Below are 126,929 nucleotides of genomic sequence, written 5' to 3'. Positions count from 1 at the left end.
AGGATCTCAGTTGTATCTCATCAGAGCCCTACCCTGGGATTTTGTTTTCCAAGTGCCAGCAGGGTTAGACACTGCTATCTTCTGTAAATGCCAGCTGGAAAACCAGAAAACCAGAGAAGCTTTGGCCAAGTTCCTGCTGTGTGGAAAAATCCCTTGCAGCAGAGAAAGAGGCCGTGCTGAGGCCGCTGCGTGAATCTCATAGTGTTATTCCTGTACCATGTGGCACAGTGCATTTATTTCTCCTCATGAGTCATAATGAATTATATGTGTATAACAAACACACAAACACACAAACACACATACACACACACAGAGTCTCTCATTATATCCCAGGCTAGTCTTGAACTTGGGCTCTTACTGCCCAAGGAACTGTTTTAACTTCTCAAGTACAGGGATTACAGGTGTCTACCTGGTATGTGTGTATGACACAGTCCTTTTGTACAGGACACTAAACAAGCCAGTGTTTGCTCCAGGAGACACAGTCTCCGTGTTCTAAGACTATTTGCTGCATGGACGTTCTTAGGATGAGAGCCCATTACTAAAGCATAACGCACTTTCTGCTCATAAGACACGGTAGGTGTGAGACTCATGGAGAACTATGGGACACTAGCAAGTTATCTGCCCACACCACAATCTCACCGTGGGGTCCCCCTGCTGTGGTAACTGTCCCTAATCTTCGGTCCCTCTACCTTCAATGGTGGACCCAACCCCAGCCCCACTGATGAATACGTGCTTCCCAGGTGCAGGTCTGAATTTCTGCCTTCCCTCATAGTGAGGTGGGCCTGTGTGACTCAGTTCAGAGCATGGGGTTTCTGTGTTTGCAGCTTCAAGGATGGGGTAGGGTAGGGTAGGGAGCTGGAGTTTGAGGAGTTCTGCCCCTTTCTTCTCTCCTCCTCCTCCAGGCTCCCCGTTCTCATCTGCTGCCTTGCTCTCTGCAGTAGATGATGCCATCTGACACGGTTTTGCTCTGTCTGTTGCTTGTCTTCTGTCTTACTTAGGGTTTTACTGTTGTGAACAGACGCCATGACCAAGGCAACAGCATTTAATCGGGGCTGGCTTACAGGTTCAGAGGTTCAGTCCAGATTATCAAGGCGGGAGCATGGCAGCATCCAGGCAGCATGGTGCAGGAGGAGCTGAGAGCTCTACATCTTCATCTGAAGGCAGCGAGGATAAGGTCTTAAAGCCCAGGCCCACAGTGACACACCTACTCCAACAAGGCCACACCTTCTCATGGTGCCACTCCTTGGGCCAAGCATATGCAAAACCACCACACCTTTCCTCTCTAGAAAGTAGACACCACACGTAGTGTGATTACCACAATAGATCTGTGACAATATTGAACTACTTCTGAACCAGTTAGTGGCCAGCCTTTTCCCTGAGACCCTGTATGTCCCCACCTCTCTACTACCACAACACTCTCCAGTGTCAACTGCTTTATCCAGTTTGGGCTGCCAGGGCGAACTCCACAGACTGGATGGCTTGATCAACAGACAATTATTTCTGGCAGTTTTAGGGTCTGGGAAGTGCAAGATCTAGGCGCCAGACAATTCAGTTCCTTCGGAAGTTTCTCTTCCTGGCTTGCATGTGGCTTCCTTCCTTCTGTGTTCCCGCATGGTGGGGGGAGGGGATTTTCTCATGTCTCCTCTTATAAGGCTATGAGTCCCATCAGTCAGTCACGCACCACACCCTCATGATCTTACCTTTCAAAGGCTCCGCTCCAAATCTCATTAGGCCTTCAACGTTCAAATATTGAGAGAACACAGCATTCAGACCACACAGCTGGGGGCATCCAGGCCTCCCCATCTGCCACTGAGTCAGGACTACCCTGACTAAGCAGTACGGGTGCTCTGTCCCCAGCCTCCAGTAGCATGGTCTTGTACAGCATGCTCTGAAAGCCCACTTAACCATGAGAAACTGAACAGCTGACTTGTGCAATGTAAGAGGAAGACTTCCTTTTTCAGATCTTTAAAAATTACTTTTAATTATGTGTAAGTGCCTGTGTGGGGATAGGCACACAAACACAGGAGTTCTCATATACCAGAGCCATCAGGTCAAATAGATGTGGAGCTGCAGGTGGTAGTAAGGTACCCACCATGGGGGAAGGGACTGAAACCTGGGTCATCTGCATAGCGCAAATGTGCTTAACCACTGAGCATCTCTCCAACCTCTCCTCTCCCCTTTCTTTCTCCCTCTCTCTCCCTTCTCAACCCTCTCTCAATAGGGCCTCACTATAGCCCAGGCTGGCTTAGAACTCACTATGTAGTCCAGGCTAGCCTGGAACTCTTGGTGGTCCTCTCCTCCGCCTCCCAGATGCTGAGATTACAAGTGAGTACCACAACACCCAGATACCTTGTTGAGAAGAAAACGTCAAATTGAAAATAATTATTACAATATCTATACCTAAGTCCAATGACCAAAATAGTTTGTTTTCTGTTAAAAAAAATAACAACTCTAAAATATTGTTATTTTAAGCTACAGAAAGTTTGGAGAAAAAAAACACTTGTAAACACCATAATTTTTGTCATGTTTGCTGTTTTTTTAACCAGTGTGAAGATGGAGGGCAGCTTGCCAGAGTTGGCTCTCTTCCTTTAACGTTTGGGGGCCTGGGGACTGAACTCTGACTTGAAGGAAAGCACCCTGTGTTCTGAGCCATCCCACTGGCCAATGCTTTCTCTCCGTAGGAACCGTATTCATGGTACAGCATGTGAAACAGTTATGTGCTTGATTTCTACCTGTTAAGCATAGCCCAGTGCAAAAGAAAATGCAGACTCTGGCCAAGGGCAGGATAGTCAGTTTCCTCTTGGGAGGGGCCCATTACTTCAGCTCACACCAGATGGAGGTCCCTCCTCCCCCAAAGAATTGTCACCTTCATTCTAGAGTATGCAGGTATCTGCATTTGGTAAGGGTAGATGTCATCACCTACCGAAGATACAGTGGGTCTCCAGGCTGGGAAGATCACTCCTCTGTCCAGAGATACCATGCACACCCTAGGCTGGGCTTGAGCACTCCTGCCTGACCCAACCCCTACTTGGGTCAAGGGCTACTGTATGATATGCTGTTAGCTGGTCACCACCCTGGGGACAGAGGGCAGTCACGAGGAGAAAGAGAGAGGGGGAGAAAAGAGGAGGCCAGGAAGGATCCTGGGCCTCAGAGAGCAGGAAGATGGCGGCTGCAGGTGGGGCCACAGGATCACAATGCCCCCAAACCCTGTGCAAACAAAACCACACCCCTGTCTCATCAAACTAATAAAATACCAATCCAAAGACCTTGAAAGTCAAATAACTGAGTGTAGAGCATCAAACCCAGTGAGCTGTCACCTTCAGAGTGCAGGGCCCCCAGTGACGGCACCATCTCAGGCTTGTGGGGCTGGCCCTGCTCAGAACTTAAAAGAGGCGAGCCAGCCCCAGCATACAGTGGTACACTGGGAAGCAGAGTATAAACAAGGTGCAGGGCTAGATAACGCAAGCACCTAGGAGCCACTGTAAAGTCTTTGGGCTCTAAAGCAGATATGGTAGCAGCACATATAGTCCCAGCACCTGGAATCTGGAAGCAGGAGAATCAGGAACCGAAGGAAGACTCAGCTACACAGGATGCTTTAGGCCAGCGGTACACACCTTTAATCCCAGCACTCAGGGCACAGAGGGAGGTGGAACTCTGTGCCTTCAAGGCCAGCCTAGTAGTCTCCATAAGGAGGGCAGCAAAGGCTACATAGAGAGACTCTGTCTCAATACAAACAAACAAAACAAAGTTAAAAACCCTAAGACTTAGCCAGATGTGGTGACACACACTTGTGATCTCTGGGACTCACAAGGTAGAGGAAGCAAGATCACAAGTTCAAGGCCAGCCTGATCTACACAGCACGACCTAGCATACTCTAGGCTAGCCAGGCTCCATAGCATGGATGGCAGGCGGAAGAAGTGAGAAGTGTAGGTTGTGGGCAGGAGCTCCCACCAGGTGACTTTGAATGAGGAACTGGGTAGGAAGGGAAGACTGGGGAGGGCTGCAAGAGAGGAAGACCCGGCAGTTTCACCACCCGCCTCTCCCTTTGGGTTCTGTGAACCTCACTTTACAAATCCCACTTCTTGGTCACATTGCTTTGTGTGCCTAACTAACCACATGGACTGTCTGAGTTCATCGATGCCACCCTAGCAAGATGGCCGTCACCTGTCCAGTCTTTTCCAGAGGACCTAGCTGGCCTTCTTACAGGACCAGCTGCCCAACGAAGCCAATGAGAGATGAGGGAACCAATTCTTCACCCCACCACACCTCCATTTGGCAGGACGGACCTGACTGTTAAAAACCATATCACGGGGCTGGGGATTTAGCTTAGTGGTAGAGCGCTTACCTAGGAAGCGCAAGGCCCTGGGTTCGGTCCCCAGCTCCAAAAAAAAGAACCAAAAAAAAAAAAAAAAAAAAAAACCATATCGGGCAAGTCCCATGAGTGGCCAGGAGGGGCAGTGGTTATGTCTGAGAAGTCACCCTGAAGCTTGGTTATCTCAAGTGCCAGCAGTGACTTTCCTGCTTGTCTAAAGTCCTCCCCTTCTCAGGTCTGAGGACATCATGCAGGACAAAGGGCTGCTTGGTAAGAATCTCACGTAGCCAGAGAAGTGATAAGAGGGTCACCACTTGGATTTAAGTATCCCTTATACAGATGCCTCAGCCTCTCTTTTGTGAGGCATTAAATCAGCAAGGTGTTCCTAATCAGACCAGAATCCCAGGGGAGAGGTGGAATGTGGAAGCCAGGAATATTGATCAGGACCCAGGGAGAACTTTGAGCGGTAGGAATAGTAGTTTTGAGCCCACCACTTGATGAGAGTGGAGCCAACTGTGAGGCTTCTGGCCTCTTATTGCCTGTAGCATGAGGCCATGGGGAAATGGGGAAATGGTGTATTATCTGGGAGAGCACTATCTCTCTCACAGGAGCGGAGCATGGGATAGTAGTTCTGACGTGATTCAGTCATCTGCCTCCCCCCACCCCCTTTTCGTTTGAGACAAGGTCTCTCTACATAGCCCTAGCTGCCCTGGAGCTCACTTTGTAGATCAGGCTGGCCTCACTGAGATCTATCTGCCTCTGCTGCCCCAGTACAGGGAGTAAAGGAGGGACCTGCCCTCCTTCATGATTGTGGAAAGCAGTCATACTCACGTGAGGTGATGGCACCAGAGTGCTAAAGAGGTTAATGCGAGGAAATTATTCAAGTAGTGTCTTCAGCCTATTACTTTAGGGTGTCCTCAAAGAAGAGGAGCCTGAAAAAAATTCTTGCCTTTATGCCACTCCTCCAAATTATTGAGACATTCTCATTGTTCTCTGGAGTTTTTGATTATTGCTATCTGGCTCCAAGACTGTGCTAAACAGTGCTCCAGGCAGGTGTTTAGCTTGGGCCAAAAAGAGAGGTGTGGCTCGACTTTTCTGTTGGAGTTCCCCACCCCCCGCCCAAGTAAAGAATACCAAGAAAAGTGGTGAGACATGCCTTTAATCCAACACTCAGGTGGCAGAGGGAAGCGGATCTCTGAGTTTGAAGCAAACCAAGTCTACCAAGTGAGTTGTAGAACAGCCAGGGCTACACAGAGAAACCCTGTCTGGAAAAACAAAAACAAAACAAAAAGCCAAGACGGGGAAACTCTGAGTTAATAACAGGAGAATGGAGACTGTTTGCCAAGCATGCGTGAGGGTCTGGGCTCAATCCCCAGGAAGGGTGTAATACAAGTTTCTTTAGAATCTTAGACGTTTAAGAATGGGATGGAACGGGGGCAGGAGAGGTGGCTCAGTGGTTAAGAGCACTGACTGCTCTTCCAGAGGTCCTGAGTTCAAATCCCAGCAACCACATGGTGGCTCACAACCATCTGTAATGGGTTCTAATGCCCTCTTCTAGTGTGCATGAAGACAGCAACAGTGTACTCACATACATGAAATAAATAAATCTTAAAAATAAAAAAAAGAATGGTATGGAACTCTGCAAGAAGGGCGTGGCAGGGCGAGTTGGCTTCCCACTCAGGAACACCTTGCACCTCACATCCTCAACCTCAAATTTGCATTTTCACCCCTGGATAAGTCTAAGGCACTCTCTCTGATGGGAGCCGCTTTAGCAATGGTCTCATGATGCAGCGTTGTTGTGGATTTGGCCTAATGCTGCATGCATTGTGTTAATTTGGTCCCCAAAATTGCACAGGAATCAGCAGGTCCACATGTAGGATGCTGAGGGTCCCTGCCCCCAGTTGGTTTTGATTGGTAAATAAAGTTGCAGGCGACCCACGGCTGGGAAGGGAGACAGCGGCAGGAGTTTAGGATTCCCAGGCAAGGGACTGAGGAAGGAGCACGAGGGAAGAGAGCCTCCCTTCTGGGAAAAGGGTAGAAGCCACGCCTAAGGTGTGCCAGACAGAGAACAGAGCCCTCATGTAGGTGCTGGGGAACTCAGCCCAAAAGGCTGCCAGCCTGGGTCGGCCAAGATGAAATATAGATTTTAGTAAGTGATGGGTTGGGATTATCAGAAAGTGCATCACCCACGGAGGTTAGGAAGCAGCCAGCTATCGAGCTGTTTAAGGCATATTAAAATATAAGTCTCTCTCTCTATCTCTCTATCTCTCTCTCTTTCTCTCTCTCCCCTCTCTCCTCTCTTCTCTCCTCTCTCTCCTCTCTCTTTTCTCTCTTCTCTCTCCTCTCTCCCCTCTCTTCTCTCTCTCTTCTCTCTCTCCCCTCTCTTCTCTCTCTTCTCTCTCTCTCTCTTCTCTCTCTTCTCTCTCTCTCTCTCTCTCTCTCTCTCTCTCTCTCTCTCTCTCTGTGCACGTGCATGTGCACGTCTTTCATTTGAGAACCCAGAACATTGGTGTGGGTAGCAGGGATCACTGCTACTGCTGGGATGATTTGAGTAGAGTTATTTGGGTTCAACAATACAACATGTGAAGAATATGAAGAAAATCAGGCGCAGGGACTTTTAAAGGTGTTTTTAGCTTTTAAACTAAGACACACATGCTTACTTCCATTGTCCTGTGTTTGGATGTTGTCATGTGAGGCCGTGAGCCTGCAACTGCTGCAGCCTTATTAGACTCAAGAGAAGAATTCAGAGAAGATCTCAGGGCGTGCTTACCCTGACCTCTGGGCTAAAGCTGCTGCCTTTGGCTCTGGATCTTCTTGGTGTAAACTGCGGCTTAGTCTGTGATTTCAGTTTCTAGCATCCTGAAACTGTCAGTACAAAAACAAGCAAGAATAAACCAAACAACAAAAGCCAGGTCTCACCTCAGAGGGAATCGGTCAGAGTGTGTTCTGTAGACAAGTGTAGACTCATGTTGCCCCAAATACCATGTTCCAACTTGGTGACAGTTTCATCCAGTTGTTATAGTAATAGAATGAAGAAATTCACAAAGCAGGACACTTCTCCTGTCCACCGGTAGAAACATCCGGCAGGCAGGGTTAGAGCAAAGCAGGGAAGCTGCTGTCAGAAGCTTCTGATGGCATTTAACAATGCTTGGTACAGACTAAGGGTCTGTTTGTACAATCTAGACAGATTTACCCAATAGTCACAAGGATGTTAGTCACACACAGAACTGGGCAGTAAAAGGCTCAATAGAAGGTCAAACTATCTCAAGATGCTTTGGTTCCCAAGCTGTAACACGCCATTCCACTATAACAACAGTAATTTAATCGTTCAGTCAGACTAGGAGAGCATCTGAGTGTGGCTTTTTGGAGGAACTTCAGCACATAAAACCAAAAGAGACCTGGTTTGTTTCGACAGTCACCAATTCATTGTACCATAGCAGACTGTCTGTGTATGGTGGGTGCTCTCGGAAGCATAGGCAGGGACACACACACACACACACACACACACACACTATTATTTACAGCAGCAATGCAAGATGGGTAAAGTATTTGGGCTGATGAATAACAGCCAGAGGGTGTGTGTGTGTGTGTGTGTGTGTGTGTGTGTGTGTGTGCAGGTGCACAAGAACAGTCTTGCTGGAAAGATCTTCAGTGGAAATTACAAGGCATAGACACCCAAAGTTCCAGGTCCTGTGTGAGGTCCTTAAAGTCTTCTAAGCTCCTGGTCACATTTAAAACCCTGCAAAGATCTCACTGAAGAGCCAGCTGCTTAGGAGTGGGCTGTACCCCAGTGTTGGAGTGCTTGACTAGGATATGTGACAAGACCCTGGGTCCCACCCTAGGATACCTAACAGTGTCCCCTGCCTAGTACTGTATGTGGCTCATAGTGAGACAATAATTGCCTGTCTTATAGATAACTGTATGAACACAGAGAGGGGAGGGGAATTTAACTTCAACCTCACTGATGCCTAGGCATTCTAACCATCGCCCTACAGGACATATTTATTGATTTCATTACCCAGTCTGTGGAACTCTCACCTCCATGCAGCAGGAAAGAGATAAAAGAACCATGAATAATTTTAGATGACTTCTCTAACCCCAGTGACCCACAGTCCCTAAAGCAAGCCCAGGCTTAACTGGGACATCTCACAAACACCAGTGTCTGTGTGTGTTCACGACTTCAGTCAGGATAGTCGTCAGAGGGAGCTTCCACATGAACCAGATGCCCAGCTGCCTGAGACTGGCTCTCGCCAGTCTAGACACTTGTATAGATGCCAAGAGGACTGAGTTCTCACAGACAGCTCTGGCTAAAACACAGACCAGCACAGCTGGCAGGCAGCTGACACTGACCCAGATCTAGTGTGTTCTCTCTCTCTCTCTCTCTCTCTCTCTCTCTCTCTCTCTCTCTCTCTCTCTCTCTCTCTCTCTCTCCTATCTCCCATTGAGGCATCATATTTGTACATACGGTAAGTATGTATTGTATCCTAGAAAAGAAATCCCCTGGACTTTCCCTTCTGCGTATCTTGCTTTGCTTTGCCCGCCCTTGGTCCCTGACAGCAGCGAAGGTTATCAATGCAAATAAAACACTGATGAGATTAACCAGCTTTTATTCCAGAGCTTTGAGCTGCAAATCAAGTCTGGGCTGGATCACTCCACACTTGTTTAATCTGCCTGTGAGGATCGCAGCAAAGTCAACAGTGACTTCAACTGCTCCATGCTTAACAGTCACAGTTAGAAAATGGATGGTAACTTTGGAGCGCGGCCAAGTAAGAACTTGGCATTTGCTCTTTCCTGCACTGTGGGTTCTCTCAAGAGCGTGTGCAGGGACGGACACACACACACACACACACACACACACACACACACACACACACCACTATTTACGGCAGCAATGTAAGATGTAAGATGGCTGAGATATTTGGGCTGATGAGTAACAGCAAGAGGAAGTGTGTGTGTGTGTGTGTGTGTGTGTGTGTGTGTGTGTGTGTGTCTGTGTCTGTGTGTGTGTGTGTCTGTGTGCGCACAAGCACGCAGGCACAGTCTTGGCTCAATAGAAACTCCTATTGTGGATGCGAAGTGGATCAAACATTATTCTACTTTATATACCAAGAACTCAAGGTTCAAGATGTCTGGCTTCAGGGATGACACCCCTAGTCAGTGTTAGAGCTGGTAGGACAGTCTGGTGGCTCCCAGTCCGTTCCTCAGCCCCCATGGTGTCAGTGTGTGTTGCTAGGCCTTCCAGGAGAGCTTTATACAATGGGGAGACTGGTCAGGTGTTGGGCTGATTCAGCCGGAGAGAACAGAGGACTTCTTACAGGACCTAGAATCCCTCTTTCTGCTGTGATTTGACCTCGACATGTCTATCTCAGATTCTAGCATCAGTTTAAGAAGGGTTTATGGCTTCTAGAAACAGTGTCTGCCTTTGAAAAGCTCACAGTTGACAGGAAGAGGATGAATTGACCGTCTCTCTTGCCGTGTGTCAGTCAAGTGAGCAGAAATCTAAATAAAACTGAAGTTCCCGGAGAAGCCCAATAGAAGCGACTTGTGACATTGCAGAGAAGTGATAAGGATGTGTCCATGAAGTAATGGATATGAGAACAAGTGCACCCTCCAGGCAGAGGAAACAGCATGTGTCATACATCATATGCAGGATCATAAACCAGCACACGGTTGGGGACCACGAGGAATGCTGCATGGCTGGGGCAAAGGGCACGTGTGGGCCAAGGACAGGAAATGAACCCCAGTGAGAGTGGCAGAGCCCATGAAAGGACCTATTATGTGCAAAAGTAATGATTTAAAATAATCCGGTAAACTTAAGAAGCCGACTGAAGCAGAACACAGGCTCCGCATTCTCGGGAGAGGAGCAGACAGAAAAACCCCCTGCTTACCCAAACCCCATACCTACCTCTCTGTTCTCTCTGGTCTCCTCCCAACAACCGAAAAGTGGAACAAGCCACGTGTCCCTGGCCCCCACTGCAGCCCTGTTGTGTGGCTTCCACACTCGTCTCCTTCGGGGCAACTGGATGGTCATTCATAAAATTAATTGTATTGTGTCACTTCTCTGTTTGACATCCTCCAATGGTTGGTTTCCGTGAGTGGCTTGCGGAATAAAATCCCACCTCCCTCCTCTAGGTGATCTGCTTCTTGCAGACTGCTTGATCTCCCAGCCACACTCTCTGAGCTGTCTACACTCCTGACCCATGTCCTTTCTAGTCCTTAAGTGTGCCTAGCCCATTCCCACTTTAGACTCTTTAGACCTTTCCCCTGGCTAGACCTTCACTGACTACAAACTCCTGGCCTTTCTCATTGTAACTTAAATATCACTTCTTCCTACCTTTCCCAACAGCCCTGTCATCTTTAAGAGACACTCAAGTGACAAGCCTTTGTCACTTTAGCTCTCTTCATTGTTCTTCTGTCTACCCGTGGTCCTCCTCCTCCTCTGTGGTAGACAGTCTCCCTATTTTGTCCTTTCCCTGTACATACATGCTGCCTCACTAGTCAAGAAGTGAAGCATGTCTCTCCTTCCATTGAAGGACCTTAGGATGTCACTGCTTGCTCTGGCTGACAGGATGAAGCAAGAAGGATGCTGTGCCAGTTCTGGACCTCACTTAAAAAACTATGCTGTAATTTTGTGTGTGCTTGTGGGTACATGCCTGCCACACTACATGTGTGGAGGTCAGAGGACAACTTTTGGGAATGAGTTTTTCCCTTCTACCTTGTTCTGAGGCAGGTCCCTTTTGTCTCTGCCCTGCTGTGCATTCTGATCTGGCTGGCTTACCTGCAAGCCTCTGGGTGAGTCTCCTGTTTTCATTCCGGGTGCTGAGCCAGGAGTGCTGGGGTTGCAGACTTAGACTACAGTGTCCACTTTGTTACATTGTTACAGGGATTGCATTCCGGCTATCAGGCTTGCAGAGCAAGTACTTTTTCCATTAAACCAACCCACCTGCCCTAGATCTATCTTTTAAAAGTTTGTTAACTTCCAATTTACTCTTGGAAACCAGCTGCCATGTAAAAAATCTAGCTACAGTGAGACCAGCATGATGGGGAAAAAGCACAAGCTCTCCACAGCAGTCAGAGAGCCATACAGAGGGATGCTTAAGTGAGGGGTATGTGGATGGTGGACCCTTCCGTATGGCTCACTTACCAACCTACTACAGGTGAGCAAATGAACCCAAATGATACCCAAAGCAACCAGCTGTCCAGCCATCCCTGACCCAAATCCTGACAGACAACCATCAGGCTAAATAAAGTTTTATTGCTTGAAGACACAAAGTTTAGAAATGTGTCTTATGCAGCAGCAGCAACTGACAGAAACATCCTTCTATTTCCAGAAGATAACAGTGCTTCTGAGGCTTAGCCTGGCTGTGCCTGGCATGTGAACCCAGCAGATACTTGTTGAGTTTTTGTTGTTCGTTGTTGTGTTTTAGTGTTTGTGGTACTGGAACCCAGGAACTATGTGCTCTCAGTGACCAAAGCCCACAGACCTAAATGTGTGAATTCCAGGGGAAAGTGGAATTGTTAATTTCCTTCAGGTTTTGTAAGAAAACAAACAAAACAAAACATTCACTATCTGACTACAGGACATAGGATTTTGGAGTTCAATATTTCAGTTCTGAATTTTGAGAACATAAGGATGTAGGCATGGCTGAAACACAGAGAGAACAAAGTTGAGGAGGTGAGCAGATTGAAGGATAGAATGCTGACTGAGACCTACATATAAAACTTGCCTTTTCTAAGATGACTGCCGGACAGGTGCAGCACAAAGCCGGGAACTTTCCATCTGAGGACTGGGTGTGAGGGGCAGGTCCTGTCCTTGGAGAGATCTAGTTTCAAAACAGGCAAAAAGGATTTGGAGAAAGATGTGTATTGAGTAGAATGGAATTGGGGACTCAGACCAAAGAGACTAGCCTGGGCAAAGGGGTGAAAGGGTGGTGTGGTGATACAACGGCACAAGGCCTAGGAGAAGGGCAGAGTACAGGTTAGCTTTGCTCTGGTCAGAAGTTAAGAACGGCTCTGATGGGGTCACTAGGTTAACTGGCCTTTCAAGATCCTGGCCAGCCTGAAGGCATAAAGTTTGTTTTTCCTGCCCATGTATCATGGGGAAGGATGATGCCTGCCGTTGGCAGTAGAGCTGGTGATCTGAGATGTTTGCTCAGGTTCCGGATGAGATAGTGGTGACAGGAGGCAGGGGGAGCTGTAGGTCAGCTCAGTCAATGAACTCTAGACTGGCCAGCAGATAGACCAGTAGGCAGAGGCTAGTGTCACTTGCAAAGCTATTCACATGAGGGGCTGGTGCCTCCGCAGAGTTAGGTTTTTTTTTTTTCTTTTTTTTTTTTCGGAGCTGGGGACCGAACCCAGGGCCTTGAGCTCACTAGGCAAGTGCTTACCGATGAGCAGGTCCTCCTAGAGTCTAGAAGGGTAAACTGCCCTGTATCGAATCTTTTTAAATCCCATAGACAGTGTACAACGTTGCCATTCTTTCCTATTACAAGAAGAAAAGTTGTTTAACTAAAACCTTTGTTTTTCAAATTCCCAGGCAAAATGGCCTTCCACTCTTGACTCCTTCTACATATACACCAAAGAGAATGAATAAGAGATAAATTCTTAACATGCCGCTAAATTCTTGCTTTTAGTAAGTCAGCAGGCAGAAATTTCTGGGCTATTTTGTTTCTTTCCTTGGTTCTCCGGTCATATGGAACTGGGCAAAGGAGGGTGAGAGAAACAAAGACTGGACTCCTTCAAGCTGGCGGTCTAGTACTCAGACTGAAAGATATGTGTTCATTAAGCCTTAGCCTGGTACTTGGCTCCTTCTTGATTTCAAGTGGCAGATATTCAGCAGAAACTAGCTGAGACCAAGCAGAAACTCTGTTAGTTCATACTTAGTAGGGGTAGAAGAAGGAAATATGAAGGAAGAGGAGGAAGGAAGAAAAGAAGGAAGGAAGGGAGAGATAGATGGGTAGAGGAAAGGAGAGAGAGATAGACAAAGGGAGGGAGGGAGGAAGGAAGAGGAAGAAGGAAGGAAGAGGAGGAAAGAAGGAAGGGAGAAAGGGATGGGCAGAGGGAGGGAGGAAGGGAGAGAAGGAGGCAGGGAGGAAGGAAAGAAGGAAAAAGTCAATCAGCAAAGGTCACTGGGCTGACCTGACTGCATGTTTGAATGATGCTGGTTGGTTTCTGCACTAACACAATCATCTCAACTTCCTCCATTAGCACCAGCTTTACCTCAGGAACACTTCCCCAGCCAATGTCCTCAGGACTCTTAAGCTTGCTTCTTGCCAGCTTCGCTGCTCCAGCCATCAGCTCCATTCCTGCAGCAACATTCTGAGCCTTGGTTCTCATATAGCACCCGTCCATGAACCAAGTATAGTCATGAGGATGTAGTGCTCTTATTGCTTAGGACAGATCACGTGCTCAACCCTGGAACCATAGAGTGGTGTTGAACCCATTTAAGTCATCTGTAGGGAGGTAGGTCTTTAAATTGAAATTGTGCAATTACCAGGGTCCCAAGACAGGACTCAAGCAAACAATATGTAGTAGCAATGATACAAGGGCTGTGACACAGGACCAGATTTGTAGACATAAGGCTATACAGTCACTCAGGGCACAGCTGCTATAGATTAATGCTCTGTTGCTTTGAAATTCTTAATTATTTTTTTGGACTTTACTCATATCATTTCCACCCTCTTTTCCTGTAGTCAGGTGGTGACTGCTGCTGAAGTCATGTTGAAAGCCTTTGTCTTTATGCCCATGGCCGACTTGAACTTCCCAGTTTTCAGGGGTAGTAGTCCCTCATGGCATAGTATCTGGTTCCAGGAACTAGACTCTGATAGTTTCTTGATGGTTGCAGTAGGGAACCTGTGTGGCTCTGTCTCTTATCTAAGGTCTGTTGGCTGAGCAGTTTCAGATACCAGAGTCAAGGAGAAAGGACAGGGAACCATCTCAAAAAGGTTTTTCAGGGCCGGGAGCTATATGCACACCCTGGAATACTAAGTCTTTGAGGGTGAAGGTGTCATGTGAATTTTCTCACTTAATTCTCACCAATTTTCACTCCTAAGGCTGTTTTACAAATAAGGAGTCAGGCTAACAGGAAGCTGAGACTCAGAGTAAGCAAGTAACTTGCTCAAAGACACACAGCATGCTTACTGCAAAGCCTATGTGTTTCGTTCCGTTCTCTTCTGTGTTGGGTTCCACACGGAGAAGAGAAATCCTCAAAAGGCTGAGATTCCGAGAAGGTGGTGACAAGGACCCTACAGTCAGCACTAACATTAGTCTGGATGTGTCCATGAGTAGAGCCTGTAGCATTTGGATTATCTAATAACCACCCACCCCACCCACATGTATAAAATACCCCTTTGTATAGTCTGAGCTATTGAGCTTAGATACAATCCAAAAATAGTACATAGATGAAGCCAAAGGTATGCTTTCCTGTTAGTCATTTAGTAGTCATGAGTTAGGACTGTCATAACGACCAATATATTGATCTATTTTACAATTAGCTAATCTCTTAGCTCCAAATTTATAAATTAAACTTACCATAAGTATCTATGCATTGTGTGTGTGTGTGTGTGTGTGTGTGTGTGTGTGTGTGTGTGTGTGTTGACTCTAAGACATTGTCTTATGTAGTCCAGGCCGGCCTTGACTTCACTAGTGGGTAAATAGCCAAGGCTGACCTTGAATTTCTGATCTTCCTATCTCTGCCTTTGAGTGCTGGGCTTATAGACATTGAGCTGCTGTTCTTGGTTTTATGCAGTGCTGGGAATCAAACCCAAGGCTTTGTGCAGGCTAAGCAAGCACTCTACAGTGTGGGTGGGTATTCCCCAGCCTATAAGGGGAAGGGATGATGAAGAGGGCCATGGAGGCCCTCTCAGGAGGCTCAGCTAGGCCTGACTTAGTTTCTCATTGGCTGCAGAGGGCACCCCTCTGGCTAGTGTGTCTTTTTAGAACTCCCTCTTGTGTGTGTGTGTGTGTGTTTAATTTGATAACATGTGGTTTGCTGAAAACACAACAAGCTTGATTAAAGAGTTCCGCCATGCGACACACAAACCTACAGTTAGTTTGTGCTACTCTCTGGTCTCCTGGTAGAACAGAAAGAACTCTTCTTGACAGGAAACCTCTGTGGTTTGTCCCTCCACAAAAGGATATGCTAAGAAGGGTAGGGAGTGAATAGGGCAGGAAAAAAATGGAATTTCAATTTAATTTTGTCAGGGCCAAGTGTTTAGAAGGCAAAACATAAAACGAAAACATTGTTGCAAATGAGCTTGGAGAGAACAGTGGAGACTCTGATCTTGCATGTCCGGCCTTGAGGCTTCAGGCTCTCAGATTGTCTTGTGATAATACTGCTGATTTCTGCTTGGTGTTCTGGAGTTAGGCTGTGCCTTCCCACCCTGCTGTGGTGGAGACTTGGTCTTCATCCTCGGCTGGCTGTTCTACAAGACAGGGGGACTTGTGGCAGAGGCTGCTAAAGTCATCCAAGTTAGGATTCCAAAGAGAGGAGAGTTCTGAGGTCTAGCAACTCTCAGAAAACTCTGGAAACCGCTGTGGTGAAGAGGCACTTCCTCCCTTAGAGGCAGAGCATTTTGTCAGTAGATCTGAGCCCTGAGCAAGACAGGCAGGAGAGCAGTTTCTCGCTGAGACTAGAAAGCAGACATTTAACTTATGATGGTGGGATTGAACCCAGAGGGGCATCGCTTGCCCACAATAAAAACAGGGATAGCAAGTGCAATCTTGGTCTGGTAACAAGACAGGGAGCACTGTTTCCCTCAGAGATGGACTGGTTGCTACTGTAAGCCAAACCGAGGATCTCCTCCCTTGAGGTGTGTTCAGCCCGTGTTCCATCACAGCGACAGAAACGTGACTAAAACACCTTCCATGTGTTTTCCTCTTCTCCAAGTAACTGCATCATTTTTTTCATGTCAGTAAATACATTTCGATAATATTAAATGTCTAAAGTAATATCCTTTGCAGAGTTATAATTTATTTACTGAATCTTCTATTGTTGGAGAATAATATCACCTATCTAAGGGATGGTGTTTTGTTATTATTACATGGTAGTGACTAGCATCCCTCTCTGGATATATTCCAAATAATGGGTAAAACCTATGACCTGTTTAAGGACTTTGATCTTCCATAAGCTGGGATAGGCTCAATGTTAAAACAAACACTCCCTGAGCCTATGAGGCATAAGATAAGGATTTAACAGTGTCTGCAAATTCCTTTCTCTACGTCTTCAACAGTTAAGAGGATGGCACGTGTCTGTGTCTTTTTCCTGGAGATTGCATGGAAAGTCGTGGCTCCTCCCACAGATGCAGTGTGACTGTTTGTGATATCGGAAAGGTTGTCAATGTACAACAGACGACAGGAATGCCCGATTCCTTCCAGAGCAGCCACCGAGTTGCTGCATCCAAAGCTGGCTTGAACGTCCAGATTTCTCTGTGCTTCCCCCAGCTCCCTTCTAGTCCTTCCCGTAGAACAAGGTATTGTGTGCAGAATGGGCCACCTTTTCCAGGATTCAGCCCCAAGCTCTGTGCCCTGGAATTGTCTCTGAATGCAAGATCACCTAACTTAAAAGACTAGTTTGATTTGGGGGCATGGATGGGGACAGACTCCAGGGACTAGAACTAGAAGATAAAAATAATATCCCAGTGTTGACTGGAGTTTGACCAAATCTCCAAATGTCTTGTCTGTGGCATTTAGTGCTCCAGCAGAGCATCGGCATAGCAAAACCAGCAAGAGCCGAGAAATTGTCATGGATGCCCATAGAAGACCTGTCCCTTCACGTGAACTAGGTCGCTGAATGGTGGCTCATGCCTGAACTGTGGTTTCTTCCTTGTTTTTAAGCAGCTACTTAAAGAAATGCTTTTGAATGGCCTCTTGTCCATGTCTGCACTGGACTCCCAGTGGTTGCTTGACGATTAGCTAGGGCTAGCCCTTTGCAAAGCAATGTTTCCAGAGAGGTCAGCAAAAAAATTCTTCAAAAAGTGGACTTGTCAATGGCCTCTGAGAGCGGAGCCACCACATTCCTGAAGCCGAGTGTGTTTTCTTAAGAACTGACAGGTGTGTCGGCCTTCCCAGTCCCAGCCTCCACTGCCTTCCCCAAGAGGCAGCCTCAGACTCTGGACCTCTTGACGGAATGACTCAGACTAATTCTAGCACTTATAACCTAGAAAAAGAAACAGGAAGTGGTTGACAGAACCAGGGTGCAGCTCAGGGAAGGGCCCCAGCGGTGTTGGCCTCAGATGAGATGGTAAATACAGGCAGAGGTGCAGTGTAGCATCTCTCTTTTCTCCCGTTACCATGGTGCCTTCTAGTGGGGCTGGACCACCTTGGTGGAGTTCCTGGGTACATAATTGTGACATGGGGCACTGCTCCTGGGCCGGTGACTCTTTCCATGGGGGGGGGGGGGGGGCTGCGAAACGACAAGCTCTTCCCTGAGGAGGACTTGGACCTCTGACAGGGCTTTTATCAGCCTTAGAAGTAGAAGTGCTTAACTGGATGTGGTCAATGCCTGAGATCCATGCTTGAGAGGTAGATGCAGGAGGACAGAGAGTTTCTGGTCATCTTTTGCTAAGTCAGCCTGGGTTACACAGTCTGAGAGATGTGTTCAAACACCGTGAACTTGGAGATTGTGTACCTAGGACACCATGAACTTGGAGAGTATGTACCCAGGAGTACACTGTGTCTGAAGCCCATAAAAGGGCTTCCTTTACAAACTGAGAAACAAAAGTCCATTGATACCCTAGGTCCCCAGAGAAGTGTTCCAGTGGTGTGGTTAGCACTGTCCTGGGCGTGGCCTTCTGACTGGGGTGGGGGTGACTGATGGGAGAGAAAAAAGCAGAGGGTCTCCCAGTTCATACCCAGGCATCCATTTCTGATTCTCTCAGGGCTGAAGGGTAGCTGGCAACTGAGCCAGCCCCACTCCTACCCGCAGAGTCTCTCTAGTTTTCCTAGCTCCTCCTCCTCAGAGCCTCCCTAGTTTTCCTAGTTCCCCTCCTCTCGACGCTGTCTTCCCACAGGCTTGCCCCTGTTTTGTCTGGACAGTGCCAAGACACTGTGGAGGCCTTACCTGTGCAGACTTGGTGCAAGTATGTGTACGGCCTCTTTAGGTCAATGTCTCCAAGAACCACCTCATGGAGAAATGGCTGTAGCACAGACTGGTTCTTGGCCTGCTCTGCAGTCCTCCAGGACTCATCATCGTCCCCAGGCCTAAAGGTCTGGTTCTACAAGTACCTGCTTCCCTAGGCCAGTCCACAGAGTAAAGGGCCTGCAGACAATCCCAGTCATAGTTTTCCTTTGCATGAAGAAAACTTGCTTCCTTTTCAGTATCCTGTGACCTCTAGAAATGATCCCAGAAGTAGAGGGGATACTAACCTCGAGGAGTCATTTGAGGCCTAACATGTCTCTATCAGGGGGCTTAGGAGGAAATCAGATTATTGGCCGTTTCCCTCTGCATTGGCTTGCCACCATTGCACCATTTACCTCAGCTTTTCCATAAACAAAAGGGTTGCTGCTTCAGGAGGCTGTGCTCCCGGCGTCCTTCAGTAGCAGGCAGAGAAGGTCACTTCCGGTCGCAGACTGGGCAGGACTGGACTCCACTGGTGTCTTCTCAGAAAGAATGCTGACTCTAAGGTAATGTCAGGAAAGGACAAATAGATAGAATTTACCTCGTGGTTTCCTCCAGGCCCTTCCCAGAACCTTGGTTAGCGGGGTGGGGGGAGAAAACAAACAAAGCCCATGATTTTCTGAAGAGATGTTAAGGTACTTCTGGCTACCTCCTAGCACACATATCTGGCTTTTTACAACTGTCTGTAACTCCAGTTTCAGGGGATCTGATGCCCTCTTCAGACTTCCACAGGCATCCATATTCACACACACACACACACACACACACACACACACACACACACACACACACACTCCTAACTTTTGAAAAGGTGATTTGAAAGGGCAACCTTGCTTGATGGTCTGGCCAGTCCTCCTCAGTTCTCAATGTTTGAACGACTGATTCAAGATGACTGAACACTCACCAATAGCTTCCCGTAAACCAGAAAGGGAAAACTCTGTCTCCCACCTCATTCGCTCCTAGCCTGCACATGGTTTTCAGTTTCTCAGTCAGTAGTGGCTGGCTTTTGCCCGGAACACTGACTTGGTGATATCACTGTGGTAAACGCTGAGAAACAGAGTTCAGGGGGTGATTTTGTTTTGTCTGTCAAAGTGGAGGTGAACTTCACGTCTCCATTTCTCAGCCTGGGGAAATTGGGGGATTCCCCCTCCCCTGAACACTTGAGGCCTCACAGGGCTATCTGAGAATGTGTGTGCCCCACCCCCTTTCCTTCAGAAGGCGCTGCTTTTTAAGAGCTCAGGCCCTTGCTTCCTCTTTAGGAGGCTGTTATGATCAGTAGCTGGAGACAGTAAGACTCCCTCCGGCCCAGTTGGAAGTGTTTAAAATGGTGAGTTCAAAGCCACACAGATTCTGGGCCCTGGCTTTGATTTTTGACTGAATGCTACAATGGACGTTTTCTTTCCACTCCTGTTCCTTTCATGCATCCCAGGTTTGCTCGAATTCTTTACGTGGCCTTCAACCTCAAAACCTCCTTCTCCCCTTCCCACTTGCCGGGATTACAGGTTTATATCACCACACCCTGTTTTATATGGTGCTAAGAATTGAACCTTAGGAATTTACTGGGCACACATTCTAGAACACTCTTGCAACATCTCTAGCCCCTAAAGTGGACTCTTTCCTTTAAACAACAACAACGACGATGACAGCTAGCTTCAGGAAGATTCTATGTCTAAAACCTAAAGCAGAGATTCTCAAGCTGTAGGTCATGACTCTTTTGGAGTCAAAACAACTCTTTCACGGGGGTTGCCAGGGACCATCAGAAAACTCAGATATTTACATTACGATTCATAACAGTAGCAAAATTACAGTTATGAAGTAGCATTGGAACTAATTTTATGGTTGGGATTCACGACCATGTGAGGCTTACAGCATGAGGAAGGCTGAGAACCACTGGCCTAAAGAATGAAGAGCTCATACTGATTATTTCTTGATTTTTAGGGAGGTTTGTGAGCAAGACAGGGTGGGGAAGGTGGTTCTCATTAAGTTGGGTATGACACAATTTATCCACAGTGCTGACAGTTCTTTGGCTTTCCCTTCCCTCTGGGGCCCCTGAGGATGATGTGGGGCCCAGGAGTGGGCAGAATCTACTTTTCCTCCCCCAACAGGGCAGTAGGTGGCACTTTCAGCTCTCAAACCACACCTACGTTTTCTGCACACACCCCTGGGCTTGCCCCTGGTTGGAGCTGGTTTTGTGAAGTGAAGTGAAGGGCACAGGAGTCTCCTCAGGTCTGCCTGACAGACGGCCCAGCCCATAGTTTTCCCAGGGTGTCCTGGGTGATCAGATCCTGGCTGGTATGCAACCTGGGAGAAGCCAGCCTTCTGTTTCTGCTGGGGAAGTTAGCTCAAAAGAGAAGTCTCACTGAGAAGGTCCTTGAAACTGTCATCTTATCGGCTTCCTAGCCATTCAAGGTCAGACCCTTGACAAATATTTACTGAGGCCCTACTAGGTGCCACCACTGAAGTGAGCCTTCATGGAGTTTGCAGTTTGACTTTCAGGGAAGGAATGATGCTTGAACTTTCTTGATGAGAGACAGCGAGGGCCTTAGGGCAACTGTAGAAGACACCTGACATCACCTACATGCATACACACACATACATATACTCACACATACACACATATACATTCACACACATACATACACTCACACATACACATATACATTCACACACATACATACACTCACACATACACACATATATGTTCACACACATACATACATTCACAATACACACACATACAAACATACATACTCACATACATATATGCATTCATTAATATACATCATAAATACACACAAACACACTCATACACATACACATCTACATGCATACACACTCATATGTACACATACATACATACACTCACACATACACATACATACATTCACAATACACACATATACATTCACACACATACATACACTCACACATACACACATATATGTTCACACACATACATTCACAATACACATACAAACATACATACTCACATATATATATGCATTCATTAATACACATCATAAATACACACAAACACACTCATACATACACATCTACATGCATACACACTCATATGTACACATACATACACATATACACTCATACACATACACACATACACACACAAATGCACATACATACTCATATACATATTCACATACACACACAAATGCACATACATACTCATATACATATTCACACACACACACACACACACACACTTCCCCTGCCCCTTTCCTTGACGACCCTCAGAGCTTCTGTCCCCCTAGGAATGGTCTTACAGCCCAAAGTCTCCTCTGAGCTCCCACAATGGTTCCCCTAATAAAAGTCCCTGTCATGGAGAGCTTCAGAAAGTTCAGCAGGGTAACCCATCTTCCCTCACTCTGTTCCCCTCCTGAGAAGGCCCCAGATACTGGAAATATCAGGCTGATTTGAGGACCCCCAGCATGACCCAACGCAAGCCTTTGTGTTGGCTTTTTCAAACCTCAGTGGCTCTGTTTCCAAGTCACTGGCTGAGGGAGCCCACAGGTCAGGAGTCAAGGACAGAATTGCAGGTCATTAGGTTGGATTCAAGGTACCATGAGGCCCCACCTCCTTCAAAAACAGGTTAAAATCTTAAATGCTGGTAATTGGGATGTGGTTTCATTTGGAGACAAGGTCTTTAGGGAGGTAATCAAGTTAGAATGTGTCGTTATAATAGCCCTGACTTACATGACTCATACTCATTTGGTGACAGACACATGGGGAAAACACCCATCTGTGACAATGGAGGCAAAGGTCAAGCGATGTGTCCACAAGCCAGGGAATGCTAAAGGTAGCATGCACCAACCATCAGTTAAGGAGAGAACAGCGTAAGGCCAACGCCCCCACACATGAGTCCTCAGAAAGGACCAGCCCTGCCCAGCCCTGACCTTGGCCTTCTGGCCCCTGGAAGTATGAGCTATGTCTCTTACCACACACCTCAAAATGCCCCAAATGGAGCAAACTGCCACACAGTCCCTCTAAGGAACAGAAAGCCACTGGCCTCCAGAGGTTTCCCTCAGCTTCACTCCAGGAGTTCACTCCATTCACTGGAGGAATGCCAAGCGGCCAGCTCCCACTCCTCCCTGGCTGACAGAAAGTCAAAGAGGACGTAGTCTGCCTCAAGGCCTCTTACTGCATCTCTCTGAGAACCAAGCGTCTCACTCTGGAAGGCTGTCAGCACCAGTATCACGGTATAATCATGGTTACTTTGTGCCAGATAGTTCGAAAGGGCTTAGTGCCCCAAATCTTTTGGTTAGAGTCACACATGAAAAAAACTGAGGTGGAAGGTGGTTCACTAACTTGGTTTGCAGCTCATAAGTAAAAAATATAGCTTTTTAACCTGATAGGTGTCCTCCCTGTGTTAAGCAGTATACTTCAAGGCTGATGAGTCCCAACCCACACAGTGTTGTGTTCGACCCTTGTGTTGATTGACAGTACCCCCAGTTCATTTCCTCTGTGAACTTGTGTGCCATCCCGCCCTCTGTGTGTGTCCCAGGCGGCTATCTCAGACTGAATTACTTTCAAACATAGCACAAGCAGAAACAGACTCCTAATCTCTTCCCAGGCCATTGTGGACATCCATCCACAGTAGGCCAGAAGTCTTCTCTGCTTAGTCCTCTCCTCAGAAAACCCTCAATCCTCTCTTCATATGTCTTCCTGGGCCTTTCCCCAAAAGCAAGGTGACTTTGATGAGCAAATTCCATCTGCAACTAATCAATATATCTATTTCATCTTCGTCTCCTTTTCCTGTCAGAAACAGGACTCTAACTGAACACAGACTCTTTGTGGTGGTTTGAATAGGTTTGACCCGCATAGACTCAGGTGTTTGAATGCTTGGCCCACAGGGAGTGACACTGTTAGGAGGTGTGGCCTTATTTGAATAGTTGTGGCCTTGCTGGAGGAAATGTCACTAAGGGGTGGGCCTTGTGGTCCTATGCTTAACCTCTGCTTGGGGGTGGGGGGAGCCAGTGTCTTCCTGGTTGCCTTTGGATCAAGATAGAGAACTCTTGGCTCCTCCAGCATCATGTCTGTCTGGACACTGCCATGCTTCCTGCCGTGATGATAATGGACTGAACCTCTGAACCTGTAAGCCAGCCCCAATTAAATGTTGTCCTTTATAAGAGTTGCCTCGGTCATGGTGTCTCTTCCCAGCACTGGAAACCCTAACTAAGACAATATTTGTCTCCCTTTATGTTCACAAAAAGCACACATGAACGTTCTTTGGGACTGGGGATGTAGCTCAGTGGGTAGGGTGCTGGAAGCCCCTGGGTTCAATCCTCAGGACAACATGAACTAGATACAGGAATTCACACCTGTAACCCAGCAACCAGGAGGTAAAAGTAGAAAAGATTGGAAGTTCAATACCATCCTTAGCTACATATGATTTGAGTCTAGCTTGGCCTACATGAGGCCCTGTTTGTTTGTTTGTTTGTTTGTTTGTATGTCGGATCTCCTGCCTGAGTCCCCTCCATCCGAATGAACTTTGTTTTCCTCTTGTGGAACTGGAAGGCAAAAGGGAGAAGAAGAAGGAAATCAAAGCACAAAAATGGGCTGCTAGACCATGCCGCCACCAGCTCCTTACCATGTGTCAGTCCCATGTCATGGTCTAAGACAAGGCTGCCATGAGGCAGGGTTGTGGGGGCAGAATGGAGCACAGTGGTCATAGACCTCTTCCACTTCTGCTTGGAGTGCTTCTGTTTTGTGATTTTGCTCTTGCCTGGAGGTTAAGTCATCTCTAAGAGGCTGACTCTGGGGCTTAGCTATTTACCCCCAAGGAGCCCAACTGAAGAGGCTTGGGGTCTATAGAAGTTCTCCCCGTGATCCTCCCACAATGATTGGGAAGCCCAGCAGCTTGGGCTAAGTGGTAATGCTTTCAGTCGATTCTCTGCTCTTGGCTACACAGAGGATGATAATGAGTCAATGTTACTGACATTGGTGGTGAGCCACTAGAAGCTTGCTTATCGAGGCCCCCACTGCAGCTGGCATGTGACAAGTACACTCGTAAGCCTGGCTGCCTAGGAAATGAGAGGTTAAACTAAAGTCTAATCTCATCAGGAGCGAGAGAAACTGACGATTCTCTAAACTCACAGAAGGGCTGCATTCGGGTTGTGTTGACAGGACAAACGTCACAAAAAAAAAAAATGGGAGTTTATGGTGGTAATCCACATGGCTGGTTCTATAATCAAGTCAGCCCTGCCTTGGTAAGGTCTCCACAGCTCTCTCCTGGAAGGTGACTGTCTCTCGTGCATCTGTTCTCAGCTTCACTCTCAAAGTTGCTTCCTCTGTTTCCGTTCTCTCCCAACCCCAACTTGCTGGCAATTTCATCCCACCAGGATTCTGACTGCCTCGAAGCATCCTCTCAGCTCTAACCACCTCCCCAAGAACTGTGTATATTCTTGCTTAACGGGTGGTTGTAATTCCCAGGAGAGGCTCAGTTTGGCCTTTATGAACCTATATTTTGGTTGGCATGATGTCATTTGTCCACCCTGGTGGTCCAACTAGGTGTCAACAGTAGTGGATAAATCATGGGTCACCCAAAAGGCTACGGGCAGGTAGAAATCTCAAACAACTTTAGTCTGGGGTTCACCGTTTATGATTAAAGTCATAGAAGATGAAGTCACTCTGAGCTGGAAAGAGTGGGCTTCAGGGGTCAGGGAGGCAGCCAATGGTTCATTCAACATGGCACTTGGGTCACAGGAGAGAAGAGGATGCTGAGATGGAGGAGAGGGCATGATGGCAGATTGTCACAGTGTTTTGTCTCCCTTCCCCATGGAAGGGTGCTATACCCAGGCCCTGATGACATCAGATTGAGACATATGAAGCTTTCACAAATGAGGTGTGAATTTTAAGCAAATGCTTTGCTACTCATTCCATAGTACCCCGTGTTCTCTTTTGTTTCATTTTCAGAATGGCACTGCCCCAAACAGGAACTGACCCATCAACTAGGGTTCCAGAGTGAGAACACCCTAGAACACTGCCAGAGCCACAGAGAGCCCGTAAGGGAAACAGATTGCAAACAGTATGTTGAGCCACTGAGGCCTGGGCTCGTATGTTACTGCAGCAAAACCCTGCCTGTCCTGACTGCTATGAGGATCAAGTTCTGGCTTCTCAGATAAATGGAAGAGAAAAATGGAGGTGATTGTGATAGTGTGAAACAGAGATAGGAATCGACATGCCAGAAAAGAGAGCCTGGAGACAGAGTGGCAAGAGAGGCTCGGGGTTGGGGATTTAGCTCAGTGGTAGAGCGCTTGCCTAGCGAGCACAAGGCCCTGGGTTCGGTCCCCAGCTCTGAAAAAAAAAAAAAAAAAGAAGAAGAAAAAAAAGAGAGGCTCTAGCAGGAGCTACCTTTCAAGAGACATTTTATGCCCTGGGTTTCAGGAACAGGTTGCACATGACTTTGTTTGGGTTGCCATAGAAATCACTAAAGACCAAGTAATTTAAGCCGCAGACATTTATTTTCTAACAGGTTTGGACAGTCTAAGATCAATGTGCCAGAGAGTTTGTTTATATTGCACCCTGTCCTCTTTCCGAATTACATACAGCCACGTGAGAGCTCAGCCTGGCCTGCCCACTCTGCCAGACAGGACAGCACAGCTGGGCAGACCAACTCTCTCTAGGGCCTTCCAGCTCAGTGGAGTTGAGGAATGAAGAGTAGAGAGGAGAGGGAGGTTCCAGAGGCATCATGATTGATGTGTGGCTCATGTGTCCTTTTCTTTTGAAAGAGAAAAAGGCCTCTGCATTAGAGCAGGGTAGAGAGCTGTTTAAAGGGAATAGTAGGAACAGCAGGAGTTGGAGAGACAAGAAGGAAAGAGAATTCGCTAATACACTCATTGTTCCAAAATACCACAATAATAACTTGTAAGTGACTTGTAGTTTGGATCGATATGACCCCTATAGACTTTCATTTGAATGCTTGTCCACAGGAAGTGGCACTATTAGGAGGTGTGGCCTTATTGGAGAAAGTGTGTCACTCAGGGGCTGGCTTTGAGGTCATATATGCACAAGCTACACCCAGTGTGATACACGTACACGGTCTCTCCCTACTGCCTTCGATTTAAAATGTACAACTCTTGGCTGAGTCTCCAGGTCCAGCATCACCTTCGTCTGTCTGGATGCTACCATGCTCTCTGCCATGATGATAATGCACTAAACCTCTGAAACGGTGAGCCAGCCCCAATTAGATGTTTCCCTTCATAAGAGTTGCCATGGTAATGGTGTCTCTTCATATCAATAAAACCCAAATTAAGACAGGAGTTAAAATATTTGAATATATATATAATTTATATATATATATAAACATTATATATGGCATATAATAAATATAATAAATAAACATACATATACAAAAGAGTCTGTGTTAGTTTCATCTTGCTTTTTGAGACAAGGTCTCTCTACAGAGTCTTGGCCATTTTGCAGCTCGCTATGTCGTCCAAGCCGGCCTGGAACACATGGAGATTCTTCCTCCCCTTCCTTCCAGGTGCCGGATGTAAAAGTGCAGGCTACCGCTCCTGGCTAAGGTAAAACCAGTGGCAGAAGAAGACTGGAAACCCCTCCGAGGGCCACATGCACCACCACGTCACGCACAGAAAAGCCCCTGCATGCCAGAGAAGCAGAGCTGTGGCCCGTGAACTGCAGGCCTTCCCCAATCCTCTGAGCACTTCCATTCTCGAGAAGCTCGTTCTCTTCCTTATCAGTTCAGTTTCTAATCCTACCACCGCCCATGCATCCCTGGTCCAATTCTTTGTTCCATGACCTGGATGTTTCTGGTGGCAGGGGTACGGGGGTGGGGAGTGTGTGGGGGGTGCCCTGTGTACCCTGATCCAAACCACCAATAACCAAGAAAGACAGAGTCACACACACACACACACACACACACACACACACACACACACACACGGCAGTGGTAAAGTCCTGTAATCCACAGTGAGATAACAGGAGACGTACCCAGAAGGCTCAGGGTTATCTAGCCCAGTGTGTGCAGCATGTCAAAAACAAGAGAGACCCTGCCTTTCCACAGAAATTGAGACCAAATCCCCAAAAGTTGTCCTCTGATCTCCACACACAGGTGTGCACACACAAATAAAAAATAAATACATTTCAAAAACCCAATAACCACCCCCCCCCCACACACACACACCATAACCAATAACAAGAACAGGCTGTGAGAATTGGATACAGACACCATCCTTGAGAAGTGGGGAGAGCAAAAAGGAGAAAACAAAATGTCCGCATCACTCCACTAGGACGGAAATACCTAGGGCAAGTCAGACTGTCCACCTCAGCTGTCTGCACATCTAGCAAGGCAGGTAGGGCCAGGCTGGGGTCTCAGGAGGCCACATAGTCTATGGGACTCCTCAACTGTCCCTGAATTGTTGAGTTTTTAATGGAGTAGGTCAAGTTCAATTAAATGCAAGCCAGAGAGGTGTTTTCTGTGTTCAAAACAGGCGGCCTTTTCCTAGAGTCCTGCTCCAGACTCATGAGGTAGATTTTCTCCACTGTGAGGCAATTACTCAGAGAAGCTGGAGCACTTGCCTGAGATGGGTGCTGGAAGAGCTGAGGCAGGCAGGCACGCCATGCTGTTTCTCCAGTGCTGCCTGGCTCTTCCTTGGAGAAATCTCCAGACTCCTAACTCCAGCACAATTCCAGGCAGACTTGAAATCACATCAAGTAGTTGTCTCCCCTCCCACCTCACCCACACTATGGTGTGTGTGTGTGTGTGTGTGTGTGTGTGTGTGTGTGTGTGTGTGTGTGTGTGTTGGGTAAGATTTTGGCTACTGTCCTGGGAATCTTTCCTGAAACAAGACCAGGACTGTTTTTAATTAACATTGAGAGAAAAGTGTGACCCACACTGAGAAAGACTTGCATTTGCACTGGTTTTGAGAGAGCTACAGAGCAGGCACAATGTTTGCATTTCCTCTTACTTGGAGAGGCCACCAAGAAACTAGCCACTCCCTGACATTCTGGGACCAGTCTTCTGAGACCTGAGGTTCTGAAAGAGTGCATCTGGCACTCCCCGTGGAGGGGCCCTCATGCAGTCTCAGCGCGTATTGGAGTCTCGTGCCTTTTGACAACGTTGCCACTGAATGAGAAGCACAATCGCCCCCCTTGTTCCTGTTGGCAGAAACTGGCTTCTGGCTCTAACGTCTTCATTTCCTCTACATCTTTGTTTCCTTTAGTGCGCTCTCTCTCTCTCTCTCTCTCTCTCTCTCTCTCTCTCTCTCTCTCTAACAGCTGGAGAAATGAGGTGGTTGGCTCACAAACAACAGACTCTGACAGAGCCTCCCATCCTCCCCAGCTGCACCAAATTAACTTGGCATGATTTTGCATACTTCGAGGCCATGCATTGCAAAGGGATGCTTCTCCACTCCGCTGCTGACTCCTGACCTCAGACCAGGCAGCCCGCCTCCACCCCTCCTGGTTTGTTTGTACCTTGTGTTCTTCTGAAAGGAAGGAAACAGCCTTATTCTTGTACCTTTAAAATAGAAGCTCCCCAGAGGTTCTGAATCTTCACTTCAAAGGCAAGAGAAAAGCCTTAACCTAGATCAGCAGTACTTCAGGAAACTGATGCTTTTAGCTACAGGTTTCCTGGAGAGGAAGCAAGGTGGAGGAGCTCATCTTGGTATGTGCAGGTGAGTAGCTCGGAGCCTGCAGTTCTGGACCCACCAATGAGTGAGTTTATCAGAAAAACCAAGTGGCGTTGTGTTCTTGTGCGCACACACCCTTGTGGGATTGTGCTCTCGTGAATTCTTGTGGGATGCCTTTTGTTCATGTCAGAAACCTTCCTGACTTGGAAGTGTTCGTATGGTAGACAGGGTGAGGTGCGACTCACAGGGAGTGTATGAGGAATCAGTACCAAGTGCCTGCTCAGTCCTTACTCCAAAAAGCATCACCAGGAATTGTCTCAATTGAAAAGCCAGAGGCCTGAGAACTCCTTCTGTTCTCTGAAGTTTCAGAATAGCTAAAGTGTCGGGGTCCCCGCTGGCGGGGGCACTAAAGGAACTCCGTTTCTGCAGCACTTCAAGGTCCTTAAATTGTCTGGTTAGCATTTGCACCAAAGAGGTTCGCGAAATTGTGTTCAGGAGTAAGTATAAGTTCACAGTCCACAGCAACTCTTCCCACAGCCTGGAAAAGTCCCAACCCTGTGAATCTCTCCCCAGGCCTCAAGGGAAGCTTCTTTCAAGCTGATCGTTTGCCTGGGTCTCATCTCCTGGAGTTGGACCTTCTTGGAGGTCTCTGTTGAAAGCATATATTCACTTTTTTCCCCTAGGAAAAGTGCAAAACCAAGAAAGGAAATGCCTGTTTGTTTGTTTGTTTGTGTCATTGTATAGTGAACTACTCTTAAACTCAGCAGTTTAAAACAATGAGTGTCATCTCAGTTCTGTCGGTTAGAAACCTGGCTTGCCTTCTCTGGTGGCTCTGGCCTGTGGTCTCAGCGGAATCATTCACTGAGACTGAAGTTATACCAACACTGCTGGGGCAAGATCGGCCTGCAAACTCAGTCATGTGGTCACTACAAGCTTAGTTCCTTTCTGGTTGACTGCCCAGAGACACAGCTCCTCCCAGCCTCTTACTCCCTGCCTGCGAGTCTTCAGGATGTGGTGGCTTCTTCATTCCCCCAGAGTGACTGAGCCAAGAGAAACATGGAAACCAAGGCAGTGGCTGCACATAGTTCTCTCTCTCCTCCCCTCACCTCAGAACCCTATTCTAGGTCATACAGAACAAAAGCCTACAGGGTGTGTCCAGCCTTGAATTGCTTCATTTTGTAAGTCAACCATCATTTCAGCATAATGACTGAAATAGAACGATCCTGCCTCTTATTTATACTCGAAAAGAAACCACCATCTGCCAACATACCAGGAACCACAAACTGATAAATAATTAAGCTTGTGACTATATCCAATCATTCCAGAAACACTGGTTACATGTATTTATCAACCACACCAGCATCTGGTGATCCCCTCCTGCCTTTTCACATAGCTTTCAGGATTTGAACTCAAGTCCAGCTTGCATCGGGAACACTCTTCCTCACGGGGCCACCCTCCTCGCCCCACAGCCTGTTTTGCACAGTTTGGAGGGCTGCATACTTCAAGGGATGGTGTCAGCATCACTGATCCCCCAGGGAGACTCCTCCACCCTAATTACCTCTCAAAGTTCCCCCCTCCAAATACCATCAACATATGAATTTGGGGATTAGATTTTTTTAAAAGATTTATTTATTTATTATATATAACTATACTGTAGCTGTCTTCAGATGCAACAGAAGAGGGCATCAGATCCCATTACAGATGGCAGTGAGCCACCATGTGGGTGCTGGGATTTGAACTCAGGACCTCTGGAAGAGCAGTCAGTGCTCTTAACCACTGAGCCATCTCTCCAGCCCAGGGATTATTTCTAACCCAAGAATTTGGGAAGGCTATACTGAAGACCCAGCAGTCTGATCCTGGCTGCGGGAGCTGCCTGCTGAGAGAGCAGCCAGGTGTCATGTGATCACCTTGCTTTCCTTTCTGTGTATTCAGCACGGAGAAATACCAGCTCCTCGGGGCCAGAGACTCTATTTGGGCGGTGAACTGTTTTGTGCTGTAATGAGTTCCCTCTACTCCTGTCTCAAGCATTCATTCCCTGTTAGCTCTGCGTCCTCGTGACTCTGTGTCATCTCTTGGCACCATTAGCGATGCCCGAGCTATCCCAGGCAGCATCCTGGTGAGGTATCCGAGGCAGCATCCTGGGTGTCTGATCACAAAAGCTGGGATTCTGCCCTCGAGGTTTGAGCCTCGCCTTCAGGGAGGCTTCCAGTTTCACGAGTCTCATTTTGAAACATCAACGGAAGCGTCCAAGGCCGGGAGGCTGAAGTGTTTGAGTCTACTTCCAGCAGAATGCTGAATGTGGCGCAAAGCTCAGAGGCATGGAGCTAAATCCTGAGAAAAGTGAAAGCGGCCTGTTTGGAAAGACATCGAATTATCTAAAGCCAGCTACCACCACCGCTATGCTCTGTCGCCCTGGGCGCAACAGACTTCAGGCACACTAGATCTGGAGCTGTCTGCAGTCATCTGAACTGAGCTGAAATAAAATTAAATTGGGTTTCGGTGTTAGGAGTCTTCAGGCTCCGCCGCCCAGACAACCAGCCTTAGTCACGACCAACCGATTGTTTAGGGTTCGTAGGTCCCCCAAACGGGACTTCTCATCTAAGCCTGCTCCACCATGATTTAATCCTCCCCTTCTCTCCTCCCTTTTTTGGTTCTCCTTGCTCCCCTTGCTTGAGTTGGTCTCAAAGGGGCCTTAAGTTTGGGGAGCTCACTACATTCTTATAACCAAGAGTTACAAGAGATAAATGGGGCTTCAGCCCAACTTCTCCCAAAACTCAGAAATCTTCAAAGGCTTGTTCCCCACTGACGACACTTTAGAATGACAGGAAGACTGTCCCGAAGCACCCAGTGCCCTTTGGAAGCCTCTGCAGTCCTAGGCTTCATCACCACATTGACTCTCTCACATCGAAATTACCCTCTCCGAAACTTCAGGCGACTGATTTTGTCTTCTTGGGCAAGTTAGATGACAACTTGTCCTCTGCGGTGGCCTTTCAGATATTTGAAAAATGCTACCAGGCAGGGTGATGCTGCCACCAATGGACACAATTTGACTGAGTCCCAGAACTGCCACCATTGGTAATGTGTGATTTTGAGTGAGCTTCATCTGTAAGCAGATATCTGACCCACCCTGCAGTACAATGGCCAACTATTATGGGACTGGCTCCCGTACCCACACCCAGTGACCTCATACTGGGCACTTAAAGTTGGCAATCTACAATTTGACACTGTCCTCTGTGGGTCCCACTTACAGTGCACATACATATATTCATACACAGAAAATAAAAATTAAATTAATCTTTGATCAAAATGGCCACTGTAGCAATATTTGCAGCATGGATGTTGGTAAATGTTACAAATTAGGAGGATTTTCCGGTTTAAGTTTTCTGGTACCACTCCCTGTATTTTGGTTTCAATGTCAGGATCAAATAAGACAGCATAACTAACTGTTCTTTGTGAACTCTAAATATTAGTGATTTTGATAGACTGTTAAAAGCCAGCCCCCCAAGCAGTCACATTCCTGAATTTTTGTGTGATCCCTTTCCCTGTTGTCCTTTGGCTTATTTTGGGACTTCCTTGGTGAAGTAGAAGATGACAGGAATTCTGGGTACAGGCTCAAAGAGCCCTAGAGTGGTCTCCCCCACTGATCTGATGCCCTGAGAAGCTATGTTCAGTCCTGTGGATGGGAAGCCCATAGAGAACAATGAAGGAAAATGAGGGAGAACGGTCCCGGCATGTCCCACAGGCCTCAGATGGGCAGACACCCACACCAGACAGAGAGAAGCTCTTGGCGTGCTGTGGCGTTATGAGCAAATGGTTATTGTTGGTAAGATGCTACGTTTAGGTGTGGTTCTGCATGACACTAGACGACTATTACAGTTATTATCAGGCCCTGCCAAGCGTTTTCTTGGCCAAGTTAAACTCCCTGGTCTCTGCCTGGCATTCCTCTGGAGGGGCTCCAGTGGCCAGTTCTGAGATGAGCCGGTGCTGTTCCCCAGGGCATGCCCTGTGTGGAGGCAGCAACCCAGAAGTCTGGACCCTGGCTGAGCCTTGCAGGCAGAGAGAAAGCCGGCCTTTTGGCACTCACAGCTTTCTGTGATCTCATCCAAAGCCTCTTCAGTCAGCTCCAACCCCCTGGGCTGTGAAACTAAGCCCTCCCCTTCTAACATCATTTTAAGGAATCTAAGTCTGCATTTCGTAGCCATAACTATTATCTTCCCACTTTCGGCTCATTAGTTCAGTCTTTCAAAATCAGGATTCAATTTTGTCTTAAACTTCTCCAACTGTAGCATTGAGTGTTTTCCCAAGTCTTCGTGTTAGAAATTTAATTCCCAATGCAACAACTTTGGGAGATGGGATCTTCAGAGGTGGTCTCAAGGGCCCTGTCCTCTTAAATGGCTTCACGTCATTGATGGGAGTGGTTTTGCTATTACAAGATGTGTCTTGTTCCTGTGTGTGTGTGTGTGTGTATGTGTGTGTGTTTTAAAGTGTGTGTGTGTCTCTGTACCATGTGCAAGTTGTTGGTTTGGATCCCTTGGAACGGGAATTACAGATGGCTGTGAGCCACTGTGTGGGTGCTGGGGCTGAAGCCACAGCCTCTGGAAGAACAGCTAGCGGTCTCACCTTCAGCCATCTTTCCCGTCTGCGTGCTTACTTGTGTGGGGATGCCAATGTGTATGCAGGAAGAAGCCGAAGGGTAACTTATGAGGCAGGGTCTCCTTGCTGCTTGTAAACCAGGCTAGCTGGACCACAAGCCTCTGGAAATGCCCCAGTCTCTGCTTCCTGTGTCCCTTTAGAGGCGGGCACACTGCGGTTACAGCTTGCTCTACACGACCCAGGCTATACTTGGATTCTGGGGATCGCAGCTCAGGCTGTGAGGTAAATGCATCAAGAAACTCCCATGCACATAGCTACCTCCCCAGCCAAGATTAGAACATTCCCTCCTTCCATTTCTTCCTCCCCTGGGATATCTTCCGCCACCTTAAGACACACTAAGGTCTTCACACCACATTCTTAGACTTTCCAGCCTCCAAAGTCATCAAGTAAGTCTCTGCTCATTGTAAATTACCCAGTCTGTGGTATTCTATTGCAGCGGAGTAGAAGAGACCAAGACGATTTCTTTCCATGCACACACGTATTCTCTCTCACCCAGACCCAGGCACACCCAAGCCTGCACGTGTGCACGTGCACAGGACAGAAGGCAGAAACCCATGTCAGCGTTCACAGCTGCTCCAGCATCTGCCTAATAGTCACGTCAGAGCCCTTCGATCAGCCTCCTGCCTTCCCTCCCAGCCTATCTCCCAGGAAATCCCTCTGTAGTAGAAACCACAGTTCTCTTGACTTAACCAAGTAGGAGTTTCTCTCATCGGATGCAGCCCAACATGGCTGCCAGCAGCTTGAGGACTTCCTGTCACCCTCTAGGGAGCTCTACGCAGGTAAAGGCAGGTCCTTGACTTCACTGCAAAGAGAGTTTCAGGATAAGCTAGAATGAAGCAGAGCTAGTATTTATTTTCAAAAAAGAAAGATATTTGGGAGAAAAAAATAAGATGAGTCGGGGAGCATGGGTACAGCCTCCTCAAAGGACCTTTGCACTTGGGTCTTGGCAGTGGCCATGTATGCTATCTTAGTGGTTCTCGAATTCATTCTCAAAGGGTTGCTAAGAACCTTCCTCCCTTTAATAAGTAGGATTGCGGGATGACTCCAGAGCTGACTAGGGTGGGATTACAGTCTGATAAGATAAATCTAGGAGCAGCCAGAGTTGCATGGAGTGGGGTCAGTGATGACACATCCTTTACTATACACGGAGGTTCTGAAGAGATTCCTAGAAACTTCCAGTTGAGTATCTGGGAAAGACCACGACCGTCTATATTCAGGCCTTAAATGTGATTTGTTGCTATTTGCTTATTCTTGCTTGAAATATCTCTGCATAAAAGGAATACTGCTTCTCTGTGAACCTCAAGTGTTGTTAACTGTGTTGGAATTCTTAGCTGGTGAGAGGCTTCAGTGAGACTCTGGGGTGAGGGATCCTCTTTCCTTCCCCTACCCCCATTATCTGTGATGGCTTTCTCTCCTGCCTCATTCTCAGGCTTCTGTCCTCCATTACACTGTCCCTCATATCGGCTTCAGGACTTCCTGTGGTGACTCCACCGCCAGGTGTGTTACATCCATTACCCACGCAGGGGGGGAGGAGCACCGGGAAAGGAAAGGTACATACACACACTACTCTACAGGGACACACTACTCTACAGGGACACACAATACACACTACAGGGACACACTACTCTACAGGGACACATAATACACACTACAGGGACACACAACACACACACACAATATAAACTACAGGGTCACACACTACTCTACAGGGACACATTACAGGAACACATTACTCTACAGGGACACATAATACACACTACAGGGACACACTAGTATACAGGGACACACAATACACACTACAGGGACACACTACTCTACAGGGACACATAATACACACTACAGGGACACACTAGTATACAGGGACACACAATACACACTACAGGGACACACTACTCTACAGGGACACACAATACACACTACAGGGACACACAACACACACACACACAATATACACTACAGGGTCACACACTACATGCTACTGATTGTTTCCCTTCACTCAGAAAACAACGGCTTTCTTAAGGCCCTGATTGGGAGATGTTGAATCAAATTCACTAGCCAGAAATAGGTCACATGGAGAAGACGCAGCCGTTAGGGAATCTGGGGAAGTAAATATTTGTAACTGGGCACACTGCCACTTTGAGGGGGGAAAAAAAAGCAACTGAAGCTCTGTTCATTAGAGAGAAACGGCAGCTGAACAATGAGTGGAGTCAGTAGCGTGTGCTGCGCTCTCCCACACATACTACACATTGTTATCTTTTACTCCCAGACACATGCCACGTTAATTGAAAGAGTTAGAGAAAATGAGATGTCATCGATTGGAAAAAAAACCACATGCCCCACTCCTTGCTGTATAAAAGCCCTCTTCTGTGTGACTGATAGTCTATGGAGAACACAGCTATCTCTCTACCTCTTGGATCTTCCTTCCCTGGATGAGTGGCTTGTTCCGGCCACTGATGTAGCAGCTGATGCTGTCTGCCTAAGAAGCCCTTCTGCTTCTAGTCTTTCCCTCTTAGAATTTAGTGCTGTATATGAAGAATCCTGGATTAGCCTTCCCACCCACCTCCACCCATTAGCACTTAAATTACTCCAGGATTTTCTTTTTATATATTTGTTTCATGTATGTGTTCGCTCATGTGGAGGTTGGAGGAGAAATTTTGGAAGTCGGTTCTCTCCTACCCTGTAGGTTCCAGGGACTGAACTCAGGCCATCAGCCATGGCAGCAAGTGAGCCATCTTGTAGACCCCTGGTTAGCCTTGTTGAAGATGAGAGGCCAAGAAGGCCAGGCAACAATCAGAACCACGGAATAGATGCCAAGGGAGGCAAAGTTTGGTCCAGTGCCGTCCCCACCTCTGTTGACCGCAGCTGGGCAAGCACCCAGGCAAACAATTCACACAGCCCTGAAGAAAGGAAATGGCTGTTGCTCTGAGAGCCTGCATTTGGGGTAGATAATTAACCAAGTGGTTCAGACAGAGGTCCTCTGTGCACAGATCTGGTTTGCAGACCTTGTTCCTAGAATCCCCACAGGGAGACCTAACAAAGTACCTTGCCCCATCCAGGCAGTGTGCCTTGTCAATTCTGATTTTAATGTATTTATTATAATTATCAGTAATGTATGCAGTGTGTGATGGGAGACACACATGTGCATGGTGGGCATTGGAGATCAATCAACGCCTTCGGGGAGTCAGTGCTCTCCTTCCCCCTGTATGTGGGTTTTGGGGATGGAACTCAGGTTGTTAGGTGTACAGCAAGCACTTTGCCCTCCGAGCCATCTTTGTCAGCCCCAGACGTTACTGTCGTTTTTGAGTCAGGGCCCAGAACTTATAATCTTCCTATCTCAGGCTCCCGAGGGGAAGAATTCCAAGTGTGCATACTCAGCTTTTATTCTATGTTCGTTTTTGCTGGTTTTGTTTGTTTAGGATTTTTTATTACATTCATTTATTTGTGTACGTTTGTGTGTATACATGTCCACACGCATGTGTACAGATGTGCAAAGACACACTTGTGTAAGTAAGAGGACACTGTGAATCGACTCTCTCCTTCTCTCTGGTCCTAGAGATTGGGCACTAGGTCTTGTCTGCATGCGTCTTTACCCATGGACACATCCTATGGGCCCTGTTTGCCAAGGGTTTTCTGTGTTTTAGACAGAGTCTCACTCTTCAGCTCAGGTGAGCCTGGAAGTCACTACCTTTAAGGTTGCCTGGTCCAGCCCTAAGCTCATCTTTGAGGATGCTGGGTCTATGGGAACATATCCAGCTAAGATTTTAGTTTCTTTTTTAGTCATAGAAGAGCTAGGTATGGTAGCATAGTCCTATAATGCTAGCACTCAGGGGACAGAGGCAGGAGGATTGCTATAGGTTCGAGGCCAGCCTGGTCTGCAGTGTGTCCTCTAAGACAGCCTGGGCTTCAAACTGAGACTCTCTAAACTTCAACACCAGGGTTTTGCCAGTTTGGGTCTCTTTCTGTTTCTTTTCCTTTGTTTCATCTTGTTCACTGTCAGCAGTTTGTCAGAAGCAACCGGAATCCCCTCAGTCCCTGTTCCCCACCAGTCACTCCCCTGCTTAGCACAACTCCCCTTCCATCCCCTCCCTCCGCCGCTCCCTTTGCAGCTCCCCTCCACAGACAGCAGTTCTACGGGGGGGGGGGGGGGGGTGGGCATCAGGGTCTGAGTAACTGTCAGAAGAACAGACCCGATGCTGTCACAAGTGAGGGCCAAGGACCTTGAATGGCATGTACACTAAGAGTTCATTCTTATTCAGCTAACGTTTTCTAGAGCTTTCCATGTGTCCTGATGCATGCCTGGCTGATTACTCAGCTCCTCAAATCTTAACAAACAAGAAACTGGTCTCTCTTATCCTTAAGAAACAGCCTCTGCCTTATCTGCCTTCCACCTCTCTGCCAATTCATGGAATCCTCCTGCCTCAGCCTTCTCCTCACTTAATAGAAGACAATCAGAGCAGGAAAAGAGACCCTGGTAGAATATTATGCCTGTATGTCCTTCCAGACTCAGACATTTTGGGGGCTGTGGGGCAGCAAATCCAGTAGATGCTGTAGCCCATGACTGACCCTAGAATCTCCTGATATGATCAGATATGACAGCCGCCTGCCTGGTTTCTTTCACTGATAAACTACGCTTCTTCTGATAGATGTGGTAAAGGAGGAACTATTAATCACAGGTCCTATCCCTAGTCCCTCCCCAAACAAGCCATCGTCAGCATCTCAGTGCTTAGCAAAGGAGTGGACAAAGGCCGGCCATCATCTGGCTGTGTAGTCCACGCTCTGCTGCTTCCTGGAGCTGTGCAGTATAACCCCGGACACCCAGATCTGCACATTGTCATGGCTCCCTGACCCACAGCTGCACAGGACTGTTGATTGCTTGGCTCTCTTGAATGCTTTCCTGACACTTTTTAATCCCAAGAGAGTTAGTTAATCCTCAGGGAAGAGGCTTCCAGCTCAATTCCTCCACATACTGTGTCAGAAGAATGGGGTGCCTTAAGAAATAGGTTCTTACCTTCAGGATCTGAGAGGCAACCAAGGGAATGCCAACAGCCTATGTTGTTTGAAGTGTCTTTTAGGGTCCCCCACACCCCATCAACAGCTGGAAGGGAGTTTCCCATGCCTGACGTTGGAGTTTTTATTAGTGATCTCGGGTTGGGGGAAGTATTATCATCCTGAGAAAGCCATTCTTTATCTATTTTTTTTTTTTTTTTTTAGTTTTTAAATTTTGTTTTGTTTGTTGAGATAGGGTTTCTCTGTGCAGCCTCAGCTGTCCTGGAATTCACTTTTTAGACCAGGCTGGCTTGAAACTCAGATTCTCCTGCCTCTACTCCAAAAGGCTGGGATTGAAGATGTTTACCACCAACACTCAATTGATCCCAACATCGATTAAGTCCTATGATCCTTTAAAATGACCAGAGTTATACCTGAATTAAGGTGTCAGATGAGAATGAAATAGGATGTTTAACATCATGGATGTGAATCTGAAGGCTCTCGGTTTGTGGACTGAGAACTGAATCCAAGTTCTATCTTGTGGTAACTCTGTGAGCTTGAGAATGTCATTCAACCTCTGTAATCCTGGAGCCCTGAGAGTCCTCAGTCCTCATCTTCATTGCCGATGTGACTGGATTTAGAAAAAAAAAAACAAAAAAACTAGGAGATTGATAAGGCAGCCCTGTGTGTGTGTGTGTGTGTGTGTGTGTGTGTGTGTGTGTGTGTGTGTGTGTGCATTTCCAGAGATTAACTCAGGAGAAACCTGCTCTGGTAGCAACATCTCATGGACTAGAGGTCCCAAAGGAATAGGAAGGAAAGAAGGAAAACACCAGCCAAGTGCCAGCATCCCCTCTCTCTGTTTCCTGGCCTGCCACACCCATTGTTTTCATCACACCTTTCCTGCTATGGTGGACTAATCCTCAGAAACCACAGCAAAATAGATCCTCACTGCGTGCGTCAACCTGTGTGTATGATCACAGCTTTGAGAGGAGTGACCAACACTGCCTCCCGACCCCGTGACCCGAGGAGCATCACCTACATCACTGTCACTGAGGACAGATTGAGAGAAATCAATCCTATTAACCACCTCTGGGAAGAAGAAAAACAAAAATTTCTGGGGTGGCTATCATCAAGGTCTGCCCTGTAGGAGGTGGGATCAGCCTCTGAAGGGAGGAGTCCACCTGAAGAGAGGAGGGCAGGAACAGATAAAAGACACAGGGAAGGTTTGAGGGAGCAGGACCATGATCTGAGAATGGCAAGGCCCATCTCTACCTTCAGTTCTCCAGGCGCTCTCCCATGCAACTAATCAAATATTTGAAGGTGATCGTTGCATCCCTAAATTGTGTCATGTGGTATAACCGAGGTGATGTGGTCCTCAGATACTTTGACATCACTGTCCTCTAGCAATCCTCGGTGTTAACTTAAAACATGCATCCAGGTATTACCTGACAGGTAACAAGCCAGACGGGCTGCCACCTCCCTCCCTCCATACAGGAATATTGACATAGCATGACCATCACTCTGAGCTTGAAGCCAAGCAGAATCTCGAAGTCAGTTGCATGCACGCCAACGGCAATTCTTCTGTTCCTGTGATTGTTTTCTTCTTCCAATCATTAAGTATAAAACTCTGCTTCTATTCTTCTAAGCCTCATCTTGACTCTCATCCACAGTGCTGGTCTTCAGCTCCCTTTCCCTTAGTCCCAGAGGAGGAAGTTACATTCAGACCTGTCAGGCTACTAAAGCCCTACTGACGTGAGTCTTTGTTAGCTAGACCCAGGTGGCCCAAATTTCTCATGTGACTACATAAAGATACTACGGTCCTGAACTGGTTCTGAGGCCTCTGTTGGAAGCCCAGCCGTTCTTGTGGAACTGACCTGGGGGGTGACCTGTGAATGGTCAGAACAGATAAGAGTGAAGCCATAGGATAGATGGATACTAATCTGGGCCAAGGACATGGGAAGTTTTGATGGAGAAGGTTGTGCCTTTCTAAGGAAACCCAGAAGATAGCAGAGACAAGATTCACAAGACAAGAACTGGCGTTCAGTAAACATTGAGGAAACACAGGAAGAAAAAATCCAGGCAAACAAATAAATGCAAGCTACATGTGGACAGATTCGAGGACCTCACATTACAGAGCAGTGTGGAGGACCCCACTACTGAAGAAGGAGTGATGGCTGCCCAACGTGTAGCCAGAACAAGGCTTCCCAGCCATAGGGGAGCTGCCTTAGATCTACAGAGTGTTAGGCTTCAAACACGGGGCCTCCCCTGGGCTCCTGATGTCATAATCATTTTCCCTGGGAATTTTTTTCTGTCTGGCTGTCCTTCATTCATTACTCTTGAAAATAAAATAATAAAGATAAATTCAAAGCCAAATCAGCCAATTTGAAAACGTCACACTGACATCTCCAAGAAAGATTTGAAGAAAGATTTGAAGAAACCCAGTTTTCAGGAAGCTGTTCCAGCAGACTGTGGGATAGAAAGCCCTTCTCCACCCACACACGCCCCTTCCCCTGACATCACTGTGAGGGAACCATGTGGGCACAAAGAGGACACAAAGGCAATTGCTCCACTTTGGGGAAGGGTAAACTGAGGTAGGGCTCAGCAAGAAAGCAGGAGGGGGTAGGGATTAGCAGGAGATACCAAAGCTACTGTTTGCAAGAGCAGCTTTCACCTGTGAGCCCCAAGTCCCCATCCGCCACCCCACCCTGTCCCACATGAGTTAGGATACACTGTCTCCATCTCTTCTGAAGGACACACGGGGATTGAGAAATCAGCCTCTTGAAGACACTTCAGTGGTAAGTGCAGGAAGTAGAGCACCTACTTATTCCCCTCTCCCAAGCCTTTCCTTTGTTTTTGGAAATTCATATGACACAGCAGCGTTTTGAAATAACTCCTATTTTCTCTGGTAGATTTAAACCCTGTGAGAGGAGGAACAGTATCTTTTCTCATCTCCATGATCTCCTCAGCGCTTACATCAGTCTTGTATGCACAATGGAGATGGAATAGATACTTAGTAATACTGATGTGATCACTCTTCTTACCTGGGAGGGGCCTCTGAACCAAGCACCACGTTGAGCACTCTCCAGTGTTAACCAGCCAATGGGGAGGGTGTTTGTCACATGGCTGTTATTAACCTGTGAAGATGGATATGAAATCCAGTTACAGTTCTCCTGAGCTATAGAGGAGGCTCGAACAACCCTGCATGGAATACTATCATTCAGCTATTCATACCCCCCCCCACCCTATGGTAGTGTCACGCATCAGGAAACCCCTCCCCACTTTGACATGAAGAAAGCTGCTATTGTCTGTTCTCAGCCAGACGGTCAAGTAAGGACAAGGCTCCCTGGAAGCTTCCTGAACTGGTTCTGAGGCCTCACACTGTTGGAAGCCCAGCTGTTCTTGTGGAACTGACCTGGGGGGTGACCTGTGAACAGTCAGGACGGATAATAAGAGTGAAGGTTTCCCCTGAGGTCCTAAACAGTTTCTTAGCATTCACAGCAGGGAGGGGAGTGTCTGCCAGCTTCTGAATCAATCATCCTTTTGCCCAGGGGGTTTCTTAGGTCCCACCAGCTATGGAGTTAACCCTGTAAGGATCTTGCTGTAGCATGTTTCATTAACCTGCTACAGACTTCCTCCTCCTCTTCCTCTTCGTCATCGTCATCCTCCTCTTTTCTTCCTCTTCCATTTCCTCCTCCTCTTCTTTCTTCTTCAGAAAGGGACCCCCAATATCTACCTGGCACATAGGACTGAGATACCTTTTCCAGCCTCCCTTACCCATGGTTCCCTCACAGTGATGTCAGGGGAAGGGGCGTGTGTGGGTGGAGAAGGGCTTTCTATCCCACAGAGAATATGTCCAATGCTGAGTATGGTGAGAAAGGAAGATAGAAAGATACTACAGTGTTGACAGCTACAGAAAGCCTCCATCCAGGTTTTATTTACTTAAGAAGACCATAGATCCTATCTCATTTAAATCATTTGCTGGTGAGGGAGTAGAGTCATTAAGAACTGAATCTAGTTTCCACCGGCACCTGGGTAGGGCATGACGTTGCTTGTCCCACAGAAGTCCACTGCAACCTGAAGACGTGAAGACCTGTGAAAACACAACGCTGAGTCCACCAATCGTTTTCTAAGTTGTGGACTGGAGTCTGGATGGCCAATCCCAGGGTCACTGCAGTAGCTGGGTGAGTGGAGGAGAATTCAACCAAGGAAAGAATTCTTAGTCCATTATGAACTGAAACCCTGCAAGCCCACTCTGCTGGCTAGCTATAGTCTACTTGACCCAAGCTAAGGTCATCTGAGAGGAGGAAACCTCAGTTAAGCAAATAAAGCCAGTAGAGCAGTTCCTTAATAGGTGATTGATGCAGAGGGCCCAGCCCAGTGTGGGTGGAGCCTGCCCACGGACAGATGGTCCTGGTTCTCTAACAAAGCACACTGAGCAGGCCACTGGAGCAAACCAGGAAGCAGCACTCCTCTGAGGCCTCTGCATCGGCTCCTCCCTCCAGGTTCCTGCCCCGTTTGATTCCTGCCCCGACTTCCTTTAATGATGACCAGGGCTCACGCAGAACCTCTTTTTTTCTGTGTTTATGTGGTGGAGATGGAATTCATGGTTATAAGGGTAGGGGATGGTCCTAATCCAAATGGACATAGTGGAAACACTTACTTACAGACGTCTGAACTGGAAGTGAACTTCTGCAGTCTTGGCAGTTTCTCTCAACATTGTTTTTCTCCCGTGGCTTTTCTAACCCCCACACAGTGGGCAGATGCTACCCCCGACCCCCGGGAAGCCTTAGGATCACATTGCAACAGGTTAGATTTCAGTTCTAAGTCTATGCAAACATCCAGGGCCTGGCCATTGTTCTTCTGACTTGGGCCCATATCTAGCCTTGAATAATGTTGATGACTAGCCCTGGATTGTCGGCGTCTGTCCTGAGGCTCAGTCCGTCAGCTCCAGAACCAGAAGCACAGACAAGTGCTATGCATGTAAGCAGAAGGATGATGTAAACAGAAAAAAGGTGCTGAGCTGTCAAAACAAAGGGGTGGGATTTTTTTTTAGGGTTTTTATTTGCGTGTGTGTGTGTGCTTTTGTGTGTGTGTGTGTGTGTGTGTGTGTGTGTGTGTGTGTGTGTGTACACCAAATGAATGCAGGTGCCCGGGGAGACCAGAAGAAAGCATCATATCCCTGAAACAGGTGTTATAGGCAGTTGGAAGATCCTGGATGTGGGTACTAGGAATGGAATCTGGGTCCTCTGCAGGAGCTGCATGTGCTCTTAACAGTGAGCCCTCTCACCAGAGGCACTGCTACCCCCTCTCACCCTCCATTCTAGTCAGAGATGCCTGCTTTCTTAAACCTTGCCCAGAAGGGAGCCCTGGCTCACTGGTTTCAGTGTCTGAATTGTAGCCATAAATAAACCTGAGACACAAGGAAGGGTGACTGGAGAGAAGATGTGGTCTTTAAGGTAAGGATCCCGGTAGAGCGCTTGCCTAGGAAGCGCAAGGTCCTGGGTTCGGTCCCCAGCTCCGGAAAAAAAAGAACCAAAAAAAAAAAAAAAAAGGTAAGGATCCATTTTGCCCCCAGCTGAGTGTAAACAGGATATGGGTTAGGCAAGAGGGATGCTAAGAACATTCCCCCCTGCTAGACAGTGGGCCTCAAAAAAGTACTGGTGCCGTTGGCTGTATTGTGCTATGATATGATTATTCCAAAACATTCGGTAGAAATAGGGGAATGTCACTTGAGTCCTGGTTTCTTTCTTGAAATCTTGACAAAAGCTCCTAGATCACAGGGCTGGGTATAAAAGTAGTAGGCCGGGGAAGGGAGCTGGTACCTGGTGAACTCGAGGGGAAGCCTCACAGCCCAGGGGAAGTGAACCCTCATCGGCTCAGCCTCAGGGGTTGTGTGGTGGTTGATAGTGACAATCAATTTGACAGGATCTAAGATCACTTAAGCATTATTATACCTCTGGGAAGGTCTGAGAGAGACTGTCTAGTTTGAGTTAATAGGGATGGGAACACCAACCCTGAATGTGGGTGGTACCAGTTTTGTGAGCTGGGATGCCGGGTTGCATAAAAAGGAAGACAGCAAACAGAGCCCCAACACCGTCTCTCTCTGATTCCTGATTGTGGATAGAATATGACAGCTGATAAACTAACTGTACCTTCAAACTGTGAGCCAAAATAAGCTGTCTTTTCCCAAGGAGCTTTTGTCCAGTGTTCTTCCACAGCAATAAAGAAACATAATTGAAACAAGGGGTCAGAGGAGCTCCTGGGTCAGCATGACCACACCCCACCTTGCTTCAGAGACATGCCAAGGGAACACTGGAGCTACACAGCCAGGAGAGCCCTGCTTGTGTCTGAAGGATGCCTGGCCTCGGTGTACAGGTTGAGGACCAGAAGGTCAATCTCTGCTCCTGGTAGGAAATCGCACACTCAACCTCTGGAGGTAGGAACTGTTCTTGTGTGTAACACAAAAGAAGCAGAATTTAGGAAAATCCCAGCTTTAGGGAGGCGGAGGCAGGAAGATTGCCTAGGCTACCCAATGAGACCTTGTGTCCAAAATAAACAAACAGCAAAACAAAAAAACAATAATAACAACAAAACAGAAACAGAAGTGTAACAGACCTTACAAAATGTCTCGGGGACTCTTTCTCACTACAGCCCCACCCCAAATAAACATAACCAAACCTGCTGGTCTACCTCCAACACCACAGTGATCCCTGCGGAAGAGGGCCAGGGGCCTGCCCGCCTGCCTATGGCACCATTGCTTGTGCAGAGCACTCAGCCTAGAGTGCACAGTTGGGTTTGTGTGCACACAGCCTGACTACATGGTTGGGTGTGGCTCCTGGGATATCTCTAGCTATCTGGGATATCTCTAGATAAGGGAACTTCCTTCCTCAGTTTAGTGGGTGACAAATAAGGATTGCTACTTTTGTTTACCATGTGTCCTAGAACCGGGCAAGATGAGAGTGCACACTTGGTGTGGTAGTGTAATAGTCTTCGAGAGACAGGAACCAGTAGTTTAAGATCCTCCTTGGCCGCACAGTGAGCCTGAGGCCAATCTGGGCTACATAAAACCTATCAAAAGACACAAAATTTACAGTCATTGCTCATTAAAATCAAAACTGAATGCTCTTTGAGCCCAGCCTAGAGGAGTGAAGCTGTGTTCTCATGGAAAAAGCCAAAAATAAATCTTCATTTTTAAAAATCAAGAACAGATGTCTCTCAATGTTTAAAATTTACGGACAGACTATAGGGTTAAATATAGTAACTTACATTAACAAATATTTAAATTAAAAAAAATTAAAGGCATTACAACTCCAAAACATTAGAAGGAGCACCAGGCCCTGGCTGAGGCTGCCATTTAATTACTCCAAGTTGAACATGTGGCTCTGGTTACGTGTGGTTCCTGACCAGAACTATGAAAACCAGTGAGGAAAAGCTGCCAGCCAAGGCCACACAGTTCCTTCTCACCCCCACCCAAGACAGCCCCTGATCCAGTCCCACCGGCACACCGGACCCACCCTCACGCTTCACCCCTGCACAAACCCCACTGTCCTCTCACTGCACTTGCAGGGCTGAGAGCTTCCTCAAAGCTTAAACATTGCCTTATTCATCTTGGGATCTGTGATGGCCACATGGGAAAAAACAAATGAATGATCGAGAGACGCAGAGGAAAGGCTGGGATAACCAAAGAAATACATATTTTTCCTTAGGAAATCCTTGCAGAAGGGCTGGAACCCTGTCTCTGTGGGTGGAGCACTTCCCCGGCATACAGGGAGCCCTGGCTTTGATCCCCAGCAACACAGAGTCTGGTCTGTAGTCCCACCACCTAGGAGATCAGGAATACGAAGTCAGCCTCTGCCACACAATGAGTTTCAGGCCAACCTGGACTATATGAGATCCAGCCCTAAAATAATCGTCTTCAGCCAGGTGTAGTGGTGTACATCTTCAGCCCCAGTACTTGGCAGGCAGAGGCAGGCAGATCCCTGAATTCAAGGCCAACCTGGTCTACATAGTGAGTTCCAGGACAAACAGGGGTACATAGTGGAACACCATCTCAGAGAGAGAGAGAGAGAGAGAGAGAGAGAGAGAGAGAGAGAGAGAACAAAATAACCATCCTCTGTCTATTTGAATGTTTTAATTAATTGTAATTTATTATAGTCATCCCATCATTCTAGAATATTAGAAATCATCCTTCATCCAGTTGCTCCCTATACCCATGTAAAGTGTCTCCCCATGCACCCTTTCCAGATTCTTGTAGCCCCTGTCTATGCTCTACTTCTGAGGCAAGTTTTTTAAAGCATCCACTTGTAATGAGAGCATACATTGGTTTTTCTGTACCACATTTCCCTTACCATTATGTCCTCTGGTTCCGTCCATGTTTCAGCAGAAAACAGAACTTCTTCTCTTTTATGGATGAAGAGTAAATAGGTGGAGAGAGAGACCATATTCACTTTTCCTGTGGTCCTGGGGATTGTACTCAAGACCTTGAGCATACTAACCAAGTGTTCCACCACTGAGCCACACCCCCAACTCCACCTTTTTCTTATGCGTTCACCTATTGCTGGTTACCTACGCTGGTTCCAGAGTGCTTCAGTGTACATGAGAGTAGGGGTGTGCCTTTCCACATGATCACTTCACTTCCTTTGAGTATATATCCATGAGTGGGCTTATTGGATCACTGTGGCTTTTATAGTTGTAGATTTCTGAGGAGCCCCCACATTGTTTCCCATAAGGACTAGGCCAATTTACATTCCTGCCAACGGTAGGATATACTTTTCATTGTTTATACAATGATTTTCCTATTATTACTTGGCTATTAACTTATTAGAAAGGATGAGACGGTGAGTCAAGAGCTTTTGACTAAAAGAAGTAGACACATAGCCCTCATAGGGATTGTGGGGTCCCTTTGAGGCCACATTTGGGTAATAGGGAAGAGTCATATCCCAAGTGAGCGTCATGGCATCTCAGGAAACTCACATGGGGTGGCCAGGTGGAAGCAACGAGAGCTTGTGGCAGGGCAGTCCAGAATGTAGCTCCAGAAGCCAGACTCTTCCAAGATCAGAGGTCTACAAAGCGAGTGCTGGGGTGTCTGGGGAGAGGGTATTTGGGAGGGAGGTGTTTAAACAGCAGAGCGCTTGTCTGATATCCAATGCTCTAGATTCAATTCCCAGCACCATAAAATAAAGCACTGGCAGCGTGTTTGTGATTCCAGCACTCAAAATGTTAATGCAGGAGAATTGCCCAGGCTACATAGCAAGACCCCGTCTAAATAAATAAATACATCCACCATCTTGTCAGCCCCACAGTTCTTTCATGCTCCCTCATGGAGTTGCTTGGCTATGCCTTGTCTATCCTATGCTGACCCCAGTGCCCTATCTCCCTTTTGCACTGCCAAATATTCACTGTAATTCTCCTTGTCGAATTTGCCACCACAGGGCTCTCAGTGGGCTGGTTATGTTGAGCCTTCCTCTGTGAGCTATCCAGCTAGGAATAGCTACACAGCCCAGTTCATTCAGCCTAGGAGTTGTGTGTACGGGGTTGGGTAGAGAGGATCCTAGTAGAGCTAGAGGCATAGCAGTCTTTCTGAGGGCCAAGGCCCCATCCTCAGATCATAGGTAAGACATTAATAAAATACGCAGGAGAAAGATAGAGATTATTTGGAGAGAAATGCTGAGTTTTCATACCTGATAGCTTATTTCTGAATTAGAGATTTCTTTTATGTTGCAAAGGTGGGGCATAAATGTCCTTAGGTCCCATGAGGATGCGCCAGAGGAACCCACTTGGGTCAGATCAACAACGGGTGAGTGTGTGAGTGGCATGCTTAGTAGAGGGTATGGGGCCGAGGGGATACAGGTCTTGACAGGAGGTGAGTGTATCAATGATTTACATCATTCATTAATTAGGGAATCTACGGGTGCACACATGGAACAAAATACAAGGTAGGGGTAAATATGCAGAGAATAAAAAGGAAGGCTGTAAAAAAATTAAATGATTAAAGCCCTGTGGGGCCCCAAAACTGCAACCTTTGGGGTTATTTATTTGGGGAGGTCTTCCCCTCCCCCTCAGACAAATGTGATTTGCATTTCTATTGAGCAGAGAAGTCACATTTAAGTTTCTGATACGGTCTAGGAGTCTGGAAATTGTACAATCTAGGGATCTTAATCAGGTTTGTTTTCTCTGCCAGTTAAAGAATTTAAAACAGGTAGCAGCAGAGAAATCTCAAACACTGCAGACAGAACCAGCCGTTGAAGAAAAGCCATTTATTGGAAGTGAGGAAACACATGTACAGCAGGCACACACAGAAAAAGGCCCCCTGCAGACTCGAGAGGGGGCTCAGGAAGATGGAAACTGGCTTCTCTTGAGGGTTGGGCTTTTAAGAAGACACGATTGTCTTTGTGGTTGATTTGTCTGAAATTGTCACGTGTTATGTCCTGATGTGGTTGAGCCCGTTGGTCAGCAGGAGCCGACTGGTGGGAGGAAGAAACTGGCTATCTCAGACATTCACCACCTTCGTTGCCTAGCCATGACCCTTGTCTTATCTGTGTGCACCAGGGAGTGTGTCTAATTCCTAGTCTCTCATTTCTGGGCAGAGTCATCTAATTTTGTAGTTATAAATGTGTAGCCTCTAATTTCTAAGAAACGGTGATTTAAAGCAACCTTCTGCTAAAGAGCCAGGCGAGTGATTCTCAAACGGTCTTGATTGGACAGTAATGTTTAATACTGAGAGGGTCTTTTGCAGTTCCCCTAAATTTCTATAATTCTTGGGGCTTTTTGTTTTGGCTGTTGGTTTGTTTTTGAGACAGTGGTTCTTTGTGTAGTTCAGTGTATCCTTGAACTCATGACCTATACCTGCTTTGGCCTCCCACGTGTTGGGATTATAGGTGTGTACCAACAGAACCAGCTATAACTTTAACACTAAGAACAATTCACACACTTTTGTTTTAGTAGGTAGTCTTAAAGGGGAAACCATGGTGAATGTGGGAAGCCACATGTCCAAACAGTGGGAGGAGCAGGAACAGCAGATCTCTGGCCTGACAACTAACCAGGACTTACAACTAAAATCTGTTCTCTCATAGTTCAGTGTCTGAGTCTGTAAAATCAAGGACTACTGAGCACTACAATTGGTAGGACATTGCCCTTAAGGTCATTTTCAATTTGTTTGTTTGTTTGCTTGCTTGCTTGCGTGTGTTTTAAGACAGGATTTCTTTGTGTAGCCTTGGCTGTCCTGAAACTCGATCTGTAGACCAGGTAGGCCTTGAGCTCACAGAGATCTGCCTGCCTCTGCCTCCTTAATGCTGGGATTAAAGGCAGGAACAACTACGGCTCGGACATTTTCAAAAATTTAAAAAGGGCTTTGCTCCCCTTCCTCCACACATCCTGTTAGGAAAGAAGGCAAAGAGAGGCAGGCATCCAAACAATTCTCCAGCCAACATCCCTGGGCTGCCCTCCCCTCTGAACTCCGCAGCGACTTCCTCAGTTGAGTGCAGGAACCAATTTGAGGGCCACCAGACTGTGCACCTCCTCCCCAGAGTCCTGCTTCAGGATGCAAAGCCAGACTGCACCTGTGCCCCGCGGGGACGGAGCAGCTGCTCAGCGATCCCGACTGTCCCGCTGCATCAGGGTTCCTGGCCCACAGCCGAGCTTCCCGGCGGCTGCTGGCCTGAGGTCCACTCCAGCCCCAGCCGCTGCCCCAGGCCGCTGCCCCGGGAGCCTTCCCTTGTTTTCATAAAACACACGCTGCCTCTTTGGGCACATTTGCCAGTTGCCATGGGCGTTTTCTGTTTCGACCCAAGCAGGGATACAGAGTCAAGTGATTCTGAGCTGTAAATTTGGTATGTTGGGGACCTTCCCGCTGCTGTAGCCTTACTCTGGAGAGGCAGGCGCGAAGGCCCACTCTCTGTTCTCAGGGTTCTTCTCCAGTCGCCAGACCTTCGTGAGGTACCAGGTAAACGTTTTCTCTAAAGCTAGAGCTTTGGGTTCTTCCTTCTTATTCTAAGACGCTAAAGCTCTTTTTTTAAAAAATAATACAGTAGCATCCTCAGCAACCCCCAGAGACCAATTGAAACACACACACACACACACACTCAGAGAGAGAGAGAGAGAGAGAGAGAGAGAGAGAGAGAGAGAGAGAGAGAGAGACTCACACACACACTCTTTTTCTCCTCCAGCATAGGTAAAGCCACAAACCGAAGCCCTCTGGTTGCTTCTGCCAACTCCAAATGGGCCCAGACCCACAAAACCTAAGAGTGGACTCTCTCCAGGGACCAGGGGGTGGGGTGGGGGGACGGGACGACACGGGGGACATGGGGGGGGGAGCTTAACTGTCCATGCCTGCACCTAACAAAAAGCAAGGAAGGGAACCTAGATGACAGACAGCAAGGGGTACTTGAACCACAGAGCTTCGAAACGCTCTACAGAGTATATATCCAATCCTGCTCACCAGTGTACCAGAGAATGAACTGGCACTTGGGGAGGGACAAGTCCTTTTGGCTTAAAACCATGTTCATACATGCACGCGCACACGCACTGCACACGAATATGCATACACACATTAAATGTCAATAGCATTTCACCATCAGACTGTGGCCACCAGATTAGTGACAATCCAAAATGCCACTTAATGTCCTAAACACATCTCTAAAGGATCAGGTGCCTCCTTAGTTTAAAAACTACTGCTAGATAATTTTCTAAAATACAGCCCAAAAGACATTAATTAGGTCTTTGGGGTTATAAATAGGTATTAAATAAAGAGTTGTGGGTTTAGGAAATGGTGACTTCTAAAGGAGAACAGATTTTTTCCGATAAAACTCAACCTTTAATATATAAATGTGTTTTGAATCACAAAAAATGGATTAGAATATGCTGTTTCCTAAGTATAATTGGGCTGTGGGTTTCTTTGTTGGTGGTGGGTTTTTCTTTTTATCCTTTTTTTTGGGGGGGGCGGGGGTCCTGTTAGATAGACCTTACTTTGGGTGACTTAAATACACCATGTCCTCCGGAGCACTCTTGGTGACTTGTATACCTAGTGCAATGTGACACCCAGAAGCCAGCAGTCCTTTGCATGGCTGTTTTTCTGTTGTTTGTTTGATGGGGGGCGGTGTTGTTTTTTCATAGCAGGATCTCTCTATGGAACCCAAGCAGGCCCTACTCCGGTCTCCAAAATGCATCCAGGCCCAGCTTGCGCTTGCATTTTACTGACCTGAAACCTTAAAAACTCAGGCAAACAGAATGTGAAGACAACAGGAAGTCGGCTGTAGATACAGGAAGCCACTGCAAAGGCCTCAGAGAGAGACCGGTGTGGCCCACTCCTGGCATGCGCAGGTGAGAAGAGGTTCCGCAGGGGAAAAAAAAAAAAAACAAAACACCACGGCCAGGCTGGTGCCTTTGGCTCCCACAGCTCAAGGAAACGAAAATAGCCCAGGTGGCTGAGAGCTGTACGTGTGTATGAAATTATTCAAATACTGACAGATGGACTGGAGGTCTCCTCTCCTGCTGGCCGGCAGCCGTCGCATGGAAAGTCTTGCCTGGGAGCTGGATCACGGCAACCACAGAGAAGTGCTGGAAATAAAAGCCCAGACAGATATAATAGCAGTGAGTCACAGTAAACCAAGAGCCATCAGGTGCTCAGGAGGGAAGCTGAAGCCAGGAGACTGAGCAGGAGCCAGGAGCAGGACCCGCTGTGTTGAAAAGCACAAAGAGCGGAGTGTTCCCGTCAGAAGGATCAGGTTTCTCAACGTGGAGGCTGAGGCTGTGCGCTCTGAACTCAGGCTTTGCTCCAAGGTCAGGGACACAAAACCCTGCCTAGTTCTACCCTGGAGGGTGCCCGGCCCAGAACACTCATTCCTCTCAGGGCATTGGCAGGGACCTCTGGGGCCATGGGGACTCTTGCTTCCTGAGTAAAACTGGGTGAGCAATCCAGTGGCCACCAGGGTCCCAGCCCCCATCCCACCCCATCCTGTCCCCCAACCCTGATTCTGACTTGAAAATCTGGATTCTGAGCACCAGAGCCTCTCCCTGAGCAGTTTATAAGCGGTTGGCTCTTATAAAAGTTTTCCAGCTTTACTGGATGGACTAGTGCCTAAGGCCCTGTGCTTGAGACTGTATTCCAAAGATAGAAAAGTTAGGGTCCCTAACCCCTAGTTGTTCAGGTCTGGTGGCCTTGGAGGACCCTACCTCAAGGCTGCTACACAGTCCAAGGTGGCAGCACACAAATAAATGGGTAATTCTCTCTCTCTCTCTCTCTCTCTCTCTCTCTCTCTCTCTCTCTCTCTCTCTCTCATAGGTCACAAGCTTATAAAACTTGGATGACAGTAAACCAGTGACTAACTGGGTAATTAAAACCACAAGCCTAGGATCTCTGGGGCCTGTTCTCTAGGCCAGTGTCCCTCCTCTTCCCCTCACCAGAAAAGCCTTTGTGAATCTGAACCCCTCCATGGTGACCCCACCTCCTCTCAAGGTTGTTTCCCTACTTCATCCCAACTCCCTCCCTGATGGAGAAAATGTAACCCTTTAGCTGAAGCACAGTCCATAATACTCCTTCCAGCCCTGAGAGGAACGCTGACACGTTTCCAACAGACTAAAGTTACTAAGCCCTTCCTGCCAGGAGGCATTTAGCTCTTTCTGTTCCGTGGAACTTTGGCTTCAATTGCTCAGAGCTTCCGAGTTTCTGAGGAGAGTGAGTTTGGGAGAAACAAGCCACAGCTGAGGAGGCCCCGAGTTGCTTCAAAGACTGTCTTTTCCAGCCTGAATCTTCTGGGGGGAATGTTTCTCCCTCGCCTCTGAAACCACACAAACAGCGAAGTACAATGACCTCCAAGGCACTTCGACATTTCTACCTTTAATTTAGGCTCCAGGCCTCCATCGGAGTGCAGACTAGGAGTCCCCACCCACCTTGGGCATGCTCTGTGATCTCTCTCTACTGCCATGCCTCATGTTCTAGCTGCCTGGCTTTCTTCTTTCTGTCCAGATTATCCTGTCCATTGAGGGTGGACAAGGGGCTATACTTGGGATGGGGATGGTACTGTGGTTGCAATATCATGGATGTTCCCACAACATCCATGTATTGATCGGGAACTTAATGCCTAGCGCAACAGTGTCCAGGTGGCCATTAGAGCTGAAACCCCTTGGGAGGCTGAAGCAGGAAGATTCTGAGTTCAAGGCCAGGCAAAGTGACATAATAACTTTGAGGCTAGCCTCGGGTACAGCGTGAGACAACTTGTGGAGTCAGTTTTCTCTCTGTCTCTCTCCTTTCATCCCTAAGTAGGTTCTGGGAATCCTGCCAAGTGATTTTTGTTCTTTATAAATAACCCAGTCTGTGATAATGTGTTATTGCAGCAAAAACTGGACTAAGACTAGTAGACTATATAATTTTTAAATTCTATCCTAGAATAGGTTTGTGAGTGTTTTAATTTTTTAAAAAAGGGTCAGGAAGATGGCTTAGAGAGTGTGTGTGTGTGTGTGTGTGTGTGTGTGTGTGTGTGTGCCACACACACATTTTAGCTTCTGACCCTCTATGTGGAATAGTCTAGGGCACCGCCAACCTAATAAAGCCTTGGGAGACCTGCAGGCCGTTAAAGACATTTGAGACAAATCTTAAGGAATTCTAAATCAAACTGAAAAGCATAAAGGGTGATCAGCCTGAGAAGTGTCTCCAAGCTACAGAGCTGGGTCAGATGTCCCTGCTGCCTAGGGGACCACTGAAACCACTTGCTCAGAGCCTCTTTGCCACAGTTGGGTCTTCTTGACTGGATGTGAGAAAGGCAGCATGCCCCTGTGAGCAGGGGTGGCTGCTTGGGAGACTGCAGGGTGGTAACCTACAGCAGGCCAGCCACATGGGTCACCTCCCCTGCAGAGGTAGTTTTCTTGTTCTCTTTCACCCAGATGCATACTCCAATCTAAAAAAAAATATACGATTAAAGTTAATTTTAATTAAAAATTATTTAAATTGAAATTAAAATAATTCCGAAGGCAGATCCATATTGTATGTGTCCCCTGTCAGAGTCCTCTGTGTCCCAGAGACGTAAGCTGTAACCTACACATCCTTTTTCAGTCCTGAGTTGCCATGACTTACTAGTCAAAGAAAAAAGTCGCAGTCAAAACCATCCATTAGGAGACAAATTTACACAAGAACAGTATGAGCTGCTGCCAGCTGCTGATGACAGGTTTTCAGAATGGAATGATATGTCTACCAGGCAGTGATTAAGTACAGTGACAACAGACAATTTAGCGAAGGGTCAGTGGCTGGTCGGCTTATTTATTTTAAAATGGAAACCCACTAATCACTTACTTGAAGTAGCAGCAAATGGTAGCATTGTGGTAACAGAAAGAATCCTACCACTTCCTGGCAAGTAATGAGTATTTCATTTATGGTTTTCATTGTACTCCGTTTCTGTCGCTGAGAAGAAAGTTCTAAGTTTAGAAGGCACAGCTCTGAGGAGTTCTTCCTTGGCACCTCTCAAACTTGCTACTCCTAAGAGGGTCTCAAGGATATTGTCTTAGTTACTGTTCTGTTGCCGTAAGGAGACACCATGTCCAAGACAACTTGTAAAAGAAAGCATTTATTTAGGAGCTTGCTAACAATTTTAGAGGGTGTATCCATGACCATTATGGAGTGAAATGGGACAACAGCAGGCAGGCATGGCATTGGACCAATAGCTGAGAGCTTACATCTGATTCACAACCAGGTGGCAGACAGACGGAGCTAACTGGGAATGGCAGAGGCTTTTGAAAGCTCAAAGCCCACCCCTAGTAACACAGCTCCTTCAACAAGGCTACACCTCCTAATCCTTCCCAAATAGTTTCACCAACTGGGGACCACATGTTCAAATATATGTGCCTACAGGAGCCACTCTCATTCAAACCGCCATAAGCACCTTCTATGCAATGGGACTAAGCTATGCTCACCAGGCTAATGCCAACCAGCCAGGGCACCAAGCCTGGAGATCTAGTTATTATGGTATTGAACTACTTGTCTCTGAGGAAGGTCATAGGGCCATGTCTGGGACATTTTTGACATGACCACTGACCATTGCCAGCAGCCACATTACATTTGGTTTTACTCTATGTGGCCTAGCCTGGTGGAAAGGATGCATCCTATTGGTCCAGGGCACACTGGAATCAGGCACAAACTTATCAGTCTCAAAACTGAAATTTTTCTTCCATTGTATTGGGGGGGGGCATATAACATATGTGCACACGTGGAGGCCAAAGATCAATATCCAATGTTTCCCTCTATTGCCATCCAATAAGGACTCTTAATGAACCTGGAGCTTGCTGATTTGGCTAGACTGGCTGGACACCAAGTCCCCGTTGTCCTCTGCCCCTCCCCCTCCAGTGCTGGAATTACAAGTTCAAACCACAATTTCCAGTCTGTTGTTGTTCGGTTGGTTGTTTAGTTAATTGTTTTTACATCTCGATCTCAGCTTCCCCTTCCTCCTCTCCTAGCACTCCCTCCGTCTTCCCTCCCCTCACACACCCATCCCTCCTCCCCTTCTCCTCAGAAACGTCCAGGTTTTTATGTGGGGGCTTGGGAGCTGAAGTCAGATCTTTATTCTTGTACAAAATGCATGTCACCCACTGTGCCATCTCCTCATGCCTTTGAATTTTTTTCTTAAGTGGGGCCTACATCGCCCTTGACTTGTTCTAGAATCCAAATTTATCACCTCTCTTCCTTCTAGAATGAATGGAGTCTCTACACATCATGTGTCTTGAATACTCACAATGTCAAGGGCAAAGGTTAACTCTGGGAGGTTTTCTTTCTGTATTAAGATTCTCAAGAGAAACAGAACAGAACAGGGGTAGGTGAGTGGATAGATAGATAGATAGATAGATAGATAGATAGATAGATAGATGATAGACAGATAGATGATAGACAGATATAGATGAAAGATAAATAATAGATATAGATAGATGATAGATATACGACAGATAATAGATGATAGAGAGATAGATAGATAGATGATAGATAGATGATAGACAGATAGATGATAGATAGATGATAGACAGATATAGATGAAAGATAAATAATAGATATAGATAGATAATAGATATACGACAGATAATAAATGATAGATAGATAGATAGAGAGATAGAGAGATAGAGAGATAGATAGATGGTAGATAGATAGATGGGAGGTAGAGAGAGAGAGAGATGATAGACAGATGATAGACAGACAGATATAGATGAAAGATAAATAATAGATATAGATGATAGATATACATACAGACAGATAATAGAAGCTAGATAGATAGATAGATAGATAGATAGATAGATAGATAGATAGATGGGAGGTAGATAGATATCAATCTGCCATCTGTAAGCTGAAGACCCAGGAAAGCCATTGACTTACTTTGGTGAAGCCCCAAGTCCCCGAGACCCAGAATATCTGATGATGTAGCTCTATGGTAGGTCAGGGGCTAAGGAAGAGATGTTCCAGTCAAGTCATGAAGAGAGAAAAAGAGAAAAGCACCCTTCTCTGTCTTGTGCTAGCCAGGCTGTCACTGAGCTGAGTAAACAGTTCCAGTTCCCACTTGCCCATGTACGTAGTTCGCTGCTCCCCAACCACAGCAGCCTGCTTGCACCCTGCATGTCCAGCAGTCAGTGAGGGGCCAGAGCACAGCTCTCATCGCAGCTCCCATCCTCTCTGCCACTGAGGTCTCTGGACACGTCAGTCCAAAGGCTGAGGAGAGGGCTTAGCCAGTAAGCACCTGCAATGTGAGCTTGAGGACCTGACTTCCGATACCAGAACCCACAGAAAACCTGCCGGTCAAGGCTGCTTATAGCATCAGGGCTAGGGTGTGAGGAGGGCACAGGCAAGTCCCTGAAGTGCAGTGGTTAGCCCTGCTCAATTGATGAACTCAGATTCAGTGAGAGACTCAAAGTCTGGGGGGCGGGGGGTTCACATGGCAGTCAGGAATGACAACCATAGATACTGCTCGACTCTTCAGGTTTCTCAAGTACTGTGTTAGGGTAGGGGACTCAAGGGTGCACAGCAGTTGCAGCTGGACAGAGGTCAGAGCACAGAGCTCTTGTCTCCTCGAGGTCTTTATCTACAACACACGAATTCCTGGAGGCACCCACTGAGGGCTGTCAGACCAGTCTAGAGAGTGAGCCATGCATGCACAGGACAGTCAGTCACTGGGCTCAGCGCAGACCCAGGTGATGTCTTGCGTGGGCCTTCCACTGAAGTCTGTAACTCAGCGCCCCGGTTTCAACTCTCTCAGGTAGGGGTTCTGTCTCCTGCTCTGTAATTACCTCAGTTCCCTTCTGGAAAGGAGGGGAGATGATGCCCATAAATGTGGAGACTTCTTTGTACCTCCGTTTACCTCTCTTTAGAAAGGAGGAAATGACTTCTCTGTGGCTCTGCAGACATAGGAAACGACAGAAAGAAAACCTGTGAAACCCCAAGACAGGGAACCTTTTTGTACTCACACACACATCCCTCAGAGTCTGGTTGCCACTGCCTGCACTTGAGTAATCCTGGTGTTGAAATACCTTTGTGGAACCCCCCCTTGCCTCCTCTGTCTTACACCAAGAGCTTCGTGCCTTCTGTTGGGATTGTGGGGAGCTGGTGGAAAACTGCCCGAGGGTCATTTCAGAAGGAAACCCAGTTTTGCAGAACTGAATGAGGTAAAAAGAAAAACGGTCTTCCCTCTCCTCCTTAGTTAACGTTGAGGTGCCATGGCAGCGGAATTGCAGCCAGCATTTTACCTGTATCATCACACTGGATCCTCATCACAGCCATGAGGAGATAATTATAAATAAAACCTTAGATGCCAGTTTAAACAACATGTTACAAGTCTTCCCATTTCACAGATATGGAAATGAGGCTCCGAGAACGATAAAGAACCCACTCCTGGCCATTTCATCTGCTAAGCAACAGGCTCAGGTTCACCTGGGCGGTGGTATCTCCAGGAACGAGGCCCTCCTGACGGTGGGCCACTGCCACGGTGGCCTTCATCTTTCACGGTGTGATCTTCCTAGTGGGAATCCGAGGTAACAGACAGACAGATGAACAGGTATGGTGACTGACTGCCCAAGGTCTGCCCGGCCACAGTCGAGCAAGTACCAAGCGTAACATAATTTGCCATGCATAATGTTAGCTGAGTCCTGTGTGTGTGTGTGTGTGTGTGTGTGTGTGTGTGTGTGTGTGTGTGTGTATGTGTGTCTGTGTCTGTGTCTGTGTGTCTGTGTGTGTATATTTGTGTCTCTGTGTGTGTATCTGTGTATGTGTGTGTGTGTCTGAGTGTGTGTGTCTGTGTATGTATGTGTGTGTGTCTGTGTGTGTGTCTGTGTGTCTGTGTGTGTGTCTCTCTCTGTGTATCTGTATGCATGTGTGTCTGTGTGTATCTGTGTGTATCTGTATGAGTGTGTATATGTGTCTGTGTGTGCTTATCTGTATGTGTGTGTGTCTAGTGTATCTGTGTGTGTGTATTTGTGTCTCTGTGTGTGTGTGTATCTGTGTATGTGTGTGTCTCTCTATGTGTGTGTGTCTCTGTGTATCTGTATGCGTGTGTGTCTGTGTGTGTGTGTCTGTGTATGTGTGTCTCTGTGTGTGTGTCTATCTCTGTGTATCTGTATGCGTGTGTGTCTGTGTGTATCTGTGTGTATCTGTATGTGTGTGTATGTGTCTCTGTATGTGTGTGTTTGGTGTGTCTGTGTGTGTCTGTGTGTGTCTGTGTGTCTGTGTGTCTGTGTGTCTGTGTATACTCACAGGTGGAGGCTACTGGTGAACATCGGGTGTCTTGCTTTATCTCCCTCACCTTACTTTTTTAACTTTATTTTTTATTTTCTGTGAATGAGTGCTTTGCCTGCATGTACACATGTGCACCACATGCATGCCAGTGCCTGCCGCACTCAGAAGAAAGCATTGGATCCCCTGGGACTGGAATCATAGACGGTTGTGAGCTGCCATGTAGATTCTGGGGATCTAATCCAGGTCCTCTGGAAGAGCTGCCAGGGCTCTTAACCACTGAGCCATCCCTCCAGCCCCTCTCACATTTTCTGAGACAAGGTCTCTCGGTAACCCTGGGGCTTGCTGTTCCAGCTAGACTGGCTGAGCAATGAGTCCCCAGGACACAGGTATCTTTGCCCCTCCGAAGTGCTGGGTTACAAAAGCACACGCCGTGCCCGTATGCCCGTGCAAGGGGCCTGGAGGTCCAAACCCAGGTCCTCATGCTTACACAAGCTCTTAGCCCACTGACCCACCCCGTCATCTTAGCATTGCCCCCAAAAGCACACAAACTAAGAGAATTCCTGTTCAGCTGAACCCAGCACCAGGATTGTAAATCCAGTCGAGTTAAGACTGCAAGAGCGAGGCAGTGTTAATCCTTCCTCCACATGCTCCCAGCCCTTGTCCTCCTTTCTTCAGGTTCACAAAAGCCCTCAGGGTCCTTGCTAAGTGACGACCCTTATCCTATGCCCAGATCAAGACCCATTCCTTCATCCCTGTCAAAACACCCATCCAGTTATCCTACGCCCTCATACTTTCTGACTTTCTTAAAGAGTGTGTCTGCCCAGTGTATGGGTACACAGGTCCTAATGGTTCGTCCTCTCAGGCCACATTCATCCTGTCAGGCAAGACCTGTGGGTATGGCTCATAGAACTCAAGGCACTCCTGCTAGAGTTCTTAGATCCCGGGAGGTTACGGAGGCAAAGGTGTTCTGGAACCCTCATGCCCCGTCTCATCTCAATCAGTAGTCTAAGGTTTCAGACTCGTAGGGATGAAGTTTGAAAGATGTTTGCCGGGGTTGGAGATTTAGCTCAGTGGTAGAGCGCTTGCCTAGGAAGCGCAAGGCCCTGGGTTCGGTCCCCAGCTCCGAAAAAAAGAAAAAGGAAAAAAAAAAAAAAAAAAAAAAAAAGAAAGATGTTTGCCTCAAGGCAAAAACAAAAGAAAAAACAAACAAACAAACAAACAAAAAAAAAAAAAAACCCTAATGTCATTAGTGACATTATCTAATGAAATGATCAGAAAAGATAATGGTCACCAGGTCTATTCCCCACATGCATTCTCTTTCTTCTCCTTTCTAGCAAGGCTCTGTGCCTCCCAGCTGGGCATCAGGGACAGGGCAGCCGGGTTCCAAATCACTATAGGAAAGTCCGCCGCACTAGTCTGGGTCATGGTCTTAGAGAGTGTGTAAGGTTCCATCCTGCAGGGAGGCCCTTTAAATGGGAGGGTAACCGACCCTGAAACTGACCAGATTCACTAGGTCCCTCCCTGCCAAGAGTAACAAAGATTGTCAGACAAACTAAGTGCAAACACAGACTCTGGACAAGTGGTGCTGCACAGCAGACCCTCAGGCCAGACCAGCTGCCTGGAGCTGGTTTAGAACAACCTGGAAAGAACACTCTGAGACCTGTTGGGCTGCCTGCAGGCTGTGTGGTGTTCTCCAGGTTCCCAGCTTTGTGAGCCCATGCTACCGTGGGCTGTAGTTATGCAGTGACTTTGAGTCCTGCTCCTATATGTAAACCGCCCACCCATATTCCTCTAAGTAACCCTAATAAAACCATGTTGGATTTTGGTAGTACCCTTCCTTTGTTCTGTCCTCTGAGGTGAAAATGTGTATGGAGCCTCTTCGTACATGAAGTTTTGTCACATGTCAAAGATGATTTACCTACCCGGGTTAGGATGCTTTGCCAGGGACTTCTGGGAAAGTTTCTTCTCACTGAACATGAACAAACACAAATCAAATTGTGTCCTCTGCAGGCATCTTGAGATCATCAGAAAAGACGATCTGGGAACAAACTCTGAAAGCACGGTGGACTAAGAAGAGATAGAAACCAGGTGTGAAGAACCCAGGACTCAGAGGCCAAGGCAGGAGGATGAGGGCAGTAAAGCTGAGGTAGGCTACATGTGAAATCCTGCCTCAAAGAGAGACTCTGGAACGAGGGGAGGAGGGCAGCTCAGTTGGTGGGACATTCTCTCTCTCTCTCTCTCTCTCTCTCTCTCTCTCTCTCTCTCTCTCACACACACACACACACACACACACACACATTCTGTCTCACACACACTCTCTCACACACACACACACTCTCTTTCTCTCTCTCACACACACATACACACACATTCTCTCTCTCTCTCTCACCACACATCCTCTCTCTCTCACACACACACACACACACTCACACATTCTCTCTCTCTCACACTCTTTCTCTCCCTTTCTCTCTCTCTCACACACACACATTCTCTCTCTCTCTCTCTCACCACACATACTCTCTCTCACACACACACACACTCACACATTCTCTTTCTCACACAAACACTCACACACTTTCTCTCTCACACACACACTCACACACTCTCTCTCACACACACACACTGTCTTTCTCTCTCTCTCACACAAACACACACATTCTCTCTCTCTCACCACACATACTCTCTCTCACACACACACACTCACACACTCTCTTTCTCACACACACTCACACACTTTCTCTCTCACACACACACTCACTCTCTCACACACATGCACACACACACTCACATACTTTCTCTCTCACACACACTCACACACTCTCTCACACACACACACACACTCACACTCTCTCTTTCACACACACACACACACACACTGGATCTTCATTGATCTGCCCGGGCACTATCTCCAGCCCTACCTGAGGTCTACCATGCCTTTGGATTTCTGAAAACCTGTGAGAGGATAGAGCCTCCTTATGTTTTTTGTTCAAGCCCAGTGCATACATAATACCACAGCACACAAGTACACACAGTACACAGCTTTGATTCCTTTGTATGCTTTAGCTCATAGATTATATTTGGTCACTTAACCTCACCCTTACCTCTCAGTTTATTTCTCTCAAACAAATAAGCATGACAAAACAGATGGCTTTGCCCTCCTTAAAGTCTCCCCACGATCCCCAGGTCTGGGATGGCCACACCAGCAAATGAGGAAGGGACAGAGGCTCACCAATGGAAGCTCTGGCTCCCTCAGCGAGGCAAAGCTTGCCCTTCTCCAGGGGGGCTGTATCCACCTGGTCTAGGACTCACAGTGTCACCGGCTGCTTCTGTCTTGTCCCTGCTTCAGGATAATCTCCAGGCACAACATGGCATCTAGAGTTGTAGCTGCTCCATCTTGCTGTCCCAGGAAGAAAGGGGGACGAGTGTGGATGCAATCAACCCCTTCTTACAGACTTCTCTCAGAAGATTCGCCCCAAAATATCTGCTTCACACCTTCCTGGTTGGGTGCCTCAAGCTACCAACGTGGCTGCCGAAACTTCCAGCTGAGCACATTGCCAAGTTAAAAGTCTGGGTCAGGTCACTGAGGGACGAGGAGAGAATGGATCTTGATAATCAACCAGCAGGTTCTGTCCCACCCTCTGTAACAAACAAGCCCGGTTTCTACATTCAGACTCTGGCTTAGTGTCTCCTCCAAAGAGACCCAAAACTCTAGTAACAAATACTCTCACAGTAGGCCTTTAACGTCAAAAGCTGAGATCCACCTTCCGCAAAGATCTCTAACTATTATCTTCTAATCCTTCCATTTATGACAGACTGAGCATCTGTCTTCTTTAATTAGACCTCACTAGCCATTCACTAGACTCTCTACTTCTAAGACAGATGTGGTAGCATCCACTGGTAATCCTAGCATAAACGAGGCTCAAGCAGGAGGATGGCAAGTTGGGGGCTAGCCTGGGCTACACAGTGAGACCGAAAATTAACTCACAGCACACTTCGGCTTGTCCAACCTGCTGTAGCCAGAGCCCACACATATTCCCTTATCTCTGTTCACATTTTTTCCAGGTCCTTCTACAGAGCCTTGTTCTGACTGTGCTGTTAACATTCTCAGTCCCTGTGTTGGGCCTAGGACAACAGGCCAATCTGTGTCCGCATCAGCAGCTGAATGGAGGCTCGTCGCCAAGGATCAAGGATGTGAAAATATGATTTTGTTGGAGACAGTGGGAGCTGGGGGGTGGGGGTGGGTTCCTTTGTACTTCTCTCAAAGTCTCCCGGTCCCTCCCTGTGCATTTGTGTGTGACACAGACAGCCTCACAATCACCTCACAACCATGATGCTCGGCAACAGTCAAACACAACGGAGGGAGCCATTGTCTCACGAGAGTCAGAACATCTGTTCCTCCCACCTCACCTGGGCGAAGGCCAAATAATGGAAAGAAGGAAACAGTATCTGCCAACAGCACACTTCACCTTGAGTTCTGGTGCAGAGAATACCTTCTCCAAGAAGGCGCCTTTCATTGGCTCGAATGTTCCCGTCTCACTTCTCATTACAAACTGGAAGCTATTGTAACTCATAATTTCACATTGTCCTTTCAAATAGAAGCGTCACCAAGCAGATGTGAACAATTATGTCCAACTGTGATTTCTTTTCATTAAAATTTTAAAGAAATACCTAACCTGGGCGGTCAAACATTGGTTAATCCAAACCTTTGTGATTTCATACTGTGGGTTCATCCAGTGGGCTTGATATCGAGTCTTTAAGATGGGCTAATTGTTCCAGTCATCTTTTATATATATGTATATATATATATATATATATATATATATATATATATATAATTTTTTTAAAAGTAAAACATTGTCCTACTGTGGTTGGGGGAGGAGGTGAAGAGATTCTAGCCAGCGCAGCATGGCAAGCCTGGCTCTGGTAGGCTTTGCCCTTCTCCCTGATTCCTTCAGCCTGGCTATACTGTTAGATTATATCCCTAAGCTAGCCACCAAAGTCTATCCCCTTTTTTGGCCATTTCTTCCTCCTGAGGCTGACTACAAATGTCCAACTATCAAAGTACTGAAGTCCAGCAATCAAAGCCCCCTTGGCTCACCTAATTAACATGGCCAGTTGAAATTAGACATCTCGTCTCAACATGGGGTTTCCCCTGTACCTGTGTAAACTGCCATTTGCCTATGGGCCGCATCTGTCTCCTCTCTACCCAGAGACAGTCCTTTGTCTTCAGACAAATACCTCTTCCCTCTCTCCTTTGTTTCCTTCCCCTTCTCCCTAGTCTTCTATCTCCTGTCTTTGTCTTTTATTCCCTGCCCTTTGTCCCTCTGGGGCAAATAAATGTCCTTTGGACTGAAAACTTGGTCTTGGGGGTCCTGAACTAATACAGTTCCCTTGGCGGTGGTAGGAACCACAGGTCCTTGTCTCGGTTTTAGTAACCAAAGGAGAGATAATGAGAAGTTGTTACAGCACGAGGGGTGGGTAAAGAAACTCAGAGGAAGTTGACAACCTGAGCTTTCTAATTTTCAACAATGGACAATCGGATTTCAGTTCCAAATACATTGTCTGGATTAAACAGAACTCCATCCCAGGGGACAAGCAGGTGGCATAAACTAGGGGTGCATTTTGCAAATAATATGCTATGTATTCTGGCATCATCACAGTTAGTACAATACGAGCCTTTCAGAAAAGGAACACTGGGCTTGACTCTGGCCCCCACGACCAGAATGCAAGGGCACTGGAGGAACTGGCTGCATATGAGGTGAATCCTTTTGGAGCCTAAGAGAATTTGCTGGGAAGCACAGACACGCAAACATAAGGACTTACCTCACAAAGTCATTTCAAAGAGAACTTACCTAGAAATGGTTCCCTCTTCTGCCTACTTACCAGGAGAGAAGACCAGCCAGGCTTCCCTGGCAGCACGCAGCCTGGGCTTCTCCCTGTGGGTATGGGGATAAGTGACCCCAGCAGTAAAGAAACCCTGATAGACTGCTAAGGCTAGGGAGCTTGTCAACACATCTCTAAGGAGAATGTTGCCTGCACTTAGAAACACTGCCCTTGCATTAAGAGGCCCCCTTCCCTACAGTTTGGCCACAGACTGAGTTTCTCTCCCCTTTATGCTGTAGCATCTTGTTCAGGGACTCCTGAGCCACAAAACTAGAGGGACCCTATGTGTCATTTTTACACAGTGTGGTCCTCTATGTAACCAGCTGTGCGATATTGTACAAGTTACTCAACTTCTCTGTTTCAGTTGTTGCATTTACCTCCTGAGAAGGGGCACGAGTTCCCGGTCAAATCTTATTTGCAAAATCTTAGAGAATAAACAGCACCTAACTGGTTGGTAGCCAGAGCTCCATGAAGGCTGGCTATGGGGAGAAATGAAGCATTTCTCCTACTGTGCTGTCTCCTAGATTTCCATCTCAGGAAAACACATTCACCTCTGCACACCCAGGACAAAGATGAGAAATAGCCCTGGAATCCTTTCATTTTGTTCAAAGTTCTTAAGGCATCGGGAGATGGGGTGGTCTGTGTGCAGAGTCCTTTAATTACACAGCCTCTGAGCTGACTTGGTGAAGTTTCAATCCAATGGTGGAGAATCACGACTCACTACCAGCACACGTGGAGAAAACGTAAGGAACGCTCGCTCCCTTGGTTCCAGTTCCTTTCCAGTGACAGACTTGCTCTGTGAGGCTGTTCAAGGCTTTTGTTTGTTTTCTTGGTTACAGCAGAGAACAACGCAAGAGCCTCCAGATTGTCTCACATGGAGGTGATAGATGGATGCCAAATTCTCTCTGCTGAGGCCTCACTTTGGCTGCTCCCAGCTGCTCAGAATGTAATTCCATGGGCATTTCAGGCGGCCCATTAGTTACTGGCAAGGAAAATTAAAGTTGCTCTCTCTAACAAGTTTTCAAAGTCGCTCTCTCTAACAAGCCTCCCCCCCCCCCCCGCTCCCATCTCACACACAAAAACCTTGCTAACAACAAAACTCTGCCCTCATTAGTGCAGAAGAGAAGCAAACACTCCCTGCTCTTGTCCTGCCCATTACTCCCATGATGCCACTGGATTGAGATTTGAATCAACCAAGTTCCTATTCAAAAATTTCCCTCCCTTTCAGGAGAGGAGCATTTGTGTTTCAAAACCCCGTACCAAAGTCTTTGAAAGTAATTTGCAAACTTCTGTGCCTCTGGGGAAAGGCATGCTCAGTCCCGACCCCACTCCGCCCCTTCCATTGGCACAGGATAGCTTCCGAGAGCTCTACGCGCTGTTGAAAAGAAAACAAAGACGTTTGGTGGAGAAATGAACCGCACCGTGTAGGCGGAGTCAGACTCCCCCCCCCCGGCCCCCCCGGGTCCTCCCACATCCATCTCCTCTCCAGAACCAGCAATCCACTGAGTAGGTCCTTAGTGCGCTGGGCGTGGTCTATGCCCTAACAGGAAGCTCTTTACCTGGGGAGCCAACTCTGTAGTCAAAGGTGTTAAGACAGATCGATATTTACCAGCAACCCGCGTTTAGGTTTTTTGTTTTGTCTTGTTTTTTGTTTTTGGGGGGAGGGGGGAAGAGAGGCAACGTGGTTACCATGGAAACGTTATGAGCCTCAAGTGACTGTCAGGAGGTGAAAAATATTCTTAAAATAAATACCAGAAAAGGCATATTTATTAGTCTATTCCCAAACACCTATCTTTTCACAGGGTGAGTGTGTTTTTAAAGCTATAGCTATTAAAAAAAAATGGGGGAACTTTCATGACAGAATTTTTCTTGATTACAAAGACCTAAACAAGTGGGATAGTAAATATGGGCCTATCGTTCGTGTCACTATGTGCCTGGCTACATGGGGAGATAGGGAGATCTCATCTCAAAAAACATCAAAAATGGATGATCGAACACACAGGCATGCACACACACACACACACACACACACACACACACACCACTTGAATTGCTTCTGCCCCATTCTAAGGATTGAACCTTAGTCTTGCCCACACTAGCCAATATTCTACGACTTTGAGCCATAAGGTTAGATTTTACTACGCTAGAACTTTGTAATTGTACACCACACTTAAATGAACTCAAATAACCTACTCAAAACCAATAGAATGCTACTCGTTTGGGACCCAAAGCACAAATTTTATGTCTGACCTGTGTAATTTCTTCTAGACAAATCAATAAGCCGAAAGTTTAATTTATTTTATTTTGATCACACAGATGAAAACCCTTGGGCAGAGAACTGGCCTTGCTCCAAGGATGCTCCATTTGCATTTGCCTCCCCGCAAACAGAGCCGCAGTTGTATGAAGCATCGATTGGTCCAGATGCAGTCAGTTTCAGGACCTCTCTTTCCGCTTAAGACCGACACGTGAGATAGTTCTGGCCAAAACCACACTGAAGTCCCTGAAAGGGGGAATCCTGGAGACAATTCTGCGCCCTCTCACAATTCTGCACCCTCTCACAATTCTGCACCCTCTCACAATTCTGTATAACTTGTGACCAGAGACGCTGATCTCCTGTCACGTGACCATCTTTCCAAGGATGTGTGGGTGGAACGCAGCCTTGGAAGATAAAGTTACCATGTCTCCAAAGTAAGAGGAGGTCTTGCTTGGAACCTTGGAAAACAGATAACATTTTCCTCCCCAGCAAAGGGCAGGCCTGTCTGCAATCTGGGTAAGATGTGAGGTCGGTTAGCTCAGGGCTATCTCCTCTGAAGTAACCACCGCTTAGCCAAGTACTCTCACAGACCCATCTGCTGCACCCCTGTGGTGGTCAGGGCTAGAGGGACTGCTACCAACACACTGGTGTGTGTGTGAGTGTGTGTGTGTGTGTGTGTGTGTGTGTGTGTGTGTGTGGTATTTATGTATGTATGTGTGTGGTGGATATGTGTATATGTGTGTGTGGTGTATATGTATGTATATATGTGTTTGTATATGTGTTATATATGTGTGTGATGATTGTGTGGGTACATATGTGTGTGGGGGCATATAAACATGTGATATATATATGCGTGTGTTTGATGTATGTTGTAGATGTGTGTATGATGTGTATAACTTATGTATATGGGTGGTACACATATGCTTGTGTGGTGTATAGTTCTGTGTGTGGTATATGTGTATGTTTGTGTGTGTGGTGTATGTGTGTGTTTGTGTGGTGTACGTGTGTGTGTGATGTATATGTTGTATATATGTGAATTGTGTATGTGTGTATTGTGTGTATGTGTGGTATATAGTTGTGTGTGTGGTATATGTATTTCTGGGTTGTGTATGTTGTATATGTATGTCTTGTTTATGTGTGTGGTGTATGTGTGTATGTCACATATGTATGAACATCAGGTGTCCTTCTTTATCACTCCCTACCCCATTCCCGTGAGGCAGGTTATTCTCATTGAACTTGGGCCTCCCTTTTTTTTTCCTCACTGATAACCAGCAAGTTCCAGTCATCTTTCTGCCTCAGTCCCCCTTACACTGGAGTCTCTCTCAGAGAGAGAGAGAGAGAGAGAGAGAGAGAGAGAGAGAGAGAGAGAGAGAGAGAGAGAGAGAGTTAATAAAACCCAAAGAGGTAGGCTTTGTTATGTGAGGGAAGCTGGTGAGGCAGACTTTTAAACTCTTTGTGAGTTTACTTTAGGCAACCCTTGCTTTGCCGTGCACCTGCCTGCTTGCTGGGGCAAAGCAGCTAAGACTCACAGACAGGAGACGCTTTCGAGGAAGGGCTCCAAGTGATCCATCCTCAGTGCTGTCTACCGCATCTGGGACATTTCCTGTCTGTCTGTCTTGTTCCAGTTCTTCAGCCCTTGGGAGTAAGATTGGAGCATCCTCCAGCTCCCTAAGAGTGTTAAGCCAGAATCTGTGAGATGGAGATATTATTGTAGGACTCCTTCCACCCTATCATCTGTTTATTTTCCCTTCCTGTGTATTTCATAACGTGGTGTGGAGAAGACTGACTCAGCTCTTAAAACCGTCTGTGCGCTTGCCACTTCCTCGTGACCCACTTTATACCCAGTTGCTCGTTCTGGCTTTTGGAGTTCAAGTTTCAAAAACTTATTCTCTAAATAACTGATGTACGTTTCTTGAGGGACAAAGGGAGTAGAAATAGTGTCCGAAGGCTGGCAGCAACCCTCAAAAGACCCCAGATGAGGCGTTCCAGATGAGCCCCGAGGCTTCCTGTCTCGCCCGCAAAAGCTCCCACACTTTGTCCTCTCCTGTTACCCACTACTGTCTCTCCGCGTGCTCCTCCTCTCTTACTAGCATTTCCCTCTTAGGAGATCCTCCGTATGTCGCCAGGCGCTCGCTCAGCCCTGCTCCTGGGAGACTCACATCACTGAGCTCTCCTCCCGATGTCGTGTACAGCAAGGGTTTGGACCAGGGATTCCACTTCCTGGAAGAACAGCACTTGTAGAAGCTCCCCAGATGATTCTGAATTGGAGCCTCACGCTACGTTTTTGAGCAACACCGAGACTAGGGGGAAGGGAGTGGGATACTTCATGGTTCACTTCAGAAACCACAGTGTTAAGGGACCCTAGGAAAAGGAGATGAGGGGAGAGTACCCTGCACCAATAGAGAACCACGGCAGGTTCTATGGCGTGCGGGGCCATTCCTCACCGAATGTAAGACTTTGGGTCCTGCTCTCCCCACAGACAACCTTGAAATGCTGGGGACACTTGCCTCTGTGACGTAAAGATGTGTGAAGATCTACCTGGTGGCAGGCCTTGTCCCACCGGTCTCCACGTCATGATGATATTATCTGCTCTAGGAGTGAGTCAGCATGTCGAACCCCTCAGTCCACATCCAGCATCCAATACGTGATAGCTAGTGTTATTTTTGCTACTTTTTATTTTTTGATAGATTCCTAGAAATGGGATTACTGGGACAGGGGACCTTGCAAGAATTACTGAATGGTGCTTGTGGAAAGTGTGCAGGACGGTTTTCCTTTAAAGTGACTGACTTTGCCAGGGGCAATAAGGACGCCAATGTACATTTGATCCAAGGTACCTGGGACAGGGTGCCTGAGCATCCCTGCATGGCCAGACATGAACGAACAAACTAATAAATGATAGCCACTCTCTCTCCCTCGTCCTTCTCTTCCTCTCCAACCTCCTCCGCCTTAGCATTGTCTTCCCCTACCACCTACACACATGCACGGAGGAACACACATACACACAGGAACACACATGCACATGCAAGCCTGGAAATTCCTTCAAAATGACATCTCTCCTCAGGGAATGGGATTACAATGCAGTCTCTTGAAGATGCTGCACCTGGGTCTTCCGCTTACCCCTCCTCCAGCATATTCATCTGATAACGCGTAGCCTGGAGTCAAGCAAATTAGCGGGGTTGGAGTGAAGTGACCATCACAGAGCCATGAGCCCAGTGTTGGAGGGGTGGCTGAAGGGGGCCTGATAACCAGAAAACACCACAGGAGAGCTCAGATACTCAAGACAGAGAAGAGAACCCCAAGCAGTGGCGAGGTCACCCTCTGAGCCTTCCATCCATGCTGGCTCACTTGGAAGGCCATAACAGAGGGAGGGACAGAGGGACCGAGGCTGGCGGACTGAGGAGGTCACGGGATCTGCCTTTGCTGGGAGGGGGGACGGATGGAGGATGCAGATTGCCTCCTGCGGTGCCTTTCTACCTCTTGGCCTGTCTCACACCCAAAGGCTGCCTTTTATGTTGGTGAGCTAGTTCCAAACTGGTGAGTGAGCCACCCTGGAAACAGCTCTAAGACCTCAGCTTGGACTGAATCCTTGAAGCGTTTTCTAAATGAAGACTTTTCCTTACTTAGTGTATTAGATGACTGTACCGCTCTTGAAAACAGGGGTTGTTGTTTTTGTTTTGTTTTGTTTTGTTTTAAACAAGCTGAGACCCTCTAACATCCCCAACATCCATTTTCCTGCTTTGATTGAAATCAACTTCTTTAGAGAAATGCTTTGAGAAATTCCCCTTGTTTCTGAAAGCTTTGGCTGTTCCTTCATTTCCTTCATTCCAATTTATGGCAAACAAGTCACCTCTTTCCTCCCACCCCTCCCACCCACCCTCACCCCACCTCACCCTCACCTGCCTCCCATGAGTCTCTATCCAGTTTAGAATGTAATCATCACCTTGGAATCCATTTGGAAACTAAAGAGGCTGGGAGAGGGTTCAGAGGGCTAAGTACTAGTTGTGCAAGCATGAGTACTTGAGTTTACATCCCCAGGGTCCGTGTACAACTTAGGCATAATGCTGCTTGCCTGTAACTCCAGTGCAGGGAGGCAATGGCGGGCAGATCACAGGGGATCCCTGGCTGGCCAATCTAGCAGAAATGGTGAGATCCAGGCTCCATAGGAGACTGACTCAAAACATAAAGTTGATAATCCACACACCTAACCTGATTGCTCTGTGTGTGTGTGTGTGTGTGTGTGTGTGTGTGTGTGTGTATGTATGCTTCTGTTTCTCTGACTGTCTGCCTCCCTCTCTGTCACACACACACACACACACACACACACACACACACACACACACACACACCATTCAAAAGAACTTTCCTTTTTCTGGTTCAAAGACATAAAGGCAGAGGGAGAATGCCCAGGGTATCACCAAGGATAAACAGAGGCTGACAATGTCTTGTGTTTATTTTAACTACAAAGAAACAGGAATGGGGAACAGAGATCAGAGCCAGGCAGCCTGTAGTCCTTCTCGGATCTACTTCCCTCAAAGTCACTGACAACCAACCAAAACCGCTCAGAACAGCTTGTGCGTGTTGCTGTTACTGCCAGCAGACTCACCCAAAGGAAATCATGTCATTTATTAATAATGTTATATTCCTTCTTCAAAAGAAGAGGCCTGGGAGAGAGAAACACCAGTGTGGCGCCAGCTACTTGAAGATGTAAAGTTTCCGAAGAGCCCAGTGTTGGGACATTCAGCTGAAGCCCTAGAACTGGGCTGCCAGAGTAAATACGGAAAAGCAGTGGGCTCCAAAGTGCCTGGCACCAACCAGAGCCTAGGCACTCACAGTGAGGTCACAGAAGCCACGGCACCCAAAGAGACTTCAGGATGCAACTCCATCCCCTCTCTCCTCACCTTTCTCCCAGAAGACTCTTCTGGAAAATGGTCTCTGATCTGTCAGAAAAGGATCTGCACCCTCATCAAGTCTGACATTGAGGGAAGAGGCCCAGGGGGTTAACTGGGCTGCTTAGATTCTGAGAAAGAACTTCTGTTGGCTCTGTGATAGCTGAGGAAGCCCCCTTCAATTTTCTGAAGAGAAGGGAAAGCCAACCTACAGGCAGGTGAACCCAGACAGAATAGAATTCGGGAGCCCGGAGAGCTACTCTGTGCAGCCTTCCACCAGGGAAGTCAGAAGAGACTGCAGAAGGTGGGTGGGGAGATATTCCTCTTAGTGAACTCAGGGCCTGTAACTATGCCCTCCCCCTCCCCCCAATGCCCACTAGCTCATTACTCAATTTTCCCATTTATACTGTCCTATGTCTGCCATGTGTGTCTTCTCAGTTTCATACGTCTGACACTCTGAGTCCGGGCGGCTAGTCTTTCTGTCTATTTCCCAGAGTCCCCCACCCCCTGCCAGATTTTCCACCCTCTAATCCTGCCTCAGCTTATTGGCCATCAGATTTTTATCGACAGGTCATACCTCCAACAGTACAGAAGAGATTATCCCTACGGACCTCAGTGACAGTCTCTGCAAGACTCAGAACAACCGGTGTTTCCCTCCTCAGTCTTACCAAGCCTTGATTCACTCTTCTCCTTTCATTCTGGCTCCCTCACAGTGGTTCTCCGCTGCTTCCGCTCCAATGGCACCAACACTACAGCCTTCAACACTGCTTTCCTGGAGTCCAGACTCCTGCACCCTTCCCCTGTGTGGTGGTTTGAATGAAAATGGTTCCCATAGGCTCGCAGTCTTCTTAGAGGAAGCGTGTCACTGCGGTGGGCTTTGAGGTCTCTCCCTTCCTGTTGCCTGCTGATCGGTGTGTAGAACTCTCAGCTACTTCTCTTCAGCATCGCATCTGCCTGCATGCTGCCATGTTTCCCACCATGATGATAATGGAGCAAACCTCTGAACTGTAAGCCAACCCCAGTTAAATGGTATCCTTCTAAGAGTTGCTATGGTCATGGTGCCTCTTCACAGCAATAGAAGCTCTGACTAAGGCACCATGGCCACGTCCTTCCAGACATCTCATTGCTACCTCGAAACCCAAGCTGCCTGCTGACTAAATTCTGCTTCCTACCTAAACACACCCTGGACACTCTTACCTATTGAGCAGTGGGGCTAGGGACCTTAGGCCCATCCCATCACCTAGAAGCCTTGTGTGTACTCCACAGCTTGTAATTCACTAAGCTTGACTCCCAAGCCACCAGCCATCATAACTTATCTATCCTTCCTTTGGTCTCTTTTGCTGGATAAATTTTAGTACAGTGGAGGAATTGCCACAAGGAGACCACTGAGTTCATCCCCCTCAGCACCTCAAAGTGTTCTCCGCCTCTTCGAGAGTGTTACTAATCTTCCACCAGAATCCACAACCCCTTGAGATTTGTTCTTTTCTCAAGAGTAACATCCGCCCTTCTGGAGTGTTCTCAGTCCTTCAAGGATGTTCTCAGCCTCCGTTTAGTTTTCTCAGCCCTCTCCCCCACCCCAGGGTATGTATGTTGCCAGCCCCTGGGGGAAGGGGGAGGTATTCTCAGCCCTTGAGGCAGTTTAAGCTCCTTAGGCTCTCTGCTCTGTACCTTCTGCCTCTAGACGCTGACAGCTGATTACTTTGGGGGTGGGAGGGGTGCACTCTTGTGAGGGTTGGGGACAGTTAGAAGACAGTATCTGGAGCTGATGCTGCGTTCTCTGTTCCCTCATTCATCCTTTCTGCGAGTACTAGAGAATTCTTTGGCTGATCTTTCCGGTTTAGTCAGGACTCAGTGACTCATCCAGGTAGCCACAGCCTTAGCCCCGACTCTGTCTCCATCCAGCACCTGGCTCAGTTCCCCTCATCTCTGTAGATTCTCAGAGAAAACTCTGACCCTCAACTCAAGCATGTCCATGCCACAGGTGAAACTTGGTGCTGAACCCATACCTCATGGAGATGAAAGGGGGTCCAAAGCCCAGGCCTCTGCCCAACCACTTTCTTTGCTCTGAGATGCTTATGATGAATCAGAGGTCTAAAGAAATTCTCTCCAATTTCAGATATGATGCAGAAACTCCAAGTCTGATGTTTGTGTGAACCTTCCAGAGAAACGGACTGGTCGTCCTTCACCTTTGCCTGTCCTTGTCCCTGCACAGGTGGTCTAAGAAGGCCACTATTCACCCTCCTCTCTCCATGTCGATATATCAGCCTTCCCACCCAGAAGTACAAGATACTTCCTGTCTTAACCAGGCTGACCTGGAGATGGGATTTGAGAACAGAATGAAGTTAAAATGGATCTTACAGGAAGCGATATTCTAGTCCTTCCTGGGCCACACATTTAGTGTGCTGGCAATACCTTTGTCTCTCAGCCGGAAAACCCATACATGGAAAGAAGCCCAACCATGTGGAGCTCACCATGCTGTGCAGAAGCTGAAGCTAAAGGGAGGGAGGGAGGCCCAGGCAGTTGATTAGAGGCAGCAGATAATCAAGTAAAGAAGTCTTTGTTGTGTTTTGTTTTGTTTTGTTGTGAGTGTTGAGACCCTAACTGACACTCTATACACAGAACCACCCAGCTGCACTCAACTCAAACTGTAGAATTATGGGAACTGATAAACTGTAGTTAAGCCACTTGGTTTTGAGGGTGGCTAATTCTGTAGCGATGGCTGAATGAGCCGTCTCTGCAGCTGCCTTCCACATGACGCCTGCCTCTGCCTTCTGCCCTAACCATGCAGACGACCTGTGGGCCCTGGCTCCTTGGTGCTACGACTTCTCTCCATCATCTTGTCCAGCTAGAAGCTCCTTTCTCACCTTCATTTTTTTGTCTACCCAACTTCATCCCCACTTCTGCTTCACCTCTTTTTGTTCCCACAAGCCTCCCATGACACCCTCAGGGATGCCGTGAATGTTTCTCCATGCAGCTGTCTCCCCAACAGCAAACTGGGATGTGTTCTCTGGGTGGATTCTGCATCTTACGCAACACGGAGACGCACTTCTGGTGGAAGTGTGAGCAAGCCCCTTGAGCTCCAGCCCACGTTCTCAAATCAGTTAGGGGTTACACTTGGTTGTCTAACAGAACCCCGCCCTCACTGGCTGGAAACAAGCCACTCGCTCGGTTCTTTCTTTTTTCCCCCGCCCCCCACCTTTCAAATGTGTGTCTTCTTCTTTGTGGTTACCTCAAGGCTACAACACAGAGTCACACGCATGTCCCAGTCAGGAAGAAGCAACAAGTGCCAGGACCCATACTTAGAAAGAACCACTTTCCAGGAACCCTCAGAAGATTGCCCCTCATCACAGAAGCTGGAGCCATATCCCAAGGAGAGCCACAGTAAGCAGAGTCCAGAGCAAACACCTAGGAGAACCTCAACTTTGACCTGGAAGCACTCACCACCTGCATCTGTCTGCCTCTGGGGACCAGGGAGAAAACGGATGAATACTGGCTAGCAGGGTCTGCCTCATTCTCCACCTCTAAAACAGGGTTAGAAACTCCCTTGATGAGCTGTTTGAACTTCAGAGAGACCATGGACAGACCTTAGTAGCAGAGGCACGGAACCAACTGTTGGTAAACCCAGCTGCACTGTATGTGACTCTTCACGTACATGTGACACATGAAAAACAAGGCTTGGAAAGGCTCAGAGGGCAGATTGGCGGTTTGGTTGCTCTGTGGCTACAGGGCTGAGTATTTCTTCTCTGATTCATGGAAAAGTACAGAGCACATAGGCGTCAGCCACGGTTTTAAAAGATCGCAGACTGGAGAGTTTAAGAATCAAGTCCCAAGGTCTTAGTTGCCGCGGGCTAAAAAGCTCGCCTGGAAGGTAGCTAGTGGAAAAGCTTTTGGAACTTGCTTCTATCTGTCGTTTCCCTTACCACAGCTTCTTTAAAGGAAATGAATGAAGACTTTTGTAAGATTTTTTTTTCCTTGCTGGGGAAGAGTGCCAGATGACTGTAAAAGTGAGCGCGTTAGCTCATATTCCTAAAATGTTGAAGAGTTTCACTTCCGATGACTCCGACTGCTCAAGTGAAGGATGGACATGTCGCTCTGTGGCAGGTCCCCTGAAGCTTCAGAATGGCAGTCCATCAGTTTGGGGCCCAGCAGAAGGAAGAGGCCCTGTCCCCTATAGTTAGTTCATTTTTAAAGTAAATTAATTAATTAAAAAATCAAACAAACTCCTAAACTAGTCCGATCTGAAACACGAGCTCACCCCAGAAGCAATGGCCAATCACTGTGCTAAGGACTTTTGTTTCTCTTATTGCACAGACTGGGCCACTGCCAACCCAAGGCCAACCTCTCTTCAGCCATAAGCTGAGAGTAGGCCAAAGCTGGCCCACTGCAGTACAGTCAGGATGTTCCTGTGAGCAGGAGAGCCAGCTAAGGCCAGCCCTATAAAAGTGCCAGATCATGGTCAGATAGAGATGCAACTGGAATTGCAAACACCGCTGTAACACGGGGGCTGGGGAGGTCACTTGTTAACCCACTGGCTGCACAAGCACAAGGACCTGCATTCCTATCTCCAACACCCAGGCAAAAACTGTTCATTTCAATGTCACCCCAGCCTGGAAAGGGCAGACTGAAGCCAGTCAGTCTAGCTGAATCAGTGTGAGAACTGAGGAAGAGCCTGACTTCTCCCTTCTCCACATGTATATGCACACACACACACACACACACACACACACACACACACACACACGCACGCACCATAAAATACTAGTGACACCCTTTTTTAAAAAAATATTTATTTATTTTTATTTATGTGTTTGAGGGTGTCAGATTCCCAGGAACTGGAGTTGCAGACATTTGTGGGCCACCATGTGGTTGCTGGGATTTGAACTCAGGACCCGTGGAAGAGCAGCCAGTGCTCTTAGCCACTGAGCCACCTCTCCAGCCCAATACCCTTTTTTAAATGTCAATATTCAACTCATGTTTCAGGCCCATTTCAAACATCAGCACAGATAATCTCCCAACTAAGATCGATTTTCCATCAGTGATTTGTTTTCTCTCGCAGTGTATATCACATCTTCCTATATGTTATAGAGAGTAACGTAGCCGTTTATTGATTTGTCTGCACTCAGGTTTGGAAAGGACTTGCTGCAGTCAGGGCTGGGTCCCTGTCACATTGCACACCAGCAGCCTTCATCCTCAGGCTGCTGGCTGCTGGCTCTGCCCTACAGGGACCAGACCTGGGAATGTAAGGAATGCAGGACAGAGGGAAGGGAAGAACTCACATGACTACCTCCAGAAGCATCTTGTGGGGAAATGTGGTATAGCTGGGTCTTCAGGTAGAACGATTTCTAGTTTTCTGAGGAATCACCAGATTGTTTTCCAGAGTGGTTGTACAAGTTTGCAATGCCACAGCAGTGGAGGAACGCTCCCCTTTCTCCACATCCTCGCCAGCATTTTCTGTCCTTTGAGTTTTTGATCTTAGCCATTCTGATGGGTGTGACCTGGACTCTCAGAGTTGTTTTGACTTGCACTTCCCTGGTGACTAAGGACATTAAACATTTCTTTAGGTGCTTCTTGGCCATTCGAGATTCTTCTGTTGAGAATGTTCTGTTTAGCTCTGTACTCCATTTTGTAATTGGATTGTTGGTGTCTGGCTTCTTGAGTTCTTTATAAAGTTTAGATGTTAGCCTTCTGTCAGATGTAGGGTTAGTGAAGATCTTTTCCCACCGTGCAGTCCGTCATTTTGTTCGAGAATGATGGTGTCCTTACAGAAGTGGTGTCCTTACAGATGGTGACTTACAGAAGCTTTTCAGTCTCGTGAGGTCCCATTTATTAATTCTTGACCTTTGTGCCCGAGTCACTGTTGTTCTGTTCAGGAAGTTGTCTCCTGTACCGATGAGTTCAAGGCTAACCCCACTTTCTGTTCTATTAGATTAAGTGTGTCTGGTTTCACAAACTAAAGAGAAGGGAAAGGAAGAATTGGGAGAAGACTTGTGTGAGGACTGGGAGGAGAGGAAGGGCTGGTATTGGTTTGTAAGGCAATAAATAAATAAATTAATTTAATTTAAAAAAAAGAAAAAGAAAACCATTTGCAGAGAGAAACTGGATTTGAGAAAGCAGGTTGACTCTTCCTCTTCTTCCTCTTCTTCCTCTTCTTCCTCTTCTTCCTCTTCTTCCTCTTCTTCCTCTTACTCCTCCTTCAATCAGAGTGAACTCTTTGTTTAGTTTGTGAAACCTGAAGTGGAGTTGTTAATACACTCAAACCCTAGGTGGAGGAAGCCTGCAAATCCAAATTCTGAAAGGGACAGGGGTGAGGTGGGAGACACCCCTTCAACGAACAACACTGAAAATCAAGGGATACCTTAACACACACACACACACACACACACACACACACACACACACACACACACGTCCTAGAGGAGCCTCATTAACAAGTCCAGAGCCTTCCTGTACTGTTCATGCTTTGTTCTACTCCTCTTCTATCCACGGGGGCGCTCCCCTTGGGAGAAAGGGCCTCTACACACCGAGAACCTCATTTCAGCCTTGCTTGGGAGCACCTGCAGGCTTCCCTTCAATGCTTCCTGTTTAGCTCAACAGGTTCTAATTATATGAACTAATATTTGCTCACTATTAAACCATGTTTATTCTCGTAAAAGGCAAACTTTCAAAGACAGGGGTTAAGCAAACCCCAGGAAAAATCTCAACGTTTATGCCAAGGCACGTCTGTTTCCCGCCGCTTGGGGTTCCTCATTGCCCCGTCATTATGGAGACTAGCCTTCCAGACAATTTGCCCCAACTCTTCTCCTTAGGAAGGACAAATGTTCTCTTTTTCACTTCCTGCCTCGCCTGGTGGAACAGAGCTAAACTGGCTTTCCCCCAGATGCCACATCTTGCTGTGCAGGGGAAATGACCGCTGTGGCTGAGGGCTGAGGACTAGCGAGAGCCCTCTCGGAGCTGCCCGGTGCTTCCCTTTGTGTGGCTTCTGACTCATGTTTCTGAACCAGAAGTTGGGAACTTTCTGAGCATCTGAGGTGTATTGTTTCTCAATTCTTGTCAAGCATATCACACAGTTCGTCTCACTGCCAAGTTTCTCCCTCACAATTCTGACATGTTTGTCCCCAAACACATTCATTTCCCATGATGAAAAGAGCCCGAGGGAGAAAAAAAAATCAAAACTCAAGTACTGTAAAGATGGAGAAGCTAGGGGTCGGGGATTTAGCTCAGTGGTAGAGCGCTTGCCTAGGAAGCACAAGGATAGAGGCCCAGGGACTCTTCATTCCACATTGTTGGTGCTTGGTAGAGTCCTACATCCTCATTTTGAATTAAATGATAATTTAGCCCCCAACACACACACACACACACACACACACACACACACCACCACCACCACCACCACCACCACCACCACCACCACCACCACGGCTGCTCACACTGTTGATCATCTTGGGAAAGTTAGCAAAAGGAAAAAAAGCAAAACAAAACAAAACAAAAAAGTCGGTTTCGGTCGCTCGACTAACCCGAAGTGAGCCATGCGATCCACAAAGCAGGCTGAGGGAGGAACATGTGATCACCCTTCTTACACCACAGAGCCCCCATAGAGATTACCCCAAACTTAAACCACACTCGAAATTCTTAGTGCAGTAGATCTTTAACGAGGCGAGATACGCCCTTCCTCTTGGATGGACTGGTTCCGTGATGGTAGAGCGAGAGCTTGGGCTTTCGATACACATCACACAGACATAAATAACTGTTCCTGCTGACCTCACCCTCGACTTCCTCAAACCTCCAAGACTTCATTTCCCTCCCAAAATGTGTGGGAAAATACACCTGCTCCTTTGAAAACTGGCACACGTTGGGGAATTAGCTCAGTGGTAGAGCACTTGCCTGGCAAGCGCAAGGCCCTGGGTTCGGTCCCCAGCTGAAGAAAAGAAAAGAAAAAAACAAAAACAAAAAACTCTTGGGGCTGGGGATTTAGCTCAGTGGTAGAGCGCTTGCCTAGGAAGCACAAGGCCCTGGGTTCGGTCCCCAGCTCCGAAAAAAAGAACCAAAAAAAAAAAAAAAAGAAAAAAGAAAACTGGCACACTGGCTGCCCCCACATCAATAATTTCCCCCTGATACGGCTGAAGCAGAGTCCTGAAGAAAGCCCACATGATTGGCCCTCAGGGAGAGGTTGCCCTTCATTACAAGATTCTGCATCATCTTTCTGTACAAAAGCACAAATCTGGATATGCGACTCAAAATCAAAGGAAAGTTTTTAATCGCAGCCTTTCTGCTGTTGTAAACAATCCAGCCATGAAACATGCCCAGAAGAAAACCTTGTAATCTCACATGTACAACACACACACACACACACACACACACACACACACACACACACACACGAGTGAGCAAAAACAGAGAATCCCATTGCTTCCAGAGCAAGTGCCAGCAAATCCTTAAAATGTGAAACTACAAAGGCAAGCAACAAGGCTTGCCATTTCAGGCCCCTTGGATTACGCTGCTGGAGCGCAACCAACGAAGCTTCCCGAGAAGCAGCCCCGCCAGTTGCATAGTCAGACGTGCAGCCTCAACCAAGCTCTTGGTCAAGAGAAGGGGGATGTTGCCAGTCCCCACCCTACCCCGTCCCACAGCCTGTTAGCAACAAGACATCAGTCTTCATTCACCACAAGTGTGTAGGGAAGAGGACGTGTGAGCACGGGGAGCTGGAGGAGAAGAGAGAAAGGAGCGAGCACCACGCGCTGTGCGGCCCGGAGAGTCTGCACACAGCCATGCAACGATGCACGGAGCACAGGCCTGCCACGTGTGACCACCTCAGACTAGGGGGAGAACGGAACAGCTTCAAGCATACTTCTTCTGTTCCCAGCACCAATCCCTCAGCCAGGCAAGAAAATGGTTTCCTCTGGTCAGCTTTGCCTGAGGAGGAATATTCAAGCTAGTTTTCTCTCCTGAGGATGGATACAGAGTTCATACGTAATCTGAGATTTCTGCTTAGATTAAAGGGGACTAGAGCCTGGGGAAGAAGTGGGCTTCCTAGCCCCTGTGACCTCAGGCTGCTTGGAGGTTCCAGGATGAACCTCTGCTAGACACACAAATTCATGGGGCCACATTCTGTCCTCTAAGAGCAAGTGAGTAGACAGTGCTTCCGAACACAGCATGTGTAACCACACCACTTAACATTAGCTTCAATGAGACCACAACGAGCGTCACTTAAGAGAGACTTCGGAGTGGAAAAACTGAGCATTAAATGTTTTTATAGTTTCTTATCTCTTTGATGTTACCATCCTCTGTCTTGAGATGTTAAAAATAGACATTAAGAGGTCCACAAAGTAAGTGGTCTAATTTTATTCACCCCCCCCAAGTGCTAGATAATTAATTAGTCTCTGCTTCTCACCCTCAAAAATAAAATCTGGGCTGATTAGAAAGCTTGATGTGAAAATCAAAACACAATGAGCCTTTGAAGGCAACAAAAGAGAAGTATTACCACTGGAGACAGAAGAGAGCTTTCTAGGCAAGCTATAAAATGCAGAAAACATAAAGAAGAACAATTACAGATATGATTATATGAAGTGTTAAACTCCAAGAAATAAAAGGCACACAATCAACAAAGGCGAGGAGAAAGTACAACAGAAAAGTCACAGGATTAAAAAGCGGAACAAACGGAGCGCCTGTGAATCGATCCGAAGGCACAAGGCGCCCAACACAAATGAACAAATAACCCGGCAATTCACAGGTGAGCCGATCAAGTTGGTTAGAGCTTCACCCCTCACCCTGGAGTTTCACCCTCTACAGACACACAAAAACAGAAGCGCACAGCCCACAGGACACACACAAGAATGCTCATGGCCAAAAGCTTGAAACTCCCCGAGTGGGTACCCATCTGTAAATAAACACGGTGGTGTAGCTCACGGGAAGGGATACAATAAACAATGTAGATAAATGCCTCACAGCTATACACAAGTACGTGACTAGCTTGAATGTGCTGCTGAATGGAGAATATGTTTCCAAGTATATAAAGGGAAAGCAGACATGACCATCCACAGTGGTTAGCAGTCTGGACACTGGTCATTTTCCACACAGTGGAACTTCTGGTAATATTCTGTTCCTTAACCTGCTTTATGAGGCAGAATTCATCTTGGTGCTAATTGAGCAATACACTGTATTTTGTATACTTTTTTTGTGTGTATTTTTATAACCCAAGAAAAATGTGACCCAAAAATACAAATTGTCAATACTAATATACTAGGATGAAAAGCCCAACTGGTACTTCAGGGCAATGACGTTTAAAGCGCACTGTTTCTTCCTGCACAGGTTGGCAATACCCAATTCTTACACCAGAGCATCAGCTCAGCAGTTAACAGCAGAGGCTGCTCTTCCAGAGGACCTGAGTTTGCTTCCCAGCTCCCACGTGGTGGCTCACAGTTCAGTTCTAGGAAATCTGGTGCCCTCTTCTGGCCTCCATGGGTACCAGGCACACACATGATACACCTACACACATGCAGACAAACACCTGTACATACAATAAAAATAAATAATCTTTATAAAAGTGATGGTATTTAGGGTTGAACAGATTTTTCAGGAAGAAGCTTGATGATACTGATAAAAACTTAAATGTGCCCTACGAGTGAAAAAGTACACTCCTGAGAATATGGCCTGGGTGGTAGTGGGAAAACGCCCAAATTTAATCCCAGTACTCGGAAGGCAGAGGTACAGTGGATCTCTGTGAGTTCGAACCCTCTCTAACTACAGAGTGAGTTCCAGGACAGCCAGGACTACACAGAGAAACCCTGTCCCACAAAACAAAACAAAACAACAGCCCTCCTTAAATGTATGTGCCCTGAGCTAAGAAGTCCACCCCAAGAATACAGCCCTCAGAAACACAAACCCTTATGCACATACAATTGTGACAAGAGTGTTCATTGCAGCACTGTTTTCAATGATGGGAAGGGGAAAGCCACATGTGCCGTTTGCTAGAGCAGGGGTAGTAAGGCTGTACTACAGCCATTCAACCTAGAAGGAGTGTTATCTACTGTGGGAAATAAGGGCAAATCCTATCTAGTATTGCAGAAAGGACTCCAGGGAACATTAAGTTAAAAAAAAATCCATCCGAGAACAGAACATATTCTATGATCTTGTTTATATATAAATTATATGAATGTAAACATTAAAAATAATTTTAGGGGTTGGGGATTTAGCTCAGTGGTAGAGTGCTTGCCTAGCAAGCGCAAGGACCTGGGTTCGGTCCCCAGCTCCGAAAAAAAGAAAAGAGAAAAAAATAATAATAATTTTAAAATTAACACAAGGAAATTAAAAATGAAATTTGCTGTGGTTTATTTATCAAAGACCTTACAATTCATTTATCTAAGATCCCCTTGCCCCCACTGAGTTGTAAACATACAAGTTGTCGTGTGCTTGCCTAAGATGAAGCACTGTGTTCGACCCCTAACACCATGGATATTGGGGCACAGTAGGTCGACAAGATGTCTCAGCACTTAAACCAGTCTTCCAAGTCTAAAGAGCAGTGTTTAATTCCCAGGACCTACATGGTGGAGAAGAGAACTTGTTTCCATAAGTTGTTCTCTGACCTTCACAAGAGCACATACACACAAGTGTAATAGACTGTAGTGTGTGTCTGTAGTCCTAGCATTTTTGAAGTACGGAAGAAGGAAGATCAGGAGTTCAAGGTCATCCTTTACTACACAACTACTTTGGGGCCAACCTGGGCTACATGAGACTTTGTCTCAAATTTTTAATTTATTAAATAAATACGAAGACCTCACAGACTGGACCACAAAATGTATTTGACTTCTCTCTCCAATGCACAATGCAAGAATTCTCTACAAGAGTCTGGACGCAATCCAACAAGCCTGACTCAATGGAAGGCAATCTGTCCTGTAGCTTCTGTAAGGAGTTCTGTGTGCCCCCTCGGAAAAGCCAGCTCCTACGCGGTCAGTGAAAAAGCTCCTGGGTGTGTTTCTGAAGCACTTTTCAATAATTAACCAATCTGCCCAAGGGTGGGGCAGGCCAGTGCTCCCACAGATGTAGCACTCCCTCCTTCTACCCACTTTTGGAATGTGAAGACTTCCCCAACACATGATTACCCTCCCTCAGGGCCAAGAACTCCCCAGAGAGAGAGAAGACAAGGTCCTCTCCCTGGACGCTCTGAAGGAACTTAGACTAGTTTCTGTGTGTAACATACTTTTGTTTGTTGAGTTCCTCATCTTCCTTCCTCAGGCTCCCACCTCACACACTGCCTCAGCCTCTCACCTCTTCCTAGGATGGGTCCCTGGGCTGTGCACTTTAAAAACATATTTACTGTGGTAAAATATACAAGATGAAATTTACCACTGTGATTTTCCCCAGTCTTGACTATAATAATTTTAAGTATACATCTCAGTGGCAATGATCATATTCATAATGTTGTATAGTTATTACTGATAGCATGTTCAGAACTTTTTGATCACCTCAAACAGAAACATTGTACCACAAGCTAGTGACTCCCGAGTTCCCATCCCCGAGCCCTTGTGGCCTCTCTTGGACTTTCTATCTGGTCCTGGGCACTTGTTCTAGCTTACATTCTACTCCTGAAATAAAACACCAGGACCAAAAGCACCTTGAGGAGGAGTGGGTGTACTTGGTTTACTCATGGTTCACAGTCCATTGTGAAGGGAAATCAGGGCAGGGACCTGGAGGCAGAAACTGAAGCTGCTTACTGACTGGCTCTCTGTGGTTTACTCAGCTCTCCTTTATATACATATATAGGTATATATACATCCCAGAACTATGTGCCCAGGGTGGCACTGCCCTCAGTGGGCTGGGCCCTCCTAAATCAATCATTAATCAAGAAAATGCTCCACAAACTTGCCTAGAAGCCAATCTGATGGAGGCGTTTTCTCAACTGAGATTCTGTCCTCCCAGAATCTCGGCTTTTATCATGACAAAAAAACTAGCCAGGACGGGACCCTATAAACAGGGCATCTCACCACATACATCCTTTGGTATCTTGGTTTCCCTCAGTAGGATGCTGGCAACTTTACTATAGCATGCTCGGATCAGAGTCTCCCTCAGTATTCCCAGGTATTTGTGGACTATTCTTTTAAATCAACCCACCCATTGGTGGGCTGCTTTGGCTTCTGACTGTTCACACCGCTGCTGTGAGCAGTGTTGTACTGTGCTGTTTGAGTTCCTACTTGCATTCTTTTAATACACACACACACACACACACACACACACACACACACACACACCTAGGAGACAACTTGTTGGATGATTATATGGTATTTTATTTTACTATGTATGAGAACTGCTTTCAGCATGTGGGGACCATGACCGATTCTCAAAGCAGCTGCATCCGTTTGCATTCCTATAGACAATCTGCAAACATTACATTCTGTCCACACTGTTACTCGCTTTCTGGCTTTGGTTCTGATGTTGCACTCATGGCTACAAAGCAAGTCCTTTGATTTTGTGTTGTTCTTTCAAGATTATTTTAACTCTTTGGGATTCTTTGAGATTCTATATGAATTTTAAAGGAGGTTTTTCTATCTCTGTGCAAAATAATGCCACTGTGATTTTAATAAGGATTGTATAAAATATGTGTATGAATTTGAGTACCATTTTCATCTTAACGATATGGAATTTTCCAGTCCACACACAGAGTATCTTTCTCTGTGCTTCTATCAGCTTCAATGTCTTCCAGCATTCTATTGGATAGGAGTTTTAGATCACTTTGGTTAAAATGACTAGGGTATACTCCTATTTAAGATACTACTGTAAGTGAAATTACTTTCTTGTATGTTGAACTCTTGTTTCAGTTTCACGGCATTTGTGTTGGTGGTAGTGGTGTTGGTGGTAGCGGTGGCGTGGTACATTCGTGTACGTGTGTATATGTGAGTGTGTGTGTGTGTTTATGTGTGTGCATGAGAAGAGAGAGAGAGAGAGAGAGAGAGAGAGAGAGAGAGAGAGAGAATGTGTGTGCAAAATGGCCTCCAGCTTACTATGTAATCAAGAATGGCTTTGAACTCCTGATCCTCCTGCTTCCACCTCCCATGGGCTAGAATTATAGATGTATATACATACCATCATCAAGCTTTCTGTGGTACCGAGAATAAAACCAGGGCTTCATACATACTAGGCAAGTGCCTGAGTGACATCCCCAGGCTCCTGCTTTGACTTATTTTGTAATGTGTGGAATATTTTGTTTTGGGGGGGTTGGGAGGTCTTTTGTTGTTGATTTTGCTTTGTTTTATTTTGGTTTGTTTTGGTTTGGTTTGGTTTTTCGAGACAGGGTTTCTCTGTATAGCCCTGGCTGTCCCAGCACTCACTAGGTAGACCCTGGCCTCGAACTCTGCCTCCCAAGTGCTGGGATTAAAGGCATGCACCACCACTGCTTTGCTAAAGTTTTCTATAAGTTAGAATGCGCCATCTGGGATGCGCCATTTTATTTCTTATTTTTACAATTTATATGTCTTTCATGTCCTTTAATTGCCAGCTCGAGCTACTTCAGATATCATGCTGAATTATTATAGTGCGAAATAGTCAGTGGTCCCTAAGAGACCGTCTCTTATTCCTGATTTAAGAAGGAGCACCTTCAGCTTCTCACCTCTAGGCAATGTTGCTGGAGTCTTCCACACTGTCTTCATCCCACTGAAGAAGTCCCTTCTGTTGCTGGTTCACCGAATGTTTTATAACATGAAAGGCTATGAATTAGGTCAAATGTGTTTTCTGAATCAATTAAGATGGTCGTCTGATCATTTCTTTCATTTTATTAATGAAATGCAGTGGCTGATTTGCATAGGTAGAACCAACCTTGTCTTTAGGGAACAAACCCCACTTGGTTATGGTGGGTAACCCTTCTAATACGTTGCTTCATTGTATTCATTAAAATTGTGCTGAGGACTTTTACAGTCTGCATTCCCAACACAGACTAGTTGGTAACGTGATTTTCTTGTGGTATCTTTTTCTGACTTCTGACCCAGGTAAAAGCCAGGTTCGCTGAGTGAATTAGGAACTATCCCTTTTTCAATTTGCTTTTTTAAACTTGAAGAAGCATTGGTGTTAATTCTTTTGTAATGTTGGTTAGAATGCACCTGTGAAGCCATCTGGTTCTGTAAAGTTTTTTTTTTTTTTTTTGTTTTTTTGTTTTTTTTCTTTTTAGATAATTCCCCAGCTAGGCCTGTAGGTCGAGTTTGGCTTGGAGCCAAGAATTAAAAAAAAAAAAAAAAAAGCCTAATTTAAACACCTTCAGGCATAACTCCTAATAGACTCATAACATAGATAGGAAGAAGTAGGGAGCAAGCCGGGAGGAAGGAAGGAGACTTTGAGTAAGAAATATAACATGCTACCATCTAGAAATAGATGTCTGGGAGAGCTGGGCGTGGTGGCTCACACCCGTAATCCTAGCACATTGTAATCCAAGCATGTGGGTGGCTGAGACAGGAGGAGGGCCAGGAGACCAGCCTATGCTACACAGTGAATTCTATTACACAGTGAATTCCTGCCCATGGTAACAGAACTCAGTAATTGAGCCTGAGAACCAAAAGAAGCCTCAGACATAGCAGGAACTCACCAGTGTGTGGCTTCTACCTCTCACTGTTCCGTCAGAACCTCCCCCCACCACACACACACACACACACACACACACACACACACACACTCCCCATCCCACTGGCACCCCACCTCCAATTTAATGCTCAGTCTGTAGACAATAGGGTTCTGAGTGAGTCCTTGACCTGGAGGAGGGTGAGGACAAGTGATAACAGGAATAGTAATTCACTGAGTTAGATGACCCCTCTGAGCAGTAATAGACCAGACAGAGTCAGGGAAGGCTAGGCTTATTGGCACAAATAGTTCAATCTGTGGTTATTTTTCATTCAGATATTTGCTTATCTACTTGTGCACAAAGACACCAAGGTCAGGGACAAAGGGAACATTGAAAAAAACAGAAAAGTTTTCTATTTCCTTTGCCCTTTCGGCTCAGCCTCTCTCCTCCCTGCCTCTCTCTTTCCTCAGGTTCCTGTTTAAGTTTCTAGTAAAAACTTGCTGGGCCACTTAGAGAAGAATTAATTTAATATTTGAATACTCATCCGACTGGTTCTCCTAAGGAGCAAGCAGCCCTGCCAAGATCCAAGAGAGAACAAAGGAAGGACAAAATCAACCGTGAGCTGAACTGAGAAGTCCCCAGTCTCCCTGCAATACCGGGAGACATCGCTCCCGGTGAGTCACAGCCTCCCACGCCCAGCAGGGTGTAGAAACTTTTGACTGAAACCTGAATAGAGTAGTATGAACCAGCCAGGCAAGGAAAACACTCCCCTGCTGTTAACGTGATTTAAAAAAAAAAAAAAAAGGTTCGTTCCTGCTTCAAAATGGAAGACACTGAAAGGACATTTTCAATCCTACAGACAGAAACAATGTATCCCTAGGAAGCCAGGATTGACACATAAGGTCGGACCTCACTCTAGATGTGTAGCCATGAACACCCCCCACCCCCGCCGGAAGTTCATCTCACCTTGTTCTGTATTATGGAGATGAGTGTTTCTACTGAGCTAGTATTGAATGGGTGCCGAGACATACCGGTTCCTATTAGCTGCTTGCCCTCCCGCCTCCTCTTTCCCGGTATAGTAAGGAAGAAGCTATAGCAGTGTTCCAACAAAGCATTTCAGGCTCAAAGATGAAATAAGACTGTAGCATCAGACATCACACTGTAGCATCAGTGTGAGTTGGAGGTGAGCCTGGTCTACAGAGTGAGTTCCAGGACAGCCAGGGCCACACAGAGAAACCCTATCTAGAAAAAAAAAAAAAAGAAAACAACAAACAACAAAAGACTGTAGCATCAGCAAGAAAACCTCTGAATGAAAGAAAAGAAAACCCCCAAATTTGAAACAACTATACATAAGTAAAATACCGCTCCAGTATCCTGAGCCTCTGTTACACCACAGGACTGAAGGCCAAGTGGAAAGCTCTCTGGGCCTCCAAAGGCACAGCTGCTCCACAGAAATACTGAGGTCTCTGCCTCTTCATACAAAGTCTCAAATAAATGGGCACAGTCATGATCGTTGCCACCAAGCACGACCATGCACTCGCTTGTTCTGCGCTGACTTGACCGGAAGCCACTTCAGCTTCCCTGAACTTCCATTCACACAGTGAAGCACGTCTAAGAACACCTCTCTGTCACTATATAGAAAGTGGTCTGCCATCCTTTTAAATTGTTGTAGGTATGTGCTTCCCTTGACACGAGCTTGCTTTGTAAATTGGCCCTAAAACAGAGGCTTATAATTAGCATTCTGGGGAGGCAAGTGTACGGTAGAGCTGGGGCTCAGTGGGAGAAAAGGAGAGGCAGGTAGGACATGCCTTTGCTATTTAAGGCCACCACTATCCAGTCTTGGAAATCTGTAGCAATTTGAATGTGACACAGCTTCCTGAAGTAGTGTCTCGCCTCTTCTTGTGTCTGTCTATGGCCAGTAGCCTCATGGCAGACTCTCAATTTTATTTAAATTATATCCTTTCTGGGTCTTCCTGATTGTCACTATTTTAACCTTTTTCCCCTTTCCTTTTTTTAGGGGGTGTGTGGTGTGGTGTATTGATGCTGAGAAGGGATCTCTTGTGACCCAGACCAGCTTCCAATTTGCTATGCGGCTGATGACCCTGAACTCTGACCCTCCTGCTTCTATCCCCAAAGTGTGAAATTACAGGCATGCACCAAATTTTTTGATGTCTAAACCTAAGACTAAGTCATGTTTAAACTCTCATCTCTCTGCCTTCTAAACCCCTTCTGTAGCGCACAGCACTGGCCAGGGTGTGGACAATCCTCAGGTCTCCTTAACCCCACCACTGCTGTTTGAGATGCTGGCCTAGAAGTGGGCAAATCCAAGTGCTGATTGTTGGTTGCTGTTTTGTCCCCATCTGAGGGTGACACACTTCCATGACATTCTGTAGCATCACTGATTTCTCTGACAATTCAGAGAAGCGGTGTGTATGGCCAGGATTTAGCCTGTCCGCCTCTCCCACCCTGTCGTATCTCCCCCACTTTCCACCAATTCTTTTCCATATTCGGAGAGTAAAGATCTAACCACTTCCCTCTAACCCCAGCAACCGGCTCAGCTTCCTGGAATAGAGCTTCGATGGACTTGGTTAATATTTGAGGAGTTTTTTATGCAATATATATTTTTCTTGGATATTTTATATATTTACATTTCAAATGTTATCCCCCATACCGCCTCCCCCTCCCCCTGCTTCTGTGAGGATGCTCCCACTCCCACTCACCCACTACCACCTCAACACCCTGGCCTTCCCCTACACTGGGGCATCGAGCCTTCACAGGACTGAGGGCTTTTCTTCCTATTGATGCTAGACAATGCCATCCTCTGCTACTTAAGTGGCTGGAGTCATGGGTCCCTCCATTGCACTCATTGGTTGGTGGTTTAGTCCCTGGGAGCTCTGGTGGGGTCTGGTTGGTTGATATTGTTATTCTTCCTATGGATTTGCAAACCCCTTCAGCTACTTCAGTCTTTTCAATATTTGAGTTTTTTAACTCCCTTGCTTACCTTTGGCCTTAGTCCACAATGGCCTCTATGGTGAACATGAATTTGTCCCTGGAACAACTAATTAGCTGAACTGGTAAAATTATATCCTCTGCTTCCATTTCTTCTTCTTTCTCTTTTTAAAATACTTTTTTTAAAGATTTATTTATTCTATGTATGTGAGTGCACTGTCGCTTTCTTCAGACACACCAGATGAGGACATCGGATCTCTTTACAGATGGTTGTGAGCCACCATGTGGTTGCTGGGAATTGAACTCAGGACCTCGGGAAGAGCAGTCGGTGCTCTTAACCACTGAGTCACCTCTCCAGCCCTCTTTCTCTTTTTAAAAAGATGTTATTTCTACATGTGTGTGGGTGCCAGTGGAAGCCAGAAGAGGTATGGGTCCCATGTGGTGCTGAGAATTGAACTCAGGTCCTCTGGAAGATCAGTCAGTGCTCTTAACCACTGAGCCATCTCTCTAGTCCCAGTTCTGCTTATTTGGGCATACCAGAAGACCCTGAGCCACTGAGCTATGTCCCCAGCCTTGTATGAGATTGTGTTTTCGCCAAGACTAGCACAGGATTTTCAGGGCATAAGGCTAACCAAAAGGTGGCATTCAGTCAAGCTATTGTCAGAATGAATGAACAGCCCCAGCCAGTTCTCTTTATACCCCATTTCTTCAGTTCAGACAAAGCTTAGGCACACTCCCTAACGCCTGCAGGTGTTCAGTGATCTCGCTGTGTTTTGTATTGTGCTTTGTGAGGATGTGACTTCTGAATAGGCTGTGAGCAGTGCTAAACTCCCTGCATAAACCAGAAGCATCTACAGTCCTCCAAATTCCACGCAGACTAAATGAGATTTCCCCTTTGTAAAACAAGGAACTAAACGACTAAATACAGCACACTCAGAACTGAAATCCATCGCTTCTCGGCCTTTTGGCTAAGATCAAGTGTAGAACTGAAATCCAAGAGAAGCTAAGCCTGGCCCAGAAGACCTTGACATACAGCACAACAAATTAAAGAGGGGAGGAAGAAGAGGAGGAGGAGAAAATGGAGTAGTAGCCAGTGGGTATTGGCTACATGCCTTTAATCCCAGTACTTGGGAGACTATAGCAGGCAGATCTCCAGGAGTTCAAAGCTGGCCAGGACTACAGAGTATGTTCCAGGATAGCCAGGGCTACATGGAGAAACCCTGTCTTGAAAAATAAAACAAAACAAGAAAAGGAAGAAGAGGAAGAAGAGGAGGAAGACGGAAGGAGGAGAAGGAGGAAGATGAGGGGGAAGAGGAGGAAGGAGAGGAAGAGGAAGAGGAAGAGGAAAAGGAGGAAGAGGAAGAGGAAGAGAGGGAGGAGGAGGAGGGGAAGGAGGAGGAAGAGAGGGAGGAGGAGGAGGGGAAGGAGGAGGAAGATGAGGGGGAAGAGGAGAAAACTGACAGGAAAACATCCACCAGGACTAAATGTCTCCTGGTGCAATGTGTTTCCTTTATTTCGTCTTCAGGATCCCCACCCTGAGGAGAGCTCTCAAAGGGTTTACATAATGTGCCCTGAAGAAATTGACACATCCACCACTAATCCTTCTCTTTTTAAAAAAACATGTTTCTAGTAGCTCATTGTCTGCAGAGAAAATACTCAGCCTCCGCTGTCACTTCCAGAAGGAGTGTTAGAGAAAATACAACCAGACGATAGTGGAGTTACTACAGGAGTGGGTGGAAAGTCACTGCATGGAGTGGGTACACCCACAGGTGAAGAAGAACTTCACAGCAGCTGTGCCAACCTGTTCACTTACAAAACTCTGGGCTGGGACTGGAGAGATGGCCCCGTGGTTAAGAGCACTGGCTGCTCTTCCAGGTCCTGGGTTTGATTCCCAGTACCTGTAACAGGGATGAAGATCTTAGCAGGCCCCCAGACTTTAACTCAACTGACTCCATGATGGAAAAGCCATTCAAGCTGTAAAACTCAGCACACAGACAGCACCACCTACCAAAACTAAGACAAAGGCCTAATCCATCAAAATCCATAGTTCAGGAAAGTCTCTAAATGTACTAACCTTGCTTTCGGGCTTCTGTAGTTCTGTTTCTGACTAATTTTCCTTGTTAACTGAAGTATATTAACCCAGGACATGAATTTTGTCCTTAAAAGCAAGGCTCAGAGCTACACTGGGATCCCGACCACTCAGTGTAGTCGACCCTGACTAATGAAGACTTTCTATTGACTTAAATCCTGTCTGAGCAGTCTTCTCTGGTGACAGTTCCACATTACCCACATGGCTGCTCTCAACTGTGACTCCAGCTCTGGGAGCTCCCACACTATCTTCTAGCCTCTTCAGGCACACATGTGGGACACAGACATACATGAAGGTAAACCACTCATATATGTGGATAAGTTATTTTTCCACTGGTGAAATGAGCCAGTTCAAGCCACATTAGATATAAACACAGATTTATTGGGAAGCTTTTCTTGGGTGAGTTCTCTGGCTCCAAGGACCAAGGCCAGGAAAGTCACCATGGAGGGGTGAGGGATGCAGAAAGAGAAAAAGGGCACTCTTGCAGAGAGGAGGAGGAGGAGAGAGAGAGAGAGAGAGAGAGAGAGAGAGAGAGAGAGAGAGAGGAAGAAGAAAAGAAGAAGAAGAAGAAGAAGAAGAAGAAGAAGAAGAAGAAGAAGAAGAAGAAGAAGAAGAAGAAGAAGAAGTAGTCAAAATTTCTAGATTATGTAGAGAAGAGCCTCTGTGGGGCAGCCCAGAGTTGGGGAAGGCATGTCAGGGGATGTTGGGAGAACCTGGAAGCCGGGTCAGCTTTGGTATATAAAATATGCGTCTCAGCCTTCATCCTAGGGTCCAAAAGCAACATACATAAAATAAAAATAAATCTTATAAACTTAATGTTTGGGGTTTCTCTTGAAAGGCCATATTCTCCTGGGTGGAAAAAAGCCAAATTATCACCAAAAGGAATTTTTTTAAAAGTGTTTTATAGCATAGTGCCTTCATCAACCATGTTCACTCTTCCCTTTAAGTGACACGGGTTGTTTGGTTAATGGTTTATATGAAATTGGAATACATTAGGGAACTTACCATAAACTGTAAATGGTGGTAAAGGTGGCTGGTAGAGATGGTAAGATCAGCGAGCTAGCAAAACGTTATGTGATTCTAGCCTTTATGAAACACCCTTTGTGCGCCAACCAATCACCATGCTGGCTGCTTCTGAGAACCCAGGAGGCCCAGTGATGAGTGGTGTTTGCCTTGGAGGCACTTATGGTTTAATCAGAAAAAGCAGTGCTAAGAAAGACATGGACATAAATATCCAGGACTAGCAGGGCATAGGCAGTGCAACCGGCAAGAAAGAGCGTGGTGCGGGCCATGGTGCAGCGCCTGGCTCATTAGGAACCTTACCCCAAGGACGGGATTGGATGGGGCCCTGCCTCCGGCACAGAATTTAAGGAGGTTTCAAGAAGCTCGAGATCCAAGGAAAATAATGTTTTAACACCATATTTCTAATAACCAAGGTTAATACACTAAAACTATAGTGTACAAAACTAGCAGTGATTTTAAGTTAAAGAGAGCTGTACCGAGCCGTGCGTGAGCCAGAGGCAAGAGAAAAACGTTACACTGTTCCAGCGCAGTCTTCATTGTTAGTATTTTTCCATAACATTAATATTGCTGAAAAGTAGGTATACCAATGCTTCTGGTCCTATTTGAAGTTAAATATTTTGACGCCACACAGAATTAGAAACAAAACTATATTCCTGGTTTTAATGGAAATAAATGTGTTATGAACTTTGTAGCCCTGGGTGAGGCTTTGTTTGTTTTTTGTTTTCTACAACCATCTGTACCTCAATTTTTCTCTTGCATAAAAAAAAAAAAAGGAGAGGGGACAGCTTAGTAATAAGAGTGCTCACCCAGCGTGCACAAGACCCAGGTTAAACCCCTGACACCACATAAACAGGAGATGGAGAAACACTGTCAAGACAGGTCTATCTCAAAAAGAACAGGAACGGGAAAATAGAAGTGGGGGTGGGGAGGAGGAGGAAGAGAAAAGGGGAGAAAGAAGAAATAAAATAAGCCAGACAAGATGCCCGAGGCAGGAGGATCACCATAAGTTTGAGGCCAACCTAGGTTATAAATGAGAGATCCTGTCTCAAAAGAGGGGAGAAGGGAGAGAAAGCAAGTAGCCTGAGGACACAGGCTCTCTCCCACACCAGGGACACCCCTGGAACAGCCGGTTACACCCAGCAAATTCTCCTCAAGGCAAGTTCTTGTCATTCTGTCATTATCCAGACAATTAGGATTCTGGATATCAGAGGTTGGAGAGATCAGTTTCCACCCTCACGAGCGCCTTCCTAGCACCTATCCCTCACCTCCTGAATGGATGTTTGGTGGACAGAGGACTCCACAACTTGCTCTCCTCTGTGCAGTCTAACCAAGACCAAGTCCTGTAACTTGATATGATATGAGACTCATATTGGACTTGAATAAATATTAAGAATAAAAGTAAGAGAGGAGTGGGATGCATGGTGAGGGAAGAATGTAAACATTGTTTCTAGCAATGTGCCCAGCTGGAAATACCCACTCGTACTATGGAAATTTGAGCTCAACACTTGGAAGAGAGATGGACAAAATTGCAAATATAGACATCATTTGCATGGTTGTGATAGGAACATCATGTGAGCAGGGGCCTCCCCGAAGGACAGGAAATGTTCTATAAATAATAAGGAGGTGTCTTCGTTAGAGTTTTACTGCTATGAACAGAAACCATGACTAAGGAAACTCTTACAGAGGATATTATTTCATTGGGGCTGGCTTACAGGTTCAGAGGTCCAGTCCATTGTCATCGAGGCAGGAGCATGGCAGCATCCAGGCAGGCATGGTGCAGGAGGAGCTGAGAGTTCAACTTCTTGTTCTGAAGGCATATGGAAAGATTGACATCCTCAGGCAGCTAGGAGGACGCTCTCAAAGCCCGCCCACACAGTAACACACTTCCTTCAACAAGGCCACACCCACTCCAACAAAGCCATACCTCCAAAATAGTGCTGCTCCCTGGGCCAAGCATATTCGAACCACCACAGGAGGCAAGGTCAATGTGTCAGCAGTGAGTGGATGGACACTTGGGGTAGAAGAAAAGATACCCGAGACTCAACAGCCAAGAACCTCTGCACCATAATATGGTAGCTCCCCAAGCATCCCATGGCAGCTTCCTGAGTCCTACGTCAGCCTGAAACAGGTAAAAGTGACATCTGCAGAACCATCATGGCGGTTTACATCTGCAAGCCTGGTATTCAGGAAGCAGAACAGTCCCAGTCGGAAGTCAGCAAGGACTGTAATCCTGAGTCAAAAAAAGAAAATCCTGAGTGGGGAGAGAGAGAGAGAGAGAGAGAGAGAGAGAGAGAGAGAGAGAGAATAAGAAAGGTCATGACACATTCCAAGAAAGTAGAATATTTAGCATCAGGACTACTTAACATCTGTTGCTGTAATTAACTCCCCCAAAGAGATGCCTCCTATAAATTAGTTAAGTGACACTGTCAAGAAATGCTCTCAAAATCTGGAGGGCACAAACACCATCCAATGTTGTCTTTTCATATGGAATGTTTCATATTGACCCTTAAGTATAAACTGATTATTATTCTAAAGAAAAACATTCTTCTATTTTTTTTCAAGAGGGTTTCTCTGTGTGTAGCCCTGGCTGTTCTGATACTTGCTCTGTAGACCAGGCTGGCCTTGAAATAAGAGATCCACCTGCCTTTGTCTCCTGAGTCCTGAGATTAAAGGCAGGTGTCACCATGTCCAGCTCAAAATTTATTTTTTAAGTCAGTAATTTGGAAACATCAGAAATGTGTCTTGGTCTCCAGTCCATGTTGTCCGTGCAGTATTCCCAAAGTGCCCTGAGTGGAATCAAGAGTTCTCCCTCTGCCCCTGCTTCATCGTAGAAACCTCAGCCCTGGTGTAGCCCAGTCTGCTTGTTTCCTGAGTAAACTCATTGAAGACCGAAGCTGTGCTTTAATTTCTTCATATCCTCAGCAGCCTTTCATAGAGCCTTGCTCTATGTGGGTCTGGTATATCTACTATTAGTATATATTAATGTGGCGTGGTGTCAAGGGCCTATCATCCCAGCACTTGAGATGTAAAGGCAGGAAAATCAGGGGCTCAAGAATAGTGTTGACTACATAGAGAGTTCGAGCCCAGCTTGGGCTACGTGAGATTCTATTGACAGAAGGGGGCAGGGGAACTGGAGAGGGCTTAGCAGTTAAGAGCACTTACAGCTCTTGCGTAGGGCACAGGTTTGGTTCTCAGCATCCACATGGTGGGTCATAACCACTTGTAACTCCAATTCCTTGGGATCCTAGCCCATCTACTGGCCTCCAAGGGTTTCCACACATATATGGTGCTTATAAACTCAAGTGTACACCCATAAATAAAGAGCAAGTAAGTATTTGATTTTTAACCCTCCTCCAAATAGAATTTAAGAATAACGACAAGAGATTTAATGAATAGATGGTGTTCTGATCTCCCAGTCTTATCCACAAAGAAGAGATTCTCACAAGTTTCAAATAGAGGGCTAGTGGGGACGTGAAATGGGGCACCTGGTGGGTATGGGTTGGAGAACACACACTCATGGCTGGTAAATATCTCAACCCTAAGAACTGTGGTGCAGCTTAAGAACTGGGGTAAGCTGACGTGACACACGGGGCTGAAAGGCTGTTAACTCTCTTCCTTCCTTGTAAAGAAATTGTCTCTGAGCCCCAGAGACTGGAAAAAGGTCATCATCAGGTCAAGCCTTAGGGGAAATCTCCATTCATTTTGAGCCAGTGAATGGGGTGTGACAGTGGAAGGAATTCTTAAGCTGTTCAGTAGGGACAGCCATGAAGAAACCATTCCTTTTTTTCTGGTGCAGAAAATCTGATTGTCACAGCCATGGGAGGCCACACAGAGGATGGCAGAGAGGTAAAAATGGGCAGGAACGGAGACTTCCATGATGTCACTAAGCCCCTGAACAAGCCAATCCTAGAACCAACCCACCACTGTCCCTATTAAATAGAACAACAAACCCTTGTCTGCTGTGAGCACATTTGAGTCAGGGGCCCCGTGACTCACATCTACACTGGTAGTGGTTCCCTAAAGTCCTGCCTGTCTCCTCTTTCAGCTGATTGCATAGTGCGGGATCAATTGTACCAGGAACTGCCCTTCGTATTGTTGCACAGCAGTTTCCTCCCAGATTAAAACCTCCCATCTTGAAGGGAACATATTCCGACCAGGACATTAGAAAGGAGGTGAGACAACAGGGTATTCTAAGGGGAGGTGAGGCTTTCCATCCTGTGGGGAAGCTTCTTCTGCTCAGGAAATAAACAACTCAAAGTCTTCAGGAAGTCCCAGAAAGTGACCAGACACAGTAGGCTCCTCCTTCCCCAATCGTATATAAGCTGTAAGGATTGTTAAGGGACTCACTCTCAAACAAGCTAAGCGACCTAGAAGAAACAGAGATCAGCCAAGCCATCTGGAAGTGTGCCAGACCACCTGAGCTGCCTAAAAGAGACACTCCCCAACCTGTTGAGCCACCTGCAGGCTATGCCATGTGCTCCTGGTCCCCAGCTTTTGTGAGCTATCACACATGCTGGAGTGGGCTTTGGTGATGAGCCATCTTTGGGTCATTTTTGTTGCTGTAAGTAATCCCTAACTCATTCTGGTAAGTAACCCAAATAAAACTCATTGGTTCGTCAAGTTGGACTCCAGTGGTACCTACACTTTAGTCTTTCCTCAGTTCTCCATCTGATGTGAGTAGACGTTTGCTCATGTCTCCCCAGAAATAGTGACAGAGAATATATCTATATCTATATCTATATCTATATCTATATCTATATCTATATCTATATCTATATCTATATCATCTACATATATATACATATATATATGAATGACTTGGGGATGTGGATTCATTGCTTCTCGGAATCAACATTTATAACTTGTTTTTTAGTGTCCCAGTGAATTATTGGGCTCACCAGCCAATAGACATTCCTCGCCCGTGTGGCTTTGCTGCCCATGTCTACAGCAGATAGGTTTCATTCAGAGAAGCAGCTGCCCCGAGAGACCCATAGGAGCTGAACTGTGGGTTATATAATGTGTTAGTTCATTCATAACACAAATATTTGTTTTCTGTTGAAATACCGACTCCATACTAATTAGAGATCAAGTTGCTGGCTTGATTTACCAAATGTGAATAAGAAGCTCTCCTCGTCCCTAATTCTAAAGGGCGATGGTGATGGAGGGGGGAGTGACATCTGCGGGGATATAGCCTAGGGATTATTCAGCCTTTCTAGGAAAACCTCAAAGACTCCCAGGAGACAGTGACATCAAATACAAATCCAATTAACCCTTCTATTTGGCAGCTGATAGCATTTAGAATTTCTATGTTTCCTCTCATTAATTTTAGATAGTGTTGACAAAACTTTTTTAAAAATTTATTAATTTTTTAAAATTATCCTCCTACCCCCTGTCGGGACCTATCCCCTCCTTCTCTCTGAGCAAAGAATAGAAAAGACTTTGTTCACCTAGCCCTGATGGAGGTTTTCAGTAAGGCAGAAAGAATGTTCTCATGTGAATTTCCCCACCCCGACTTTGACAGGTCTTGCTATGTAACCCAGGCTGCAAACTCGCAGGGATTCTCCTGCCTCAGCCTCTCTAGCATTGGGATTAGATATACATACCAACATACTGATGTTCTCCTTTACAATGTTTACCTTAAAAGTTTAAGCTGTTGACTTTATCCGGTGGTGTAGAGGGTCCTACAGAGGACATGTAAATATATAAAGAAAACAGGATGCCTGTCAGGTTCAAAGACTCATGGAGGCAGGAAGGAAGGTCAAGGCTCCTCCATCGTCAGCAGCTAGAGCCATTTCCTTGGGAGGTTATCAAATCTTCAAGTCTTAGCTTTGCGGGAGACCAGAGGCACATAAATCTGGGCAGTGGCCTTGCCCAAAATCCTCATGCTTCAAAGACTAACCCAAAAACCAAGAGGGAAAAGCCATCTGGTGTGGCATGTCCTAGCACTGGCCAGGACAGTGGTGGTCTCGGCTGTCATTAATACAATTCAAGGACTAGAAACACTCTGGATGTCAACACTGCCACACTCTGAGCTTCCAAATGACCCTTGAGAATTAAATCACTGTTAACAACAAACAAAAACACACAAACAACCCTCAAGGTTCTGGGAACCTGGGGACAGTCTAGCACATGTGGGAAGACAGTTCCTTCCCCTTAAGTAGGAAAAGGTAAAATTAAAATCAAGTAGAAGAATCTGACAGTGGACACACTTTTAACCCCAGCACTTTGGAGCAAGTGGATTTTCTGCAGAGGCAAGTAGATCTCTGGGAGTTCAAGGCCAGCCTGGGCTGCACAGGAAGACCCTGTCTGAAGACAAAGTTCTCTTAAGTTGATTTAAGCAAGGTCTGGTGGTACAGTCCCCTGATCCGATCAGAGGCAGGGTTCTCACAAATCCAAAGCCAGTTTGGGCAACTTGGTGAGACCTTATCATTAAAGTAAAAAGAGGGCTGCAGATCTAGCTCAGTGGGAGAGTGCCTGCCTAGCATACACTAGTTCAGTTCCCGATGCTGGAAAGGAAAAAAAAAGTTGACTTAAATATGTGGAAACACTCAATTTCTCTTGCTTCTGAGGTATGGGGTCTGAGATCGGCTTTGTAGAGACTATTCTGTGGGGTTTCTCTTTACATTCAGATTATTGTGCCCACTTTAAAACACCGCCCTCCCAAGCCTTGCCTGGGATGATTTTAGATTCTGTAAGTATAGCTCTCTCATGGAGGAGCAGCCATGCCTGCTGCCAGGTTGTCCAGCTAGCAGCACCAGAGCCATCTCCTTAGGCTTAAGGGCGGGGGGCAGCAGATGAACCAGTCTAACTCTGCTGCAGAAGTGTGGGCGTCAGCACTGGCTAATTTTTCCTAAGCTGGAGTGAACTGGAAGAATTGAATAGTCCACATGGTGGTCAGGAGGGCTTGGGAGAAGGGATTGGGACATGGACTGGAAACCAAGGGATGATGAACAACAAAGATGGCCATCACCATCATGTCATAGGACCCCAGGCACAGCATGACACCACCAGTGCAGGAGGCTTTTCCCATACTTAACCTTCTAGCTTCCTCTCTTGGTATTCCAAGTCCTAGAGAGGAGGGTCTGGCTAGCTGAGCATGCCTTAGGCCCCAGACACCCATGTCTTTGGTAGGGAGATGAGGATCGCACACACTATAGAGCAGTGCCTACTCAAAACTCCGTGTGACTGTGATTCATTCCTGAATGGGACACAGAATGCTAAGGCAACAATAACTCCAAGGCCGAGAGGGTAGCTGAGTGATGAGCACTTTTCTAGCACACCCAAGGTTCTGGGTTCAATCCACAGACACACACACATACACACTCTCACTCACACAAAATATACACACACTCATAGTCACATGTATATGTACACACACACACACAGACATATACACATACATACATATACACATACAACATAAACACACATACACAAGTATGCCACACGCATATGCTTACATAGTGCACATATACACATACTCATAGACACATAGACACACATATATACATGTATATGTACACACATACATACACATACAAGTATATACACACAGACATGATCATACATACACACATGCTCATACACACAAGCTCACACAAGCTCACACACGTGCACACACATATACACACTCACAGACACATATATACATGTCTATGCACACACATATACACACAAACACACACATGCACATGCACATGCACACACAAGCACACACACATGCACACACATGCACGTAGATCAGCATTAAAGCTCTAATGGCTTAAGCTTTCCTTTAATCCCCTTGAGGGATGGCCTTTGTTTCCTGGAATGTTGCTTCTGCAAAGGCGCCAAACTTTGCTGGCAGACAGATATCTGACTCCTGACCCCAACTCCTGCCATGCACTTGACCCTCCCTGCTCCTAGGCTCTGACATCACTTCCTGTTCAGTGCACATTACTGGAGTGATTCCCCAGCTTGAGGACTGGGTGACTTGTCAGGTGCCTAAGTTCAGAATGACCTTCTTCACTTCCTGCCTCTCATTCCGCCCATAAATCCTGCTGGCTTCCTGGCCGTTAGGAAAGAAGGTGAACTCAGGGGTCATGGATGGGAGAGCTCTTTTCATTCCCGTTTGTATACACAGAATATCTCAAAAAAATAGAAATAGGTCCATGGTTAATCTCTCCAAGAAGCAAGAAAATACTGTGATCGATGCAGCAGTAAATAAAAAAACCAGCTGTGTTAGAAGAGTTAGCAGAGCAGAACACACAAAAGAGGTGTTCACAAACATCTCCAAATCCAGGTACAGAGGAAAGGTGGTTATTCACAGAATGGTGACAATGGCCAGCAGGGCCCCTTCCCCACGGCTGTTACCCCTCACTGCTTGTTCAGCATTGAGATTGAGCATAGAGAACAGGTATAGACTACAGCCTAAGTCCAAGTGGGAAAGGTGTCCCATCACAGACCCGGAAACAACAGGAGGAACAGCCTCAAAATGTATCTAGCAAGAGAATCACCTTATGGAGGTTGGTCGGAATCCAGGGCTCCCGACAGGGAACAAAGGTTCTGGTGGGGATGAGAGAGATGGGATCTAAGAGCCCATTCCAACCCGGACTGAGACAGTGAGTACTTCTTACTTTCTGAAGAATATCCAGAAGGCATGAGCAACCAATAAACACATTATAAATGTTGACTGCCTAATTTTATTTTTAAAGGGAAAAAGCCAGCTAGCCAGATAGCTCAGTGAATAAAGGCACCTTGCTACTAGGCTTGAAAACTGGGGTGCGATACCTAGGACCTACTTGGTGGAAGGAGAGAACTGATTCTTTCAAGGACAATTTGTTCTTTGACCTCTGTGTTCGTGCTGTGGCCAGTATGGGCGCATACTAAATGTAACAAAAGATTTGAAAGTTGAGCCAGGCATGGTGGCACTTGTCTGTAATCCCAATCAGAGGCAGGAGGATTGTAAATTCAAATCCAGCCTGGAGTGCAGATCAAGATGAAGGGGGTGGGATTAGGTTGGGAAATTTTAAGTAGAGCCAAGATACTTTTGACGTTTATTTTTAATTTTCCTTAATTTTCTATTGTATACTTAAAGGTCTTGTTGTCCCTCTGAGATGTGCCTCTGTATTCTGCAGCTCTGTGTCTCTGAACATGCCAATTCACAGGATTTTGAGGGCCGCAGCGCTAGGGGGACTCCAAGTTGGCCGCTAGCCAACCGTAAGCAGGTTCTGGCTGGTTGTCCGTCAGGTTTGGATAGCTGCTAGGGGCCCGGCCCTGAGGTGTGGTGAACATCCTGAGCAGGCACAGGCAGGCTTCTGCCAAACTCCGTAGCAGAGTGGGTGAGCCTGCCCACACGAGTTCCCCAAATTCTGGGGCAGAAATCTGGGGCCACGATTCAAAGCCGCGAAGCAAAGCAGAGTGAGGTTTTAAATTTAGAGAGGCCTTAGAGCTACACACCTATCATTTTCCTCCTGGCCAACCTCTCTTCCCGTGAGGAAGTTTCCATCACATGTAGCAGCAAGTGTTAAACGGAGCAGGAAGTACAACTGCACATCTGAGTCTCCACCAGACCGGAAGCAGCAGTCCAGGGCGGGAAGAGATACTACAGTGAATGCACCCGCCATTTCCCGAATATGATTGACAGAGGCCGAAGGACACGGAATGAGGATTCTGATTGACTCATATTTCTTTCTTTCCGTTTCTCGGCTCCCACACCTATCCCATAATCAACGGCTTTCTAGTCTATTATTACACCGGGAACAGTACAATTTCTCAGGGGACCTCCCTACCCTGAGGGGTTTTCCATTTTCTCTAAGGAAGATCTCGACATTCTCGGTGGCCTTTGATTCATTGTGTTTGCTAAAGCACATTGCTCAGCCATCAATCTTTCTGTCAATACGACTCTCACAGAGCTGGGTGGATTTACCACAGTAAACCAGGTTGTGCACTAGAACCAGGCCTTCCGCTGGTCACAAGTTCCCACAGTGGGCTCCACTGACTGACCTTAGCATTTGTGACATTTGACATAAGCTTTTATCTCTTAAGCATGACGGCTGATGTTCAAAAGAAAGTGAGTCAGAGTGTCCAAAGTGGAATTGTAATATATGAGGCCTAGAGACGCTAAGGGGAGCATATTTTGTTTGCATTTATTTGTTTGTTTTTGAGTGAACTGTTGGTGTATATCCTGGGACATCCTGGGCATTCTTCCCTTCCACCAAGTTGGTCATGGGGATTGGATTTAGCGTTTCAGCATTGGCGACAAGAGTCTTTACTCGCTGAGCTATACCACCACCTCTTTTTTATCTTTAAAGAGCGACAAGCCTGGGAGACTCACCCTGACGTCCCAGCACTCAAAACAGGAGCATCCCTGCCATTTCAAAGCCAAATGGGGGCTGTGTAGTTCCAGGACAGCCTGGCCAACAGTACGAGATGCTGTCTCAACAGGAAAATAAAGGCAAACAATTCCAAGCTGGGCACGGTGGCCGAGTCCAGAGAGAGAATGCAAGTTTGAGACTAGCCTGGGCCACAGAAAGAGACCATAACATTAAAAGCACGGGTAGCTGGAAAGGTGGATCAGCGGACAAAGTGCTTGCTGCACTAGCTTGAGAGCCTGAGTTCAGCTCCTCGGTGTCTATGGAAAAGGCAGACATGCGAGGCACATCCATGACCACTGCTGAAGGGGCGGAGCCGGGCAGGTGATGGAATTCACCCGGCTAGCTGGCCTCACCTGAGCAGCTCCAGTGAGAGAGCTGGTTTTTACGAATCAGGTGGGAACTGGAGTACGTGCAGAGAATAAGAGACACTGGAGCTAAGCCCTTAATGAGATATCCCTTTCACACCCCTCCCCTCAAGGCTCAAGGATCTACGCAGAAGAACAGATACAAAGATTGTAAGGAGGCGAGGGTGCCTTGACTCGGCAGATACGGCAGATGCTTGTAGGAATTCACAGCAGTTGTGATAGCACAGGCGAGGCCTTCAAAAGCTCAAGCCTGATAGAAATCACAGCACGCAGGAGAGGTAGACAGGCACGAGGTTCCAGCCCTAATGGGGGGGCTATTGGCACTTGATTGCTACTGGAAAAAGGGAAGTTAGCTTTCCTTAGTGGAGTGACAAATGGTATACAAACAGACCATGTCTGTGGATAGGCTCCATACCTAGGAGTAGTTGACCTATACAAACTGGGGATTTGTTTGTTTATCTTTTTAATTTTTTTTTTTTTTTGGTTCTTTTTTTCGGAGCTGGGGACCGAACCCAGGGCCTTGCGCTTCCTAGGTAAGCGCTCTACCACTGAGCTAAATCCCCAGCCCCATCTTTTTAATTTTTAAGAGAAAGTGGGTGGGTAGGGAGGTAGAGAAGGACAGTGGGGGAGCTATGGAGGGGTGATGAAATGGTCAAAATATATTGCATGAAAGTCTCAAAGAATTAATAAAGACACTTTTATTTTTATGTGCATTGGGGTGTTTTGCCTGCGTGTATGTCTGTGTGAGGGTGTCAGATGCCCTGAAACTGGAATTACAGATGGTTGTGAGCTGCTATGTGGGTGCTGGGAATTGAACCCAGGTCCTCTGGAAGAGCAGCCAGTGCTCTTAACCACTGAGCCATCTCTCCAGCCCCTATTCTCCCAGTTTAAGAATGAAGTGGAGAGTGATAGAGGCTGACTCCCACTGTCCACCTCTAGCAACCACACATGCACACATGAACAAGTACAGCTGGACACACATGTGCACACACACTCTTACAACATATACACGCACTCAAATTCTTTCCTGTTCAGCACATGACCCAGCTTCCTGCTGCGTTGAGAAGGGTCAGGGCAACAAGACTGACACCCCCCCCACACACACCCCCGTCTTCTCTGCTCTCTGACTTCCCACTGGCCCTTCTTTCTAACCTTTCCTGTCCCCGGACCACCATGGCCTCTAACAATCTCTTTTTTGTCTCCCTTGCTGCTATTTCACACTGTACAGTTCTCCCCCACAGAGACATGGTCTGAAAAAAATTCCATTTTACTTACTTCTGTGGCCAACCCAGCCTCAAACTCACACGGTCCCTCTGCCTCAGCCTCCTGAGCACTGAGTGTGCTCCTTGTCTTCCAGAAGCAGCCTGGACTTTGGCAGGACAGGATTCCCTCCCAAATCTCCTGCTTCTCTACTGCTGGGTCTTCTTCTTCTGCCCATCCCACAATGTATGCCCTCTCTGTGGGTTTACTGTCCTTGTGGCTTTTACCTATTGCTTACAAGTTGATCAATCCAAAGATCCATGTCTACCTTTGAACTCTCTTCTGAGGCCGTTTTCCAGACTGTTCCCAAGTTTATTTTTGGCTTCTCCACCTTCAAAGCCCAGGGGCCACTAAATGAACAAGTCTACGTCCACACTTGGCCACTGTCTCACTTCTTACCTATCTTTGACCCCCTGAAAATACCTAGATTTTTAACAACCTAAGTGGTAATGCCTGGAATTGTGTGAAATTTTATTACCGAGGAAGGGCTATAAGTTATAAGTTACGGTCAATGATTCCAAAGATACAGGGTAGTACAGGGACATCTGCGACACTGTGAATAAAACAAGCCAGTAAGAGCCCTGGGAAATGACCTAAGGGATTACTGAACAGAGAGGTTCCAGAGGGATAAAGTTGTTAAAATAGGAGTTTAAGTAGCGTGTTAGAGACAGTTGGTAAAGACCAGACCTGCCTAAGAGTTAAGAAGTGACTAACTTGTGTTTCTTGCTTAGATTTAAGTTACTTGGGCTTACTCTTCTAGTCGGAAAGATCAAAGGACACCATTGCCTGAACTGTAGCATTTACTGTTGGCCGCATGGGTTTGCCTGATGGACCTGCCCAACAGGGCAGGAAAGCCTTCTTCCGGGAAAGGAGCTGTGTGACTCACAGCCTTCCATGCTCTCTCTGCATAAAGGTTTTGCCTAGGGCAGACACTGAGGCAAGCCAGTGCCGAAGGACCAAGGGGAAACTCAGAGAGGGAAGACCAATGTGGGAAAACTTTGCCTAGCATTAATAAGGCCATGGGTTCAATTCTCAGTCCCCACTTACCATATCTCACTGCCAAAAATTAAAAAGGTCCCAGTCAAAAACTTTGCTCCGCCAGGTCTGGTCTGACACGCCTGTAGTAAAGGTACTTGGGAGGCTGAGGCAGGAGGATCGCAAGTTTGAGGCTTGTCTGAGCTCTCTAGCAAGATAGCTGTTTGTAAACGAAGAAACAAACCACTCAACGATATCAGATCAAAACTCAAACTCAACCCAATGTTGAAAACGTCTAGTCTCACCAGCTGACTTACACACTGCTCAACACAACCTTCCACCTGCGAAAGATGGAATGATGTTAGCTAGTGTTTCTAGAAGTGTCAGGTGAAGCAATTTGAGGAAGCCACGGGCTGTCCAGAAGAAGAAGGTCCATTTTCCCCGGAGTTTGCGTTCTCCTGAATTAATCTTTTTACGAGAGGAGAACCTGAGAGTAAATATGATGAGTCACTCCTCATACCACGCTCGCCTGTGCAGCGCTGGGCACTCAGTCTTTCTCAGCTCTTTAATGAGGCTATAGTAAGTAAACAGCCGAGCATCCGAAGTAATGTGAGCCCCAGATGCTCAACTCCATCGCTGGCACTCTCCCAGGAACCACCCCAAATTTAATTATCCACTCACCTGGAAGCTGGCCGGGAACTCTGAAGCCTTCTACTACTGATCCTCACTGGTTTCCTGCACTGACTCGTGTTCAACCCCCACCCCCACCCTCTTGATGCAGAAGTTTTCAAGGGGGATGTTGAAAAGAATGTGTGTGGTTTACTGCAGACAGGCCATTCTCTAGAAACTGCCGGGAGAGCTGGGAATGTAGCTTGGTTATAGAGTGCTTAGCATGCGTGAAGCCTTGGGTCGGAAGTTCTAGGGAGGTGGATGCAGGAGGGCTAGCGGTTTCTGGGTTACCCTTGACTACGAGTAGTTCGAAGGCAGCCCTGGCTACATGGGATTCTGTCTCCAAAATAAAATTGTCTTGAGAATCGGCTGAACTGAAGCCTACACATGACACGGGAAACGACAGCGGAAATAGCCGACACACACCGATCTGTCTTAGTAAACTAGCTCTACAGCTACGTTAACCTACTCATCCCTCGTCAGCTGCACTGAGGCGGTGCTCGCCGCTGCGCTGTGTTACAGCTCCTGTACCCAGCCGGCTCCACCCTGCTGACCCCGTGTTCAGTAAATTCAGGAATGTAAATGCTCAGAACACCTGTCTGCTAGTAGATGATCTTTCTAGAAACAGATATAAGCCCATGACAACGCGATCACTTCAGGGACCCTGTTGGCTCAGGAGGCTGGTGTGAGGTTGGAACAGAAGGCCTGTTGCCCGTGGGGTGTTAGCAGATGGTATAGGGATATTGGGCAGGTCTGTTCCCCCGTCTGGCAGAATCCCTGACTTTGTGAGCAGAACTCTTTCTTGGTGGGGATGAGCCAAGTCCTTGTGCCCAGCTCAACCCATTCCCACCAAGGCCACCGTGACTGGGACTCAGGCCACAACAGTGATCACTGCGAAATTGTCTCGGGGTTCAGAAAGGGCTTTTCCTGATCACTGAGGTAAAGATGAGCTTCTTGCTTAGGACTTGAAGATAGCCTGCCTGTGAGATTGGGAAGGAACCTTCCCTGACCCTACCATCTGGGCTAGCCCAGCCCCAAGCCAAGTTTAGGGTGGATTTTGCTTCTGTCTCAGTTTCACTTAAGCTACTTCCCGCTGTGTGGCTATTTCCTGAGAGTTCCCTTGTTAATTAACATCTAACCTCTCGCCCTCCCCAGGGACTGCCTAACTCATTCAAGCTATGACCTCTGTCTCTCTGTCTGTCTTTGCGGTACACCCTCCAATCATTCTTGGCCCTTTCTACACTTTAAACTCAGGCTGACATCTAACTCCTAGAGAAGGATTTCCCCTCGTTAACTCCTACCTCGCAAACTCTCAGAGCATTCAAAATTGTACATAACTGTGTTCCATTCCACAATCATATCTTATGCTTACTCTGGTCTGTCCTTTAACCAAGATGTTTTAAACTTCTTGCTGAAGAGAGAGAGAGAGAGAGAGAGAGAGAGAGAGAGAGAGAGAGAGAGAGAGAGAGAGATTTAAAAAAAGAAGGGTTGAGGAATTTAGCTCAGTGGTAGAGCCCTTGCCTGGCAAGCACAAGGCCCTGGGTTTGGTCCTCAGCTCTGGAAAAAAATAAAAAATAAATATATAAAATAAAATAGGGAGGTAATGGTTGTGAACACTGTGTGTGTGTGTGTGTGTGTGTGTGTGTGTGTGTGTGTGTGTCTAGACAAATGTTTGACTGCTTACTGTTAGCCAGACAATCTAGTGAGCTCCTTGCAGACATTTTTCCCCCACAAATCCTTACAGCAATCTTATGCACTAGGTACTGTCATCTCCCGTTTAAAGATGTATCAGGCTCTGAGCTCACACCGTTGGTGAGTGCGTGCAGCAGCTGTGCTTTCTGAGTCCAATGGCCACTCTTAGCATGCTCTTTTCCCACCCACACACTGGGGACTTGGTGAATGACTTCCTGGAAAGCCCACGCTGCTTCCTTTGGAGCTGCCCTGCCCTGGTGATTCAGAACCCGCAGGTCACAGTGTTAACCAGGCCAAGTCACAGCTCCTCTGCCCTCATCGATCCAGACAGAGACATCCTCCAATCTGAAGCCTGACCACGAATGGCCCAACCGACTGTGTTCATTGAATGTTGCTGTGGAAATATAAGCTGGGCATTTGCGGATAGTATTGACGTCTGTTTCAGACCTTCAAGATTAAATATGTGTGATGCTCCTGAATCCTAGTCCATGGCTCTCTTACACAAATGAGAAGTAAGAAATGAAGGCTGGGGATGTAGCTCAGTGGTGTTTGGTTCCTGTCTTAGGGTTTCTATCGCTGCGAAGAGACACCACGATCATAACTACTCTTATAAAGGAAAACATTTAACTGGGCCTGACTTTTTTATAGTCGAGAGGTTTAGTCTGTTGTTATCATGTCAGGAAGCACGGCAGCATGCAGGCATGGTGCTGGAGAAGGAGACAAGAGTTCTACCTCTGGATCAGTAGGCAGCAGAATGAGGGGGCCACTGGGCCTGGCTGGGCTTCTGAATCCCCAATAACCAACCCCCCGTGTCACATTTTCTCCAACAAGGCCACATCCCTTAATAGTGCCGCGCCCTGTGAGCCTATGAGGGCCGTTTTCATTCAAATGACCACAGTTCCATCTGTAGCACTGAAGAAATGAATGATGATAATAGTTTAGGAGACTGTGAGGTGACTTTCATCCCAGAGAACAATGATAATAGATTGACAGAGGTCGGAGACTGAAAGATCTGATAAGGAAGACACTAGAACTCTAGACTTGCCCAGGGCATTCACCCACCAGGCCGCCTCACTATTCAGGGAATCCTCCAAAGTGTAGGGGACTGGAGAGGTGGCAAATTCCTCATTGATCAATGATCTTTACCTTTGAACAGCCATCTTTATATTTGTGTTTTTGGTGGCACACATCAATATATCATGCTGAAAAGGCAGAGTCAGGCAGAGTCCCTAAGACAACTCTGTGTGTGTGTGCACGTGTGCGTGTGTTAGTACTGGGGACTGATCCTGGGCTTTCACACACACTTGGTCATCCCTCTACCCTGAACTATTTTTCCAATCCTAAAGCAATTCTTTCTATGTATCTATCTATGTATCTATCTATGTATCTATCTATGTATCTATCTATGTATCTATCTATGTATCTATCTATGTATCTATCTATGTATCTATCTATGTATCTATGTATCTATGTATCTATCTATCTATCTATTATCTATTATCTATCTATCTATTTATTATCTATCTATCTATCTATCTATCTATCTATCTATCTATCTATCTTCATTATTTGAGACAATGTCTCACGTAGTCCAGGCTGGCCTCTAACTCACTATGGAGCTGGCATAACCTTAAGCTCCTGATTCCCCCGCCTCCACATCCTTTTACTAAGGTCACATTCCCAGCTGAAGTGACTCTGGTCTGGTGTCACTCACGGCCTCGTGTCATCTCCTTCCACAAGAGACAGACCTGACCTACGTGACTGACCTGCCACTGGAGAAATTATACAGCGTGACTTCTGAGGCTGCAGCTGTTGTGGGTTGCCCTGGTGTTGTTTGTAACTTGATGTCAATTCTGCTTCCTCAAGAGGGGCTGCCCCTGATGAGGAGTAGATCACGTACTCAGGTGATCTCACTGAGCTTTTTCTCCATTTTGACTGGTTGAATAAAGGCAACAGCCAATGATTGGGCAGGAAGGAGAATATGGGTCAGGAGGGCTCAGAGGAGGAGGAAGAAAGAAAAGACAGAAGAGGAGGAAGAATATGGAGCAGGAGCACGTGGCCTGGAGAAGCTGCAAGTGGCAGGGGATCTCATAGCTGGGGAATAGAGCAGTACAGTGGTCGATCTGCCCAGTCTAGACGAGCAGCTATAATTATAACTGCGTTGTGTGTTGTTTATACGGGCTCGTTGGGGTTGGAGACTTACTGCAACGTGCAGCTTTTGAAGAAAGCCACTGCCCTGTGTCACAGACAACCCCCTACCCTGTGGCCAGGCTGTGCAGCCTCCTACCTACAGGCAACACCAGCTTACCAGCCATGAAAGCGAGCTACTTGAAAACAGCAGACTCAGCAGGAGAATCAGGCCTTCAGGTCTGACCACTGGCTTGACTATAACACCAGAAAGCACCCAGAGACCCCCTAGAACCACCCAATAAACCCATCCCCACAGAGTACGAAATATTGTTTATTTGCTTACTTAATTATTTATTTATTTTAATTTATTTTTATTGGACCAGTCTTTTCATGGTCCAGGTTGGAATTCAATTTGTTGCCCCAATTGCTCTCAAAATCTCCATCCTCCTGCCTTCACCTCCCAAGAGGTACGATTGCAGGCATGCATCAACACTCCCTGCTTATCACAATTTATAAAACTGGATGCTAGCTACCAGATAGCATGAGCTTTTGATCTTAGCACTCAGGAGGCAGGGGCAGGCATAGCTCTGTAAGATTGGGGCCAGCCCATTCTATATAGAGAGATCTAGGCTAGCCTGGGCCACACAGTAAGATTGTTTTTTAAAAGTCCTGAATGTTGGTATGATTTATTAACTCTCTACTACATATGTCTGTGAACTTTGATTTGAAAAAAAAAAAAAAAACCACACACGTGGAGCTCACTGTACAAGCATGAAGACTTGAATTCAGATCCCTGACATGCACATAAAATGATGGTCGTGGTGCACACATGTGTAACACCAGCACTGTGACAGAAGGTTCCTGGGGTTTGCTGAGTGTCAGTCTAGATAGGGTCAGTGTGAGGACTGCCCTAAGGAAGTGAAAAAAGAAAGTGACTGAGCAGGACACCTGGTGCCCTCCACACCGGCATGAGTTTAAGCACACAGAAATGCACACACGAGCACATTGTTAAGTTTCAAACGCATTGAGGGGGCTGAGGTGCCTATTTGACAAATCAAAGCAGACCTGGTCTCCAGGTTCTCCCAGCATCCCTCAGTTCCTACCCATTACCCTCCTGGCTGACCCACCCTGTTCCTACTCTGAACTCTCCAGCCCTGGGAACTGAAACTCCTCTTCCATATATAATCCAACCATTTTGTTTACCTGTTCCTTTTGTACCTTTGGCCTCCTGGCTGCTGCAGCTGGTTTCCCCTCCCCCCTCCCCTCTGGCCTAGATCAGTCTGGTCATATCTGGACTCTCCCAGCCGTCCCTGCCTCTGGCTTTGCTTCCCCTCCTATCCCCAATAATCCTTCTCTGCCACCATACCTAGGAGAACTCCTGTCCTTCCTTTCCTTTTTCTTTTCTTTTCTTTTCTTTCTTTCTTTCTTTCTTTTTTTTTTTTTTCTTTTTTCCGGAGCTGGGGACCGAACCCAGGACCTTGTGCTTGCTAGGCAAGCCCTCTACCACCGAGCTAAATCCCCAACCCCGCTTTTTTTTTTTTTTTTTTTTATTCACTGAGGGGGGGAGAGGGAGAGGGAGAGGGAGAGGGAGAGGGAGAGGGAGAGAGGGGAGGGGAGAGAGAGAGAGAGAGAGAGAGAGAGAGAGAGAGAGAGAGAGAGAGAATATGAGAATAAGGGGCTTGGTGAGAAGGCTCTGCAGGTAAAGGCACACTGATAACCAGGATGCTCTAAGTCCAATCCCTGGGAGCAGCGTTGTTGGAGGACAGAGCTGATTCTAGTCAGCTGTCCTCTGACCTCAGCACATATGACCTAGCACCCCAGTGTCCTCCTACCCACTCCCACACTAAACAAACGCAATCTTTAAAAACTCCTAAAAATCAAATATGTCCAGTCTGTTATTTTCTCATAGTTTCTAGAGGCTTTATCCAATATAAAAATATCAAGGCTTTGGAGACAGGAGTTGCATGATCAATTTGTATAGCCATTAAGAAGCTAGGTGTTGTGACACAGGCCTAAATCCCAGCACTTTGGGAGACAAAGGACTTTGTTATAAACAAAATTCATCCTGGTGTCACTTTTAACCCCAGCACTCAGGGGGCAGAGGCAGATGAATCTCTGGGAGTTCTAGGTATCCTGGTCTGTATAGAGAGTTCCAGACCAGTCACATACTGAGATTTTGTCTCAACAAACAAACAAGCAAGCAAGCGAACAAGCAAGCAAAAGCCACTAGTGTGAAGGTAAACCGTAGACCACATTCAAGCAGCAAACCTCTTCAGACCTTGTTCCGGCATACAACTGCCCAAGATTACTAAAGGAGGACCTTGTCACTCAATCCGTTGGCCTTACATTTAACGCTTAAGCTAGCCCAGTATGCGGCTTAGAGTTTGTGTGTATGTTGGTATGTCTGCATACACACATGAGTCTGTTTGCATGTATCTACGTATGTATGGCATACGCATGTGCTGTGTGTATACGCCTTGTGTTTTTTTTTTTTTTAATTCTTTGTGTGTGTGCACACTCCTGTCAGTATGTGAGTACAGGTGCCTTTAAAAGTCAGAGTTATTGGGGCTGGGGATTTAGCTCAGTGGTAGAGCACTTACCTAGGAAGCGCAAGGCCCTGGGTTCGGTCCCCAGCTCCAAAAAAAAAAAAAAAAAAAAAGTCAGAGTTATTGGCTTGCCCTCTGGAGCTGGAGTTATGGGCAGTTGTGAATCCCCCAGGCTGGGTGTTTGAAATCAAACTTGGGTTCTTAGCAAGCGTAATATGCAGTCTTAACCACAGAGCCATTTCTTCACCACCTCCCTACAAGATTAGGTTTCAAAAGTAAATAGGAGCAGCCAGGCCGAGGTGGCACTCACCTTTAATCTCAGCACTCAGGAGGCAGAGGCAGGAGGATCTCTGAGTTTGAGGTCAGGCTGGTTTACAGGGCAAGTTCTAGGACAGCCAAGGCCACACAGAGAAGCCCCCTCCGCCCCCCAAAAAAGTAGCATGCTTGTTAAGGAAAAACATGAGTAAGAAAAAATAAACATAAAAATAAAAGAAAAGGAAAACGTAAGTTAAAAAAACTAACAGAACAGCAGCTTACATTATTAATCCTATCTTCATGCCTACCCAGACATATTAACACAGGTCCTTGGCAATGAATAAGTCAGAGTCCAAACCCAGCCTTGACTGCCCAAGTAAAAGCTTCGCTTGACTCTTCATTTTTTCTTTTATGATTCACCCTCAAAGATGCAGTAATTGCAATTATGGAAATGTATACGTAAATATATAAGTAATGAATGTGTTTGCATAAATATACATTAAGTGAGCTTTGGTTGCATTTCAAGCAGGCGATTCTTCAGCATTTCCTGTAGATGCCACACTTCCGCAGCTGTTTCCGGGAATTCTGGAGAAGACAGGTCCACCCTGAGAGTCGGAATCCCATCTCATGCCATTGTTCAGTTAATATCAAGGTGCATGTGTCTTGTCATTTCTTCTTATCGCTTTATAAAACATATGGCTTTCTAAAGTTTGACATCCTGCATTCTCCTTGGACCCATTAAAACCAGAATCTGGCGTGTACGCACATACATAGATATGCCTCCATGTTTCTAATTACACTTCTCTACTGAAGAAGGGAAAGGCCATACTGCAGGAAGATCCCAGTCAAAACAAAACAAGCAAAAGAATCAGTCAGATGCCTCTGTCACCAAGCTGTTCCTGGTTATGCACTGGTATTCTATGTAGACCATATCTGATCCTCACAGCAGCATTAGAAGGCAATACTTATGGAACAGAGCGAGACTCAAAGAATTCTACAGAATTTGTGGGAGTCAAACACCTTGCCCCGGGCTTCTGATAAAGATTTGTTAGTTTCTTCTAGGTGTGACAACATAGTCCTGTAAGGCCAATACTTGGGATGGGGAAATAGAAAGAGCACGGTTCAAAGCCAGGCTGGGCTATACAGCAAGACCTGTCTACCCTGTCTCAAAAAAAAAAATAAACTCTCCTGAGGTTCATGATTTACTCTGAGTTAAACTATTCACAAAACACACAGTAACTTCCTTCTGTTGTTTTGTTTTGTTTTGTCTCTGAATGCTGAGTTCCCGGTCCATCATATTAATTAATTTATTAATTAATTTATTTATTTATAGGAGACGGTATGTTTCCAGTTGGAATCCATTCTGAGGTCCTCACTCCTCCACCTTATTAGAATATGTGTCTGAATAGTCTCACTCTGAAATGATCATTAGTTCTGCAGACTCGGCCGACAGCCACAGAGAGCCCGTGTTCTGGACATGGTGCCTCAGGTGCTTTTTCTCTGGAATGGACTTTCCCGTCTGGTAAATACTGAAGCTCAGGTTTGGGGTTCCTCCTCCACACACAAGCTCCCCAGTCTGTGACTTATTCTAACTGTGGTTTCTCAAATCAGCCAAGGTCGGTAATTCTAGCTGATGAAGAGCCACCCTGGTGGTTTTGCTCGGAGTCCAGGCAGTAAAGGAAGTGAGAACACTGCACTTGTCACCACTGCCGATGCTGGGCAGTGGGTCTGGCCAGTTCAAAGTGCCTTACGAGCAGCGACATATGTTATAGTCAGGTGTGGTGGCGCACCGATAACCCCAGCACTCCAGAGCCAGAGGCACTCAGATCTCTGTAAGTTCAAGGCTAGCCTGGTCTACATAGCAAGTTCAAGTCAACCAGGGCTCTGGAGTGAGACCCTGTCACAAACAAATAACTCATACTCAACAGCTGAAGAAACCGAGGCAACAAGGAACTTACAGAACTTTTCCTTGAGGCAGCAAAATGGCTCAAAGGGTAAAAGCCCATGCCTCCAAACCAATTGACCTGATCCCAGAACTAACATAATGGGAGACGAGAACTGCATACATGTGTGCACACACGCAAATATAATGTAAACTTTTATTTTATTACATATTTATGTATTTTAAATTATATGATTATTTATTCTTATTACATGAATGTTTTGCCTTCATGTATGTCTGTGTGTCTGGTCCCTGTGAAAGTCAGAAAAGGACATCAGATTCTCTGTAACTGGAGTTACAGAATTCTATGAGCCACTATGTAGACGCTGAGATCGAACCCAAGTCCTCTGCAAGAGCAGTCAGTGTTCTCAACCACGGAGCCATCTCTCCAGCCCCCTAATGTATTGTTTTCTTTTTCAGTACAGAGTCTTACTATGTAGACCTTCCTACCCTGAAACTTGCTGTGTAGATCAGACTGGCCTCAAATTCACAGAGAACTGCCTGCCTCTGCCTCCGAAGTGCTGTCATTAACCACAACCAGCTAACTTTCAGATGTTAAAGAAAAATCTTGCCCAAGCTAACACGGGTATTAGAAGCAGAATCTGATGTAAACCTGACAGTCAGGCACAAAAAGTGTCCGGAAGTAAACGTTGTCCCATGGAGTTTCATATGCTTACCTCAGTGATGTCCAGGGATGCTCACAAGACAAAAAAAATCACAAATACCAACCCCGACCAAAATCATCCCTACAGCTTCCCTTTACTGCTCACAGTCCTGAGCAGAGAAATGGTTATGGGGATGCTGGAGGGCTGTGAGTGGTTTTGCCCTCGGCAAGCAGTCATATCCAGTACTCAGCATCCGTCACTCAGGGAATGTGAGTGCTGACTCAGCGCTACAGAATCACGCCAAGGCCTGCCAGAGGGGCAGGAATCCGAAACGGACAGGCTGGGAGAGACTGGAATGCAGACCTGCTATTAGCCCTTAATGGAATCAAGTCTTTAATAGAATGTAGTGGAAAGTCTTACAGGAATAAATCTCACCGGATCAGCACATTGCAGGAACATTTTAGAGCTAAGAATTTTTGAAGCATTACTAGAGAAAGGGATGGCTATTCTTGGAAATGAGTCCCTTAAGTTGACAGAATACATTTAGGTTATTTTTCTTTTCAATGTCTATTTCCAGAAACGTCCTACTTGAGTGGGATGAGCAAGGGATCTGGGCAAGGACTACTAGTGCTGTCGACAACCTTTCCATCCTACGCAGTGGTAGAGACACGGTACACACCTATGGTAGGCTGAGGAGAGTAAAAGACAAACTGTAAGAAATGCAGGCAATGTGTCGGTCTAGGAGTATTTGATCCCCAACACCACAGGAAAAATTATTATTAAAATTATATGATAATAATTATTAGATTAAGGTAAATAACACAGCTGGTTATGGTGGCTGTAACCCCAACTCCAACATCCAGGACTACCACAAGTTCAAGGGGAGCTTCGGTTACACAGTGAGTTAGAGGCCAGCCTTGGGCTACAATGTAAGGCCCCATCTCCAAAATAAATAAATAAGCAATAGACTCCATGATCGTTAGGATGACTGTTATTAAACAGAATGATTCATCTGCTATTAAAAAAAAAACAATAGGGAAGTTCCTCCCAAAATTCAAACAGAATTACCACAGAGTTCAGGAATTCCAGTTCTGTGTGCACATCAAAAAGGAAGACTCCAAAGAGGCACGGTGTGTGGAGCACACGTTCAACTCACACCCTCAGGAGAGAGAGGCAAGTGGGTGTCTGTGGGTTTGAGCCAAGTCTGGTCTATGTATTGAGCTCCAGGCCAGCCAGGGCTACATCCTTAGAATCTGTCAAAAAAAGAAAAAAATCCCCAAGGTGTTATTTGTATGCATCACCATGGTTACTAAAACCCACTATGTAACCTGGGCTGGCCTGGAACTCACGGCAGCTCTCCTGCCTCAACCTCATGGGTTGTAGGAGTACAGGCAGAAACTATTATATTATGCCCAGCTTGTTTCCGGAGTATTTGTGAGTTTTGTTTTTCTTGAAGAAATTGGCATTTAGTCTTCTTTTCTTTCTCTCTTGTCACTTTGTATTGGAGATGGAACCTAGAGCCTTAATGTAAGTTAGACAAGTGCTCTACCGCTGACCTCATGCCCAGCTCTTGAGGTTAGCATCTGCACCTATAACCTGAATAAAACAGATTACCATCGGGGTTGGGGATTTAGCTCAGTGGTAGAGCGCTTGCCTAGCAAACGCAAGGCCCTGGGTTCGGTCCCCAGCTCCGAAAAAAAGAAAAAAGAAAAAAAAAAACAAAAACAAAAACAGATTACCATCAGTGTGCAGGAAGCATCATTCATGTGCTGAGGACACACACCACACGCAGAGTCATATACATCATATACATATACATATACATATACATATACATATACATATACATATACATATACATATACATATACATATACATATACATATACATATACATATGACAGAGACACAGAGACAGAGGCACGCAGAGAGAAATGTTCCTCTCTTTTATTTAAAAAGGGGTGAGTATCTGTACATATGTGACTTAGATGACTCTTAATGCTGCTGGGCTGTGAGGCAGCTTCCCTGCAGTGATAATCCCCCATGTGTGCTTTTCTACTTTTTATGCATCAAAAAATTTATGACTCCTTCCCCCTCAAAAGGGAAAATATGTTTAAAAAAGGGAAGAATGAAAAAGGAATAGACAAGCAAATGTCAAATAATCATTATGATGAAAATACTACCTCAGAGCAGGTGAGGATGCAAACATTTTGCTGGAAAAAATTTAATTACATTTTATTCACTTTGGGGTGTGTGTGTGTGTGTGTGTGTGTGTGCGCGCGCGTGCGCGCGTGTGTGCATGTCATGAACACACATGTGCTATGGCATGCAAGTGGAGGTCAGAGGACAACTTGCAGAAGTTAATTCTCTCCTTTCTGTGGGTCCTGGGGTTGGAACTCAGGCCTCCAGGGTTGGAAGCAGGTGACCTGATGAGTCACCTCATCTGAAGAAAAATTAAGTAGTTAAGTGAAGGGAGGGTAAGGGGGTCAAAGGCAAAGAAACAAACCAGCAGGATTCCGTAAGAGAGGGGAAAACATGGCACACTGACACACTTATTGGCCTCACATTAGACTACATACCGCTTTGGCAATTAATTATTTGAGACTTAAGGGGACTATGGACATAGATCTGTGGTAAAACACTTCCTCCGCATGCAAGATTCTCTTCATTCAATTCCCAGCACAACACACACAAAAATTAATTTACAAAGAAGGCGAAGGTCTGGGGTGATGGCTCACTGGGGAAGAGCACTGGCTGCTCTAGCAGTGGATCCAGGTTTGGTTCCCAGCACCCACACAGCAGTTCACAACCATCTGTCTTCCAGTTTCAGGACTTAGGGCACCTTCTTCAGAGCTCTGCAGGCCTTGGGCACACACTAGGGCAAAACGCTCATATACATAAAGATAAATTAACAAAATATTTTAAAGGAGAAAAAGGAGTGACAGAAATATAGGCAAAACTAGGAGCAAGACGAGTGTTAAAAGGCACAGTGTGGACGGGGAAGAGAGAAATCAGACAAGTTTACAGAAGGAAATCTAAATAGAACAAAGGTGCTCAAAGAGAAATGAACAATTATAAAAGCAAGGACAGCAATTTGGCATCTGCAAGGTAAGATAACCTAGAGCAGGTAACGTGAATAAAGGAGGAAGACAAAGAAAGAGGTCTCAAGGGGGTTTTACGTGTATCCCATTTCCATGTCAGGGCAAGGGGATGAAACAATAACAAAGATATAACATAGTATCATAAAGAATAAGGGGAGTGTAATGAATACACCAAACACCAGCCTGTAAATAAAGCATTCCAGCACCAACAGATCAGTCAGCAAAACTGGGGGCTGTAAACATTCAATACAAAAAAAAATGTATTTTTAATACAAAAAGAGAAATTCAATACAATACATAGAAAAGCTCCAGATACTATTCTCTATATTTGATTTTACATATTTTATTTATTTAATTAAAAAATTGTCTTCTTGTAATTTTTGGCATGAGCATAGGTGTCCTTGAGTGTCACCAAACATGTGTGGAGATCAAGCTAAGAACGCAAGTTTGGGTATAATTTTAGAAAATCTGTTCACGGTTATTAGGGTGGTGTAGCACTCGCCTCAGATAGGACAGCCTCCCCTCTCATCCAAATGTATTTGAACCTCCTACAGCCTCAAAGCTCCCCACTCCTCCTCAGCCCACAGGGAGCAGGAGGGTGAGGTGGTGGCTGCACACCAGGAACCTCTGGGGTTTCTCTTTTTCCGTTTACCTCTGCTCGAATTCAGTCTGTCCTTTGACTGGATAAGGAGGGCTTAAGCCAGTCTTGGGTATGCCTCTGTCTTCCAGAAACAGTGTTGCACATAAGTCACTGGGCAGCCAACATTTTCCAAACAGGTCCCGTGTGGCGTGTTCTGAGACATCCAAGAGAACGTGTCTGAAAGGGAGGCACAGCTCACTACGCCACTCACCGAGCAGGGTGTGAGCAAGGTCCGCAGCAAGTCCCATCCCTTCCCAGATGGACTGTGTGCCAGGGCAGGTGACCGGGAAGGGGTCCCACACAATGGCCTTAGGAAGGCCATGTATCCCAGGAGTAGCTATGGTCTTTGGTCAGAATCTAATGCCCCTCCATATCCTGCCCTATCAGCTTCCAGTTGGAATCTCAATGAGGTCCCACATCAGTCCCCCAAAGTGCCTTATTTTGCCAATATCTCACAGTGCCTTCCACCATACTTACATTAAAACATGGAATATTGATACCTTGTATATCCTCCACTAGGAACCAGGCTATGCTTCCCCCTCAGGATCAAATGTTGTGCCCCAGAAATCACTATGACCTTGGGATGCCCCAGGCTGGGCCTCCATCGTTGTTCATTTTAGAATCCCAAAGCTCACTTGTGAACCAGTCAGATTGCCAGGAAGGCCCTCCCATATGTGAGCAGCCCATGGCTGATCTGCAGTGCACAAAGAGATCCAGGGCTCTAAGAAAGGCAGGGAGGAGAGGATGTCCAGTTTTCAGGCCTTCTGCCCATATGACAACTATGGAAAGGCTTATGCCAAGGGCTCCTCCCTTGGGTCACCAACACAGACACTCAAGTTAAAAGAGTGCAACATGGAAGGCTGGGCAACGTTTGTCTTCTGTTCCAACAAGCTTGGGTGACATAGCGGTACTGAGGTCAAGTATCAACCACACCGATGGAGTGTGGCCAATAGTCCAGGAGATCCATTTCAGACAACACCAAAGGACTCATCAGCAGATGCCAGGGTCCCCATATGCTCAGGCCAACAGTGAAAAGACATGTGGTCCTCTTGTTCTTGGCAACTCCTACTTCAGGGCTTCTTCTCCCCCACTGGATTCTCCAACCTGAGATCCTGCTCCCTGGGACCAGGGCATCAATAGGGTAAATAAAGGTTTAAGTAGGGACAGGGAATTAGGGAGTGATAATAAAGCCACGAAGCTCTGAACCCTATCACAAGATTCCTCGAGACCCTAATAAACAGTCTCAAGTCCCCTCTCTCGGGATCACCAGTGTCTGCTAACTAGCCACATTAGAAAGTGGAACATGAAGCTAGAGGACTTTTAGTACTCTCTTGTCCCATCTCACTCCCCAGCTAGAAACCCTTCTGTGACTCTGGCTTCCCTGTACCATAGAACTTATGCTCTCTACTTGTGTCTTCCAGTTTTCAGAGCTAGACTGGATTCAAACCCTGAAATCACCACTCCCTAGCAAATGACTTTGGCAAAGATCTTTGAATTGTAATTTTTACCTTCTGGAAAGTAAGAAAACGATTTCCGTTAGTACTGGTTGTGTCATACATAGCTCACTAGATTCTCTCTAGCGCTGACCGTCCACATGACCACAGTCTCTGTCCCTTCCCACCAGACTTGGATAGAATGTCACACCACAGACACGGCACCTGGCGTTCCGCCAAGCCACAGCAACCAAGCTAATGATCATAGAGTGAACACTGAGTAGCGGGCAGTGGAAGACAGGAGACATTCTGCTTTCCCTTCCTTCCGTCCATTGTTGCCTGCCACTTTTTCTTCCACACAGTATGGCCTGAGGGGAGACCTACTGGTTGTGAAGTAGTGACCAGCGTGGAAATGTGTGGCCTGGCTCTGATTCTCAGTCTTCCAAGCTCAGCTTACATTTTTTTTCATTCCTATACCAAATAAAACATCAATATTTTAAAAAAGAAGAAAGAAATGAAAGAAAATGTATTCGCACAATTCACCACATTACTAGATCTATAGAGGAAAGTCTTCTACAGGGTCAAGCATCTGGTGTTCAGTACGACTTGTCAATTACATTTACTTGTTTGTGTGTGTCCGTGTGTGCAAGCACCGCCGCACACGCGTGGAAATCAGAGGACAGCGTTCAGTACTCAGCTTTCTCCTTCCAAAACGGAGGCTCTTAAGATGGAGCTGATATCGTCAGAGTTGGCCTGAGAAGTCTCTTCCCACTGAGGCATCTCACCGGCCCCAGGACCACTTTGTGAACAAAATATCTCACTAATAGATTGATATTTCCTTAATATGATGAAAATGATCTCTTTCCCAACCCTGCATGCAGAATCCTGAGAACAGAGGACGTGCTGTCCCTGCATTGCCTCATAGTGCTTACAAGACCTCATTAAGTACTTCCTGTCAGCTCTCTCTAAGCCTAACGGACCCATGTTCTGGGCTCAGTGTATATATCCCATCGCCTCACAGACAATGGAAATGCCTCGCTCTTCCAAATCCATTGACTTATTCTTATCATCCGTTTAGACTGTAAACTCTGGGGACCACCAGTTTCCCACTTCCTGGGTCAGTTTCCAGCTTATAAAATAAGAGTAATAGGGTGGGGGGAGAGGGGAGAGGAAAGAGGGAGGGGGAAGGAAGGAGGAAGGGAGACACAGAGACAGAGAGATTAAACCACAGCATAGACTAGTAAGGAGCAATGCAAATGTTTATCTGTAATGGATGGATGGACGGATGGATAGATATATTGATTTTTATTTCTTATTTCAAATTAAGCAAAGCATCATCTACAGCCTCCACATGGTTTTCCTATGTATCATGTCTCAACCAGGGTCTTTGGGACTTGCTTCTTTTTACGTAACTTGCTTTACTGTGAAGTATGTGATCTTTGTAGCTCCTTTTCTTCTTGGAAGTAGGCATAAGGAAGCTTGAGCTTGACGGTCCTCCCTTCCCCACCCTCCACTTCCTTCCAGACTAAGGCTGTAGGTACCTTAGCAGTCTCACTGGCAGAGCCTTCTGTTTGCCAGTCTTGGTATGAGCAGGTCTGTGTATCACATCACCACAGGGCCTTGGCTATAGAAATAGCTAGCATGGGCCTGGAGTAATACGGCACTTCTGGGAGGGTGAAGATACTTCTCCATACTCTTGCTCTAGTAGGCTGTTGAATTTCAAACTAATTAAAATAAAAAGTGGGGTAAATATGACAGTAAGATGGACAGTTACTGATGTACAGATTCTGGTGTTCTGTGGCATAGCTGTCCTCAATCTTTCTGAGAGATTGCTAAGACATGGTCTTGCCTGAGATCATCTTGTCCCATAACGGACATGCTACCAAGGCAAAAATACGTCCAAGCACACCAATAGTAAGCCACCTTCCCATAAGATCGTCAATGTCAGGAATCTTCCAGGATCTAGTCTTCAGGTTCTGTGCTGGTTTGAATGAGGTGTCCCCTCCGTCTTTTGAATACTTTGAATTTGAATATTTAGTCCCTAGTTGGTGGCTATTTGGAAAAGAGCCTTGCTGGAGGAGGCGTATCATCGGGTTGTAGCTCTGTGGTGGAGTGTTTGTTCAGCTTGTGTAAGACTCCAGACTTTATACTTGGGGGTGGGGAGATGGTTATAGTGGATCCCTCTGTGGCTCCTGCCTGCATCCAACCCTTATCTTCTTCTTACGCTTGTTCTGTAACACTAACCATTCCCCGTCCTCATGACTCTCCCGGAGACATCAGTGGACTCGTCTCTACACACTACAGGGTTAGTCTATGAAATAAAAAAAATTTTTTTGATGCTAGGCAAGCAGTGTGTGAACAAGAATTTAGTATTTGCTTATAGCTTCTATGAGTTTCACATACCATGATAAACATAACTTAAGCATGTGTTTGCTGGGTTTCAATAAACACACCCAAGTAAGGCAAGCCCCTGCCAAAATATGGAACATGATCCCTGTTTCCAGAAGCTCCTCTCCACACTTTCATGCCTTCAGCACGTGCTGTTACCCTCCGATAGTCCCCCATAAATTAGTTTCTCTATTCTGGGCTTACATATAAATGTAAGCATGAAGTATGTACTCTTGTGTAAGACTTTTTTTGTTACATTGTTTTTGAAATGTATTCTTGTCGCTTTACATGACAGTGATGTGTTACTTTTTTTTTTTTTTTTTTTTGGTTCTTTTTTCCGGAGCTGGGGACCGAACCCAGGGCCTTGCGCTTCCTAGGTAAGCGCTCTACCACTGAGCTAAATCCCCAGCCCCGATGTGTTACTTTTTATTAATGATGTGGTCTGCTGTTAAAAAAAGAAAAAAACAAAAACAAAGAAACAGACCACAGGTACTTATTTATCCTCCATTGATGGATACGCAGCCCACAGGATACCGATCCATCCTCTATTGATGGACACACAGACCACAGGCTATTTATCTGTTCTCTACTGATGGGTACGTAGGTTATTTTCAGATTGGGCCTTCTAAGTAAGGCTCTATAAGCACTTTGCAGAAGTTTCTTTTATTAACATGGTCTCATTTTTCTGCGTCACAAGTTGTAATAGACATGATTGCCTTAGTAAGGCATCATGTGCTATTTAAGCTTATTGAAAGCAGACTGTAGGAGTGAGGAGGGCCCTTCTGCCCCATATTCCAACTTGTTTATTTCACGTGTTCTCTCCAAAACCTTCTCCAAAACATCTTTACCTGAAGCAGGTCCTCCTTAACTGTGACAGGAAGCAAATAGAATGGTGACACAGCCCATGAGTGAAAACACTGTCCTTGAGAACAGCTAGTAAGTAAGCCATGTCTCAGACGTTACTACTGTTTATGCTGTGATATAAAAATATCCATGGTGGGACGGAGAAGCCTAGGAACCCATCATTGGAGAGGATGAAGAAAAGAAGACCTCTGCCCGGACTCCCAGTCAAGAACTTTAGCTGAGGACTGGAGAGATGGTTCAGTGGTTAATGGCCCTGACTGCTCCTCCAGAGGACCCAGATTCCATTGTCAGCACCCATGTGGAGGTTCAAACCATCTGTAACTCCAGGTCTAAAAGACCTGACACCTTCTCCTGGCCTCAGCAGACCCCAGGCTTGCATACAGTACACAGACATACACGGACAGGCAAAACACCATATACATAAAAATAATATTTTAAAATTTTTATTTAAAAAGATCTTTAGCAAAGTGCCTCGGGTTTCCCAGTCAATGCGGGTGCATGATTGTATGTCATCAGTCTGGTGAGGTTCACCCGCCCTTGCTGTTTCGGTGGGACCGCTCCAGTTGCCTGGCCGATGCTCTGAGCCCTGATTGGCTGATGCTTTGCTATCTATCTGCAGCTTCTCACTGTTCGTTTGCTAGCTATGCGCTAATGCACTCGTTAAGTCAGATAAATGGCTACCCCTTATAATTTTCTAGGTTTACAAAAGTGTGTTCTTCACTTTATAAGAAACTATCAGACTTTCCCCTAAAAAAAATCAGGATATTTTCCATTCCCACTTTGATATATGTAGGTTCTGCTGCTCTATAGTGTCCGCCAACATTTGGTACTGTAATCTTTTTTAATTATTTTGGTGAGCGTGTGAACAGGTTTATGTTTTAGATAAAATATTCTTCTTTATTCTAAAAAGTGTCAAAGACAAAACATTTATAAAATGTGAAGAACAAGCACACACACACACACACACACACAATGAAAGAAGAAAAAAATCAGGGTCTGTAGCAATCACAAAGGCAGGAGGCCTCAGTGTAGAGCTGAACACAAGCACCAAACGCTTCCTAGCTGTGGAAGGTGGTTCACTTTGCTAGACTCAGAACTCCTTAGTGGTCCAGACAGAGAGGGAAATGAGCCTGGTTGTAGTATGCACGCTGTCATGTATGCACGGTGAAAATACAGCTGGTATCACATTCCCGGGCCTCAAGAGGTCTCCTTAGTTGGTTCTCTTAGAGAAGACATTGTAGCTCATATTCATAACAACTCTGTATCAAATTGCTTCTTAAACTATAAACCTTCTACACAATCCAAAATTGTTGGAGGGGGATGACCTCAAAGTAACCCCCCTGAGAGCAGAACTAAGACCATGTAGATCACCTCATTTAGCTCCTCTCTCTGAGTTATGGTCTCTGCCTTATCAGAGTTGATTGTTCTAGAGTGGTGTGCGTGTGTGTGTGCGTGTGCATGTGTGTGCGTGTGTGTGCGTGTGTGCGTGTGCATGAGTGTGTGTGTGCGTGTGCGTGTGTGTATGAGTGTGTGCGTGTGCGTGTGTATGAGTGTGTGTGTGCGTGTGTGTGTGTGCGTGTGTGTGTGTGTGTAGGTGCAATGGCATGCATGTGGAGGTCTTAGGAAGACCTTGACCTTGGGTGTTGATCCTCACTTCCACCTGGTTTGAGACATGTTCTCTTGTTCCATACACACCAAGCTAGCCCTAGTTTTCAGGCTTCTCCTGC

The 126,929-nt window shown here is 46.4% G+C and overlaps 1 protein-coding gene and 4 long non-coding RNA genes across 29 annotated transcripts; 2 read left to right on the top strand and 3 right to left on the bottom strand.

Moving 5' to 3' along the window:
• Window positions 1–12,649: 12,649 nt before the first annotated feature.
• LOC148005285 (uncharacterized) lies at window positions 12,650–19,554 on the bottom strand. Of its 2 annotated transcripts, none has more exons than XR_015623091.1 (3): window positions 19,258–19,549; window positions 18,785–18,929; window positions 12,650–17,468 (listed from the first exon to the last, which is right to left on the bottom strand). It is a non-coding gene; the product is annotated as an uncharacterized LOC148005285 (long non-coding RNA). The 2 variants fall into 2 exon arrangements; XR_015623092.1 differs by having other exon boundaries at window positions 15,475–17,468; window positions 19,333–19,554.
• A 9,313-nt stretch (window positions 19,555–28,867) lies between these two features.
• Window positions 28,868–64,035, top strand: LOC102548223 (uncharacterized). Of its 6 annotated transcripts, XR_015623073.1 has the most exons (6): window positions 50,536–50,615; window positions 51,890–51,991; window positions 58,484–58,686; window positions 61,374–61,509; window positions 62,710–62,986; window positions 63,426–64,035. It is a non-coding gene; the product is annotated as an uncharacterized LOC102548223 (long non-coding RNA). The 6 variants fall into 6 exon arrangements; XR_015623074.1 differs by lacking the exons at window positions 50,536–50,615; window positions 51,890–51,991 and adding an exon at window positions 28,868–29,080; XR_015623072.1 differs by lacking the exon at window positions 51,890–51,991.
• LOC120103545 (uncharacterized) lies at window positions 37,103–47,184 on the bottom strand. Of its 7 annotated transcripts, none has more exons than XM_087555097.1 (7): window positions 47,023–47,184; window positions 45,605–45,742; window positions 42,703–42,764; window positions 41,716–41,808; window positions 41,403–41,592; window positions 40,120–40,277; window positions 37,103–39,305 (listed from the first exon to the last, which is right to left on the bottom strand). In XM_087555097.1, exons 1-4 carry the CDS (start codon window positions 47,161–47,163, stop codon window positions 41,790–41,792), a joined length of 360 nt encoding a protein of 119 aa, XP_087411223.1. In that variant the 5' UTR covers window positions 47,164–47,184; the 3' UTR covers window positions 37,103–39,305; window positions 40,120–40,277; window positions 41,403–41,592; window positions 41,716–41,789. The 7 variants fall into 7 exon arrangements, 6 of the variants coding, with proteins under 6 accessions (XP_087411223.1, XP_087411222.1, XP_087411218.1 ...); XM_087555096.1 differs by having other exon boundaries at window positions 38,924–39,305; window positions 40,120–40,274; XM_087555092.1 differs by adding an exon at window positions 42,293–42,403 and having other exon boundaries at window positions 38,924–41,592.
• On the bottom strand, window positions 53,358–73,519 carry LOC102548030 (uncharacterized). 12 transcript variants are annotated; one of them, XR_015623087.1, is made up of 7 exons: window positions 73,055–73,192; window positions 66,507–66,621; window positions 65,247–65,299; window positions 62,593–62,943; window positions 61,286–61,430; window positions 57,923–58,030; window positions 53,358–54,564 (listed from the first exon to the last, which is right to left on the bottom strand). It is a non-coding gene; the product is annotated as an uncharacterized LOC102548030 (long non-coding RNA). The 12 variants fall into 12 exon arrangements; XR_015623084.1 differs by lacking the exon at window positions 53,358–54,564 and having other exon boundaries at window positions 55,214–58,030; XR_015623086.1 differs by lacking the exons at window positions 65,247–65,299; window positions 66,507–66,621 and having other exon boundaries at window positions 73,055–73,190.
• An 11,646-nt stretch (window positions 73,520–85,165) lies between these two features.
• Window positions 85,166–93,504, top strand: LOC148005284 (uncharacterized). Of its 2 annotated transcripts, none has more exons than XR_015623075.1 (3): window positions 85,166–85,457; window positions 88,392–88,595; window positions 89,939–93,504. It is a non-coding gene; the product is annotated as an uncharacterized LOC148005284 (long non-coding RNA). The 2 variants fall into 2 exon arrangements; XR_015623076.1 differs by having other exon boundaries at window positions 85,260–85,457; window positions 88,484–88,595; window positions 89,939–90,559.
• The last annotated feature ends 33,425 nt before the right edge of the window (window positions 93,505–126,929 follow it).

The sequence above is a fragment of the Rattus norvegicus genome, chromosome 6 (genome assembly GCF_021556685.1).
Source record: "Rattus norvegicus strain SHRSP/BbbUtx chromosome 6, alternate assembly SHRSP_T2T, whole genome shotgun sequence".
Lineage (NCBI taxonomy): Eukaryota > Metazoa > Chordata > Mammalia > Rodentia > Muridae > Rattus > Rattus norvegicus.
Note: the sequence above shows the minus strand (reverse complement) of the source record. Positions and strands in the feature narration are given on the sequence as shown.

What these genes read in the sequence shown, in the direction of transcription:
- LOC120103545 (XM_087555092.1), bottom strand. Translation starts at nt 47,163, where the DNA reads ATGCTCAAGGTCTTGAGTACAATCCCCAGGACCACAGGAAAAGTGAAT. An exon ending in CGGAACCAGAGGACATAATG is followed by an intron (nt 45,743 to 47,022) that starts GTAAGGGAAATG and finishes GTCTTTTGATAG; the next exon opens with GTTTTATGTAGCCCAGATTG. An exon ending in GCCCGGTTCTAGGACACATG is followed by an intron (nt 42,765 to 45,604) that starts GTAAACAAAAGT and finishes GTGTTTTCACAG; the next exon opens with GTCTTCACGTCTTCAGGTTG.